The sequence below is a fragment of the Bos javanicus genome, chromosome 15, assembly GCF_032452875.1.
Source record: "Bos javanicus breed banteng chromosome 15, ARS-OSU_banteng_1.0, whole genome shotgun sequence".
NCBI lineage: Eukaryota > Metazoa > Chordata > Mammalia > Artiodactyla > Bovidae > Bos > Bos javanicus.
In genome coordinates this window covers 79,207,458-79,351,636 of record NC_083882.1, presented here as the reverse complement: position 1 = coordinate 79,351,636, position 144,179 = coordinate 79,207,458, and the positions used below count along the sequence as shown (strand labels likewise).

The 144,179-nt window shown below is 37.9% G+C and overlaps 7 protein-coding genes and 4 pseudogenes across 7 annotated transcripts; 3 read left to right on the top strand and 8 right to left on the bottom strand.

Moving 5' to 3' along the window:
• LOC133261457 (olfactory receptor 8U1-like) overlaps positions 1–256 on the top strand; it is a 1,269-nt pseudogene extending 1,013 nt beyond the window's left edge.
• A 27,512-nt stretch (positions 257–27,768) lies between these two features.
• Positions 27,769–28,755, top strand: LOC133261456 (olfactory receptor 5AL1-like). The gene has a single exon (XM_061439937.1). The coding sequence runs from the start codon at positions 27,814–27,816 to the stop codon at positions 28,753–28,755; it is 942 nt and encodes a 313-aa protein (XP_061295921.1). The 5' UTR covers positions 27,769–27,813.
• An 18,408-nt stretch (positions 28,756–47,163) lies between these two features.
• Positions 47,164–48,111, bottom strand: LOC133261079 (olfactory receptor 8U3-like). The gene has a single exon (XM_061439651.1). The coding sequence runs from the start codon at positions 48,109–48,111 to the stop codon at positions 47,164–47,166; it is 948 nt and encodes a 315-aa protein (XP_061295635.1).
• A 19,356-nt stretch (positions 48,112–67,467) lies between these two features.
• On the top strand, positions 67,468–68,424 carry LOC133261078 (olfactory receptor 8U3-like). Its single transcript, XM_061439650.1, has one exon. It carries the CDS (start codon positions 67,468–67,470, stop codon positions 68,422–68,424), a length of 957 nt encoding a protein of 318 aa, XP_061295634.1.
• A 5,319-nt stretch (positions 68,425–73,743) lies between these two features.
• Positions 73,744–74,675, bottom strand: LOC133261455 (olfactory receptor 5M9-like; annotated as a pseudogene).
• Positions 74,676–76,808: 2,133 nt separating this feature from the next.
• LOC133261077 (olfactory receptor 5M3-like) lies at positions 76,809–78,665 on the bottom strand (annotated as a pseudogene).
• A 6,584-nt stretch (positions 78,666–85,249) lies between these two features.
• Positions 85,250–86,178, bottom strand: LOC133261454 (olfactory receptor 5M3-like; annotated as a pseudogene).
• Positions 86,179–95,049: 8,871 nt separating this feature from the next.
• On the bottom strand, positions 95,050–99,375 carry LOC133261076 (olfactory receptor 5M3-like). The gene is made up of 2 exons (XM_061439649.1): positions 98,437–99,375; positions 95,050–95,142 (listed from the first exon to the last, which is right to left on the bottom strand). Exons 1-2 carry the CDS (start codon positions 99,373–99,375, stop codon positions 95,050–95,052), a joined length of 1,032 nt encoding a protein of 343 aa, XP_061295633.1.
• An 8,484-nt stretch (positions 99,376–107,859) lies between these two features.
• LOC133261453 (olfactory receptor 5M8-like) lies at positions 107,860–108,796 on the bottom strand. Its single transcript, XM_061439935.1, is given in 2 exon segments — positions 107,860–108,718; positions 108,720–108,796. Coding segments are annotated over 2 exon segments (936 nt in total).
• A 12,110-nt stretch (positions 108,797–120,906) lies between these two features.
• On the bottom strand, positions 120,907–121,878 carry LOC133261075 (olfactory receptor 5M11-like). The gene is given in 3 exon segments (XM_061439648.1): positions 120,907–121,571; positions 121,574–121,640; positions 121,642–121,878. Coding segments are annotated over 3 exon segments (969 nt in total).
• Positions 121,879–131,816: 9,938 nt separating this feature from the next.
• LOC133261452 (olfactory receptor 5M5-like) lies at positions 131,817–132,752 on the bottom strand. The gene has a single exon (XM_061439934.1). It carries the CDS (start codon positions 132,750–132,752, stop codon positions 131,817–131,819), a length of 936 nt encoding a protein of 311 aa, XP_061295918.1.
• Positions 132,753–144,179: the final 11,427 nt, after the last annotated feature.

Here is a 144,179-nt window from a genome sequence, read left to right as displayed (position 1 = left end):
GCTGCTGTCTATGGGGTCGCACAGAGTCGGACATGACTGAAGCGACTTAGCAGCAGCAGCATCTTTATGTACTTACAGCCAAGTTCTCAGCATTCTCTTGACACAGATAAGATGGCCTCTGTCTTCTATACAGTGATCATTCCCATGTTGAACCCTTTAATCTACAGCCTCAGAAATAAGGATGTTAAAAATGCCCTGAAAAAAAATCACCACCAATAAAAACCAAGCTTCTGTGTTCACAACATTTAAAAAATGATTTGAATAAATAAATGTGGACATTCTTTCATGGTGCATTTTTTTTTTTTTTAGTTGACTATAAAAATCTAGTCAAATGACTTGACCTTATTTGGTGTTCAATAAAGATTTCTTCAAACTAAAATAAATTCAATCTGAATTCTTTGTAATCAAACTTGACTTAGAATAATAATTTATTTGTAGAAAGTATCATAGGAACTTACATGCCATTTCTCAAATTTTATATATGCATATATATATTTACACATAAAAGTATACATAAGTATATTTATATATTTATAAAAATCCATTTCATCTGATATCAACATAACTATACATAAGCCAAAGGTAGACAAAACTGAGTTCCTTTTAATACCCAGTTTAAAATTATAAGAATGCTTTAATAATGCATCTTAGAGTGCTTTTGTAATATATTCCCAATTAAATGCTAAGAGACAACTGTAAATCAGTGATTTCAATCTGAATTGATTTTTCTCCCAGGGGCTATTTGGCAATGTCTGGAAATATTATTGATTTTCACCATGACAAGTTGGTGTAAACGAGTAGCCTTTTATGTAGACAATCAAGGGTGTGGGTGTGTTAGTCACTCAGTCGTGTCCGACTCTTTGTGGCCCCATGGGCCATAATCTGCCAGGCTTCTCAGTCCATGGTATTCTCCAGGCAAGAATATTGGAGTGGATTGCCATCTCCTTCTCCAAGGCTGTAGAGGCTGCTACATAAACTGTAGTGGACATGAAAAATTCATTACACACAAAACAACTATACAGTCCTAAACACTAAGTTTCAATGCTGGGGAAGTCTTCCCTCAACAGCTGTTTTCTAAGAATTGTAGACTTCATCCTGGTCATACTGGTGAATGGTGTTACTAAGGTCCTACGTTCTTGGCCACTCAGTCATGTCTGACTCCTTGTGGCCCCATGGACTGTAACCCATCATGTTCCTCTGTCCATGGAATTTTCCAGGCAAGCATACTGGAGTGGGTTACCATTTCTTCCTTTTGTGTCTCCTACCTTAGCAGGCAGATTCTTTACCACTAGCCACCTGAAAAGTCTCCTATAGACTTGTCGATTTTCCCTTTATTTATTTATTTATTTTTTCATCAGTTCAGTTCAGTCGCTCAGTTGTGTCCGACTCTCTTCGACCCCATGAATTGCAGCATGCCAGGCCTCCCTGTCCATCACCAACTCCTGGAGTTCACTCAAACTCACGTCCATCGAGTCGGTGATGCCATCCAGCCATCTCATCCTCTGTCGTCCCCTTCTCCTCCTGCCCCCAATCCCTCCCAGCATCAGAGTCTTTTCCAATGAGTCAACTCTTCACATGAGTTGGCTAAAGTACTGGAGTTTCAGCTTTAGCATCATTCCTTCCAAAGAAATCCCAGGGCTGATCTCCTTCAGAATGGACTGGCTGGATCTCCTTGCAGTCCAGGGGACTCTCAAGAGTCTTCTCCAACACCACAGTTCGAAAGCATCAATTCTTCGGCGCTCAGCTTTCTTCACAGTTCAACTCTCACATCCATACATGACCACTGGAAAAACCACAGCCTTGACTGGATGGACCTTTGTTGGCAAAGTAATGTCTCTGCTTTTGAATATGCTATCTAGGTTGGTCATAACTTTCCTTGCAAGGAGTAAGCATCTTTTAATTTCATGGCTGCAATCACCATCTGCAGTGATTTTGAAGCCCCCCAAAATAAAGCCTTACACTGTTTCCACAGAAAACTAGTCAATCTTTTTTCCATCAAGTGCCATTAAATCCCCAGTTGAATTATGCTTTTCTGTTCTATTTCATAAATCTTGAGGTGACTGTGTTACTTGTTCATGAATTTATAATTGCAAATTTACTGTGTTTTCCTGTTATTATTAAAAACCTGTCTTTGTTTACTGTAGTCCTATTTTTCTAAGACTTTAATATAAAATTTCAGCTCTCTTATAGTTACTATTTTTATGGAATCATTTTCTATCATTTTACTTTAAAAATATATATTTATTATTTTATTTTTGGCTGCACTGGGTCTTCTTTGCTGTCAACTGGTTTTCTCTAGCTTTGGTGAGTGGTACTACTCTCTAGCTATAGTATCCAGGCTTCTCACTATGGTGAGTTCTCTTGATACAGAGTTATGGCTCTTGAGCGAGGTCTCAGTAGCTGCAGTGCACAGACTTAGTTGCCTTGAGGCATATGGAATCTTCCCGGACCGGCAACTGAACCCATGTCCCCTGCATTGGCAGTGGCAAAAACTGAGTGAAAATTGTGTCTCTTTTAGACAGCCAGTTGTTGGATTTTGCCTTTTTAAAGTAACTAAATATATATGCCTTTTGATTGGTGTAATTAGTACCTTTCTACTTAATGACATCTGGAGGGCTTGTTAGAACGCATATTGGTGGATCAAGCTTCCAGAGTTTAAGATCAGTAGGTCTGATTCTTTGAGGGATTACCTGGTGGCTCAGACGGTAAAGCGTCTGCCCACAATGCAGGAGACCCGGGTTCAATCTCTGGGTCAGGAAGATCCCCTGGAGAAAGAAATGGCAACCCACTCCAGTATTCTTGCCTAGAAAATCCCACGGATGGGGGAGCCTGGTGGGCTACAATCCATGGGGTCGTAAAGAGTTGGACATGACTGAGCAACTTCATGGAGGTTTCATGGAGGTCTGATTCAGAGCAAGAAAAAAAAAATTGCATTTTCAACAGCTACTTATAGTTTCCAAGTGTTGAATGAGGTTACTGAGAGGATGTGACCTTTGGTTGACTCTTGATCTGGACCTGGACAATCAGAGGGTCCTCACTATCAATCCCTGCCTCCATGCTTTTGGAGTGCACTTTTCTGCCTCTTGCTTCCATGGCAGGAGCCATTGTCAAGGATGCAGCCTGGAGAGCCTAAGGTGTTGAAACCATCTGGATGGTAGGCGTGCTACTGCTGCTGCTAAGTTGCTTCAGTCATGTCCAACTCTGTGCGACTCCATAGACGGCAGCCCACCAGTTCCCCCATCCCTGGGATTCTCCAGGCAAGAACACTGGAATGGGTTGCCATTTCCTTCTCCAGTGCATGAAAGCAAAAAGTGAAAGTGAAGTCGCTCAGTCGTGTCCAACTCCTAGCGACCCCATGGACTGCAGCCTACCAGGCTCCTCCATCCATGGGATTTTCCAGGCAAGAGTACTGGAGTGGGGTGCCATTGCCTTCTCCGACAGGTCTACCTACACATGTATAATTTTCCATTAGTAAATATAGTCCTACAGGGTCTCTGATTGTTTGAATCCAATGATGGGGGGAGGAATCATTGATACAGCAGGCCAATGCTAAGTTATAAACAGATTAATCCATACATTTATGGGTTACGGGTTGTTCAGGGTGAACTGTTTATATTCAAGCTCCTTTGCCCACTCAGATCAACTTGAGCTACCTCTCTCCAGAACTCTTCCATGGAATCTAACCAAAATTCCTATCATGGGGACTTTGATACTATATCCTTGTTTGGCTTACTTTCTTACCAGGTGCCACTTCCCACTCAATCCAATAGTTATTTGTGGGAAAAATTTTTAACAAATCACATTTACACCAATCATTGATTCAGTATCTCATTTTGGGGGAACCCAAATTAAGATGGGATTATAATTTTTTGCAATATATAATTTGTGTAATTTTCCAGAAAGAAAAGTCCTCTTGATAGTCATATATATTGAAACATTAAAATTGTTTAACATTCATCAACTTTTATCAGCCTACTTAATAGGGAGTGCTTCTAGCACCTCTTCTTATCACAAAAAGGGCTCAGAAGTTTAAAAACAAAACTTTAAAAAAGTAAAAGTCTGAAGAATTATTTAGGCTATGTTGTCAAATCTAGTTTGCTCTTAGCCATGGAATTCTGGGTCCTTTTTCTTCTGGGGCCTTCCCTGGTAGTTCAGATGGTAAAGAATTTGTCTGCAATACAGGAGACACAGGTTTGATCCCTGGGTCAGGAAGATCCCCTGGAGAAGGGAATGGCAACTCACTTTAGTATTCTTGTCTGGAGAATCCCATGGATAGAGAAGCTTGGCAGGCTATAGTCAATGGGGTCTCAAAGAGTCAGACATGACTGAGCACCTTCATTTTCTTTCTTTTCTTCTGGAAAAAGAAAGCTAACTGAATGGATGTGGATATTAGGAGGCATGAATTTGACTCCTGATAGAACCACTAACTGTATTTCCTGTTTAAGATGTGAGCTTTCTCATTGGTAAATGATTGGGTTGTGTTAGATATATGATTTTATTTTTTGTAGAATTATTTTGGTTAGAGTTTTTTATGTTATTAATAATAGTATCAATGTGTGCATGGGTGCTAAGTCATGTCTGACCCTTTGCAACCCTGTGGACTGTAGCCCACCAGGTTCCTCTGTCCTTGGGATTCTCAGGCAAGAATACTAGAGTGGGTTGTCATCCCCTCCTCCAGGGGATTTTCCCCATCCAGAGACCAAAGCTGCATCTCTACATCTCCTGCATTGGCAGGTGGGTTCTTTACCAGTAGCACCATCTGGGAAGCTCCAATAAACAATAATAACTAAAATTAGTCTGGTGGAATGGGGTGGCATAACCAAAGCTCTGACCAATTTTTCCTCTTAACACATTTTCCAGTGATCTTCCTTCTGGCCACTCAGAAACAACTTGTGTCATTGCCACAAGACCAAGTTGCTTTCCCAGCACTATCTGAAAGGTATGAGACTAAACATGATCTATGGTCCCATGCTGCCTGGTAGTTCTTTGAGTTCCAATCTTTTCATAAGCATCATAGGAATTCTATTTTGACAAGGGAAATCTCTCTCACCAGTGCTGTTTCTGACCTGTTCCTAAATCTCCCCCAATCCTCACAATATTAATGTCCAGTTGTTCTTCCAATTATAAACTTTCTTAAATGTAGTATCATTCATGAGGGTGTAAATTCTACCAGGACTTCTACCAATCTGAAAATGGCAAAACCTAAATTTGAAAAAGAAACTTTATTTATTTATTTTTTCTTGTTTGTTGGTTTTTGGCCACAAGGCTTGTGAGATTTTAGTTCCCTGAACAAGGATTGAACCCAGGTGCTCAGCAGTGAGAAGCTGGAGCCCTAACCACTGGATCACCAGGGAATATCCAAGAAAGCTTATCTCTTGAAAACTTTGAGATCTAGGTAACTAGCACTGCTTAGAAAACAGCTGTGATTTTCAAACTGTTAAGTATAACTTTTCTTTAATAATACTGTTAAGGAAAACATGAAAAGCTGAAAATTGCTCTGTGGGTCTGATTTAAAATGTGTTATTGAAATGAGGTTAATTTTATTGATGTGTTTGGGGATTCAAGATTTCAATGATCATCATTTGTCATAATTTTTGTCATAATCTATTCCACAAAGTTTCTAAATAACTGTAGTAATACATTTGCTTTATTTACAGAGAAGTTCAATTCCCAAGTTCTCACAGATCAGTCTCTTGTGACAACTCAGAAAGGAATGTGAGATAAATGAGTCCCAGTGGTACTTTCTCATGGAGATGGCATGAAAACTTTTTTCAGGTTCTCGCAGGCTTTCAAATGAAGATCTTGGGAGAGGAAAAAAAAAAAATAAAGCAAACTCACAAATCTCCCAAACTCTCTCTCTACAAGTGAAAATCCCATTGTTGAGGACTATTTTCCAGGGAACAGCTGCCAGGAACACTGTCTAAATTGCATGTTTATTTGTAAAGCTCCTGCCTCAACAACATGCTTATCTCATTTGCAAGCTTATTTGTCAAGTTTCTCTCCAGCAGTGAAAAACCTTGTCCCACTACTTAAAAGCCATTTAATCACTTGTTCAACACAATATACATGTACAGCCTTTCAGAATTAACTTGGACCACCATGAGAAACAGATTTATAAACCAGAATGCAAAGTTTATATGCAGTTCCTTTTGTCTATAATTTTACAATGACTAATCAAAGAGCCATTTTCCAAAGTTACTCATGACAATAAATCTCCCATTTTAAGTGTGATTATGTCATACATTCATAATACAGTTAAATACATTTGTATGCAATTTTTCCTGGCATTGTCTGACAATCTCACTAACTTTTATATATATATATATATATATATATATATATATATATACACACACACACACACACACATATATATGTAATTTAGTCTTTGCAATGTGCAGTTCTATGAATTTATGATAATTACAGAGAGTTAAATAACAACCCCCTAGGTAACATGCAGAACAGTTCCTTCACCTAAAAAATTCCCTTAATGTATTTCCTAGTCAAATACTCTCCCCTCCCCAAAACTTTGATCAACTGAACTGAACTCTTTCCCCCAAAAGTTTAAGAAATGGAAAGATAAACCTTTCCCTGGGAAGAGCCATTGATGACATATATGTATATATAACTAATACTGAAATAGCTTTATAAAAACTCAATCCTAACAAGTTGTGGTTAATAACTCCTCTTTATTGTCACTTGAATTCAACTAATGTATTTGCATGAAGGGATTTATACAGAAGATTACATTTTAGTTAATTTTCCAACATCCCTATACCAAGTAGAAGTCAAGCCATTTTACAGTTAAACATAAATGAGATCAGAACATTTTTCCAAATGCATTAGCCACACAGCACTGTTTATAATAGCCAGGACATGGAAGCAACCTAGATATCCACCAGCAGATGAATGGATAAGAAAGCTGTGGTACATATACACAATGGAGTATTACTCAGCCATTAAAAAGAATACGTTTGAGTCAGTTCTAATGAGATGGATGAAACTGGAACCTATTATACAGAGTGAAGTAAGCCAGAAAGAAAAACACCAATACAGTATACTAACGCATATATATGGAATTTAGAAAGATGGTAACAATAACCCTGTGTACGAGACAGCAAAAGAGACACTGATGTATAGATCAGTCTTATGGACTCTGTGGGAGAGGGAGAGGGTGGGAAGATTTGGGAGAATGGCATTGAAACATGTATAATATCATGTATGAAACGAGTCGCCAGTCCAGGTTCAATGCACGATACTGGATGCTTGGGGCTGGTGCACTGGGAAGACCCAGAGGGAGGGTATGGGGAGGGAGGAGGGAGGAGGGTTCAGGATGGGGAATACAGGTATACCTGTGGTGGATTCATTTCTATATTTGGCAAAACTAATACAATATTGTAAAGGTTAAAAATAAAATAAAATTAAAAAAAAATAAAATAAAATACAGAATAATTATGTAATTTACTAAGCGTCATTTCTGTTCAGTTCAGTTCAGTAGCTCAGTCTTGTCAGACTCTTTGTGACCCCCATGAATCGCAGCACGCCAGGCCTCCCTGTCCATCACCAACTCCCGGAGTTCACTCAGACTCACGTCCATCGAGTCAGTGATGCCATCCAGCCATCTCATCCTCTGTCATCCCCTTCTCCTCCTGCCCCCAATCCCTCCCAGCATCAGAGTCTTTTTCAATGAGTCAACTCTTCACATGAGGTGGCCAAAGTACTGGAGTTTCAGCTTTAGCATCATTCCTTCCAAAGAAATCCCAGGGCTGATCTCCTTCAGAATGGACTGGTTGGATATCCGTGCAGTCCAAGGGACTCTCAAGAGTCTTCTCCAACACCGCAGTTCAAAAGCAACAATTCTTCAGTGCTCAGCTTTCTTCACAGTCCAACTCTCACATCCATACATGAGCACTTGAAAAACCATAGCCTTGACTAGACAGACCTTTGTTGGCAAAATAATGTCTCTGCTTTTCAATATGCTATCTAGGTTGGTCATAACTTTTCTTCCAAGGAGTAAGCATCTTTTAATTTCATGGCTGCAATCACTATCTGCAGTGACTCTGGAGCCTCAAAGAATAAAGTCAGCCACTGTTTCCAGTGTTTCCCCATCTATCTGCCATGAAATGATGGGACCAGATGCCATGATCTTAGTTTTATGAATGTTGAGGTTTAAGCCAACTTTTTCACTCTCCTCTTTCACTTTCATCAGGAGGCTCTTTAGTTCTTCTTCAATTTCTGCCATAAGGGTACAGATGTAGGACATTTAAAACCAAGGCTTGTACAATGATTCAGTATCAATAGGCAGAGGAGTCTTTGTCCTTTGTCACTCAGTTTGCTGATGTCTTATTTCCTCCTTGAAAACAGATATTTTCCTATTTTGACTTGCATGTAGTAGATATCTCATAAATATTTTAATGGTCTAATTCTAAAAGGGAGATAGAAATTACCCATTGTCTTTGAACATAAAATGCTTTGTCAATAGAGATGAAAAATAAAGCACTTTAAAATCATAATTTCATCTCATTTCTCCCTAATATTGAGGATTTGGGGCTATCTTGAGAGACACAAACTATACAAATAGTATAAACACTGTGTAATTTTTTTCCTCCACTTTGAACCAAAGTTAAATATAATATGTTGCTTGGTTAAAGTGTTTTGGTTTTAAAATGTCCGTAAAATGAACTTATAATTATCTTTACAGTGTTACATTTATATGATTGGGCATGTTTGAAAGGCTTTATTTTTTAGAGAAGTTTTAGATTTACAACAAAATTGAGAGGAAGATTCAGAGCTTTGGTCTTATACTCCTTACTGTCACAGATGCATAACCTCCCAGTTATCAACACCACTCACCAAAATGGTGCATTTGTTCCAATAGATGAATCTTCACTGATGTATCTTAATCACACAATGTCCATAATTTACCTTAGGTGTCACTCTAGGTACTGTGCATTCTGTGATTCTGGTCAAATGTGTAATGACTTAATCCCTCATTGCACTTCTGCACAGAGTATTTTCACTGCCCTAAGGATCCTCTCTGCTGTCTATTCATCTCGTCCCCACTGCCCTTACCCATGGCAAACATGGATTTTCTGATTGTCTCTGATGTTTTGCCTTTTCCAGAATGTCATAGAGTTGTAATTATATAGTATGTAGCTTTTTCTGGTTGTCTTTTTTCACTTAGTAACATGGATCTAAGGTTCCTCTGTGTCTTTTCAGAGCTAATAGCCCATTTCTTTTTAGCTTTGAATAACATTCCTTTGTCTGGATGTACCACAGTTTATTTATCTGTTCACCTACTGAAGGACGTCTTGGTTGCTTCAAAATTTTAACGATTATGAATAAATCAGCCATAAATATCGTTATGCATATTTTTATGTAGATGCATGTTTTCAAGTCCTTTGGATAAATTGCTGATTTGTATGGTAAAAAAAAATGTGTTTATTTATTTTTTTTAAGCATTCTTTCTTTTTTTTAATTTTTAAACTTTACATAATTGTATTAGTTTTGCCAAATATCAAAATGAATCCACCACAGGTATACATGTGTTCCCCATCCTGAACCCTCCCCCCCTCCTCCCTCCCCATACCATCCCTCTGGGTCGTCCCAGTGCACTAGCCCCAAGCATCCAGTATCGTGCATCGAACCTGGACTGGCAACTCATTTCTTACATGATATTTTACATGTTTCAATGTCATTCTCCCAAATCTTCCCAACCTCTCCCTCTCCCACAGAGTCCATAAGACTGATCTATAAATCAGTGTCTCTTTTGCTGTCTCGTATACAGGGTTATTGTTACCATCTTTCTAAATTCCATATATATGCGTTAGTATACTGTATTGAAGTTTTTCCTTCTGGCTTACTTCACTCTGTATAATAGGCTCCAGTTTCACCCACCTCATTAGAACTGATTCAAATGTATTCTTTTTAATGGCTGAGTAATACTCCATTGTGTATATGTACCACAGCTTCCTTATCCATTCATCTGCTGATGGACATCTAGGTTGCTTCCATGTCCTGGCTATTATAAACAGTGCTGCGATGAACACTGGGGTACACGTGTCTCTTTCCCTTCTGGTTTCCTCAGTGTGTATGCCCAGCAGTGGGATTGCTGGGTCATAAGGCAGTTCTATTTCCAGTTTTTAAAGGAATCTCCACACTGTTTTCCATAGTGGCTGTACTAGTTTGCATTCCCACCAACAGTGTAAGAGGGTTCCCTTTTCTCCACACCCTCTCCAGCATTTATTATTTGTAGACTTTTGGATTGCAGCCATTCTGACTGGCGTGAAATGGTACCTCATAGTGGTTTTGATTTGCATTTCTCTGATAATGAGTGATGTTGAGCATCTTTTCATGCATTTGTTATCCATCTGTATGTCTTCTTTGGAGAAATGTCTATTTAGTTCTTTGGCCCATTTTTTGATTGGGTCATTTATTTTTCTGGAGTTGAGCTGTAGGAGTTGCTTGTATATTTTTGAGATTAGTTGTTTGTCAGTTGCTTCATTTGCTATTATTTTCTCCCATTCTGAAGGCTGCCTTTTCACCTTGCTAATAGTTTCCTTTGATGTGCAGAAGCTTTAAAGGTTAATTAGGTCCCATTTGTTTATTTTTGCTTTTATTTCCCATATTCTGGGAGGTGGGTCATAGAGGATCCTGCTGTGATGTATGTCAGAGAGTGTTTTGCCTATGTTCTCTTCTAGGAGTTTTATAGTTTTTGGTCTTACGTTTAGATCTTTAATCCATTTTGAGTTTATTTTTGTGTATGGTGTTAGAAAGTGGTCTAGTTTCATTCTTTTACAAGTGGTTGACCAGATTTCCCAGCACCACTTGTTAAAGAGATTGTCTTTAATCCATTGTATATTCTTGCCTCCTTTGTCAAAGATAAGGTGTCCATATGTGCGTGGATTTATCTCTGGGCTTTCTATTTTATTCCATTGATCTATATTTCTGTCTTTGTGCCAGTACCATTCTGTCTTGATAACTGTGGCTTTGTAGTAGAGCCTGAAGTCAGGTAGGTTGATTCCTCCGGTTCCATTCTTCTTTCTCAAGATCGCTTTGGCTATTCGAGGTTTTTTGTATTTCCATACAAATTGTGAAATTATTTGTTCTAGCTCTGTGAAGAATACTGTTGGTAGCTTGATAGGGATTGCATTGAATCTATAAATTGCTTTGGGTAGTATACTCATTTTCACTATATTGATTCTTCCAATCCATGAACATGGTATATTTCTCCATCTATTAGTGTCCTCTTTGATTTCTTTCACCAGTGTTTTATACTTTTCTATATATAGGTCTTTAGTTTCTTTAGGTAGATATATTCCTAAGTATTTTATTCTTTCCGTTGCAGTGGTGAATGGAATTGTTTCCTTAATTTCTCTTTCTGTTTTCTCATTATTAGTGTATAGGAATGCAAGGGATTTCTGTGTGTTGATTTTATATCCTGCAACTTTACTATAATCATTGATTAGTTCTAGTAATTTTCTGGTGGAGTCTTTAGGGTTTTCTATGTAGAGGATCATGTCATCTGCAAATAGTGAGAGTTTTACTTATTCTTTTCCAATTTGGATTCCTTTTATTTCTTTTTCTGCTCTGATTGCTGTGGCCAAAACTTCCAAAACTATGTTGAATAGTAATGGTGAAAGTGGGCACCCTTGTCTTGTTCCTGACTTTAGAGGAAATGCTTTCAATTTTTCACCATTGAGAATAATGTTTGCTGTGGGTTTGTCATATATAGCTTTTATTATGTTGAGGTATGTTCCTTCTATTCCTGTTTTCTGGAGAGTTTTTATCATAAATGGGTGTTGAATTTTGTCAAAGGCTTCCTCTGCATCTATTGAGATAATCATATGGTTTTTGTTTTTCAATTTGTTAATGTGGTGTATTTCACTTATTGATTTGCGGATATTGAAGAATCCTTGCATCCCTGGGATGAAGCTCACTTGGTCATGGTGTATGATCTTTTTAATGTGTTGTTGGATTCTGATTGCTAGAATTTTGTTAAGGATTTTTGCATCTATGTTCATCCGTGATATTGGCCTGTAGTTTTCTTTTTTTGTGGGATCTTTGTCAGGTTTTGGTATTAGGGTGATGGTGGCCTCATAGAATGAGTTTGGAAGTTTACCTTCCTCTGCAATTTTCTGGAAGAGTTTGAGCAGGATAGGTGTTAGCTCTTCTCTAAATTTTTGGTAGAATTCAGCTGTGAAGCCGTCTGGACCTGGGCTTTTGTTTGCTGGAAGATTTTTGATTACAGTTTCAATTTCCTTGCTTGTGATGGATCTGTTAAGATTTTCTATTTCTTCCTGGTCGAGTTTTGGAAAGTTGTACTTTTCTAAGAATTTGTCCATTTCTTCCACGTTGTCCATTTTATTGGCATATAATTGTTGATAGTAGTCTCTTATGATCCTTTGCATTTCTGTGTTGTCTGTTGTGATCTCTCCATTTTTGTTTCTAATTTTGTTAATTTGATTTTTCTCCCTTTGTTTCTTGATGAGTCTGGCTAATGGTTTGTCAATTTTATTTTTCCTTTCAAAGAACCAGCTTTTGGTTTTGTTGATTTTTGCTATGGTCTCTTTTGTTTCTTTTGCATTTATTTCTGCTCTAATTTTTAAGATTTCTTTCCTTCTACTAACCCTGAGGTTCTTCATTTCTTCCTTTTCTAGTTGCTTTAGGTGTAGAGTTAGGTTATTTATTTGACTTTTTTCTTGTTTCTTGAGGTGTGCCTGTATTGCTATGAACTTTCCCCTTAGGACTGCTTTTACCGTGTCCCACAGGTTTTGGGTTGTTGTGTTTTCATTTTCATTCGTTTCTGTGCAAATTTTGATTTCTTTTTTTATTTCTTCTGTGATTTGTTGGTTATTCAGCAGCGTGTTGTTCAGCCTCCATATGTTGGAATTTTTAATAGTTTTTCTCCTGTAATTGAGATCTAATCTTACTGCATTGTGGTCAAAAAAAAAAAATGCTTGGAATGATTTCTATTTTTTTGAATTTACCAAGGCTAGCTTTATGGCCCAGGATGTGATCTATCCTGGAGAAGGTTCCATGTGTGCTTGAGAAAAAGGTGAAATTCATTGTTTTGGGATGAAATGTCCTATAGATATCAATTAGGTCTAACTGGTCTATTGTATCATTTAAAGTTTGTGTTTCCTTGTTAATTTTCTGTTTAGTTGATCTATCCATAGGTGTAAGTGGGGTATTAAAATCTCCCACTATTATTGTTATTGTTAATTTCTCCTTTCATACTTGTTAGCATTTGTCTTACATACTGCCGTGCTCCCGTGTTGGGTGCATATATATATAATTGTTATATCTTCTTCTTGGATTGATCCTTTGATCATTATGTAGTGACCTTCTTTGTCTCTTTTCACAGCCTTTGTTTTAAAGTCTATTTTATCTGATATGAGTATTGCTGCTCCTGCTTTCTTTTGGTCCCTATTTGCATGGAAAATCTTTTTCCAGCCCTTCACTTTCAGTCTGTATGTGTCCCCTGTTTTGAGGTGGGTCTCTTGTAGACAACATATGTAGGGGTCTTGTTTTTGTATCCATTCAGCCAGTCTTTGTCTTTTGGTTGGGGCATTCAACCCATTTACGTTTAAGGTAATTACTGATAAGTATGATCCCGTTGCCATTTACTTTATTGTTTTGGGTTTGAGTTTATACACTGTTTTTGTGTTTCCTGTCTAGAGAATATCCTTTAGTATTTGTTGGAGAGCTGGTTTGGTGGTGCAGAATTCTCTCAGCTTTTGCTTGTCTGAAAAGCTTTTGACTTCTCTTTCATACGTGAATGAGATCCTTGCTGGGTACAATAATCTGGGCTGTAGGTTATTTTCTTTCATCATTTTAAGTATGTCTTGCCATTCCCCCCTGGCTTGAAGAGTTTCTATTGAAAGATCAGCTGTTATCCTTATGGGAATTCCCTTGTGTGTTATTTGTTGTTTTTCCCTTGCTGCTTTTAATATTTGTTCTTTGTGTTTGATCTTTTTAAATTTGATTAATATGTGTCTTGGGGTGTTTCTCCTTGGGTTTGTCCTGTTTGGGACTCTCTGGGTTTCTTGGACTTGGGTGATTATTTCCTTCCCCATTTTAGGGAAGTTTTCCACTATTATCTCCTCAAGTATTTTCACATGGTCTTTCTTTTTGTCTTCTTCTTCTGGAACCCCTATGATTCGAATGTTGTAGCGTTTAATATTGTCCTGAAGGTCTCTGAGATTGTCCTCATTTCTTTTAATTCATTTTTCTTTTTCCTCTCTGATTCATTTATTTCTACCATTCTATCTTCTAATTCACTAATCCTATCTTCTGCCTCTGTTATTCTACTATTTGTTGCCTCCAGAGTGTTTTTAATTTCATTTATTGCATTATTCATTATATACTGACTCTTTTTTATTTCTTCTAGGTCCTTGTTAAACCTTTCTTGCATCTTCTCAATCCTTGTCTCCAGGCTATTTATCTGTGATTCCATTTTAATTTCAAGATTTTGGATCAATTTCACTATCATTATTTGGAATTCTTTATCAGGTAGATTCCCTATCTCTTCCTCTTTTGCTTGGTTTGGTGGGCATTTATCCTGTTCCTTTATCTGCTGAGTATTCCTCTGTCTCTTCATCTTGTTTAAATTGCTGAGTTTGGGATGTCCTTTCTGTATTCTGGCAGTTTGTGGAGTTCTCTTTATTGTGGCGTTTCCTCACTGTGTGTGGGTTTGTACTGGTGGCTTGTCAAGGTTTCCTGGTTAGGGAAGCTTGTGTCGGTGTTCTGGTGGGTGGAGCTGTATTTCTTCTCTCTGGTGTGCAATGAAATGTCCAGTAATGAGTTATGAGATGTCTATAGTTTTGGGGTGACTTTGGGCAACCTGTATCTTGAAGTTCAGGGCTGTGTTCCTTTGTTGCTGGAGAATTTGCTTGGTATGTCTTGCCCTGAAACTTATTGGCCCTTGTGTGGTGCTTGATTTCAGTGTCAGTATGGAGGCATTTGATGAGCTCCTGTCAATTAATGTTCCTTGGAGTCAGGAGTTCCCTGGAGTCAGGGTTTGGACTTAAGTCTCCGGCTTCCGGTTATCGGTCTTATTTTTACAGTAGTTTCAAAACTTCTCCTTCTATACAGCACCATTGATAAAACATCTACATTAAAGATGAAAAGTTTCTCTATGGTGAGGGTCACTCAGAGAGGTTCACAGGGTTACATGGAGAAGAGAAGAGGGAGGAGGGAGTTAGAGGTGACCCAAATGAGATGAGGTGGAATTAATAGTGGAGACAGTGGGCTAGCCAGTAGTCACTTTCTTATGTGCACTCCACAACTGGACCACTCAGAGATGTTCATGGAGTTATACAGAGAAGAGAAGAAGGAGGAAGGTGACAGAGGTGGCCAGAAGGATAAAAGGGGGGAATGAAAAGGAGGGAGACAGATCCAGCCAGTAATCAGTTCCCTAAGTGTTCTCCACCGTCTGGAACACACAGAAATTCATAGAGTTGGGTAGAGTAGAGAGGGGTTAGGGAGGAGACACAGGAGACCTGGTGGAGAAAAAGGAGAGTCCAAAGGGAGAGAGAGCAGTCAAGCCAGTAATCTTGCTCCCTAGTGAAAAATGGGTCCTGAAGATTGGGTTCTTAAAGGTACAAAATTGGTAACAAATACATAAAAGCAAAAATTAGAAATCTAGAGTAGAGTTTGGAATTTCAAAAATATGATGTTAAAGAAAAGAAGAAGGAAAAGAAAGAGAGAAAAAACGAGCAAACAAAAACAAACAAGGTCACGGAAATTATAAAGAAAGTACAGGTACAAAATTGATAACTAATACCAAAAAGCAAAAATTAAAAATCTAGTGTAGAGTTTGGAATTTCAAAAATACAATGTTAAAAAAAAAAAAGAAGAAGAAGAAGAAGAAAAATAAAGAGAGAAAACAAACAAGCAAAAACAAACAATGTCACAAAAATTATAAAGAAAATACAGGTACAAAATTGATATCAAATACCAAAAAGCATAAATTAAAAATCTAGAGTAGAGTTTGGAATTTCAGATATACAATGTTATATAAAAGAAGAAGAGAAAGAAACAGAGAAGAAAAAAAAAGTCACAGAAATATTAAAAAAAAACTATAGGTACAAAATTGATAACATATACCAAAAAGCGAAAATTAAAAATCTAGAGTAGAGTTTGGAATTTCAAAAATACAATGTTAAAGAAAAGAAGAAGAAGAAAAAAAAAAACAAGGTCAAAAAATTATAAAATATATATATATGAAGTTTGCTGAAGAAGAAAAAAATAGGGTCTTTTTTTTTTTTTTGCAAAGTAATAGGTTATAAAAGTGAAAATTAAAGGAACAATAGAGGACTTAAAAAATTTTTTTTAATTAAAAAAAAAAGAATGATCGTAAAAATAATAAAAATATATCTAGGACTTTCTTGGTTTTGTTGTGGGTATATTGGGTTCAGTTCATTTTTGGCTAGTTCCTTGGTCTGACTTATATTTCTCTAGATCTATAGGCCCCTTCCTATGTAGTCTGTAGTAACCACAGGGTTTTGATCTATTGCCTGTAGCTTCCAAGGCGTTTCCCTCTGTTATATCTTCTTCTGTTTGCTAGTCTCTTCAGTATCTGGTTTCTGCCCTGACACAAAGGGGACAGTGGAGGACACTTTTTTTTTTTTTTAGGCTTACTTGTTCAGTCGCGCTGTGGGGAGGGAGGGAGGGATGCTGCAAACAAGTAACACTGGCGTGTGCTCGCAGTGCCTCAGCCACCCTGGGTCTGCCCCTGCTCACGGCACGTGTAGCCTCCCTGCCCACACTGCTCGGGCTCTAGGTTGTTCCACCAGGAACAATCCGAGGCCAGCCCTGGGTTGCATGCACCTCCCAGGTCCAAGCCGCTCAGGTTCAGGCATTCGGGTAGTCCTCAGAGGCACAGACTCAGTTGGGCCTGCATTTTGTGCTCTTCCCAGGTCCGAGCAGCTCAGGTGATGAGGTGTTTAGCGAGCGCCAATGCTGCGACTTATCGCCTCCCTGCCACTCGGTTATCTGGGTGTAAAACCGGCGCACCTTCTCAGGCAGATGTTGACCATCCAGACCCCCAAGAAGTTTTAGTTAGCAAAGAAGCCTGCTTACAGTTTTATAGATAATGTCTCTCTGGGGCTGCGATTGCCCCCTTCCGGCTCTGGCTGCCTGTCACTGGAGGGGGAAGGTCTGCAGCCGGCTATCTCTGTTCAGTCCTTTGTTCCGTGCGCGGGCCTGGCGGTCTTAGGTTAGGGCTGGCTTTTCGCGTGGTAGATATCCCACAGTCTGGTTTGCTAGCCCAAATTATTTCGCTCAGATAGCGCTCAGGGTATTCAGGCCAGATTCTTACTCTCAGTGATGCAGCCCGCGCCGCACCTCCCTGCCCAGCCCCCAGTTGCTGATGGCGGATGCAGGCGTCTGTGCTGCTTCTCCGCTGGGGGAGTTACCGTAGGGCTCGCAATCTGCGAGTTTTACTTATTTATTTTTTCTCCCTGTTATGTTGCCCTCTGTGCTTCCAAAGCTCAGCACAGATTTGGCAGTGAGAAGGTTTCCTGGTGTTTGGAAACTTCTCTCTTTTAAGACTCCCTTCCCGGGACAGAACTCCATCCCTCCCTCTTTTGTCTCTTCTTTTTTTTGTCTTTAATATTTTTTCCTACCTCCTTTCGAAGAGTTGGGTTGCTTTTCTGGGTGCCTGATGTCCTCTGCCGGCATTCAGAAGTTGTTTTGTGGAATTTACTCGACGTTTAAATGCTCTTTTGATGAATTTGTGGGGGAGAAAGTGTTCTCCCTGTCCTACTCCTCCGCCATCTTGGCTCCTCCCCCAATGTGTTTATTTTTGTATGAAACATCCAAACTCTCCTGGTTGAACATTTTAACATGATCATTTAAGCACAGTCCTTTTATGTTCAGCCTGCACTTTAGCTCCACTGATTACTTCTGGGTGCAGTGACATAAATTTTAGTCTGCATTTTTACTGAGAAATTAATTGCCCAGTCTTTGTTAATGTATATTAATAGTTTGTGCAGTTTCCCACTGGTGGTAGCATTACACTGGGCACAGAAGTTCTAAAGATGCCATATGAACCCCTGTGTTTCATATATATTTTTCCTGGCTCCGTTGTGCATGGATACCCCTAATTTCTTAAGCAAATCAGAGTTGATCACCTTAACTGGCACAGGAAGTCCTTCCTGTCTGCCAGTCTGTTGGTGTGAAGTGGTCAAAGATCCCAGTTTCTCAAAACAGTAATTGAGCTGCTAGTGCAAATATTTGCCCTCCAGGATGCTCATCCTACAATCCAGAGAGCCTAATATGACAGGAATAGGAGACATAAAATCAGAAAATTGGTCACAGGATGTAATGATAATGATCAATTCTGCTATAACTTCTTTGTTTCCAGACCCACGATCCCGTGCTATTAGGGACACTGTAACTTATGTTCTCATCGGTTCATTACCTACAACGTATCATGGAGGACAGTGCACCAATGCAGCCAAATAATTTTCTGAGCTGCTGACTTGGCTGTGTGGTCAGGTTGCCATCCACAAGTCCAGTCAAGCCAACTGAGTCTTGATGAGATAATCGGTTAAGACCATTCATTATATGCCATGGCCATGTCAAACTTTCATTGCTGTGGAGTGAGTGTATTTCTTCTGAGGGAATATTGTATGGCTTATTATTTAAAGAACAAAACGCCCTTTAAACTATTGAAAGATGACACATCCTAGGATAATGGGTCTTGGGAAGAAAAATTCCTTTTCAATCTATTGATTTCAGTGAGGATGAACTGCTGTCCCGTCCAACATTGAAGGCGTCTGATATAACTGTTGTATCATGTGTTTCTGATTTTTATCTCAAAAGAGGGGTGCCACACTCAGGGCTTGGCATAGGTCTCTGCTTCTAACAGATTGGGCACTCAGCATTGGCAGCAGTAGGAAGGAGCCGTGTTTTTGGGAACATACATGGTCTTCCTTCCTGACACTGTGACTATGCTGTCCATGGTGTCCCTGGGGCTTTGAGGCAGAAGGGAAGGTGGCGAGTATGCCTGTGATGGGTTTTCTAACCCTTCTCGTCAGTGCAGATCTCTTCTGCAGTAGTTACTCCTTGCTGTTTAGTCACTAAGCCATGTTCTATTCTTTGTGGCCCCACAGACTAGAGGCCACCAGGCTCCTTGTCCATGGGATTTCCCAGGCAAGAATACTGCAGTGGGTTGCCATTTTCTTCTCCAGGCGGTCTTCCTGATCCAAGGATCAAACTCTTGTCTCCTGCTTAGCAAGCAGATTCTTTCCCACGAAGCCCAGTGACTCCTTGGAAGTTTAAAAGAAAAAAAAAAATTAAATCAGCATGCTTTGTGCCTGTCACAAGTTTATCTAAAGTCTTCTTTTTTCAAATGCCATGTTCTTGGACACTTGATATTCTCAGTCCATAAACAAGTGTCCAGCACTATTTATCACCGTCTATGGGTCAGAGAGTGGCCATGATCTTCAGGCCACAATCTCCCCATTTGAAATGGGGCTTCCCTGGTGGCTCAGACAGTAAAGTGTCTGCCTGCAATGTGAGAGACCTGGGTTCGATTCCCAGGTGGGGAAGATCCTCTGGAGAAGGAAATAGCAAACCAACTCCAATAACTTTGCCTGGAAAATCCCATGGACAGAGGAGCCTGGTATGCTACAGTCCATGGGGTCGCAAAAAGTCAGACATGACTGAGCGACTTAAAAAAAAAAAAAAAAATAGGTCAGAGAGTGGCCATGATCTTCAGGCCACAATCTCCCCATTTGAAATAGAAGACCATATTCTACCCACTGAGATAAACTGCTTTCACCCCTATCATTAAGGACCACCTGTTTCCTACATGGTGTAAAAGCCCTTCTTTGCACTTGGCTCAAATCTTATTTGTGCATGTGTACTCAGTCAGGTCAGACTCTGTGACTCCTTGGACTGTAGCCAGCCAGGCACTTCTGTTCATGGAATTTTCCAGTGGGTTGGCATTTTTTACTCCAAGAAATCTTTCCGACCTAGGAACTGAACCCCCATCTCTTGCATCTCCTGTTCGCTACCACTCTTGCCACTCCAATCTTATTTGGAACCTATTTCTTTGGACCCTCTTAAGCTCCAAATTAAAAAGCAGAGACATTACTTTGCCAACAAAGGTCCATCTAGTCAAGGCTATGGTTTTTCCCATAGTCATGTATGAATGTGAGAGTTGGACTGTGAAGAAAGCTGAGTGCTGAAGAATTGGTACTTTTGAACTGTAGTGTTGGAGAAGAGTCTTGAGAGTCCCTTGGACTGCAAGGAGATCCAACCAGTCCATTCTAAAGGAGATCAACCCTGGGTGTTCTTTGGAAGGAATAATGCTAAAGTTGAAACTCTAGTACTTTGGCCACCTCATGCAAAGAGTTGACTCATTGGAAAAGACTCTGATGCTGGGAGGGATTGGGGGCAGGAGGAGAAGGGGATGACAGAGGATGAGATGGCTGGATGGCATCACTGACTCGATGGACGTGAGTCTGAGTGAACTCTGGGAGTTGATGATGGACAAGGAGGCCTGGCATGCTGCGATTCATGGGGTCGCAAAGAGTAGGACACAACTGAGTGACTGAACTGAACTGAACTGAAGCTCCAAATATTATTTGGGACCTCCTAATTTGGAACCCCTAGCTTATTAAACTGTAGCACGGACTGTGTGGGGGTCTGTGTGGCAGAGAGAGGCAATATAAAATCTGCATCCGTTGTTCATATAATTTGTTGCTAACATCTCAACCTAATTTAATCAGGTTGTAAGTGAATGACTTCCATTTGATGGATTCCTATTGGGCTGGACCGAAATTTGAGTTGGTGGATCCTGTAATATCCAACACAGAATAAGCAGCAGATACTAAATGTTTACTTGCTGTCTTATCATCTGGCACTTAGTTTCTAATAGGGTGCACTAGAACACAGAACACCATTTTATTTCTTCATTAGAAGGTCTGGCTTTTCTCCAAGGCCTGTGCAGTAATGCTGATTTCAGTTTTCCAGAGACTGAAACATCATTGTTTACCAACACAGATATTTCCAACATCTTTGGATTACTTGCAGAAGCTACTCTTTCTGAGATTAAATCAAATCTGGTAGTACTTTCAAAATATCCAACATGTAGCTGAGAGCTATCATCCCTGTGACCTGCCTTATTCAATAGAATGCTTAAAAGTGTACAACTTCCAAGGCTAAAACTTTTTTCCAGGGAAATTTTAAATGTTTGAACTCAACCACCATATTTTCATTGGAAGCCCAAGCCAGATACTCATCACATGGACCACATCCAGCTATCAGCCTCATCAAGTATAATATCAGCCATGTGACTGAGGTCTTCACGGACCATACAGCCAGCCTACTGCCCAGCTGACACCACAATGTGGAGAGAGATTGTCCATAGCCCACAGGATTATGAGAGATAATAAATCATTGTTGCTTCAGGTCTCTAAAACTTGGGGTTTTTCTTTTAAAAAGCTATTAGATAGTTGAAGCAATAGTGATCATAGAATGAATTGCAAAAAACTGTGAAGTGAAATGAACTCTAACAAGAAATCCTGAAGATAGATTTTATGATTTTTACAGAAGGAAAATGTTTAAAATATTTTCCTAAAATAATTGAGGAATGTATTTTAGACACTCATAGCCTTATTCATGCTGATAGAGCTCTTTTAAACTCTCTTGAATTTCTACCAAGCCTCTAAGAAAAACTACAGAGTTAAATCATTACAGACTGGTTAGAAATAAAATGCAAACAAATATGATGACTTTGGTACAATTTATGTTTAAGGTTCTTTGTCATTTACACTTTTATTCTACTAGAGAAAATGGTGTTATAAAAATCATAACAGTCTTCCTAGGATAAAATGTCCACATTTAATAATAACTGTTCTTTCTTTCTTTGTAATAAGCATTGCCTATGTATTTTTTATCTGTATGTCTTTCTATTTATCACTCTATACATGTGTAGAATGAGGAGAATTTGTTAGAGAGTTTGAAGAAAAGAAGTGCTCATTTCTCTCTGATTTGCATGCCTTTAAGTGCTTTCTATTAGACTTCAGGAAAAAATAAAGTTAATTTTAAATTATTTTCTTCTTTGAACAGAATGTTCAAACAACAATTTTCTGAGACTGAACTAAATGTACCTCCAAGCTTCTAAACTCATGGCTTAATTATTATTCCTTACAACCCAACAGATAATTGAATGGGTTGCAGATGTAGGGCTGGATCTTCGGTGCACTATAAACTATTACTCGTTAGCCTTGCAAAGTCCAACAGCAAAGTTAACTCACTGCTTTAATATGCACTGACTTCTTATTCAGTTAAAACTTGAATAAGGCTCATGTGCATGTATGCATGCTAAGTCACTTCAATCGTGTCTGGCTTTGTGACCCTGTGGACCGTAGCCCACCAGGCTCCTCTGTCCAAGGGATTTTCCAGGCAAGAATACTGAAGTGGGATACCATGTCCTTCTACAGGGTATCTTCCTGACCTAGGGTTTGAACTCCTGTTTTTTATGTATCCTGCATTGGCAGGAGAATTGCATAAAAAGTAAATAAAAACAGTTGAACTTTTCTGAGTTGTTTTCCCATGTGTTAAAATAATCTTTGCTAGTAATTATTAATGTTTTATTTTACTTAGATTCAGCAGAATGATCTGAAATTTCAAGTGATCAATCCCTGTGTGTTAAGCAAACTGAGTCCCAAAAGATTAGCCATAATGATTGTTTATGCTGTGAGACATCATTACATTGTTTTGTTCAGAAATTGCTTAAAATTATGCAGCACAGGGAACACATTCTGGAGGGACCAACGAATTATACAAAATATACTCACTACAGTTAAGTAATGTTAAATTTTGTTGACATTTACAGAGTTTGCCACAAGGTATATTGGACGCCTTTTTGGTTTCGTTTTGGATTGCTCAAAGGCAGCAGGCAGTGAGGGAAAATCAAGGTAACTGTAGAAAAGGGTTTAGGGTAACACAAAACTCGTATTTATTTGTTTCATTATTCTACTAGTATATTTGAAGTTTCTAAACAGTGCTAGCTCCTGCAAGGTTTGGGGGAGATGAAAAATAACTATCTGTTTTTTCAAAAATTTGAAATTTAGATTATTTTACAAAGTAATTAATAGGTGAATGAATTGTTAGACATAACACTTGAAAAGTGGTGAGACACCTCTAGGAAGAAGTGAAATTTCACCCAAGATCTGATGGATGCATAGAAGGATAAAGCCAACTAGATTGTAAAGACAGAAGGAAGGGCTTCTGCTTCAACTATGTACAAAATTCATGATCACATCTGAGAAACTGACAGTACTCATGATGGCTGAAGCCTGGGAATTACATGAAAACTTCAAAAGAAGTGAGACTACTCTGAAAAGAAGGGGTTGCTTATCAAAGGTTAAGTTAGCCAAGCTTTGGGACTCTATCCTATGTCAATAGAAAATAGTAAGCTATGATTTGCATGTTAGAAAGTACACTCTAGTTACAATGAACAGAGAAAGGATGGATAAGATAAACGTTTGGACAATAATACAGTAAGTTGTGATAGTGGCCTAAATTACAAGTAGACAGGTTTGAAAAAAAAATAGGTTAAATAATTAGTATGTTCAATATCTAATTTTTATCAGTGAAGTTTAGAAAGATATATGAAGCATATTTTCTTGGCTTTGTGCCTGAATAACTGGCTGGAAGATGACACCACTTACTGAGTTAGAAAATGCACACTTCAAAGCAGATGAAAAATATAGGATGGTTTTCAAATTGCTGAAATCTCTTTTGAGCATGCTATATTGAGAAACTTTGGGAATACCTAAATGAAGTTGTCTGTGAATCTCTTGAATATATACCTAGAGATCAGAGGTGAAATCTGGCCTAGAAATTTAGACTTTTGTGACACAAAAGTGACAACCATCCCCAGAACATTTGATGAGAGCTTCACAAGAGTGTGCAAAAAATGACACAGGATGGCTTAGGAACGAAATGTAAAGTAATGCTTTAATTAAAACATAAACACAGGGAGTGGAGCCACAAGAAGAGTAAACGTGGACAGAAAGATGGGATTCTGATGACTTGCAAACCAAACCAAACCAAAACAATGGTGTTCATGAAAACTAATGTCAATGATATCTGAGGCTACATAGACAACAGAAAAGAAGTCTCCATTGCCTATGGAAGAAGAAGATTGTTGGTGAACTTGGAGTGAGTAATTGTATAACAATTATGGTGAGAACAATTTCAGAATACAAGTTGATATATAAATGCTAAAAATGAAGCAAATGACTCTCCAGGATGTTTAGTACTGAAAGAATGAAGAGGACAGTGGTTGATGGATAAAGGAAAAGGAAAAGAAGTCACAGGTCATTAGTAATGATTTCAGCATGTATCTTGTTTTTAAACTGATGGGGAAGATCAAATAAATTAGTAGAGGATGAACATATGGGATGAACAAAACAGCTTGGGAACCAAAATATAAGTTTATATATTAGAAAGAGAATTTGTATGTTGTGAATAGTCATTGTGGCAATTGATCACAGAGTCTAAGCTGTTTAGGGTGAGCATTGAATAAAGGAGGCAACGGTAGGTAAAGGATACTTAGGGTTAAAGTGATTGAGCGGATACATAAAAGGTTGTAGTGTCATAAATGATGTAAAGGGAAAGTTCAGAAAGTTGTGGTCATAGGATGAGTTTTTGATTTTGGATAGCTACTATTTTATCAATTGTCACATAAAACAAGCTTCAAAATGGAATCACTGGAGTTGAATGCTCAAGAGGAATAGCAGTGGGGTCCCTGATTCCAAGATCAAGGATCTAAGAAACCAAGGTATGAAATAAGTGGTGTTCATGATGATGGCAAATTTGTGGAAGATAAACATGATGGCATCAACACCTGAGCCTTCGGTGAATAAGAGGGAGCGACCTGGATGCATATGTGATGACAGTGAATATGGGGACAAGTCTCTAAGCATCAGGGAGGTGTACCTGAATGCAAGGCATAGCAAAAAACAGGAAAGAATGCTCCAGCATTAACAATGCCTTGTTTCACCTGCCAGATTTAACATATGTGGTTTCAAATGGAACAGCCTTTGGAAACCTGGAGAGAAATACATTTTCAAGGATGATCCAAGTTTCAGTTTAAAGAAAGGAAACTAAAGTGACTGAAGATATTGGTGAGTTTGGTAACGTCAGAGCAAGAGCTACACAGACTCCAACACATCAGAGAAATATAAGTACTAGAAAAATTAAGAGCCAGGAAAGGTGATGATCTGAGATCACAAGTCAATGAGACAATGAAAAAAGACCTCAATTGTGTATATGTACCACAGCTTTCTTACCCATTCATCTGCTGATGGACATCTAGGTTGCTTCCATGTCCTGGCTATCATAAACAGTGCTGCAATGAACATTGGGGTACACGTGTCTCTTTCCCTTCTGGTTTCCTCAGTGTGTATGCCCAGCAGTGGGATTGCTGGATCATAAGGCAGTTCTATTTCCAGTTTTTTAAGGAATCTCCACACTGTTTTCCATAGTGGCTGGACTAGTTTGCATTCCCACTAACAGTGTAAGAGGGTTCCCTTTTCTCCACACCCTCTCCAGCATTTATTGCTTGTAGACTTTTGGATCACAGCCATTCTGACTGGCGTGAAATGGTACCTCATAGTGGTTTTGATTTGCATTTCTCTGATAATGAGTGATGTTGAGTATCTTTTCATGTGTTTGTTAGCCATCTGTATGTCTTCTTTGGAGAAATATATATTTAGTTCTTTGGCCCATTTTTTGATTGGGTCATTTATTTTTCTGGAATTGAGCTGTAGGAGTTGCTTGTATATTTTTGAGATTAGTTGTTTGTCTGTTGCTTTGTACATATACCCAATGGAGTATTACTCAGCCATTAAAAAGAGTACATTTGAATCAGTTCTAATGAGGTGGGTGAAACTGGAGCCTATTATACAGAGTGAAGTAAGCCAGAAAGAAAAACACCAATACAGTATACTAACGCATATATATGGAATTTAGAAAGATGGTAACAATAACCCTGTATACGAGACAGCAAAAGAGACACTGACTTATAGAACAATCTTTTGGACTCTGTGGGAGAGGGAGAGGGTGGGACGATTTGGGAGAATGGCATTGAAATATGTATAATATCATATATGAAATGAGTCACCAGTCCAGGTTCCATGCACAATACTGGATGCTTGGGGCTGGTGCACTGGGATGACCCAGAGGGATGGTATGGGGATGGAGGAGGGAGGAGGTTTCAGGATGGGGAACACATGTATACCTGGGGCAGATTCATTTTGATATATGGCAAAACCAATACAATATTGTAAAGTTAAATAAATTAAAATTAGAAAAAAGAAAAAGACTTCAAAATATTGCAAAAAGAATAAGCTACAGTCATAGGTGTGAAGGCATTGCACAGTCTTTTGAGAATAAGCCTAAATCTGAATACTATTAATACTGATGGAATGAAAAACCATGTATGCGCACTCAGTTGGTGTCTGACTCATGGACAGTAGCCTGCCAGGCTTCTCTGTCTATGGGCTTTTCCAGGTAAGAATACTGGAGTGAGTTGCCATTTCCTCCTCCAGGGGATCTTCCAACACAGGGATCCAACCCTTGTCTCCCACATCTCCTGCATTGGCAGGAGAATTCTTTGCTACTGCGCCGCCACGTGGGAAGCCCATTTTAAGAGCTAAAATTTACTCACTTAGCACATACTGCATGAAAGTCACTATTTTAATCACTTAAGGTATACAAACTTAGAGATCACCTTTCCAAAATTTTCTGATTAATGGGGAAATTCTTGCCTCTATGAAAAGAGTTCATTTCTGTAAACTATGAGTTGAGGTCGGGGAGTCCAGAACTAGTTCATGAGCTATTTTGCTTCACCCCACACTAATCATGAAACAGCAAGAGGGTTTAAGCTCCCACTCTCAGCTTCCATATCTGAAAATGAAGATGATAGCTTATCACCAGTTGATAGGGTTGATGGAAAGATGATCTGAGATGAAGTAGTAGAAAAAATTTAAAAAATCAAACATATCTGCTCAAATGAAGATCATTAAAAGCTGTTTCTTTTAATAAACCAGAAATCGGTTTTTAGTTCTACAAAATTATCTTGATTTTTTCTTCTCCTGTTTTGCATTTAGATGTTAGGAGCCACCTGATAAATATGTCTTCTGAGTTATTTTAATGTATTTTTAATCATCCCATACATATTTCAGAAAAAGCAAGACTACCTATGTTTCTAAGGGCTTTTCTCCCTTTAATTCCCAAATATTACATAGTAATTGAAGGAAAAATTAGAAATCATAGTAAGAGAACAAAATAAAATAAAAATCATCCTGAATCGTTGATATAAAGATGGTCAGATTTAAAATTACCTTTCATACTATCCCTTCTGAAATTATTTTTTAATTTATTGTTTTCTGTTAATTAACAATTTTCAAAGAATTAGCATTTTTGTTTAAAGTATTTCAATAATTAAAAAAATTTTTGCTCAAATAACTCTGTCTTTATTTACTTTTATTAAAAATAGATAAGAAATTGTTCAATTATGTTAGATTTTAAATAAAATGCCATGTTTCTATCTTTCCAAACCCCACAGAATTTCATACTTTGGAGATTCTGCAGAGAACAAATCACTTCATTCTGAAACCAGAATTTGCACGGAGAGTCTCCTTTGAATGTGTCCAACATAAGATCAGGGTGGATCAGAATCAGTTCCCAACATTTGCTTGATTATCTCTAAGGGAGATAAGAATACTCAGACTGTGTGCTCTAGGGGGTTTTATTGTTAAAAACAAAAGTTAAATCTCTACTATGGCAAAAGGCAATTATTCTGCAGTGTCTGAGTTTATCCTCTTGGGACTCACAGATAATCCGGAACTTCAAGCCACTCTCTTTGGTGTGTTCCTAGTAATCTATTTTGCTAGTGTCCTGGGTAATCTTGGTTTGATTGTGTTAATACAAGTCAGCCCGCAGCTTCACACACCCATGTATTTTTTTCTCAGCCATCTGGCTTTTATTGATTTTTCTTTTACTTCGTCTGTCACCCCAAACACCTTGGTGAATTTCCTGTGTGAAGTTAAAAGTATAACATTTTATGCATGTGCCATTCAGGTGTGCTGCTTCATCACATTTGTAGTTTGTGGACAGTATTTGCTCTCAATCATGGCCTATGACAGGTATGTTGCCATTTGCAACCCTTTACTCTATGCCATCCTCATGCCTAAAAAGCTCTGTAATCGGATCATTGCTAGCACATATATTTATGGATTCGTCGTGGGTCTTGTGCAGACAGTTGCAACATTCCTCTTGTCTTTCTGTGGCTCCAATAGGGTCAACCACTTCTACTGTGATGACGTTCCCTTGGTCGCACTGGCTTGCTCTGCCACTCATGTCAAAGAGCTGATGCTGTTAATCATTGCTGGGTTCAACACACTTTGCTCTCTACTGATCGTGATCATTTCTTATATCTTCATCCTCTTTGCCATTCTGAGGATTCGTTCTACTGAAGGAAGGCAAAAAGCCTTTTCTACCTGTGTTTCTCATCTCACCTCCATCACCATATTTTATGCAACAATCATTTTTATGTACCTCCTGCCCAATTCAAGCCATTCTCTGAACACAGATAAATTTGCTTCAGTGTTCTATGTGGTAGTGATTCCCATGTTAAACCCATTGATCTACAGCTTGAGGAATCAGGAAGTAAAGAATGCACTGAAGAGAATTATAGAAAAGTTGCATTTGGCTATCAAATAACTGAAAAAATCAAGGACAGGGAGGAATCAGAGGACATGGAGTTGTGGCTTATCTAGAGTCAAAATGCTGATAAATGATAGGGTCAAATTCCTCACTTCCAGTGTTCATATTTACTCAACATGTCTTACCCACTCTGTCATTCTTGATGATTTACACGTGAAAGGCCTTTTGTAAATTTTGAGGTGTTAAATTTAAAAGGAGAAAGAGACAGACAAACAAGGAAAGACAGAGAGTGAAACAGAGATAGAGATATCTTAACATGTTTGAAAAGACATCTTCATAATTAAAGAAATGGAACATTGGGCATAGTGCCTTTATCTGAATTCTGTGTCATATGGGTCATACTAAGATAGACCAACATTTGGTATCTTATATTTCAAATTTGCTGCATAGATAATCTGGAAAATAAGGCAAAGATTAATAGCAAGATTTTTTTTTTTCCAACAGGCTGAATAATCTTCCTAACACTCATCTACTTGCATTCAGCTCAAAGAGTAGCACCAGCAGAGCCACCTTGACATTGAGCCCTTGGTGACCCCGATCCTGACACTGTGTCAGTTTAGTTCACTAGAGCTCTTTCCTGCCATATAACTCCTTGCTTGTTCTGTATCAATTGTGATTAGGAACATGGACTCTTCCTTCACACAGTTTGGCCAACAATTTTAGTTTTTCCAAGTAATAGCTGTTATCTTGGGTAAATTATTATATTTCATATCTCTTTTTCTTGGTTTCTTCATCTACAATAGTAATAGTTCCTTTGTCCTGGACTGATTGTGAAGATTAAATAAGATTATGACTATAAAAGGCTTATATAGTTCGTAATACATGCCAAGCGCTTCATGAGCATTGACTATTACACCTAATTAGTAACATTATTTTCAGCATTGTTATTGCATGCATAACCTTTTTAGAAAGAGTTGGCAACGTGATATGCTTTATTTTAAAATCAACAAAATGAAAATATAAAAGCTAACAAGTTATTATATTGTCATCATTAAAACTATTTCATTCCTTTTCATTTTTGTTTCAAATTGATATAAGTGACTTTTTAAACTGTACATATTTAAAGTGTTCAATTTGATAAGTTTTGAAACATCACCACGTGAAAATGCTGAACACGTTTGTCCCATCCCCCAAGGTTTCTCCTCCACTGACCCTGGGCAACCACCAACTGGTTCCTGTCACTATGATCGCTTTGCGACTCTTAAATGCATGCTGCATATGCTAAGTTGCTTCAGTTGTGTCTGACTGCTTATTTCCTACATTTTATATAAATGGAATCAGCAATATGAACTCTTTAAGACAGAGAAATTTTATATTTCAGAAGTGCAAACAGCTTCATGTTGAACATGTGGCATATTCTCTGAAAGTCCATTGCCCACACCACTGAGATGTTGTGCAGCGTCCACACCACTGAGCTATTCTAAGGCCATTCTACCTCCCACGCATGTGTGCATGCTGTCCCTTCAGTCATGTCCTTGTGACCCCATGGACTGTAGCCCACCAGACTCCTCTGCCCATGGGATTCTCCAGGCAAGAATACTGGAGTGGGGTGCCATGCCCTCCTCCAGGGGATCTTCCCGATCCAGGGATGGAAGAGGGGCCCTGGCTTCTCCTGCATTGGGAGGAAGGTTGTTTACCACCAGCACAAACTGGGAAGCCCATCCTACCTCCCACTGCCCCTACATTTCATCACAATTGCTTTTATTAATTTTGTTGGGTATAGTTGCTTTACAATACTGCATTAGTTTCTTGCCGTACAGCAAAGTGAATTAGTCACACATATACATATATCCATTCTTTTTTTCAATTCACTTCCCATTTAGGTCACCACAGAGCACTGAGTAGAGATCCCTGTGCTATACAGTGGGTTCTCTTCAGTTATCTATTTCATACAGAACAGTGTGTATATGTCAATCCCAATCTCCCAATTCACTCATCTGTCTTTCCTCCCTTGGCAATCATAAGTTTCTTTTCTATATCTGTAATTCTATTTCTGTTTTGCAAACAAGTTCATCTGTACCATTTTTGTAGATTCCACATAAAGGGAGATTATACATTTGTCTTTCTCTTTCTGACTTACTTCACTCACTTGGACAGTCTCTAGGTCCATCCCTGTTCCTGTTAATAGTATTGTTTCATTCTTTTTATGACTCATTGGAAAAGACTCTGATGCTGGGAGGGATTGGGGACAGGAGGAAAAGAGGATGACAGAGGGTGAGATGGCTGGATGGCATCACTGACTCAATGGATATGAGTGTAAGTGAACTCCGGGAGTTGGTGATGGACAGGGAGGCCTAGCATGCTGCAATTCATAGGGTTGCAAAGAGTCGGACATGACTAAGAGACTGAACTGAACTGAACTGAATTAAAGATTCCATTAATCTGGTCCCATCACTTCATGGGAAATAGACGGGAAAACAGTGGAAACAGTGTCAGACTTTATTTTTTGGGGCTCCAAAATCACTGCAGATGGTGATTACAGCCATGAAATTAAAGGACAGTTACTCCTTGGAAGGAAAGTTATGACCAACCTAGATAGCATATTCAAAAGCAGAGATAGTGCTTTGCCAACAAAGGTCCATCTAGTCAAGACTATGGTTTTTCCAGTGGTCATGTATGGATGTGAGAGTTTGACTGTGAAGAAAGCTGAGTGCTGAAGAATTGATGCTTTGGAACTGTGGTGTTGGAGAGGACTCTTGAGAGTCCCTTGGACTGCAAGGAGAGCCAACCAGTCCATCCTAAAGGAGATCAGGCCTGGGTGTTCATTGGAAGGACTGATGCTGAAGCTGAAACTCCAATACTTTGGCCACCTGATTCGAAGAGCTGACTCATTGGAAAAGACCCAGATGCTGGGAGGGATTGGGGGCAGGAGGAGAATGGGACGACAGAGGATGAAATGGCTGGATGGCATCACGAACTCGATGGACATGGGTTTGGGTGAACTCCAGGAGTTGGTGATGGACAGGGAGGCCTGGCCTGCTGCGATTCATGGGGTCGTGAAGAGTCAGATATGACTGACTGAACTGAACTGAAGATTCTATTGTACATATGTAACACATTTTCTTTATCCCTTCCTCTGTTAATGGACATTTAAGTTGCTTTCATGTCCAGGCTATTGCAAATTATGCTGCAATGTACATTGGGGTGCATTCTTAGAAATTATGATTTTCTTCAGATATATGTCCAGGTGGGCTTCCCCAGTAACTCAGCTGGTAAAGTTGCCCAGGAGACCTGGTTTCAATCCCTGGGTGGGGAAGATCACTCAAAAGAGGGCATGGCAACCCACTCTAGTATGCTTGCCTGGAGAATCCCCATGGACAGAGGAGCCTTGTGGGTGACAGTCCATAGGGTTGCAAAGAATCGGACATGAATAAGCAACTAAGCACACAGATGGTAGCTGTAGTTTTATTTAAGGAACTTCCATTCTGTTCTCCATAGTGGTTATACCAATTTACATCCCCACCAACTGTATAGGAGGGTTCTTTTTTCTCCATACCCTCTCTAGCATGCATTATCTGTAGATATTTTCAAGATGGATAGACATTTCTCCAAAGAAGACATATAGATAGTAAAAAAAAAAAAAAAAAAATACATGAAAAGATGCTCAATATCACTAATTGTTAGTGAAATGCAGATCAAAACTACAGTTGGGTAGCAATGACAACCCACTCAAATATGCTTGCCTGGAGAATTCCATGGACAGAGGAGTCTGGCAGGCTACATATAGTCCATGGGGTCTCAAAGAGTTGGACAGGACTGAGCGAATATCACTCACTCACCCACTTACCTAGTTGGCCATTTTAAATTTATTTTTGAATGGCCATTTTAAATTTAGTTTTTCTTATGTTTGTGAGCATATTTGAAACTGATTTTTTTTTTTTTTTGGTTCTTCCATTCCTGCTATTAAAATAAGCATATATTTTCTTGAAACAAAATTTGAGCTATTTTTTGCATTTAGTAAGGATTGCACTAATAAAACGTTAATTTATTTAGTTCCACTTTTCAAAGTGAAAACAGAGATAAATTCAGTTGAATCTTCTTCTGTGTGTCTGGTGCTGGATGAAACTCTTTAAATGGATGGTATCAGCTAATCATTATAAAACTCTACTGAGACGGGTATCTAAAAAACAAAAAAGTCCAGGAGGAGCCAAGATGGCGGAGGAGTAGGACGGGGAGAACACTTTCTCCCCCACAAACTCATCAAAAGAGCATTTAAACGTCGAGTAAATTCCACAAAACAACTTCTGAATGCCGGCAGAGGACATCAGGCACCCAGAAAAGCAACCCAACTCTTCGAAAGGAGGTAGGAAAAAATATTAAAAACAAAAAAAAAAGAGACAAAAGAGGGAGGGACGGAGTTCCGTCCCGGGAAGGGAATCTTAAAAAGAGAGAAGTTTCCAAACATCAGGAAACCTTCTCACTGCCGAATCTGTGCCGAGCTTTGGAAGCACAGAGGGCAACATAACAGGGAGAAAAAATAAATAAACAATTTAAAACTCGCAGATTGCGAGCCCGACGGTAACTCCCCCAGCAGAGAAGCAGCGCAGACGCCTGCATCCGCCATTAGCGAATCGGGGCTGGGCAGGGAGGCGCGGCGTGGGCTGCATCGCTGAGAGTAAGAATCTGGCCTGAATACCCTGAGCGCTATCTGAGCGAAATAATTTGGGCTAGCAAACCAGACTGTGGGATACCTACCACGCGAAAAGCCAGCCCTAACCTAAGACCGCCAGGCCCGCGCACGGAACAAAGGACTGAACAGAGATAGCCGGCTGCAGATCTTCCCCCTCCGGTGACAGGCAGCCAGAGCCGGAAGGGGGCAATCGCAGCCCCAGAGAGACATTATCTATAAAATTGTAAGCAGGCTTCTTTGCTAACTAAAACTTCTTGGGGGTCTGGACGGTCAACATCTGCCTGAGAAGGTGCGCCGGTTTTACATCCAGATAACCGAGTGGCGGGGAGGCGATAAGTCGCAGCATTGGCGCTCGTCTGGGAAGAGCAAATTGGCGCTCGGACCTGGGAAGAGCACAAAACGCAGGCCCAACTGAGTCTGCGCCTCTGAGGACTACCCGAGTGCCTGAACCTGAGCGGCTTGGACCTGGGAGGTGCATGCAGCCCAGGGCCAGCCTCGGATTGTTCCCGGCGGAACAACCTAGAGTCCGAGCAGTGTGGACAGGGAGGCTACACGTGCCGTGAGCGGGGGCAGACCCAGGGTGGCTGAGGCACTGCGAGCCCACGCCAGTGTTATTTGTTTGCACCCTCCCTCCCTCCCTCCCCACAGCGCGACTGAACAAGTAAGCCTAAAAAAAAAAAAAAAAAAAGTGTCCTCCACCGTGCCCTTTGAGTCAGGGCGGAAACCAGATACTGAAGAGACTAGCAAACAGAAGAAGATATAACAGAGGGAAACGCCTTGGAAGCTACAGGCAATAGATCAAAACCCTGTGGTTACTACGGACTACATAGGAAGGGGCCTATAGATCTTGAGAAATATAAATCTGACCAAGGAACTAGCCAAAAATGAACTGAACCCACAACACCCACAAAAAAAGAAACAAAAAAGTCCTAGATATATTTTTATTATTTTTACGATCATTCTTTCTTTTTTTTTTTTTTTAATTAAAAAAAAAAATTTAATTCCTCTATTGTTCCTTTAATTTTAAATTTTATAACCTATTAATTTGCAAAAAAAAAAAAAAAGACCCTATTTTTTTCTTCTCCAGCAAACTTCATATATATATATTTTATAATTTTTTGACCTTGTTGTTTTTTTTTTGTTGTTGTTGGTTTTTGTTTTTTTCTTCTTTTCTTTAACATTGTATTTTTGAAATTCCAAACTCTACTCTAGATTTTTAATTTTTGCTTTTTGGTATATGTTATCAATTTTGTACCTATAGTTTTTTTTTATATAATTTCTGTGATTTTTTTTTTCTTCTTCTTCTCTGTTTGTTTCTCTTCTTCTTTTATATAACATTGTATATCTGAAATTCCAAACTTTACTCTAGATTTTCAATTTATGCTTTTTGGTATTTGATATCAATTTTGTACCTGTATTTTCTTTATAATTTTTGTGACATTGTTCGTATTTGTTTGTTTGTTTTCTCTCTTTATTTTTCTTCTTCTTTTTTTTTTTTTTAACATTGTGTTTTTGAAATTCCAAACTCTACTCTAGATTTTTAATTTTTGCTTTCTGGTATTAGTTATCAATTTTGTACCTGTACTTTCTTTATAATTTTCGCGACCTTGTTTGTTTTTGTTTGTTCATTTTTTCTCTCTTTCTTTTCCTTCTTCTTTTCTTTAACATCGTATTTTTGAAATTCCAAACTATACTCTAGATTTTTAATTTTCGCTCTCTGGTATTAGTTATCAATTTTGTACCTGTACTTTCTTTATAATTTTCGCGACCTTGTTTGTTTTTGTTTGTTCGTTCTTTCTCTCTTTCTTTTCCTTCTTCTTTTCTTTAACATCGTATTTTTGAAATTCCAAACTCTACTCTAGATTTTTAATTTTTGCTTTTGTGTATTTGTTACCAATTTTGTACCTTTAAGGACCCAATCTTCAGGACCCATTTTTCACTAGGGAGTGAGATTACTGGCTTGACTGCTCTCTCTCCCTTTGGACCCTCCTTTTTCTCCACCAGGTCGCCTGTGTCTCCTCCCTAACCCCTCTCTACTCTACCCAACTCTGTGAATTTCTGTGTGTTCCAGACGGTGGAGAACACTTAGGGAACTGATTACTGGCTGGATCTGTCTCCCTCCTTTTCACTCCCCCCTTTTATCCTTCTGGCCACCTCTGTTACCTTCCTCCTTCTTCTCTGTATAACCCCGTGAACATCTATGAGTGGTCCAGTTGTGGAGTGCACATAAGGAAGTGACTACTGGCTAGCCCACTCTCTCCACAATTGATTCACCTCATCTCATTTGGGTCACCTCTAACTCCCTCCTCCCTCTTCTCTTCTCCATGTAACCCTGTGAACCTCTCTGAGTGACCCTCACTGTAGAGAAACTTATCATCTTTAATGTAGATGTTTAATCAATGGTGCTGTATAGAAGGAGAAGTTTTGAAACTACTGTAAAAATAAGACCGATAATCGGAAGCAGGAGACTTAAGTCCAAACCCTGACTCCAGGGAACTCCTGACTCCAAGGAACATTAATTGACAGGAGCTCATCAAATGCCTCCATACCAACACTGAAACCAAGCACCACACAAGGGCCAATAAGTTCCAGGGCAAGACATACCAAGCAAATTCTCCAGCAACAAAGGAACACAGTCCTGAGCTTCAAGATACAGGCTGCCCAAAGTCACCCCAAAACTATAGACATCTCATAACTCATTACTGGACATTTCATTGCACTCCAGAGAGAAGAAATACAGCTCCACCCACCAGAACACCAACACAAGCTTCCCTAACCAGGAAACCTTGACAAGCCACCTGTACAAACCCACACACAGTGAGGAAACGCCATAATAAAGAGAACTCCACAAACTGCCAGAATACAGAAAGGACACCCCAAACTCAGCAATTTAAACAAGATGAAGAGACAGAGGAACACTCAGCAGATAAAGGAACAGGATAAATGCCCACCAAACCAAACAAAAGAGGAAGAGATAGGGAATCTACCTGATAAAGAATTCCGAATAATGATAGTGAAATTGATCCAAAATCTTGAAACTAAAATGGAATCACAGATAAATAGCCTGGAGACAAGGATTGAGAAGATGCAAGAAAGGTTTAACAAGGACCTAGAAGAAATAAAAAAGAGTCAATATATAATGAATAATGCAATAAGTGAAATTAAAAACACTCTGGAGGCAACAAATAGTAGAATAACAGAGGCAGAAGACAGGATTAGTGAATTAGAAGATAGAATGGTAGAAATAAATGAATCAGAGAGGATAAAAGAAAAACGAATTAAAAGAAATGAGGACAATCTCAGAGACCTCCAGGACAATATTAAACGCTACAACATTCGAATCATAGGGGTTCCAGAAGAAGAAGACAAAAAGAAAGACCATGAGAAAATACTTGAGGAGATAATAGTGGAAAACTTCCCTAAAATGGGGAAGGAAATAATCACCCAAGTCCAAGAAACCCAGAGAGTACCAAACAGGATAAACCCAAGGAGAAACACCCCAAGACACATATTAATCAAATTAACAAAGATCAAACACAAAGAACAAATATTAAAAGCAGCAAGGGAAAAACAACAAATAACACACAAGGGAATTCCCATAAGGATAACAGCTGATCTTTCAATAGAAACTCTTCAAGCCAGGAGGGAATGGCAAGACATACTTAAAATGATGAAAGAAAATAACCTACAGCCCAGATTATTGTACCCAGCAAGGATCTCATTCAAGTATGAAGGAGAAATCAAAAGCTTTTCAGACAAGCAAAAGCTGAGAGAATTCTGCACCACCAAACCAGCTCTCCAACAAATACTAAAGGATATTCTCTAGACAGGAAACACAAAAACAGTGTATAAACTCAAACCCAAAACAATAAAGTAAATGGCAACGGGAACATACTTATCAGTAATTACCTTAAATGTAAATGGGTTGAATGCCCCAACCAAAAGACAAAGACTGGCTGAATGGATACAAAAACAAGACCCCTACATATGTTGTCTACAAGAGACCCACCTCAAAACAGGGGACACATACAGACTGAAAGTGAAGGGCTGGAAAAAGATTTTCCATGCAAATAGGGACCAAAAGAAAGCAGGAGTAGCAATACTCATATCAGATAAAATAGACTTTAAAACAAAGGCGGTGAAAAGAGACAAAGAAGGTCACTACATAATGATCAAAGGATCAATCCAAGAAGAAGATATAACAATTATAAACATATATGCACCCAACACGGGAGCACCACAGTACGTAAGACAAATACTAACAAGTATGAAAGGAGAAATTAACAATAACACAATAATAGTGGGAGACTTTAATACCCCACTTACACCTATGGATAGATCAACTAAACAGAAAATTAACAAGGAAACACAAACTTTAAACGATACAATAGACCAGTTAGACCTAATTGATATCTATAGGTCATTTCATCCCAAAACAATGAATTTCACCTTTTTCTCAAGCGCACATGGAACCTTCTCCAGGATAGATCACATCCTGGGCCATAAAGCTAGCCTTGGTAAATTCAAAAAAATAGAAATCATTCCAAGCATTTTTTCTGACCACAATGCAGTAAGATTAGATCTCAATTACAGGAGAAAAACTATTAAAAATTCCAACATATGGAGGCTGAACAACACGCTGCTGAATAACCAACAAATCACAGAAGAAATCAAAAAAGAAATCAAAATTTGCATAGAAACGAATGAAAATGAAAACACAACAACCCAAAACCTGTGGGACACGGTAAAAGCAGTCCTAAGGGGAAAGTTCATAGCAATACAGGCACACCTCAAGAAACAAGAAATAAGTCAAATAAATAACCTAACTCTACACCTAAAGCAACTAGAAAAGGAAGAAATGAAGAACCCCAGGGTTAGTAGAAGGAAAGAAATCTTAAAAATTAGAGCAGAAATAAATGCAAAAGAAACAAAAGAGACCATAGCAAAAATCAACAAAACCAAAAGCTGGTTCTTTGAAAGGATAAATAAAATTGACAAACCATTAGCCAGACTCATCAAGAAACAAAGGGAGAAAAATCAAATCAACAAAATTAGAAACGAAAATGGAGAGATCACAACAGACAACACAGAAATACAAAGGATCATAAGAGACTACTATCAACAATTATATGCCAATAAAATGGACAACGTGGAAGAAATGGACAAATTCTTAGAAAAGTACAACTTTCCAAAACTGGACCAGGAAGAAATAGAAAATCTTAACAGACCCATCACAAGCATGGAAATTGAAACTGTAATCAAAAATCTTCCAGCAAACAAAAGCCCCGGTCCAGACGGCTTCACAGCTGAATTCTACCAAAAATTTAGAGAAGAGCTAACACCTATCCTGCTCAAACTCTTCCAGAAAATTGCAGAGGAAGGTAAACTTCCAAACTCATTCTATGAGGCCACCATCACCCTAATACCAAAACCTGACAAAGATCCCACAAAAAAAGAAAACTACAGGCCAATATCACTGATGAACATAGATGCAAAAATCCTTAACAAAATTCTAGCAATCAGAATCCAACAACACATTAAAAAGATCATACACCATGACCAAGTGGGCTTTATCCCAGGGATGCAAGGATTCTTCAATATCCGCAAATCAATCAATGTAATACACCACATTAACAAATTGAAAAATAAAAACCATATGATTATCTCAATAGATGCAGAGAAAGCCTTTGACAAAATTCAACATCCATTTATGATAAAAACTCTCCAGAAAGCAGGAATAGAAGGAACATTCCTCAACATAATAAAAGCTATATATGACAAACCCACTGCAAACATTATCCTCAATGGTGAAAAATTGAAAGCATTTCCTCTAAAGTCAGGAACAAGACAAGGGTGCCCACTTTCACCATTACTATTCAACATAGTTTTGGAAGTTTTGGCCACAGCAATCAGAGCAGAAAAAGAAATAAAAGGAATCCAAATTGGAAAAGAAGAAGTAAAACTCTCACTATTTGCAGATGACATGATCCTCTACATAGAAAACCCTAAAGAGTCCACCAGAAAATTACTAGAAATAATCAATGACTACAGTAAAGTTGCAGGATATAAAATCAACACACAGAAATCCCTTGCATTCCTATACACTAATAATGAGAAAACAGAAAGAGAAATTAAGGAAACAATTCCATTCACCATTGCAACGGAAAGAATAAAATACTTAGGAATATATCTACCCAAAGAAACTAAAGACCTATATATAGAAAACTATAAAACACTGGTGAAAGAAATCAAAGAGGACACTAATAGATGGAGAAATATACCATGTTCATGGATTGGAAGAATCAATATAGTGAAAATGAGTATACTACCCAAAGCAATTTATAGATTCAACGCAATCCCTATCAAGCTACCAACAGTATTCTTCACAGAGCTAGAACAAATAATTTCACAATTTGTATGGAAATACAAAAAACCTCGAATAGCCAAAGCGATCTTGAGAAAGAAGAATGGAACTGGAGGAATCAACTTACCTGACTTCAGGCTCTACTACAAAGCCACAGTTATCAAGACAGTATGGTACTGGCACAAAGACAGAAATATTGATCAATGGAATAAAATAGAAAGCCCAGAGATAAATCCACGCACATATGGACACCTTATCTTCGACAAAGGAGGCAAGAATATACAATGGATTAAAGACAATCCCTTTAACAAGTGGTGCTGGGAAATCTGGTCAACCACTTGTAAAAGAATGAAACTGGACCACTTTCTAACACCATACACAAAAATAAACTCAAAATGGATTAAAGATCTAAACGTAAGACCAGAAACTATAAAACTCCTAGAGGAGAACATAGGCAAAACACTCTCCGACATACATCACAGCAGGATCCTCTATGACCCACCTCCCAGAATATTGGAAATAAAAGCAAAAATAAACAAATGGGACCTAATTAACCTTAAAAGCTTCTGCACATCAAAGGAAACTATTAGCAAGGTGAAAAGACAGCCTTCAGAATGGGAGAAAATAATAGCAAATGAAGCAACCGACAAACAACTAATCTCAAAAATATACAAGCAACTCCTACAGCTCAACTCCAGAAAAATAAACGACCCAATCAAAAAATGGGCCAAAGAACTAAATAGACATTTCTCCAAAAAAGACATACAGATGGCTAACAAACACATGAAAAGATGCTCAACATCACTCATTATCAGAGAAATGCAAATCAAAACCACTATGAGGTACCATTTCACACCAGTCAGAATGGCTGCGATCCAAAAGTCTACAAATAATAAATGCTGGAGAGGGTGTGGAGAAAAGGGAACCCTCTTACACTGTTGGTGGGAATGCAAACTAGTACAGCCACTATGGAGAACAGTGTGGAGATTCCTTAAAAAACTGGAAATAGAACTGCCTTATGATCCAGCAACCCCACTGCTGGGCATACACACTGAGGAAACCAGAAGGGAAAGAGACACGTGTACCCCAATGTTCATCGCAGCACTGTTTATAATAGCCAAGACGTGGAAGCAACCTAGATGTCCATCAGCAGATGAATGGGTAAGAAAGCTGTGGTACATATACACAATGGAGTATTACTCAGCCATTAAAAAGAATACATTTGAATCAGTTCTAATGAGGTGGATGAAACTGGAGCCTATTATACAGAGTGAAGTAAGCCAGAAGGAAAAACATAAATACAGTATACTAACGCATATATATGGAATTTAGAAAGATGGTAACAATAACCCGGTGTACGAGACAGCAAAAGAGACACTGATGTATAGAACAGTCTTATGGACTCTGTGGGAGAGGGAGAGGGTGGGAAGATGTGGGAGAATGGCAATGAAACATGTAAAATATCATGTAGGAAACGAGTTGCCAGTCCAGGTTCGATGCATGATGCTGGATGCTTGGGGCTGGTGCACTGGGACGGCCCAGAGGGATGGTATGGGGAGGGAGGAGGGAGGAGGGTTCGGGATGGGGAACACATGTATACCTGTGGCGGATTCATTTTGATATTTGGCAAAACTAATACAATTATGTAAAGTTTAAAAATAAAATAAAATTGGAAGAATAAAAAAAAAATAAATAAATAAAAAAAAAAAATAAAAAATAAAAAAAAAAAAAAAAAAAAAAGTCCAAAACAGTTTATGTAGTTCTTTAATAAGCATGCAGCTAATAACTAGAAAAAAATGAGTTTAATTTTGGTAAAACAGATTTTTAGTGACTATTTTAAACATTTTTAACTATAGCATCAGAGAAGACTCTCAAGAGTCCCTTGGACTACAGAGCAATCAAACCAGTCAATTCGAAAGGAAATATCTGTCCTGAATATTCATTGGAATGACTGATGCTGAGGCTGAAGCTTCAATACTTCGTCCACCCTATGCAAAGAGACAACTCATTGGAAAAGACCCTAATGCCGGGTAAGTTTGAGGGCAGGAGGAGAAGCGGATGAGAGAGGATGAGATGGTTGGATGACACCACCAACTTGATGGCCATGAGTTTGAGTAAGCTCCAGGAATTGGTGATGGACAGAGAAGCCTGGCGTGCTTCAGTCCATGGGGTCACAAAGAGCTGGACAGGACTGAGCAACTGAACTGAACTGGTTTTGAACATTGATCCAAATTCATTTACAAACTAAATTTAAATTATTTGTTTAATTAGAAAAATAATTTGAAAGATAGATGAGCCTGAATCTGGCACAATGAATGAATCTTTCATGAGGCTCACATAATCTGGAAAAGAAAATAAAGGGAAAAGTCACCACACTTGGGGAAAAAGCTCTTTTCCTTTATCATTTCTTTGCCTTCCAGTGATGTTAATTTCAGAAGTTTCTGAGAATATTCCATCATCTCCCAAAAACTAGATTCTTTATAGTTTCTAAAAGGTGTAACCATGTTTCACTTCTACACTTTGGCATCACTTGGTCCCTTTGCTATTACATAACAGCTTTGGCTTAGAATATAAGGAAAGGATTTTTTTTTAATATAAATTTATTTATCTTAATTGGAGGTTAATTACTTTACAATATTGTATTGGTTTTGCCATACATCAACATGAATCCGCCCCAGGTATACATGTGTTCCCCATCCTGAACCCCTCTCCCCCCACCCTCCCCGTACCATCCCTCAGGGTCATCCCAGTGCACCAGCCCCAAGCATCAAGGATCATGTATCGAACCTGGACTGGAGCTCTGAGGCACAAGTTTTTCATGTAAGTTGAGATATTCAGAAGAAATGAATTCTAATGGTCCTCATCCTGGATTATTACTTATATAATAAAATATCAGCATCCTATGCTTAATTTAATTATCTAAAAACCAAATTAAGTGACAAGAAGAAGGTCTGAGGGAAAAAAAATCAGTCTGTAAATATATAAGTACTAATGGGTTTTCCTCATAGATAACACTGTAATGTTACTATGAAGCAGTCAAACTATATTAAAACATTGGCTTCTCTGAACTAATATGTAAATAAAAAATATAATTAAGGGAATATGAGGTACTTATACATAAGCAACAAAAATTAAACTCATCAGAATATTTACATTCTATTTTTTTAAATATTTACATTCTAAACATATTTCTTGAAAGTCTAGTACTTCTACAACAATTTATTTTGTTAAATTAATAAATCATACTTCAAGAAAATTTAACTTTATATGTTTTTCTACTTATCATTTTCAAAAAGGTAAAATGGGTTAAAGCTCACTTTCTTTATTTTGTAAATCCTGATTTTCACATTGCTAAACATAAATGCATATGACCTGTTTCTTCGAATTGGTAAGAGGATTAAATGAGTTGATAACATTCAAAATTAGGCTAAGCAATAGCAAGCACTCAATAAATGTCAGGTATTTTTGTTCTTTTTCTTTGTTGCTAGTAAATAAATTGTACAAGTGAGTGATGGTCTTTGTTTAAATATATCATGTAAAAATAAGTTGTAAAGAAAGTGTGCTGTCCTTTTTAAAATAATTCAATTGTCACTCAAGAAACTGAAAAGAATTGAGAGGAGCTTGCTTTCTGTACCAAAGGGTTTGTTTTCTTACTCAGGTTAGAGTAATTTTTTGCCTTTTTAAAAATTTATATACAAATATATTATTTTTGAAATTATTTCCATTATAGGTTACTACAAGGTATTGAGTAGAGTTCCCTGCCACACAGTAGATCTTTATTGCATGTCTATTTTTTAATTAGAAATTTAACATTCTATTCAGAGTAAGTCAAACAAGTGGAATCAAATGTCATAAATTTTTAGTTAGGCAAAAATTCATAATTTTTCTAAAATACATATATTATATATATTATTTATATAAGTATATACAAAAGATTTTCTATTACTTTTGATAAAGGTTTAAGAAAGAACATCCCCCCCCCAAAAAAAAAGAAGAGATGGAGAAATTGGAAAGCATAAACTAAATGAAATGGGAGCACTGATTACAAAATAGAAAAAGTGAAATGAATGAGGTAAAAGTAAGAGATCATCATATAGTCCAGTTGTTTTTAAACATGCTTGCTCATTAGACATATATCTGGAGCTATGAAAAAAAAAATACCTTTATACCATTATTTCTTCAAATACATTTTCTGCCCCTATCTCTCTCTCTTCTCTTTCAGGGATCCCTTTAATGTGAATATTATTATACTTGATATAGACACAGAGGTCTCTTAAACTCTCCTCATTTTTATAAATTTTGTCTTCTTGTTGCTGTTCTTATTGGGTGATTTTCACTATTCTATCTTCCAAATCATTTTTCTCTAACATTGATTCCCTCTCATATATATATATATATATATATATATATATCTTTTAAAATTTCAGTTATTGTATTCAGTTGTGTTGGTTCTTTCTTATATTTTCTGTCTCTGTTGATGTTTCTCACTGAATCTCACCATTCATTTTCTGAGTTTGGTGAACCTCCTTTGACCATTTCTTTGAACTCTGTATCAGGTAAACACTTATCTAAAGACCATTTCATTAGGGTTTGTTCTGGGGTTTTATTTTGCTCTTTTGTTTGGAACTCATTCCTTTGTCTCCTCATTATGTCTGACTTTTGATTTCTGTTCCTACGAATTAGGCAAAACATCTACCTCTCCTTGTCTTGAAGGAGTATCTTTGTGTGGGTGAATCTCTTGTGTCCACTGCTTGCAACTGGTGACTTTGGCAGGTTGACTCCAGCTAGAGTGAGTGTAGGCCTGGGATAGACCTGGGGAAGTGCTGCTCCTAAGACTGCATAAAATGTGGATTTTGATATTTTAGCTGAGGGAATGATGTTTCACAGTACAGTTTTAAAGGCCACACAGAATTGTATGTGTCTGTTTAGGAAGAAGCTGAATAACATAAATGACTGCTAATAGTAAGGGATTAAAATTGTGTGGACATGAAAACTCCAATTAGTGTTTCAACATTGCTATTGTAAATAATCATTGGAAGCAAAAAGGTAAAGTGAAACTCCAGAAGAGCGGAGTTCCTCAAGTGAGGCATTAAGATTCTTGCAGTTTGAACTTCTCTACCTGTGCAAGAGAAACTTCCTATGTTGTTTCTCTGTGTTTTGTATGTGATATGTGAGAATATGTGTGAATATCCATCATATAAATATGCACTCACAAGGCATAGTTGCAGTGACTAGAAGCACCATGTTCTCTGTCAAACCTGACTTAAAAATCTGAGGATTCATTCAACTCACAAGATTCTAAACACACTTCATGGCAACATACATGGGTTTCTTACAAATTAAGTGCAGAAGAGGAAATAGTTCCCTTGTACAATATACCTCAAGGCTTCCCTATTGGCTCGGGGTGAAGAATTCAGCTGCCAATGCAGGAGACGCAGGTTTGATCTCTGATTGAGAAGATGCCCTGGAGAAGGAAAGGGCAACCCACTCCAGTATTCTAACCTGAAAAATGCTATGGACAGAGGAGCCTGGTGGGCTAGAATCCATAGGGTCACAAAAAAGTCAGACATGACTTAGCAACTAAACAACAACAACATTACAAACCTCAAATTGTGTTTTATATAAAGACTGTAACTAGCAAAGTCACCTTCCAAAATGGTAAAATGATAATGTTAAATCAGTAATTTAATTAATTTTTATGAACTGTCAAAATAATAAAAGAACTTAGAAACACTAATTTTTAAATTTCATGTCATGATCTATAAGGGTGATTGAATAAATGACATTGTAGCCTAAGATTATTTCTATTTGAACATATGAGAATCTATTATAAACCATGTTTTCCAATTATATGTAAAAATCTGTTAATGATACCTCTAAGTACAGATAATCTATAATTAGGTTTCCCAGCTGGCTCAGTGAATCTGCCTGCCAATGCTGGGGACCTGAGTTCTATCCCTGGGTCAGTAAGAACCCCGGGAGAAAGGAGTGGTAACCCACTCCAGTATTCTTGTCTGGGAAATCCCATGGGCAGAGGAAACTGGTAGGCTACAGTCCATGGGGTCACAAAGAATCTGACGAAACTTAGCAAACTAAATAACAATAACACAGTGATCTATAATTAGGGCTTCCCAGGTGACTCTAGTGGTAAAGATTCTGCCTGCAGTGCAGGAGACACAGGAGAGGCAAATTCAAGCCCTGAGTTGGAAAGATCCCCTGGAGTAGGAAATGGCAGCCCACTCCAGAATTCTTCCCTGGAGAATCCAATGCACTGAGAAGCCTGGTAGGGTACAGTCCAAAGTGTTGCAAAGAATTGGACAAGACTGGGACATGACTGAGCAACTGAACTGAACTGAACTGAGAGACTAAGAGTGCAATCTGTAATACCCTTTACTCTTGACAAACAAAGTGTTAAGAGAACAAACTTCAAATAGATTTGAATTTGAACTTAGAATATTCCTATTATTAGTTATGTGACCTTAGACAATTTATAAATTATTGAGACCTAGAAGTGAAACTTTACACTCCAGTAGATTTGATATATAGGATTCATTGGAACTAGGTGATTAAAATCCTGGAAGGTAGTAGAAATATAACTAAGCTTTGTCTTTCTTATTGAGACAAACTTTTGAGAACTTAAATGATTGATTTTTAGTTACACATAAAAGCATTTATATAACAACACATAGAACTTATGGGCTCCCCAGGTGGCCCTAGTGGAAAAGAATCTGCCTCCAGGAGACATATGAGATGCAGATTTGATTTCTGGGTGAGGAAGTTCCCCTGGAGAGCATGGCAATCCACTCCAGTATTCTTGCCCAATAAATCCCATGAACAGAAGAGCCTGACAGGCTGTAGTCCATGGATTCACAAAGAGTTGAAGGTGACTGAAGTGACTTAGCAGGCATAGCACTTATTATAACAGGATACAGTTCTAAGCCTTTCACAAACATTAACCTGTTTAACCTTCAAAACCAATCAACTATTTGGTTCCCATTATTTTGTAAATTTGGAAAGAGAGTCATGTAGAGTTCAGGTCAATTGTCCCGAGTTTCGCAGCTAATAAAAGAAGAAGATAGAATTCAAACTCATGCAGTCTTGGTTCTAGAGTCCTGAGTTCTAAGAAAAAAGATGCTGCTACCTTTGTTTGGGATACATGTATATGTGTTTGGGAGTGTATTTGTGTTTGCTTTTGAAGATGATTTCATGGTCTTTAAATGCTACTATGGTCTGAGAAGGACTCAGAATCAAACTGACTTTGCAGAATTTACCTGGGTCCTTGTAGTAATTATCAGGGTCTGTTGAAGTAATAATCACATTTTCAGTTTACTGGTAAAGAAATTACAAGCAATGTCAAAAAGGGAAATACTGCCTTACTTTTCTTCTTGTATTTAATACAATGTTATTATTATTATTTTCTTACTTTTAATATCTTTAAAGTTTCAAAACCTTTTCCCAAGACATTTTTCACCTCTTTGTTTCTTAGACTATAGATGAGTGGGTTCAACATGGGGATCACCTCAGTGTAAAACACAGATGCCATTTTGTCTGTGTCCAGGGAGTGGTTTGACTCGGGTTGCAGGTACATAAAGATCAGCATGCCATAAAAAATAGTAACAGCCACCATGTGGGAGCCACAGGTAGAAATGGCCTTGAGTCGTCCCTGGGTAGAGCAGATCCTTAGGATGGCGGTGATGATGAAGAGGTAGGAGGTGAGGACAATGGAAGATGAACAGATGATATCAAAACCAGCAAAGGCAAAGATCAGAATTTCCTTCATGCGTGTGTCTGAGCATGACAGAGCCAAGAGAGGAAGGTCATCACAGTAGAAATGGTTAATGACATTGGGGCCACAGTAGGTTAGACGGAAGGTGATGATGGTATGGAACAGGGCAACCAGAAAGCTGTATACATATGGAACTGCCACTAGTCGAATGCAGACTCTCTTTGACATCAGTGTGGAATAATGCAGGGGACTACAGATGGCTACATAGCGATCATAGGCCATGGAAGCTAAGAGGAAACACTCCGTGATCATGAAGGTGAGAAAACAGCCCAGTTGCATCGCACAAGCATAGAAAGCAATAGTATTGTGCTCCACAACAAAGTTCACCATCATCTTTGGTGTGACAGCAGAGGAGTAGCAAAGATCAACAAAGGCCAAGTGACTGAGGAAATAGTACATAGGCGTGTGCAGTCGAGCATCAGTTCTGATCAAGGTAATCAAGCCCAGGTTGCCCAGCACCGTGACCAGATAAATGACCAAGAACACCACAAAGCAGGGGACCTGAAGCTCTGGCCATTCTGTAATTCCCTTGAGAATGAATTCAGTGACAAAAGTAAGATTCACTTTAGCCATTTAATCTGATGGATTTTGAAGAGTTTGTTGTGAGTTGAATAAAAACGACACCTTCTACAGCTTCTGCCAGTGTTGGGGAGGTGATCATTGGCATCTTCTATCCGTGAGTCACTCCACCTTGTGGGCAAAAGGCATGTCCAATGACATGCCGTTCTTGCTCCAGGGAAAGGAATCTACTACTCTCAGAGTAGTCTTCTTAAGCCTTACTTTGCTTTATGATGTAGAAAATGATGAAAAATTAAATAGTATCTGAAAGAAAGCTGATGAAAAATTAAATAGTATCTGAAAGAAAGCACTTGAGATAATTAATAGTAATATTCCAGTGTTTCTGGTGCCACCAAGGTTTTGGTGCCCATGTATGTTACAGGGAATAACTTACTCCTTGTTGGATATATTTCTTTCCTTTAACCTTTGTTTCCTGTGGCATTTGTTCACTGAAAGAACACTGTTCATACATATTGGTCTACTTTGGAAAACCCTGCTCCTCTGCCTGAATGTTAAATCAAAGTGCGTTTGTTCAGGACCCTGTCCACTTGTGGACGGCTACAGGAGGGAAGAAATGATCACATCCTCTGCCCAAGGCTTGCCATTCCAGGAGATAACTGCAAAACTAATGGACTTTTTACTTTACTTCTTCACCCTCCCCTCATCTCTGTTCTGTAAAAGAACCTGTCATCTGGACCCCCATTAGATGATTATTTTGAGACATCAGTCTGCTATCTTCTTTTTCTGCTGGCTTTCTGCATAAAGTCAAAATTCCTTGCCTCAACACCTAAACTCACAGTTAATTGGCTTGCCTTGCAGTAAGCAGAGTGAGCTTGGATTAGGTAACATATGTAGCAGTTAAAAATACATAACAGATACATGAAAGTACACTTTTATTTCCCTGTTTTTCAATTTTGTGTAACTTCCCAAAGCTTTAAAATATAAAAATGATCTAGCATGACTTACTTACTTTTATAAAATAAGTACTTGGTGCTATGTAAGTTAAAAGGTAATTAATCAGATCTATGGGAAACTATCATTTTATTTGCATAGGAATTAAATAGCCTTAACATTATTTTCCAATTCCAAAATTGACTACATTTTGTAGTTTGTTTCTAAGAGATAACATTAAGTAGTCTGTTAGATAATTTTTTCTGTACTATATGTAGATGAACACCTTTTCCCATAAACATGTGTCAGTATATTTCAGGGGCTTAAAATACCCAAAGTACTTACCTTCAGTTGTAAATGAAGTTTTGTGGAAGCATGTATAGTAGTTCTTGGTGAATGCTTCAGAATAATTACTTGTATTTTTGACAGCTCTGGAAAAATAAGACTAGTTTCTCTAAATCCAATGTTAGCCTGTTTGAATTTTATTTTTGATCCTGTCTTTATTTCCCACATAGTGTAACCATGAAATATTAACAAAAAAGGAGCCTCAATACATTACTGTGTATAACTCCTTCATATTTCAAATTTTATTTATTAATACTATTATTATTTATCTGTTGAAGTTGAGGACTGTCCTTACAGATACTCTACATAGTGCAAAACATGAATTCACCTGTGGTATGGGTTTCCCTCACAGCTCAGTTGGTCTACCTGCAGTGCAGGAGAACCTACTTCAATTCCTGGGTCGGGATAATCCACTAGAGAAGGGATAGGCTACCCACTGCAGTATTCTTGGGCTTCTTTTGTGGCTCAGCTGGTAAAGAATCCACCAGCAATGCGGGAGACTTGGGTTCAATCCCCAGCTTAGAAAGATCCCCTGGAGAGGGGAAAGGTTACCCACTCCAGGATTCTGGCCTGGAGAATTCCATGGACTGTGAAGTCCATTGGGTCCCAAAGAGTTGGACACGTCTGAGCGACTTTCACTTTTCATAGTTTCTTACTAACACACTCCGATGAAATTTCTATCCCATCATATCTGAGTAGCAATGGAAAAAACCCAGGCTTAGAGCTATGGTCACAGAGTAGGGACTTCCCTGGTGGCTCAGCAGTAAAGAATATGCCTGCCAGTGCAGGCGATGCAGGTTCAATTCCTATGTTAGGAAGATCCCCTAGAAAAGGAAATGGAAACCCACTCCTGTATTCTTGCCTGGGAAATTCCATGCATAGAGGAGCTTGGTGGGGTACAGTCCACGGGGTTGCAAAGGGTTGGAAATGACTTAGCAACTAAACAGCAACAGCAACACAGAGAGTAGATGGTACAGTGTGGGTGTAACTGGGTTTGTTTGACTGCAGAGCCCATATTCCTAATCCATCAAGCCATGCTGCCCACTGTGTAACAATACTGGCAGATACGTCCATTTTGCTCTGGTATGAACCTGATATTTAGAGAAGTCAAACATGAAAACTGTAGTTGAGCCAAATTTCAGGAGATCAAACTTCTAAAAACTTTTCTAAAAGTATTTGAAGTACAAATAGATATCCTGTAGAAAGGACTGAAATGCAGAGTATGAAAGTAAGAAAGGAAGTTAAGACGTTAGAAGTATTATGATTCCATTTAATACAGCAGCTCATAAAGCAGAAAGGTTTCTAGTGGAAAGCTAAGTTCCAGGTGGATGGTTGACTATTCACTCTACAAACTTCACGTGACTCACCTGCTTAGCCATGATTCTGGCTCTGAATGTACTCATTCCGAAGTTGTCTGGGTCATTTAATAGTTCCTAGATCCCTCTGAGTCTAAATTTGAACCTCTAGAGATATCTGAAAGATGTAATATCTCCTTCTCTGTTTCTCTCAAAGTATGATGAGCTGAACAAATTATACTGGGTATTTGAAAAAATATATAATTATCTGTATTCCTGAAGGAACTATACTTCAAGCATACCTATCAGACAATTTCCACAGAAGCAAAAGAAGGCTGTATTAAAGACAGCAATGTAAAAACACTATACATTTTCATTCATTTAAATAAGAACTCAAGTTTTGTGAAAGGTTAAGACCAGCATTTAAATTCTGAGTAAATTATGGGAATGTGGGTAATGTCCATATTTTTTTTTTGGATCTCAGCTTTCTCAATTGTAAAGTCAAGTGAAACATGTTTTTATGTTTTAATGAATATTGAATGTATTAATGTATGTAAAGACTCAGTAAACTCTATGATAGTGAATACTCAAAAGGGATTTGCTTTAAAAAGGAAAGTAAATCAGAACATAAAAAAATAAACATACTTACTCCAAAAAACTACCTGAAAAATGGAACAACTTCATCACAGTGTCAGACTCTATCTTGGTGAATCTACACAGTAAAGGAAACATTATCATTAATGATGAAATCCAGATTTTTTTTTCACAAATTTAAAACTAGAAAATCAACTTTAAACCAATTTCAAAAAATGTTTGTGCATGAAAACGGTAATCACAGCAGTAGACCAACTTCCTGAAAAGTTGTCCACTGCTTCTGGTTTCTCCTAACCTTTGTCCTTTCCAACCAGTTTTTTCCCACAGCACTGACACCAGTCCTTTCTAGGTTGTGTGATTATTATCTGATCAATAAACACAACAAACTTTTGCCAAGTCTTAGTTAGATTCCTCTGAAATCTGAAAATGTTGTACATTTTCTCACTTCTTGTCATTTATGATACCATGATTTCCTTGATTTATTTTTTTAATGTTATTTTTAATTTATTCATTTTGGTCTTCATTGCAGTGCATAGGTTTCTCATCTCAGTGGCTGTGCTCATTATGCAGCATGGGGTCTAGGACCACAGGCTTCAGAAGTCTGTGAGTCTGTGGTGCACAGGCTCAGTTTCTCCACATGTGGGATCTTTCCAGACCAGGGATAGAGCCTGTGTCCCCTGCATTGGCAGGCAGATACTTAATCACTGGGCCACCAAGGAAGTTCCTGTTTCTTTCTTTCTTTTGCTATTTTTTTTTTTTTTTTTTTTACCTGTAGTAAGCTAAAGATGGAGAAGCTCTATAGTCAGCAAAAACAAGACCAGTAGCTGACTGTGGCTCAGACCATGAACAACTTATTGCCAAATTCAGACTTAAACTGAAGAAAGTAGGGAAAACCACTAGACCATTCAGGTATGACCTAAATCAAATCCCTTATGATTATACAGTGGAAGTGAGAAATAGATTTAAGGGCCTAGATCTGATAGATAGAGTGCCTGATGAACTATGGAATGAGGTTCGTGACATTGTATAGGAGACAGGGATCAAGACCTTCCCCATGGAAAAGAAATGCAAAAAGCAAAATGGCTGTCTGGGAGGCCTTACAAATAGCTGTGAAAAGAAGAGAACTGAAAAGCAAAGGAGAAAAGGAAAGATATAAACATCTGAACGCAGAGTTCCAAGAATAGCAAGAAGAAATAAGAAATCCTTCCTCAGAGATCAATGCAAAGAAATAGAGGAAAACAACAGAATGGGAAGGACTAGAGATCTCTTCAAGAAAATCAGAGATACCAAAGGAATATTTCATGCAAAGATGGGCTCGATAAATGACAGAAATGGTATGGACCCAACAGAAGCAGAAGATATTAAGAAGAGATGGCAAGAATACACAGAAGAACTATACAAAAAAGATCTTCACGACCCAGATAATCATGATGGTGTGATCACTGACCTAGAGCCAGACATCCTGGAATATGAAGTCAAGTGGGCCTTAGAAAGCATCACTACGAACAAAGCTAGCGGAGGTGCTGGAATTCCAGTTGAGCTATTTCAAATCCTGAAAGATGATGCTGTGAAAGTGCTGTACTCAATATGCCAGCAAATTTGGAAAACTCAGCAGTGGCCACAGGACTGGAAAAGGTCAGTTTTCATTCCAATCCCAAAAAAAGACAATGCCAAAGAATGCTCAAACTATCGCACAATTGCATTCATCGCACACGCTAGTAAAGTAATGCTCAAAATTCTCCAAGCCAGGCTTCAGCAATACGCAAACCGTGAACTTCCTTATGTGCAAGCTGGTTTTAGAAAAGGCAGAGGAACCAGAGATCAAATTGCCAACATCCACTGGATCATGGAAAAAGCAAGAGAGTTCCAGAAAACCATCTATTTCTGCTTTATTGACTATGCCAAAGTCATTGACTGTGTGGATCACAATAAATTGTTGAAAATTCTGAAAGAGATGGGAATACCAGACCACCTGACCTGCCTCTTGAGAAATTTGTATGCAGATCAGGAAGCAACAGTTAGAACTGGACATGGAACAACAGACTGGTTCCAAATAGGAAAAGGAATTCATCAAGGTTGTATATTGTCACCCTGCTTATTTAACTCATATACAGAGTACATCATGAGAAACGCTGGACTGTAAGAAACACAAGCTGGAATCAACATTGCCAGGAGAAATATCAATAACCTCAGATATGCAGATGACACCACCCTTATGGCAGAAAGTGAAGAGGAACGAAAAAGCCTCTTGATGAAGGTGAAAGTGGAGAGTGAAAAAGTTGGCTTAAAGCTCAACATCTGGTTCCATCACTTCATGCGAATTAGATGGGGAAACAGTGGCAGACTTTATTTTTCTTGGCTCCAAAATCACTGCAGATGGTGACTGCAGCCACGAAATTAAAAGACGCTTACTCCTTGGAAGGAAAGTTATGACCAACCTAGATAGCATATTCAAAAGCAGAGATATTACTTTGCCAACAAAGGTTCGTCTAGTCAAGGCTATGGTTTTTCCAGTGGTCATGTATGGATGTGAGAGTTAGACTGTGAAGAAGGCTGAGTGCTGAAGAATTGATGCTTTTGAACTGTGGTGTTGGAGAAGACTCTTGAGAGTCCCTTGGACTGCAAGGAGATCCAACCAGTCCATTCTGAAGGAGATCAGCCCTGGGATTTCTTTGGAAGGAATGATGCTAAAGCTGAAACTCTAGTACTTTGGCCACCTTATGGGAAGAGTTGACTCATTGGAAAGACTCTGATGCTGGGAGGGATTGGGGGCAGGAGGAGAAGGGGATGACAGAGGATGAGATGGCTGGATGGCATCACTGACTCGATGGACATGAGTTTGAGTGAACTCTGGGAGTTGGTGATGGACAGGGAGGCCTGGAGTGCTGCTATTCATGGGGTTTCAAAGAGTCGGACACAACTGAGCAACTGATCTGATCTGATCTGATCTGAAGGACACTTAACATAAGATCTACCCACTTTAATTTTTAAGTACACAATAAGATATTGTTAACTATAGACAAAGTGTTGTACAGGAGATCTCTAGAGCTATTCATCTTGTATAACTGAAACTTTTCTTTCCTAAACAGCTCTTATTGATCCCTCCTCCCAGATCCTGGCAACCACCATTCTACCATTTCTTTCAAGGACTATTTTAGGTACATTATATAAGTGGGATAATAAGCAGTGTATCCTCCTCTAACTGGCTTATTTTACTTACAATATCCTCCAGGCTCATTTATGTTGTCACATATGGCAGAATTTCTTTTTAACACTGATATTCCTATGTAGGTATAAGGAACATTTTATTAAAAAAATTTTTTTTTATTAAAGTATATTTGACATTAATTTCTTCTGCAGAGCAAAGTGATTCATATCTCTGTGTATATATATATATATTATGCCTGGAAGGCTTACAGTTCATGGGTTCTCAATGAGGTGGACATGACTGAGTGACTGAGCATGCATTTTATATATATATATATATATATATATATATATATTCTTCATGTTCATTTCTATTATGGTTTATCACAGAATATTGAATATAGTTCCCTGTGTTATACAGTGGGACCTTGTTGTTTATCCATCCTATATGTCCTTACAATTAAAATATATACAGTAGAATACTACTGCTGCTGCTGCTGCTGCTAAGTCGCTTCAGTCGTGTCCGATTCTGTGCGACCCCATAGACGGCAGCCCACGAGGCTCCCCATCCCTGGGATTCTCCAGGCAAGAAAACTGGAGTGGGTTGCCATTTCCTTCTCCAGCGCATGAAAGTGAAAAGTGAAAATGAAGTCGCTCAGTCCTGTCCGACTCTTAGCGACCCCATGGACTGCAGCCCACCAGGCTCCTGCATCCATGGGATTTTCCAGGCAAGAGTACTGGAGTGGGTTGCCATTGCCTTCTCCGAGAACACTACTACTGAACCATATATAAAAAATGAAATAATGCCATTTGTAGCAACATGAATGGACCTACAGATGAACAGAGCCACTGAACAACAAGAGGTATGGATGGAACCTATCTGACAATGAACAGGCATGTTAAAGCTGGCAGGTTTTATGGAGGAAATTATTGTATCAAATCTTGTAATTTTGTATAGGTTTGAAAATTCCCATAGTAAAAAACCTGATTATATGATAATTAGTTTTCTTAGTAAAAAGATAAAAATCACTGAAAGTCTGTAAGTAGCTGTTTCAGCTTGTGCTTTGAAATACTAATACATCCTTTTTAAAACTAATGTCATACAGGTCAGCAAATCTTCACACAAGAAAAAAAAAAAAAATATATATATATATATATAACTTCAAACTGTCCTTTACAGTTGTTACCTCTGGATGTGATAGAAAAAGTGGAATTCAAAGTGAAAAAAATACATATTATAGATGATGTGTGTGTACTTCAAAAACAAGAGAATTTAGAGATGTAATTTTATAGTTTACTGCTCTCTGGTTTATGTTGGTGTGATAAGGGGTTCTATACTGGGATTATTATTTGAGGAAAGAAAATTTCTTTGGTTGAGATATTTAAAACAAGTTAATGATATGCATAAGTATCTATGTATGTATGCATCTGTCTATCTATCTTCTCTCTATTATACTGCTACAAAAATGACACAAGTATCCAGGAAGTTTGTTAGACATTCTGAAAGGGACACAGTAATAGTACATTCTTGAGAATTTTAGATTGCATTAATTTTGAAATAATAGCCATTCTGCAGTTAGACCTTGATTCTTGATACTAGCTAAAGATTTAATCAGCTGTGACTTGAGACAAATTATTTAAATTGTCTGAATTTCTCTTATCTAAAATATGGGAGTATTTTTCCTGCATCATTGTGTTTTGTAAGGAATAACAATATAAAGAATGTAGATCATTTTACTACCTTGCTTGGCACATAATTAGGACCCAATAAATCTGAGTAACAGTTATCATCATTACTATCATTCTACTTGCAATTATTACAGCAGCATCAGTTTTCAGTTTGCAAATTCATTTACTGTCCATTAAAGGTTTATTCATCAAAAGTGTCTGGTGTTATAAGCAGTATTTTTCTTTCTTAATTGGGATTCAGAGTTTATGACTTTCCCAAGTGTGTGTGGCGAGGTAGTTGATGAGCCTGAGTCAAACCTACATCCTGCTCCAAAACCTCTAATCATCCTACTGCAGTCTGCAGTTTGATCTCCCAAAGGAAGGTGCTTGAAGGCGGAGGTCAGAGTCATCCCTGAGGAATCAGATGATTCCTTCAACACTCAAACTGCACCCCATATTCATTAATCCTGAGTTGAAACTTTGTTGAAATTGGTTTCTGTTAATACATCCCCAAGAAAAAGCTGAGAAATTATTTTAATAAGTCTCCTTGAAACTGATTAAAAGGTAAATCTACTTTCAGCAATTACAGTAGGGGATTTTGTTTGCAGGGAAGAATTTTGTAATAAGACCCAGAGAGACAGTTTCATCACTGGCACTCAAGCACACTCTGACTTCAGTTTCTCTTTACTTAATGGTCAGCAATTATTCAATCAAAATAGACAAGTAAAGAATGGTAGCTACAAAAAATATATATTTTTCTTAGTTTTCCCAGATATTCTGAATTTTTGCAAATGGACTAGAAATGGAAATGTTAACCTAATTTATTTCATATTATATATTATGGGCAAGCAACAGGCACTTGGGAACTTGTAAATTTTGTGGAGAGATACTTCATATTCACTAACACCAAATAATTTGGTAATAGGATCACTGATTAATTCTTTTTTCAAATTCAATGCTGCTACTCTTTTTTTTCATAATTCAGATTTTTAACATATTAGGGAAGGTCCTGCTAGAATGCATTAAAGGATACCAATGGGTTTAATACTTCCCTGAATTAAAAAATAAAATCCTAAATAGTCAGCTAGGTAAAAGCTAACTAAGATGGGAGACAGGATTGATGTAGCAAATGTGAAATATATGTACTACCAATGTGAGACACCATACACCATGTGTGCGTAGTCTGGATGAGGTGATAGTGTGTGAGCTGCAATAATTAGACAAAGTTTTGGTTTCTTCATAACTCTAGAATGGAAATTATGAATCAAAATATGATTAAAATGCTCATATTTAGGGTTTGATCATTTTCTAGAAATTAGGGCACAAAAGTCTCATCACGATGAAAACAAGATAATGAAGCCATCAAATGAAGTCCAATCAGTGCCAGGGCTCAGTGTCCAGCTGTGTCCAACTCTTTGTTACTGCATGAATTGTAACCTGCCAAGCCCTCTGTCCATGGACTTTTCCAAGCAAGAATACTAGAGTAGGTTACCATTTCCTAATTCAGGGAATCTTCCCAGCTCAGGGATTGAACCTGCATCTGTTGCTCTCCTGCACTGGCAGGCAGATTCTTTATCATTATCTGGGAAGCCCTCAAATCAACTTACTCTGTGAAAACAAATACAAAACTTGCTTCAAGGAATAAGTCAAATTTTCAGCTTAAAAGTATCAGAGAAATAATTGTGCATATGTGTGTGTTTAATAGCAAGGTCTCCTACACTGCAGGCATATTCTTCACCATCTGAGCTATCAGGGAAGCCCAAATAAAAGCTAAAAAAATACAAATGAAGGTATATGTAGAGAATTATTCATGAATAGCCGTATCTTCCTTGGTAGTTAAATAAGAAAGATTGAAACTAGGGAGGGAGATGGGCGGGGGGTTCAGGACGGGGACACGTGTATACCTGTGGTGGATTCAAGTTGATGTATGGCAAAACCAATACAATATTGTAAAGTAATTAGCCTCCAATTAAAATAAATAAATTTTTTTTTCATGGGGGTTAATTTATTGTGCAATTGTCTGAAACTAATACAGGAAATTTCACAAACTTTTCTGGGTGTCTAAAAAATAAATAAACATAAAAAAAGAAATGAAGTACAAAAAACTGGGTAAAGAAAATAAAAAGCCGTATGTAACTTGATTTAGGAATTAAAAAACAACAACAACAACAAAGAAAACATAACTAAATGGAGTCATTTTTAAGCCACTTTATCTGTAGCTCCTGACACAACTGGGGACTTAATAAATTATTGTTGAGCAATAAATGAATTTCTCAAAAAGTTTTGGCAGTTTGACTCACAACAATAGCAATCTCATTATTTTCAAAGGATGTTTCCTCTTTTATGTTTATTTATTTAATTATTAATAAAATTTATATTTTACTAATGATTAACATAAAATTTACTAAAGATTTAATGCTTCCCTTGTGGCTCAGTGATAAAGAATCTGCCTGCCAATGAAGGAGACATGAGTTCAATCCCCGGGTCAGGAAGATCTTCTGCGGAAGGAAATGGCAACCCACTCCATATGCTTATCTGGAAAATCCCATGAACACAGGAGCCTAGTGGGTTACAGTCCTCGGGGTTGCAAAAGAGTTGGAAATGACATAGCAACGAAATAACAACAATGATTTAATAGGCATAAAAGAGAAAATATTACTTTTAAAGAATGAGCTTGGCAAGTGATAACTATATATACATATATGATTATTAATGTTAGTGCAGAAAAAATGTAAACTGTTACAACTCTGTGAGAATCTTTATTGAGTCTCCAGTTTGTGTCAACAAATACATATAAAGAGACTGATAAGAGATCAAAACTTCTTCTCACATGATACATAACAGAGAAAACAAAGAAACAAACCAACTAAAATTTTGGTATAATGATAAATGATATTGGCGGAAAAAAAAGTAAGTTAGGGAAGAGAAGTAATATACTAGCAATTAATGCTGATGTGGCATTTATGATAACACAGACATGATTCTAGATCTTTTACACAATTTACATCCTTCATATTTGCATAGTTTACACACACACATTTAATCCTCAGAGCCACACCAGAAGCAGTTACTATGTCCATTTTTGTTTCAAAGATGTTGAAAACAAAACACAGGGTGTTATATGAGTAAGTATTGTTGTGGTCCATATCAACAAAGCCAGAATTTGGGCCTAGATAACCTAACTCTAGTGTTCTCACATTTCACACTGTGAAAGTGTCCAGGGGGTGAAAGACTGAGATGTCAAAGAAAAGTATTCTAGGCAGAGGGAGCAAATGCAAACATGGGGTCTCCCAGGTGGCTCCAGTGGTAGAGAACAAGTTTGCCAACGCAGGAGATATGAGACATGGGTTTGATCCCTGGGTTGGGAAGATCTCCCTGAGGGAGGGCATGACAATGGATACCCACTCCAGTATTCTTGCCTGGATTATCCAATGGACAGAGAGCCCAGAACACACACATGCAAGCTGGCATGCCCCAAAATATTAAAATATATATATATGGATAGAAAGAAGGGAATGGGGGGAGGGGGAAGAATTAAGATAAATGTAGTCAGAAAGCCATAAACAACCTAATCATTCCCAGTTCTGTGGACCCCTGTAAAATTTTTGAAGTGATGTTGGTTAACCTAGAGCCTGTTATACAGAATGAAGTAAATCAGAAAAAGAAAAATAAATATCATATATTAATGCATATGTATGGAATCTAGAAAAATGGTGCTGATGAACCTGTCTGCAGGACAGGAATAGAGACACAGACATAGAGAAGGGACTTGTGGACACAGGAGAAGGAGTTGTCAATCAGCCCCTAAGCATGTCTGGCTTTTTTCAAACCCATGGACTACAACACGCCAGGCTTCCCTGTCTTTCACCATCTCTTGGAGTTTGCTCAGACTCATGTCCATTGAGTCAGTAATGCCATCCAACCATCTCATTCTCTGTCACCCTTTTCTCTTCCAGCCCTCAATCTTTCCCAGCATCAGGGTCTTTTCCAATGAGTCAGTACTTCATATCAGGGGGCCAAATCATTGGAGCTTCTTCATTAGTCCTTCCAATGAATACTCAGTGTTGATTTCCTTTAGGATTGACTGGTTTGATGTTCTTGCAGTCCAAGGGACTCTCAATAGTCTTCTGCAGCTCCACAACTTGAAGGCATCAATTCTTTAGTGGTGAGCCTTCTTTATGGTTCAACTGTCACATCTTTACCTGACTACTGAAAAAATCATAGCTTTGATTATACGGACCTTTGTCAGCAGAGTAATGTCTCTGATTTTTAAGAAGTTGTCTAGATTTATTATCTTTTCTTCCAAAGAGGAAACATCTTTTAATTTTGTGGCTACAGTCACAGTCTGCAGAAATTTTGGAGCCCAAGAAAATAAAATCTAGCACTGTTTCCATTTTTTCCCATCTATTTGCCATGAAGTGATGGGATTGGATGCCGTGACCTTAGTTTTTTGAATGCTGAGTATTAAGCCAGCTTTTTCACTCTCCTCTTTCACCTTCATCAGAAGGTTCTTTAGTTTCTCTTTGCTTTCGTCCATTAGAATGGTGTCATCTGCATATCTGAGAGAGTGGGGCACATTGAGAGTGGAGCATTGACATGTAAACACCACCATATGTATAATAGAGAGCTAGTGGGAAATTGCTGCAGAGGACAGAGGGCTCATTTAGTGCTCTGTGATGACCTAGAGGATGGGATGGAGCGGGGAATTGGGAGGGAAACTCAGGAGAAGGAGATGTATGTCTACTTAAAGCTGATTCACATTGTTGTATAGCAGAAATCGACACAACATTGTAAAACAATTATCTTCCAATTCAAAATAAATTTGAAAAAAAACATAAAAAAAGAATCTGATTTCTACACTGGGTGAAATGGGCAACTATTGGAGGATTCTGTGCCAGGGAATGAGATAACCTAACTTACTTTTTAAATAAATTACTCTGCTTTACGATCGACTGACGAGAGAAAGGATGGAAACAGGGAACCTAGCTGAAAGGATGATGGATAAAAACATGGAGTAGCATTTTAGCTGGTAAAATAAGTTGGATGCCAGATGAATTGGAAGGTAACACCACTCTGAATTTCTCCAAATCAAGAGTGACTCAAGGTATTTGCCTGGAGCAAGCATAGGATTCAGAGGAGTTTGAGAGGAACAGACTTGAGAAAGAAAAGGGCATGGTATTAGAAACTCAGTTTTGGACACTAAATCTAAGATGCTTAGTGCACTACCAAGTAAAGACATCAATCTGATGTTGAATGTGAGAGTTTAGAATTCAGAATGTACTAAGGTGAAGAGTTACACTGGGAACAATTTGCATATAGACACTGTTAAATGGAATAAGACTGAATGAAATTAACAAGTAAAGGAAAATATGTAGATATAAACAGATGAAATTGAAAAAGAATTGAAGTTATGTCTGTCCAACATTTAGAGGTCAAGGCAATGAAGAGAAACCAGCAATGAAACTGAGGAGGAACATTCAGGGAGAAATTCAGGGGGGCATGAATATTCAAATGTGAGAAAATTCATCAAGGAAGGAAAAACTATAGCAAATATGGCTGATAGATTAAATAGCATGATCTTCTTAAGTAGACTTTATAGTGAATAATGGGAATAAAAGGGTGACAAGAATGATTTCATGAGGAGTGGGAGGACATACACTGGAGGCAGCATACGAACACAAACAACTTTGCAAAGAACAGTGCTGCAAAAAAGATAATTTTGCACTAAAGTTAGTACAAGGCTATGTTTGCTTGTTTGTTTCCAGTAGTCATGTATGGATGACACGGTTGGACTGTAAAGAAGACTGAGGGTCAAAGAATTTATTCTTTCAAATTGTAATGCTGGAGAAGATTCTTGAGAGTCCTTGGACTGCAGGGAGACCAAACCAATTAATCCTAAGGGAAATTAAACCTGAATATTCATTGGAAGGACTGATGCTGAATCTGAAGCTCCAATACTTTGGCTACCTGATGTGAGAGCCAAATGTCTTTTCATTGGAAAAGACCTTGATGCTGAGAAAGTTTGAGGGCAGGAGGAGAAGGAGGTGACAGAGGATGAGATGGTTGGATGGCACCACTGACTGAATGTACATGAGCTTGAGCAAACTCTTGGAGATAGTGAAGGACAGCGATGACTGGCATGCTGCTGTCCATGGGGTTGAAAAGTGATCATGCCATCGTGATTATCTGAGTCATGAAGAGCTTTTTTGTATAGTGCTTCTGTGTATTCTTGCCACCTCTTCTTAATATCTTCTGCTTCTCTTAGGTTCATACCATTTCTGTCTTTTATTGAGCCCATCTTTGCATATCTAATGCAAAATTAAAGCAAATTCTACAACCAGTGGGGTTTATGTCCCTAATCCTACCCCACTGGTTGTAGAATTTGCTTTAATTTTGCATTAGATATGCAGTTCTTCATCTGAAGAGTCAACCAACTTCAAATAGAGCAAGACTGTAGTAGTATTTATTGTAAAGAAAATGGCATATGAGTGGATCCATGCAGTTCAAACTCGTGTTGTTCAGGTGTCAACTATACTTTATTTATGTTCTTAAAAAACATTTTCTTTTCATAAAGTAAAGCATATATAAAAATGCCCTAAAAGTTTTCTAAAACTCTAAACTCATGGATTTTATTGAGATATTTTAGTAAATGAGTTGATACTTTTAAAGTCCTGTTAATTATAAATATAATAAGAAGGAGATAGATTATTTAATTAATAATATTAGGAAAATTAGTTCACTGTGTGGAAAACCAATAGCTTAGATTCTTGCCACAGGTCACACAAAAATTAATGCTATGTAATTTTAAAAGTTGAATTTTAATGACATATGATGGCAGAAAGTGAAGAGGAACTAAAAAGCTTCTTGATGAAAGTGAAAGTGGAGAGTGAAAAAGTTGGCTTAAAACTCAGCATTCAGAAAACAAAGATCATGGCATCCGGTCCCATCACTTCATGAGAAATAGATGGGGAAACAGTGTAAACAGTGTCAGACTTTATTTTTCTGGGCTCCAAAATCACTACAGATGGTGAATGCAGCCATGAAATTAAAAGACGCTTACTCCTTGGAAGGAAGGTTATGACCAACCTAGATAGCATATTCAAAAGCAGAGACATTACTTTGCCAACAAAGGTTCATCTAGTCAAGGCTATGGTTGTTCCTGTGGTGATGTATGGATGTGAGAGTTGGACTGTGAAGAAGGCGGAGCACTGAAGAATTGATGCTTTTGAACTGTGGTGTTGGAGAAGACTCTTGAGAGTCCGTTGGACTGCAAGAAGATCCAACAAGTCCATTCTGAAGGAGATCAGCCCTGGGATTTCTTTGGAGGGAATGATGCTAAAGCTGAAATTCCAGTACTTTGGCCACCTCATGTGAAGAGTTGACTCATTGGAAAAGACTCTGATGCTGGGAGCGACTGGGGGCAGGAGGAGAAGGGGACGCCAGAGAATGAGATGGCTGGATGGCATCACTGACTGGATGGACATGAGTCTGGGTGAACTCCGGGAGTTGGTGATGGACAGGGAGGCCTGGCGTGCTGCGATTTATGGGGTCGCAAAGAGTTGGACACGACTGAGCAACCAAACTGAACTGAACTGAACTGATGATGTAGATAGAGGGTATTTATTGTTCTTAGGTCTACACGTAGCAAAGAATAAAAAAAACAACTTAAGATTTATATTATGGCATCTGGTCCAATCACTTCATGCAAATAGATGGGGAAACAATGGAAACAGTGAGAGACTTTATTTGGGGGGCAACAAAATCAGTGCAGATGGTGACTGCAGCCATGAAATTAAAAGACCCTTGCTCCTTGGAAGAAAAGATATTATCAACCTGCTACTGCTGCTGCTAAGTCACTTCAGTCGTGTCCAACTCTATGTGACCCCATGGACTGCAGCCTACCAGGCTTCTCCGTCCATGGGATTCTCCAGGCAAGAACAGTGGAGTGGGTTGCCATTTCCTTCTCCAATGCATGAAAGTGGAAAGTGAAAGTGAAGTCGCTCAGTCGTGTCTGACTCTTAACGACCCTGTGGACTGCAGCCTACCAGGCTCCTCCATCCATGGGATTTTGCGGGCAACAGTACTGGAGTGGGTGACATTGCCTTAGACACCCTATTAAAAAGCAGAGACATAACTTTGCCAACAAAGGTCCTTCTAGTCAAAGCTATGGTTTTTCCAGTAGTCATATATGGATGTGAGAATTGGAATATAAAGAAAGCTGAGTGCAGAAGAATTGATGCTTTTGAACTTGGACAGCAAGGAGATCCAACCAGTCTATCCAAAAAGTAAATCAGTTCTGAATATTCATTGGAAGGACTGATGGTGAAGCTGAAACTCCAGTACTTTGGCCACTTGATGCTAAGACCTGACTCACTAGAAAAGACCTTCATGCTGGGAGAAATTGAAGGCGAGAGGAGAAGGGACCGACAGAGTATCAGATGTTTGGATGGCATTACTGAAGTGATAGACATGAGTTTGAGTAAGCTTCAGGAGTTGGTGATGGATAGGGAAGCCTGGCATCCTGCAGTCCATGGGGCTGCAAAGAGTTGGACATGACTGGATGACTGAACTGAACTGAATCAAGGATTAGTGATTTCATGATTACATCATTATAGTTTATATTTTATTTTTTTAATTAATTTATTTTAATTGAAGGCTAATTACTTCACAGCATTCTAGTTTAAAATAAGACCTATTGTTACCTTTGTCTTTATAGGCTATTTTTTCTTTTTTCCTAATTGAAGCTTTCTAATCACAGTTGCACCCTGGAGGGTAGTGAACCTGGTGCATTACGTCTGGGGAATATTAGGAATTAAGTCTGCAAGGAATAGGGACTGCACTTTATAAAGGCCTACTTCACACATTCAGGTACCCTGGGTATTTCAAGTTTCAGGGGAAGATTTCTTCTACAACCAAGTAGATTAAGAGGTACTGTTGGTCATTTCCATAACCCTCCTTTCCCAAGCCTCTAGTAGACACTTTTCACAATTTAAAGGAAAATAGATGACCCTGCCTAACTCTTCCCCAGCTGGATGAAGCTGACATGTATACACAATAATGAAATACCTGTCTTGGCCACCCCCCCCCAAATAAAATATCCTCTTTGACTTCTGCCCAAGACTTAGGTTTCCTTTAGAAGAAAACACTTTATTGATGAAACTGTAGAAGCCAATTCCTAAGGAAGAAGAGCATTTGTATGTGTGAGTGTTGTCTTTCTCTCAGGGGAAACTTTTGATGGTTTAAAAAATGTAAAAAGAGACATTTGTGGCTGAAAGTAATTCAAAAAATAGGGAAGTTTTGTTTTTTTTTTTAATTTATGAGGCTGTGTGAGTTTGGCATCTTTTTCATTTTATTACAAAGAAGAAATATAAAAAAATAAGCCTGATTTCAATGTATGCTCAAAGAAAAGTAACTCAGTATCAAAATATCTGTTAATTACCTCTAAAATATCCAAATTGATATTTATCATGGAAGACCAAAGTGAGACCAGAGTTATTATATTACCATAATGGAAATGTGCAAATGATGTTCACATCAATATTTTACCATTTTTTCCATTCTTTTGCCAGAATGGTGATCAGTAGTGCCAGTAGCTCTGTTAAGATGTCTGTTCAGGAAGATAAGTTAGTTAAAACAACGCCTTTCACAAGCTAGGTTTTGCCTCCAGTGAGAGGAAAATAAATGAATGGGGGAAAACAGTTTTCATGTGATATTTTATGTATGTACTTATGTGTAAGTATGCGTGTGTTTGTATATATGCATATGTATGTATATATGTATGTGGTAGTTAAGTCGTGTCTGACTCTTGCAACTCTATGGACTGTAGCCCACCAAGCTCCTCTGTCCATTGGATTCTCCAGGCAAGAATACTGGAGTGGGTTGACATTTCCTTTTCTTAGGGGATCTTCCCAACACAGGAATCGAACCTGGGTTTCATGTATTGCAGGCAGATGATTTACCATATATGTATGTATGTTTGTGTATATATATATATGTATATATAGGCTTCTCTAGTGGCTCAGCAGTAAAGCGTCTGCTTGCAGTTCAGGAGCCAAAGGAGATGCAGGTTCGATTCCTGGGTTGGGAAGATTCCCTGGACGAGGGTTCAGCAACCCACCAAAGTATTCTTGCCTAGAGAATCCTGTGGACAGAGGACCTTTGCAGACTACGATTCATAGTGTCACAAAGAGTCAGACACAACTGAAGTGACCTAACACACACAACTTTGTACACATAGGTGCATGTGTATTTTTTTTTTCTGGAAAACACATTAGGTACAAGTCATTGTATTAAGCTGAGTCAATTAAAAAAAGGAGGAAAAACTAAAAGGACACATTTTCTGACTACTCACAGTAACTTGTTAAAGAACAACAACTAGGAACAAAGCTTCCCTTTGGGTGAAATGTTTAGGGGAAAAGTAAGGGGTTATTCTATTTTGCACATTTCATTTTAATTGGCTATTGTGAAATTTTTTTTCTTTTTAACTTTACTCCTAAAATTAAAATTAGCTAGTTATCTTCCTTAGCCTCAGAAGTGAAAAAAGGCATAGAACTCTCAAAAACCACAGCATGCAAGTTGAACATTATGATAAGAATACCATTTCCATATAATTGCTATTTCTCTTGTCAAAGAGACGGCTACCTTTCAAAAGTAGGAGTGCAAGCTATTGTTACACTGAAAATTTACCAGATAATTTAGAAAGCATTCCTGATTATAAGCGTTGAAAATAATTAATGTAAAACTATTTGTTATTGTTCACTCACTCAGTCATGTCTGGCTCTTTGTGACCCCATGGGCTGCAGCATGCCAACCTTCCCTGTCCTTCACTATCCCCTGGAGATTGCTCAAACGCATGTCCATTGAGTAAATGATTATCAAGAACTCTACTTTTTAACATATGTGTATTCTAACTCTAACTACAAGTGTATGTTATCACTTTTAGAAAGTAGCATTTGAAAAGGAATCCAAAATTAATTGCCTCCATTTTTCTATCCATTGACTATCCTGTTTAGCTTTGTTTTATTATATTTAGCATAATGTACATTTGTTAAAATAAAATATATGTCTATTGAAACAGATAAAATATTACATATTAAAATTTTACTCCACTGAGAAGTAAATATTGGGAGCAGGATATTTAACAATATCTTTATTCTATTATTAAATATAACTAAAATAATCTAAACCTAAAATATTCCATATTTTTATAAACATTATTTTTATTAAACCTCAATTTTTGGCTTCAGAAAATTATAGTCAAACAGGAGAGTTTGAGAGGGGATATATTTATTTGTTCTGATATTCTGCTTCAATGAGCAATAATTTCTCAAGTTAAAACACGCATGTTTTGGCATCTGATGACAATTCCTTACTCCTGATAACTTATCTGTCTTCACCTTGTCTCTTTTCCGCAGTTCAGAGACTAGAACACATGATTGAAGAGAATATTACCAGGGTGATGGAATTCATTCTTTTGGGTTTTTCAGTCCAGAGAGAGATTGAAATCCTTCTCTTTCTTCTCATTTTAGTGGTATATTCTCTGACTCTGGTGGGAAACATTGGCCTGATTTCCTTAATCCGGTTGGATCCTCACCTTCACGCACCCATGTATTTTTTTCTCAGTAATCTGGCCTTTGTAGACTTTTGTTACTCCTCATCAATAGCCCCAAAGTTCCTGGAGACCCTCCTGACCAAGCACAGGTCCATATCTTTCTATGCATGTGCAACACAGCTGGGCTTTTTCCTAAACTTCTTGGTTTTGGAGATGTTCCTTCTTGCAGTAATGGCTTATGACCGCTATGTGGCCATCTGCAATCCTCTTCTCTACATGGTGATCATGTCCCAAAAGGTGTGCATGCAACTGGTTGCAGGCCCTTACTTATACAGCTTTTCTGTTGCTTTCCTTCACACAGTTGTTACTTTTCGATTGATTTACTGTGGCCCCAATGCTATTAATCACTTCTATTGTGATGATGTCCCTTTGATGGCCCTTGCATGCTCAGACACCAGCCTCAAAGAGATCTTGATTTTTATCTTTGCTGGATTCAACATGATCAGCTCTTTGACCACGGTCCTTATTTCTTACCTATACATTGTGGCTGCCATCCTGAGAATCCAATCTGTAGAAGGGAGGCGCAAAGCATTCTCAACCTGTGGTTCTCATCTGACTGCTGTCACTATATTCTACGGGACTCTGATCTTCATGTATCTGCAGCCCAAATCAAACCATTCCCTTGACACTGACAAAATGGCCTCTGTCTTCTACACAATAGTCATTCCTATGTTGAATCCCATGATCTACAGCCTGAGGAACCAAGAGGTAAAACATGCCTTGAGGAAAGGCTTTGAAAAATGTTATTTTCTGTCTCTAATAAACATTAGAATGTAACTTGTAACACTGACTGTCTTGGAACTATGCCGCATGCCGATATGTTGTTTTTATTGTCATTGACAGGTTAATTTTACCATTTTTGTATGAGCAAAATGACTTTGCACATGAGTTCTATTTTTCATATAATTTATAAGTAAGATGAAAGGTTTAAAAGATTATAACGCACATTTTGAACAAATTGTTACTATTTGCATATGTGACACTTGATAATTTTGACCTGGATAGTTTCTATTTAACTGATAATAATATTTAGCCACTGCTTTCAAGAATGCTTCTATTTTATACATTGTGGAGACAGAAAGGGAGGTGGTAAGGAAGTTTCTTGTCCATCCCCACGTCATTCCATGCAGCAGCTGTTCCTCAACTGTATCCTGTCTGCTAAAAATCATTCCTCTCTGCTTCTGACTCCCACTAGATTCACTGTCGGTCACTCTCTGTAATTCCTTGGTTCTCATGTTGTTCAAAAAGATGTCATTATTTGCCATGCAGATCTGGGAATCAGGGTCAGCTTTTGGAAAGTCATACTCTCTTTTTCTGTATCAAAACAAAAAAGAAGACATAACCCTATATTCCCTCAGCAAAGCTTAAGATCCTTTTATATTTTAGGGATTTGAAGAAATTACAATGGGTTAAAGGGACAGAAAGCAGTAGTTTAAAACCAAGTTATAAATGTGGTTGCTGTAAGATGTCAGGAATATAGTTTTATGCTGGAGTAGTTGTAAAGTGATGCAATCTAAGACCCACTTAAACCGTCAACTGGAATTTTTTTTTTTTTAATTCAGATTCAAATATTTGGTGTCTACCATGTGGGTGATGGCACCCTACTCCAGTTCTCTTGCCTGGAAAATCCCATGAACGGAGGAGCCTGGTAGGCTGCAGTCCATAGGGTCACTACAGTCGGACACAACTAAGCGACTTCACTTTCACTTTTCACTTTCATGCATTGGAGAAGGAAATGACAACCCACTCCAGTGTTCTTGCCTGGAGAATCCCAGGGATAGGGGAGCCTGGTGGGCTGCCATCTATGGGGTCTCACAGAGTCGGACACGACTGAAGTGACTTAGTAGTAGTAGTATTAGTATGTGGGTGATATTGTGAGCTATTCTTGTAGGGCAAAATCAAAAACATTCCTGAATATGCTGAACAGTTTGCTATTTTTGGAAATACTGGGAAAAAAAACCCAAACATGATTGTATGTTATTCAGAAACATTTTAGCTTATTTTATCCAAGTTATCTTAGTACACATTTCATTGTTAGATTTCAGATTTATGTGAAGACACCAATATTGTCATGTTAAATTATTTATATTAAACTTTATTTTAATATATGCCTCTATTTTAATATATGCCTTTAATATATGCCGTTATTAAAGCAGCAACAAGGTGTTCTAAGTGGAGGTAAATTGTACAAATTCTGAAAAGAAGCAAGGAATTACAATCCTGATTTTCAAGTTCTTAAATCAACGTCTTTCGGAGTCAGGGAGCATAGTTGCAGAGAAATCAATCTTGGAAATCATGACTGTCAATTGCCAAAGATAAAACTCAAGAAAAGAGAATATCTTTGTTGTTGCTATTTTTTTAATAATTCCAAAAGTATAATTTAAATAGTTAAAAGCATAGCAGCGAGCTTCTATAGTAAACTGCAGAGTAAGGGCTGAACCTGAGATTGGCAATGTGAGAAGGGTTTAAAGGTAAGTGAATCTTTCTAAAGGAATCTGGTGCCCCTTCTGGGTAGCACACTGGATTCAGGGGAGGCTGCTGCAAAACCACACGTTTACCAAGGAAACTTCAGATACACTTGAAGAGCTCCCAGAGCAGAAAGGATGATAGCATGGGAGACAAAAAAGACTAAAGTAAAACCAAAGTTCTAACATTGAAACAATACTGTAAAGAAATATATTAGTTTCATCAGTCTGCATTAACAAAGTACCACACATTCATTGATTTAGAACAACAAAAATCTATTTTCTCACATTTCTGGAGCCTACAAGTCCAAAGTCAAGGTATTGGCAGAACCATGCTCTCTATGAAGCTCTAGGGGAGGTTCCTTCCTTGTTTTTTCCAGCTGCTCGTGGTCCCAGGCATTCCTTGGCTTGTAAGCATCTTTCCAGTCTCTGCTATCTTCTCATGATCATCTTCCCTCTACATCTGTGTCCAGATTTCTTCATTTCTATAAGGACATCACTCACACTGGATTAACAGTCCACCTTACTTCAGTATGACTTCATATTAACAATTGCATCTTCAATGACCCTATATCCAAATAATGACCCTATAACCAAACTCTGAGATTCTTCAGGTTAGGAACTTAACACATCTTTTTGGGGAACAATTGCACTCATAATAAGTGCATGTAAGTGTGTGCATGCTCAGTTGTGTTCGACTCTGTGTGACCCTATGGACTGTAACCCGCCAGGCTCCTCTGTCCATGGGATTTTCCAGGCAAGAATACTGGAGTGGGTTGCCATTTCCTTCTCCAGGGGATGTTCCCCCAGGGATTGAAACCATGTCTCTTGCCTTGCAGATGATTCTTTACTGCAGAGCCATTGGAGAAGCCCCACTAATAAGTAAGGACAGTTAAAGATGTGCTGGCTCAAATGTCAGATAAAAACACACCTTATCTACACCTGCAAGCACAGTGCAAAAAGAAAAAAAAAATAGCTGAGATTTCGTAAGCTTAAGAAAGAGACTTGTAAGTACCTAAAATGGCTAGCAAAATGGCCTAGATGACAGGTCGAAAGGGATCCAAAACCAGTTAATGTAAAAACTGGAGGTCTTAAGATTTCCCTGGTGGCTTAAAAAGCCCAAGGATTCATCAAGTAGTTAGGACAAAGGAATATATAGCCTAATATCTGAGGTAGATCAGAAGTTTGAGTTTTTTTCCTTCTGGTTAAGACAGAATACAAGATGACCTTCTCTCAATACCAGAATCGTTTCTGAAGAGACTTGATCATTCTCAGGTAAAAATCGTCCTAGTGAGTGGTAAGATGCAAAGGTGAAGTGCCAAGGATATGCTTATGGAAAGTATTATAAAAGCAAATTTAATACTATTAGCTAAGTGAACTCCCAAGATGCAGTGACTTAATAAAGTAATTTATTCCTTTTTCAGGTAGCAGTGTGAGTTAAGGGGTTTGGGAAGGGCAATTAGAACCTCAATATATGTTTTCCATCTTTATCTAAAAAGTGATCATTTCAGTGGCAACATTTTCAAGTGGGAAGGAAGAGAAAAAAGTGTGTATCTAATGGCTTTAACATACAGAAGGTGATCTTTAGGTTTCAGGCATCATTTTCTACTGATGGCTCATTGCCAAGACTTGACAACATTATGTATCCCACTGACAACGGGCAATGGGAATGGTGGTGAACAGCTGGATGACAAATATTTTACTTATAAAATAAAACATCAAATAGTGGACACTGAGGAATATGTCTGCCATAAGCATCACAGAAAATGTGATCTTAAAAGGTAAAGCTATAATGATCTCCGTCAATATGATTGTTTCTTGAGCAGCCTATCATTTCATACTTGACACCAACTTGTTAGAAGCAAACTTGGGTGATTTGAAAACATTTAAAAAAAAAAAAAAACTTTTGTTAATGTAGTTTTCAATACTAATCAAATGGTACTCTTTCTTCCTGCTCAGAACCTAAAGTTATGAAAAGGAACTCTCCTCCCACCATTTGCCTTTTCTCAGAACCAGTCTGAGGGAATGTGGCTTGTGGGCAATTAGTAAATTAGCCTGAGTAACAATACTTTCTGTGCTTAAATGAATACATCTTTCCAGTGATATTACCACAAGTAAATGTTACTTCTCAGAGTCTTTCTACACATGTTCAATTGTCCACCCCTTTTAATTGGATTAGCCCTTAAACAAGAATAAACTCATTCATGAGAAATTACTTCTGCTTCTGATTTGCTTTTATGCTGGTATTATTAGCAAGAGTCAACAAGGACAAAAAATGTATTCCACTTATATTAAGAATGAAGGTAGAATAAGTGGACACCAGTGAACATAAATTGAATAGTAAACTTGTAATCAGATCCCAATGGATACCAGTTTGAGCTGTGCTGATCACATTTTAACACATGCCTAGTGCAATGGCATTCAGTTTTACAGAGATTCTTATCTGGTTGATCCACTCTAGTTATTAAAACTTGACTTAAGCAGCTAAACTGGAGAAGGCAATGGCACCCCACTCCAGTACCCAGTCTGGAAAATCCCATGGATGGAGGAGCCTGGTAGGCTGCAGCCCATAGGGTCACTAAGAGTCGGACATGACTGAGCGACTTCACTTTCACTTTTCACTTTCACGCATTGGAGAAGGAAATGGCAACCCACTCCAGTGTTCTTGCCTGGAGAATCCCAGGCATGGGGAAGCCTGGTGGGCTGCCGTCTATGGGGTTGCAGAGTTGGACACGACTGAAGTGACTTAGCAGTAGCAGCAGCAAGCAGCTAAACACAGACCTAAGAATGTAATGTTAGTGACAAGAATTTGGAATCAAACAATAGCTTCATCATAGCAATCAAATGTTTAACAGGACATTCTTCTGATTAAAAGTTAGATTTTAAATGACAAAAATCCATATCGCCTCATCTTTTTAAACTATGAGAAGGACATGATAGGCTTTAGTCATAAATATTTCACCTATTTAAATTAATAAAGAGAAAAACAACTAGCCAAAATCCAAATCAAAGAGTAGAATCATGGTGAGTCAACAGATTGTTTGAAACACAAATAGTTTTAATTATAGAGCGAAACATACTGAGAATTAATCTTCTGAATTCATGACACTAGTTGAAGATTCTGAATACATTTTTGTTTTCAAAAGTCCATGCATGTATGAATGTTATTGAAAGTTTTCTTGGTAAATGAGAATTCACCAACTTTTATATTCATGGAAAAGTAATGAAGTCTTAATTTTTCTCATGAACTTATATATTACCTATAAAACAAGTAAAGAGCAATTTTATATAGAAAATATCCTAAGAAATCATATTCAACTCTAACAAAGATACCCTCCAAATTAGCATGTGCTTATCCACATGTATTTATCAGTTATCCTATGACTACACTTAGCACAATTTTACATACACTGTGGCTAACAGTAATAGGTCAGGGTTAGTATGTTTCCACACGTAGATAAAGGAGGCTTAGTCCTGAGAGTCCATTCATGGGGTAAACCACCGCTGTGTTAGACTGGACCTCTTAGTATATTTAAGTGTTGCCTGTATACAGTCTATTTTAAACAGGGTTATTTATATGCCTGGACATTTATAGCAGGAAGTGGCATACACGGAATTATGTATTGTAGGTTCACTGCCTCAAGTTTGCCTTGACGATTGCTTTGTTGACCGCCTCTTTCACATCTTTGTTCCTCAAACTGTAGATCATGGGATTCAGCATGGGAATCACTGTGGTGTAAAACACAGCCACCATCTTCCCCTGCTCCACAGACTCTTTTGTGGGCCTCCTGAGATACATGAAGAGGAGAGTCCCATAAAACATGGTAACAGCTGTCAGGTGGGACCCACATGTGGAGAATGCCTTCCTCCTGCCATCGGCAGAGTGCATGCAAAGCACGGCTGCTACACTGAGGGTATAGGAAATGAGAACCACTAAGAGGGAATGTGTGAAATTAATCCCAGCAATAACAATCATGGTGAATTCTTTAATGTGGACCCCTCCACAGGCAGTCTTGATAAGAGGAGGGTCAGCACAATAGAAGTGGTTGATTTCAAAGTTTCCACAGAAGGACAAGCCATATGTCCACAGTGTGCAGATTAGGCTGACAGAGAATCCATAGATGTATGGCACAGAGATGAGAGGAGCACAGACAGTCCTGGACATTTTACTGCCATAAAGCAGAGGGCTGCAGATGGCCATATAGTGATCAAAGGCCATCACAGCCAAGATATATACTTCCACGTGGACAAGGGCTGTGAAGAAGTAACACTGCACCAAACACCCCACATAGGAAATGGTTTTTGTCTCTGAGAGTAAATTTTCCAGCATCTTCAGAGTGACATTGGAAGAGAACCACACATCCACAAAAGACAAATGACTCAAGAAAAAGTACATGGAGCTCTGAAGTTGGAGGCTGATGCTGATCAAATAATCATACCAATGTTCCCTATCAGAGTGATCATTTAAACTACTAGAAACACCACAAAAAAGAGAACTTGAAACTCCTGATGACTGGTCAACCCCAGAAGAATAAATTATGTCACATCTGTAAAATTTGGCATTGCCTTCACTTAGACCCAGTCTGCATTGCCTATGGACAAATTAAAATAAATGAATGGATTTATTTTATTCTTGAAAAAATTTTTTTTATTTCATTTTTTTAAATTTTATTTTATTTTTAAACTTTACATAATTGTATTAGTTTTGCCAAATATCAAAATGAATCCATCACAGGTATACATGTGCTCCCCATCCTGAACCCTCCTCCCTCCTCCCTCCCCATACCATCCCTCTGGGTCGTCCCAGTGCACTAGCCCCAAGCATCCAGTATTGTGCATTGAACCTGGACTGGCATAGTCATGTTTATTAGTATTCTAGTTCAAATGATATAAAAATCAATGTAAACTTTGCACAAAGTCTAAAGTAAAACTATATAATCACATTTATTTCCTTTAATAGGCCTTATAGGTAATTATTGCAATATTTATTAGTTTCTTAACTCTAAAACAGACAATTACATTCATATACTACTAGTATTAGACACTTATTTTTGCTAAATTATTACAATGATGTTAACCTCATAGAGTTCCAGTAAAAGTAAATCTAGACTGAAAGTCATCAGAGAAAGACTAAATCCATTTCAACGTATTGTCTTATAGAAAAAGACTTGAGACTCATAAATGTAAATATTCAACCAAGGTCAGACAACCACTTTGTGCCGAACAGGGAAGTAAGAAGAGTGAATCACTGAAGTTCCATTGAATACTAATTTTGTGTATGATGGTTGCCTCTCATTGTCAGTATTAATACAAATACACATGCAATGTTAACTTACTCATTTTCCTATGACTTGGAAGATATCCTTTTTTTAAAAAAATGTATTTATTTATTTTTGGCTGTGCTTGGGCTCCTCTTGGTTGGGGTGTGTGGGCTTCTCACTGCAGTGGCTTCTCCTGTGGAGCGCTGACTCTAGGTGAGCAGGCTTAAACGGTTGTGGCTCACAGGTTCTAGAGCGCAGGCTCAGTAGTTGTGGCACTCGGGCTTAGTTGCTCCATGGCATGTGGAATCTTCCTCCAAGCAGGGATCGAACTTACGTCCCCTATATTGGTAGTCAGATTCTTATCCACTGTGCCACCAGGGAAGTCCAGAAGGTATCTTCTTACCTACACAATTTTACGGGATGATTGTTTTAAACCTTGGTCTTACAATCTAGTCATTGACATACTTTTTTACACTATGCCAGCATACGATATCAAAAGCTTTCAGCTTATGAAAATCCTAGTCATGTGTTATTTTATTTAGCTATATATTTCACTGTCTTGATTATTGCTGCTTGCAGCATGAGGTAAGAGGTATTTAACAACATGGACTGTATCAGTTTAACAGTTAGAAAAGTAAACTGCAAGTGGTTCAATCACCATATCAAAATTATATCAATAGATAAATTCTATATACATATAAAATAAAATTCAGGTGCCATGTTTTTAAAATTACTGTCTTATTTCAGATTCTTCTGCTTTTCAGCAACAATCCATTATATGTCTAATTATTTATTTTTAAATTTAATGTCATTACAAGGAAAATGTCCTCAAGGAATGTTTTATCCATTTAATACCTTTCCCCAAATAAGTCTTCTAAGAAGTAAACTGCTCTGAGTACTTAGGGATGCATCTGTAGGATTAACATCATCTTGGGAATTTAAGATGCCCATTATAATATTGCTTTAAGAGAATATTATGACTTAAATGGGCTGTAGTTATAATTGCTTATAATAATTTACACACATCAAAACCAATTTTATGTCAAATATATTTGCTATATTATATTTATTATTTATTACTTTATATCTAGAAGTAGTCTAAGTTTTGTAATATGAAATTGAACAAGCTACACAAGATTCTGGTTTGTATCATAATTGTTCAGTCCACTAAGTCGTATTCAGCTACTTGAGACCCCATGGACTGCAGCACACAAGGTTCCTCTTTCACTATCTCCCAGAGTTTGCTCAGACTCATGTCCATTGAGTTGCTGATGCTATCTAACCATCTCATCCTCTTGTAATTAGTTGTACCAATAATCCAAGTCAAATTCTGTTAATTAGGTAATTATGGATTCACCCAGCAGAGTCAAAAGTTTATATACATGAAAATTCTTGGTTTTAGCTTTATCTCCCAGTGAAAATCAGCAACTCTCATCTAGCTTAGTATATCCACACTGAGCAGCCATAAGATCTACAATCGTGAAAATATAGGGTACAGGTGAACACAGACCAGAACTGAAATATCAGTGCCTATGTTATGTGCCCAAATAGTTTTCTATATGGTATATTTAATCCCCATATGAATAATTTCAGGGGTAGGAAAATAGTTCACAATGATTAATCAACTTCCAAATTGTGAGTTGCTACTAGTTGGAGGGAGCCATGATACAATCACAGAGTTTATACACTTTTTAAAATATTTCCTCTTTTAATTTTTCATATTTTCATTCTCTTTTTCCTCAATATTTTACATGGCTGGCTGCTGCTGCTGCTGTTAAGTCACTTCAGTCGTGTCCAACTCTGTGCGACCCCATAAATGGCAGCCCATCAGGCTCTGCCATCCCTGGGATTCTCCAGGCAAGAACACTGGAGTGGGTTGCCATTTCCTTCTCCAACATAGCTGGCTACTGGCGCATAACTGAAAAGTCACCTCCTCAAAGAGACCTTTGACCATTCTGTGTGCATCCTGCCTCTTCTTATTTCTGTGTTTATCAGCATGCTCCGTTTTGTCTCACTCCATTCCCTAAATTGTCTAATTTGTATATTTTTCATTCACTCTTTTTCAGTCAGTTCAATTCAGTCACTTAGTCATGTCCGACTCTTTGCGACCCCATGAACTGCAGCACGCCAGGCCTCCTTGTCCATCACCAACTCCCAGAGTCCACCCAAATCCATGTCCATTGAGTCGGTGATGCCATGCAACCATCTCATCCTTTGTCGTCTCCTTCTCCTCATGCCCTCAATCTTTCCCAGCATCAGGGTCTTTTCCAATGAGTCAGCTCTTTGCATCAGGTGGCTGGAGTATTGGAGTTTCAGCTTCAACATCAGTCCTTTCAATTAACACTCTGATTGATTTCCTTCAGAATGGACTGGTTGGATCTTCTTGCAGTCCAAGGGACTCTCAAGAGTCTTCTCCAACACCACAGTTCAAAAGCATCAATTCTTCAGCATTCAGCTTTCTTTATAGTCCAACTCTCACATCCATACATGTCCAGTGGAAAAACCATAGCCCTGACTAGATGGACCTTGTGCCTCCCTCCTGGTAAATGTATCTGTAGAATGGCAATGAGGATGAATGGATAAGATATGATTACTATAACCAGAGAATAGGTGAGATTAATGGCATGGATAGTCATTTTATATTCAAACTATTGTATATAACAAAGATCATACATATATAAAAAACAAACAAACAAACAACAAAAAAAACATTGTATATAACAAAGTTTCCAGCAAAGGCCATTTTGATGAAAGGTGGGTCTGCACAGTAGAAGTGGTTGATCTCAATCTTCCCACAGAAGTACAACCCATAGGTCCATAATGTTGCTGCCAGACTAATCAGAAAACCATACACATAAGGGAAAGAAAGCAGTCGGATACAGACAACCCTTGACATTTTGCTGCCATACAGCAAAGGGTTCCCAATGGCCATGTATCTGTCAAAGGCCATCACAGCAAGAATAAAAACTTCTACATGGACAAGAACAATAAAAAAGAAACACTGTACCAAACAATCAGCATAGGAAATCGTTTTTGTCTCTGATAACAGGTTTTCCAACATCTTAGGGGTGACATTGGAAGAAAACCACATATCAACAAAAAATAAATGACTCAGAAAAAAGTACATGGGGCTGCTGAGTTGGGGACCAACCTTAATTAACAGGATCATGCTGATATTACCCACCATGGTGATCATGTAGACCAGCAGGAAAATGATGAAGAGAACTTACCATTCCCGACAACTGGTTAGTCCCAAAAGAATAAACTCTGTCACATTGGTGAAATTGAGCATTTTCTCTGTTCTTGGTCAATATTAGATACAAACTTCTGGGATAATAAAAAGGAAACAAATTTTAACTAAAAGTATTGGTTATTTATTAATTTATATTTTTATTATGGACCCAATATTTTAATTATTAATAATTATCTATGAGTATTCCCTGGAAGAATAGCTATGACCAAACTGACAGCATATTAAAAAGCAGAAACATTACTTTGCCAACAAAGGTCCATCTTGTCAAAGCTATGGTTTTTCCAATAGTCATGTATGGATGTAAGAATTGGACCATAAAGCAAGCTGAGTGCAGAAGAAATGATGCTCTTGAACTGCGGTGTTGGAGAAGATTCTTGAGAGTCTCTTGGAATGCAAGGAGGTCCAACCAGTCCATCCTAAAGGAAATCAGTCCTGAATATCCATTGCAAAGACTGATGCTGAAGCTGAAACTCCAATAATTTGGCCACCTGATGTAACAAACTGACTCACTGGAAAAGACCCTGATGCTGGGCAAGATTGAAGGCAGGAGGAGAAGAGGATGACACATGATGCGATGGTTGGGTGCCATCAGTGACTTGATGGACTTGAATTTGAGCAAGCTCCAGAAGTTGCTGATGGACCAGGAAGCCTGGCATGCTGTAGTCCATGGTATTGAGAGTAGGACACGACTGAGGCTCTGAACTGAACTGATCTATGCCTGTACTTTGACACTCCTTTCAGCAATCATTTCTGAGCATTTTCTATTTAACAAACTCTTTGAAGGTTACCTAAATATTGTAACCTTATGGAAAAATATACAGACCCAGTTGCCATTGTCACAGTTTTTACAAAATGTGATTGAACAAAGCTTGCAATAAAAATCACTTAAATTTTCATATATGATATTATACATGTTTCAGTGCCATTCTCCCAAATCATCCCACCCTCTCCCTCTCCCATCTGTGTCTCTTTTGCTGTCTCGTATACAGGGTTATCGTTACCATCTTTCTAAATTCCATATATATGTGTTAGTATACTCTATTGGTGTTTTTCTTTCTGGCTTACTTCACTGTCCAGGTTCGATATTGGATGCTTGGGGCTGGTGCACTGAGATGACCCAGAGGGATGGTACAGGGAGGGAGGAGGAAGGAGGGTTTAAGATGGGGAACATATGTACACCTGTGATGGATTCATGTTGATGTATGGCAAAACCAGTACAATATTGTAAAGTAACTAACCTCCAATTAAAATAAATAAATGTATATTTAAAAAATAAAAAAATATAAAAAATAAAGTAAAAGTTTTAGTATGAAAAAATATGATTTAAATTTTAAGTGAATAAATGGGATAAATGGCCATTTATCCAAGACTGAAAGAGGAAATAGTGAAAATGTTAGTCTCTCAGTTTTGTGCCACTCTTTGTGACCCCATGGACTGTAGCCCACAGGCTTTTCTGTCCGTGGGATTCTCCAGGCAAGAATACTGAAGTGGGTAGATGTTCCCTTCTCCCAAGGATCTTACCAATTCAGATTTAAACCTGGGTCTTCTGCATTTCAGGCAAATTCTTTACCATCTGAGCCACCAGGGAAGTCCAAATATACTTCTTAAATATCCATTTTTTCCAAAACTGGTATATTTTGTAGTCACCTATTTTTAAGATATTTATGGACAGTTAATATTTTTAATATAACTCAAAATATCATATTATATATTTTTATTATAATCATATTCTCCATGGTTAGATATGTAAACCATGTAATCAAATAATCTATTATCCTTAAATGTTGGATCAAAAATTATTTTTAATCTAATCTTATACTTGTACTCATTTAAAGAGGGACAAGCTAATCACAGTAGACTTCAAAATAAAGTGATAAACCACTCAAACACATTCATATATTATATATATTTCCTGGGTAAAGACTTTTTTCCATACCTAACAAGCAATTTAAATCTACTATGTATCTTCCACTGTTACATTCTGCAGAATAAACAAGAAGAGTAATGTAAATAAGGAGATTAATGTCACTCTTTAGAGTGGTAATGATGTAGCTAAATATTATAAGCATGCATGCAATCTAGAGATGACAAAATATATATTGGGATGTGCATTGATTATAATAATGGTCTTCCCTGGTGCCTCATACAGTGAAGAATCTGCCTGCAATGTAGGAGACCAGGGTTCCATTCCTGGGTTGGGAAGATCCCCTAGAGAAGGGAATGGATACCCATTACAATATTCTTGCCTGAAGAATTCCATTGACAGAGGAGTCTAGCAGGCTGCAGTCCATGGGGTCTGTATAATAATACATTATACCATTTTGGAGGAGTGACTTGAGCATGTGGATTTCAGTGTCCTGGAGAGTGGTAGGAAGGGCTTTCCTGGAACCAATCTCCCTTGAGATACTTAGGTCTGATTATATTTGTCCCAAATGCTTTGCAGGATCATTTTGAACTGCCTGTGAACATCCTCAGTCCATGGGAACAGCATCAAGAAAAGTAGCTTAGAGGTCTAACTGTAAATTGCCCAAACAATGCTATTTTATTAAAAAAAAAAAAAAAAGAGTATATTGCAGAGTCCAAACTTGCCCTACTCACCACCTGCCTATGCACTAAGTCACTTCAGTTCAGTTCAGTTTAGTCGCTTAGTCGTGTCCAACTCTTTGTGACCCCATGAATCGCAGCACGCCAGGCCTCCCTGTCCATCACCAACTCCCGGAGTTCACTCAAACTCACGTCCATCGAGTCGGTGATGCCATCCAGCCATCTTATCCTCTGTCGTCCCCTTCTCCTCCTGCCCCCAATCCCTCCCAGCATCAGAGTCTTTTCCAATGAGTCAACTCTTCGCATGAGGTGGCCAAAGTACTGGAGTTTCAGCTTTAGCATCATTCCTTCCAAAGAACACCCAGGGCTGATCTCCTTTAGAATGGACTGGTTGGATCTCCTTGCAGTCCAAGGGACTCTCAAGAGTCCTTTCCAACACCACAGTTCAAAAGCATCGATTCTTTGGCGCTCAGCTTTCTTCACAGTCCAACTCTCACATCCATACATGACCACTGGAAAAACCACAGCCTTGACAAGACGAACCTTTGTTGGCAAAGTAATGTCTCTGCTTTTCAATATGCTGTCTAGGATGGTCATAACTTTTCCTCCAAGGAGTAAGCGTCTTTTAATTTCATGGCTGCAATCACCATCTGCAGTGATTTTGGAGCCCCCCAAAATAAAGTCTGACACTGTTTCCACTGTTTCTCCATCTATTTCTCATGAAGTGATGGGACCAGATGCCATGATCTTCGTTTTCTGAATGTTGAGCTTTAAGCCAACTTTTTCACTCTCCTCTTTCACTTTCATCAAGAGGCTTCTTAGTTCCTCTTCACTTTCTGCCATAAGGGTGGTATCATCTGCATATCTGAGGTTATTGATATTTCTCCTGGCAATCTTGATTCCAGCTTGTGCTTCTTCCAGCCCAGCATTTCTCATGGTCCATGGAATTCTCCAGGCAAGAATATTGGAGTGGGTTGCCATGCCCTCCTCCAGAGGTTCTTCCTGACCTTCTGGGTCTCCTGTATCACAGGTAGATTTTTTACTGTCTGAGCCACAGAGGATATTTAGTGCATATTTCTTATGCAGTCCTTATTACATTGTATCACATATAGTTTCAATTGCCTAATTCATAATGTGAAATTAGAACAATCTGAAAAAATGCACATTGTTCTATTATTGCATTCTTCATAATTATTTAATAAAAAGCATCTGTTAGGCCTTATGAAGGATGCAGGAAGGTGTGTAACATCATATCCTGTTCAAGTGGGGATAGTGGTAAAGAATCCTGCAGGAGACACGAGAGACAAGTGTTCAATCCCTGCTTCAGGAAGATCTCCTGGAGAAGGAAATAGCATACCCCCTCTGGTAGTTGTGTCTGGAAAATTCCACGGACAGAGGAGCCTGGTGGGTTACAGTCCATGGGGTTGCAAAGAGCTTCACATGACTGAGTGCACACACACACACACACACACGCACACTTCACACCTATTGGAACACATGGAGACACACTGAACACATAATAGACACACAAAATTCATCCCTACCTATCCTTACCTGGTTTCCCTCATGGCTCAGCTGGCAAGGAATCCACCTGCAATGTGGGATACCTGGGTTTGATCCCTGGGCTGGGAAGGTCTCCTGCAGAAGGGAAATTCTGGAGCTTTTTCAACCTAAGAATATTTGAAATAATTTCTTGGCTTAGTAGTTTTAAGACAAAATAGCTAATAGAGTTTCATGAACCCCTGAGAGCTGAGTTCATGATTGCAATTTCAGTGCCCAAGTATGCAAGAGTCCTCAATTCCTTCTCACTAACTATGGAGAAAATGCATCAGGTAAACTCTGGCAGTAGGTCATTACAGTGTAATCTGCACTCCCTCAAGGAAATGTAGATTTCAGAAGAAGAAACTGTGGTGTTTGTGTGTGTGTGTGTGTGTTAGTGAGGGAGAGATCAAGAGAGAGGGTGACTGAGAAAGATAAGTACACTTTATGCTGAAGATGCTTAACTATAATGATGTTGGTAAACATAGAAACAAATGTAGCAATAGCATTCAGTTTTAAAAGACATTTTACAAAACTATTCCAAATGAAAACTATCCTTAATTTAAAAGCTTTAAAATTACATTTTAAAATTAATTAGTAATCATCAACTAGTTTGGAATGCCAAGAGTTTTCCAATAAATGGTGAATAAATAATCTTACAGACAAAAGGAATTACGTTTAGCTCACCCAAAAGTAACATTAAGTAAGAGCTTAAATTCTTTAGGGAAGTTAAGTTTTGCATTACAGACACAATGATATTATTATAATTTAATCAAAATCCCTAATTTATTTACATGCAAATAGCTTTGAAATATTGCCCATGATGTATGTGTGAATGAATGGAAATGAGTTTATATGTGCTTCTGCTTTCCCCTGAGGAAAATAAAAACTCATGTTGGACAAAGAGGACTTCCCTGATGGCTCATTGTAAAGAATCCACCTGCCAGTGCAGGAAACACAGGTTGATCCCTGATCCAGGAAGATCCCACCTGCCATGGAGCAGTTAAACCCAAATGCTACAACTATTGAGCCTGGGAGCCACAACTCTTGAGCCCATGTGCCAAAACCATTGAAGTCCACACATTCTAGAACCTGCGCTGGGCAACAGGAGATGCTACTGCAATGTAAAGCCCATGAACCGTAACTAGAGATCAGCCTATGCAACTAGTGATTCCCTCCACTGGCCACAGCTAGAGAAAAGCCCTCACAGAAATGAAGATCCTACATATCCAACAATGAATATATTAATATAATAATTAAAAAAAAACACTGGACAAAGAGAAATGTTTGTTCTCCTATACATTATTCTTATTTTATATCTACATCTCTGTAGATAAATTATGCATTTTGTGATGATTTAAATGCATGATCTTAATGTGTGAATGACATTTCAGTGCCTATGTGTTTCTGTGTCAAGATATCAGGATATTTATTTGTTTATTTATATCAGAAGACATAGAAACATTATGGATGTCCAAGTTGTAAACTTGTTGCCTCATCACTGTACTAGACGAACCTAGCTACAAGAGAGAAGCCAAATTATGTTTACACTATTAAGTCAGGATGTTATTAAGAAAAAAGAGAGCACCAATATTCCTTTCAAATAAAAAGAAATTAATATTTGATATCATGCTTAGGTCAAAAATGTGCAAAATAATCCATGTGAATATTACTTTAATTTGTGAGGAGAAATCTGTAGCTTTGTACTTGCAAAATGACATATTCACTAATTCTACCTACTTCTCAGAATGACGGCACTTTGGCTGGGGTACATGACATGTGCACAGTCTGGCCACACAGCAGCTATTAGAACCAGTAAAAGAGAGACACTTATGCTGTTGTGTCTCTTAAATACAAAAATGCTGGAAAAGGATTACATATCATAGTATTTTTATTTTCAAAACAAAGGTCTCTGAACAGACCCACCTTTCACATTGAAAAGGGCATTAAATATCAGGCTTAAGTTTTTCAACTACCCAGTGATGTTATTATAATTTGAACAAAATTCCCAATTTGTTTATGTGCAAAAAGCTTTGTTGCTCATAATGCACGTGTGAGTCAGTGGAAATGAATTCACATGTGCTTCTCCTTTCCCCGCAGGAAAATAAAAACCACTAAAAAGACCACCATCTTTATGCACTTACATTAGAGAACTGAATGAAATATGTTGTTATTTCTTCTACCTCAGATTGTAGTCTAATAGATAAATAGATAAATATTTCTTAAATTCATTACTACATTTTTGAATAAGAAAATCAAAATCTTTTTATTCTAACAAAGGATATAAACAATGTCAATAAATATACCTGTGAACTTGGGCTGAAATAGTCTTCTTTATTAATTTATTAATTTTAGCTAAGCTTGACTACTTGAATCAATGAGAGAAAATTAACTTTTTCCCTCTGAATTTTAATTTTTTCTTGTTTTTTTGTAAAGGGTAAAGTTCTTACTTTTTGTGAATTCTCTAAAGCTGTGTACTAAGCAGTAATCTTTTGACAAATGAGTATTGATGAAATGCAGAGAACAAAAGTAACACAACTTTACTTTGTTAAAACTGTCCTGCCGATCACTTTGTTCATGGCCTCTTTCACATCTCTGTTCCTCAGACTGTAGATCATGGGGTTCAACATGGGGATCACCGTGGTGTAAAACACAGCCACCATCTTCCCCTGCTCCACAGACTCCTCTGTGGGACGTCTGAGATACATGAAAATAAGGGTTCCATAGAACATGACGACAGCTGTCAAATGGGACCCACAGGTGGAAAAGGCCTTGTGCCTCCCTTCCGCTGAGTTCATCCATAGAATGGCAATGATACGGATGGTAAGATATGATAACTACTGTTAGAGAATATATGAAGTTAATGCCGGCGAGTATGATCATCATATATTCTTTTGCAAAGGTTCCAGCACAGGCCATTTGATGAAAGGTGGGTCCACACAGTAGAAGTGGTTGATCTAAATCTTCCCACAGAAGTACAAGCCATAGGTTCATAATGCTGCTGCCAGACTAATCGGAAAACCATACACATAAGGGAAAGAAATCAGTTGGATTCAGACAACCCTTGACATTTTGCTGCCATACAGCAAAGGGTTCCCAATGGCCATGTATCTATCAAAGGCCATCACAGCAAGAATAAAAACTTCTACAGGAACAAGAGCAATAAAAAAGAAACACTGTATCAAACAGTCAGCGTAAGAAATCGTTTTTGTCTCTGATAACAGGTTTTCCAGCATTTTAGGAGTGACATTGGAGGAAAACCACATATCAACAAATGATAAATGACTCAAAAAAAGTACATGGGGCTGCTGAGTTGTGGACTGACCTTATTTAACAGGATCATGCCGATGTTACCCACCACCGTGAACATGTAGACCAGCAGGAAAATGACGAACAAGAGAACTTGCCATTTCCGATGACCAGTTAGTCCCAAAAGAATAAAGTCTGACACATCCATGAAGTTGAGCATTTTCTCTGTTCTTGGTCAATATTATTTATAAGCCTTTGTGATAATTAAAATGAAACAAATTTAAAATCAAGTATTTATTACTAATTTATATTTTAATGTCCCTTCAGTTTTTACTTTATTAATTATCTATGAATGTGTTATTCCATTCTTTTCAACAAATCATGTCTGAACACTTGTTATGTAACAGTCTCCCTGATAGTTATGAATACTAGATGGATAAATACACAACTCTAATTACATAGCAGTTGTATAAAATGTGATTGAACCAGACTAGTACTAAAATTTGTAACTGGCCAACTGTCCATTAACTACTTTTTAAATATCCCTTGTTTCTAACACTAAGGCCTAGAGGAGCTATCCCACATTGAAGGTCAGGATGGGCGGCAGTGAGGAGATACCCCTCTTCCAAGTAAGGAGCAATGGCTGTGCTTTGCTGGAACAGCCATGAAGAGATACCCCACGCCCAAGGTAAGAGAAACCCAAGTAAGACAGTAGGTGTTGCAAGAGGGCATCAGAGGGCAAACACATTGAAACCATACTCACAGAAAACTAGTCAATCTAATCATACTAGGACCATAGCCTTGTCTAACTCAATGAAACTAAGCCATGACCGTGGGGCAACCCAAGACGGGCGGGTCATGGTGGAGAGATTTGACAGAATGTAGTCCACTGGAGAAGGGAATGGCAAACCACTTCAGTATTCTTGCCTTGAGAACCCCATGAACAGTATGAAAAGGCAAAATGATAGGATACTGAAAGAGAAACTTCCCAGGTCAGTAGGTGCCCAATATGCTACTGGAGATCAGTGGAGAAATAACTCCAGAAAGAATGAAGGGATGGAGCCAAAGCAAAAACAATACCCAGCTGTGTATGTGACTGGTGATAGAATCAAGGTCCGATGCTGTAAAGAGCAATATTGCATAGGAACCTAGAATGTCAGGTCCATGAATCAAAGCAAATTGGAAGTGGTCAAACAAGAGATGGCAAGAGTGAATGTAGACATTCTAGGAATCAGTGAACTGAAATGGATGGGAATAGGTGAATTTAACTCAGATGACCATTATATCTACTACTGCGGGCAGGAATCCCTCAGAAGAAATGGAGTAGCTATCATGGTCAACAAAAGAGTCCGAAATGCAGTACTTGGATGCAATCTCAAAAACGAAAGAATGATCTGTGTTCGTTTCCAAGGCAAACCATTCAATGTCACAGTAATCTGAGTCTATGCCCCAACCAGTAATGCTGAAAAAGCTGAAGTTGAAAGGTTCTATGAAGACCTACAAGACCTTTTAGAACTAACACCCCAAAAAGATTTCCTTTTCATTTTAGGGGACTGGAATGCAAAAATAGGAAGTCAAGAAACACGTGGAGTAACAGGCAAATTTGGCCTTGGAATATGGAATGAAACAGGGCAAAGACTAATAGAGTTTTGCCAAGAAAATGCACTGGTCATAACAAACCCCCTCTTCCAACAACACAAGAGAAGACTCTATACATGGACATCACCAGATGGTCAACACCGAAATCAGATTGATTATATTCTTTGCAGCCAAAGATGGAGAAGCTCTATACAGTCAGCAAAAATAAGACCAGGAGCTGACTGTGGCTCAGACCATGAACTCCTTATTGCCAAATTCAGACTGAAATTGAAGAAAGTAGGGAAAACCACTAGACCATTAAGGTATGACCTAAATCAAATCCCTTATGATTATACAATGGAAGTGAGAAATAGATTTAAGGGCCTAGATCTGATGGATAGAGTACCAGATGAACCATGGAATGAGGTTCGTGACATTGTACAGGAGACAGGGATCAAGACCATCCCCATGGAAAAGAAATGCAAAAAAGCAAAATGGCTGTCTGGGGAGGCCTTTACAAATAGCTGTGAAAAGAAGAGAAGCAAAAAGCAAAGGAGAAAAGGAAAGATATAAGCATCTGAATACAGAGTTCCAAGAATAGCAAGAAGAGATAAGAAAGTCTTCTTCAGCGATCAATGCAAAGAAATAGAGGGAAACAGCAGAATGGGAAAGACTAGAGATCTCTTCAAGAAAATTAGAGATACCAAGGCAACATTTCATGTAAAGATGGGCTCGATAAAGGACAGAAATGGTATGGGCCAAACAGAAGCAGAAGATATTAAGAAGAGATGGCAAGAATACACACAAGAACTGTACAAAAAATATCTTTACGACCCAGATAATCACGATGGTGTGGTCACTCACCTAGAGCCAGACATCCTGGAATGTGAAGTCAAGTGGGCCTTAGAAAGCATCACTATGAACAAAGCTAGTGGAGGTGATGGAATTCCAGTTGAGCTATTTCAAATCCTGAAAGATGATGCTGTGAAAGTGCTGCACTCAATATGCCAGCAAATTTGGAAAACTCAGCAGGGGCCACAGGACTGGCGAAGGTCAATTTTCATTCTAATCTCAAAGAAAGGCAATGCCAAGGAATGCTCAAACTACTGCACAATTGCACCCATCTCACACGCTAGTAAATTAATGCTCAAAATTCTCCAAGCCAGGCTTCAGGAATACGTGAACCGTGAACTTCCTGATACTCAAGCTGGTTTTAGAAAAGGCAGAGGAACAAAAAGCCAAATTGCCAACATCTGCTGGATCATGGAAAAAGCAAGAGAGTTCCAGAAAAACATCTATTTCTGCTTTATTGACTATGCCAAAGCCTTTGACTGTGTGGATCACAATAAACTGTGTAAAATTCTGAAAGAGATGGGAATACCAGACCACCTGACCTGCCTCTTGAGAAATTTGTATGCAGGTCAGGAAGCAACAGTTAGAACTGGACATGGAACAACAGACTGGTTCCACATAGAAAAAGGAGTACGTCAAGGCTGTATATTGTCACCCTGCTTATTTAACTTATATGCAGAGTACATCATGAGAAACGCTGGACTGTAAGAAGCACAAGCTGGAATCAAGATTGCCAGGGGAAATATCAATAACCTCAGATATGCAGATGATACCACCCTTATGGCAGAAAGTGAAGAGGAACTCAAAAGTCTCTTGATGAAAGTGAAAGTGGAGAGTAAAAACGTTGGCTTAAAGCTCAACATTCAGAAAACGAAGATCATGGCATCCGGTCCCATCACTTCATGGTAAGTAGATGGGGAAACAGTGGAAACAGTGTCAGCCATTATTTTTTGGGGCGCCAAAATCACTGCAGATCGTGACTGCAGTCGTGAAATTAAAAGATGCTTACTCCTTGGAAGGAAAGTTATGACCAACCTAGATAGCATATTCAAAAGCAGAGACATTCGTTTGCCAACAAAGTTTTGTCTAGTCAAGGCTATGGTTTTTCCTGTGGTCATGTATGGATGTGAGAGTTGGACTGTGAAGAAGGCTGAGCACTGAAGAATTGATGCTTTTGAACTGTGGTGTTGGAGAAGCCTCTTGAGAGTCCCTTGGACTGCAAGGAGATCCAACCAGTCCATTCTGAAGGAGATCAGCCCTGGGATTTCTTTGGAGGGAATGATGCTAAAGCTGAAACTCCAGTACTTTGGCCACCTCATGCGAAGAGTTGACTCATTGGAAAAGACTCTGATGCTGGGAGGGATAGGGGGCAGGAGGAGAACGGGACGCCAGAGAATGAGATGGCTGGATGGCATCACTGACTCGATGGACGTGAGTCTGGGTGAACTCCGGGAGTTGGTGATGGACAGGGAGGCATGCTGCGACTGATGGGGTCACAAAGAGTTGGACACGACTGAGCGACTGAACTGAACTGAACTGAACCTGGTCACAATAGTCATCAAAATAAAGAGGCAAACCTCACATTCAAGCATTATGCATATTCCCTAGCTAAGGACTCTTTCATGTCTAACATGCAATTATAATCAACTAGATATCCTCCACTGTTACTTGCTACAGATCAAGAAATATGTAACACAAAGAGATTAATGCTAATCTTTATAGTTGTATAATGTACTAAATACTACAATTTCATACCTGTTCTAGAGATGATGAATTATACAGGAGGTATGCATAGGTTATATGCAAACACTAGGCCATTGTGTAGGAGAGACTTGAATCTCTAAGGAGTTTGGTGTCTTGGGGAGAGAAGCAAACCCTGCTGGATACTGAAGGAGGATTGTATTTGTCTCAAATGTGTTCAAGAGTCATTTTGAGCTTCCTGTGAACTTACTTGCCCAACAGGAACAGGAAGAAGAAAATCAGATTACAGATTTATCTGTAAACTGACCAAATAATGCTAGTTTATTAAAACAGTTTAAGATAATATATTAATTTTTGGAAAAACAAGTTGAATACCCTGAACAAGAACACTGGATATTTAGTGTTTGGCAATTTCATATTCAAAGATAAATTGATGAAAATAAGTTGTAGAAACCATCATAAATAATAGAGGAAACACAAAGGTGAAGGAGAGGTTTCATCCCTGAAAAGGATTGCAAACGTATCTGCAGGGCATCCTGGTATTAAATCAACAGAATGTGCTCGTGGCTGCTAGTGGTGTTCACCCTCATGTGCCACTCAGCGTGCAGTGTTCGATCTTCGTTCCCTGAGGAGGGATGTAACCTGTGTCCCCTGAATTGGGAGTGTAGTGTATTAACCACAAGACCACTAGGGATGTCCCTACACTAATGTAATTTTAAAGGAAAAGCAATAAAGAACAGTTTATTTGGCAAGTCAGATCTAATTGTGTGGTATCAAGGATGATCTAGGGAAAAAATATATATATAAAAAACAGATCAAACCATTCCATCCTAAAGGAAATTCATCTTGAACATTCATTGGATGGACTGATGCTGAAGCTGAAGCTGGACATTTAACTCTGGACACTTAATGCAAAGAGTGGACTCATTGGAAAAGATCCTGATGCTGGGAAAGATTGAGCTCAGAAGGAGAAGGGGATGATAGAGGATGAGAAAGTTAGATAACATCAGAGACTCAGTGGACGTGAATTTGAGCAAACTCTCCAAGAGATAGTAGAGGATAGAGGAGCCTGGCATGCTACAGCCCATGGGGTCACAAAGAGTTGGACACAACTTATAACAGGAAAAACAAGCAGCGACATGAAAAGGTAGTGATGTTAGTACTTTGCAAAAGCTAAATACATGAAATTCTGAGTGCTGGTTAGTCTGATAATTGCTACCTTTGGCGAACTCACAGGGAAACTGGAGTGATCAGGTCTGATCTTAGGAGGGATGAGGTTCGGAAAAAAAGTGAAGAGTCTGGAGAACTTAGAAGCACTTAGATGGTTTTCCTCACCATCTCCAGGCAAACTTACGGACACAAAACCTCCCATATTGCATTTATCTGTGTTTCAAATTCAGTTATGTATAAATGTGGATTGTTTTTTCCCCAAAGCCAAGAAGGAGGAAACATTAAGTATTACATTTAAAGAATTCTGTCTCTATTGTGAGATTTTGAATTTTGGTTCCATGACTTAATTTATGAACTTGGGCAATTTTAATTAATATTTTGTTTTGCCTTTCTCTATGTTTAATATGGAGAAGGCAATGGCACCCCACTCCAGTACTCTTACCTGGAAAATCCTATGGACGGAGGAGCCTGGTGCTGCAGTCCCTAGGGTCGCTGTGAGTTGGACACAACCGAGCGGCTTCGCTTTCACTTTTCACTTTCATCATTGGAGAAGGAAACGGCAACCCACTCCAGTGTTCTTGCCTGGAGAATCCCAGGGACTGGGGAGCCTGGTGGGCTGCTGTCTATGGGGTCACACAGAGTCGGAAACGACTAAAGTGACTTAGCAGCAACAGCATGTTTAATATGATAAAATATTAATATGATATATATAATATATAATGTTTAATATGACATAATATTAACTAATATATAATATTGTGCATATTAAAAGAGACATTGCACATCAATATGTAATAAATACACTGTCAATAATAGCTTGCATCAATAGTTTGTAACAGTCAAGTAATCAAACCTCTGCAAAAAATTTCCTCTGTCTCTCTCTTTGACAAACACACAAATATACACCTCCAGGCAAGGATAACATATATGGAATAATTAAGTATAATTATAAATAAATAAATAAAAACTAAGGCACAGTCTTCCTCTTGCAGCTCTAGATAGATACATTTGTATACCAACCTCAGAATAAAGGGAAGCATTCCCAGTAAAGATGCAGAATTCAAAACAAACTGCTATATAAGAGATGGCAATGTGCAAAAGAGAAACTGGAAATCCACAAGAGAAATTTCCTTTAAATGCTTGTCTTAGGGAAAAAAAAAGAATGAAGCAATTAAGAAATTTTCCCTAGAAATTTCCCTAGGAATCTCTGAGGAAGAGTCAGCTCTTGGTTTTCCTACTTTTAGTAACAGATTTGGATAATTTTACTTTCTCCCAAATTCAAGTTATTTTGAAAGTGTCCTGGGATCAAATAACATACTTTGTTTGGATTTGTATCACACTCAGCTCTGCGATGATGTCGGTCATCCTGCATAAGCCAAGCCCATGCTCTGGGCTTCTCAGTCTGTGCCACTTGAATTTTCCAGTGAAAGATGAAGTGAATATTACTCCTTATAACCAAAATTATGGCATATAATATAATGCATGAAAAATGTATCTTCAAAATGCATTTTTCAAAGCATGAAGAATGTATCCTTTCCAACTCCCTCATTTTATAAACAAGGAGATCTAGAAACTTAATCACAGCCACAACAAAGCATTTATTACAGTTAGCCCATGACAGACATTATGGTATTTTAATTCTTATAACTACCTCCTGAGGTAATCATTATTATTATCCATTTCAGACCAAAAAATTAGTCTTAGAGAAGTTCAGTGACTTGGTCAAGGTCACACTTTCAGTGAATCAGGGACAATCCTGATTCCAGAGTTGTACTGTTAATCATCCCATTCTATTGCCCAATAAATATTAGTAACTCTTCATAGGGCAAAGCAAAACTCAAGTCCTGACCTCAAAGAGTGTCATTGCCTCTGTATTACTGATGTATTTTCAGTGTTCTACAACAATGTTATGAACTTGGGAAATATAAATGTGTTCTTTGTACAGCCTAAAAATTATGGATAGTTTTAATGATGCATGCATTTGAGTTGCCTAGGGATTCATGCCCCCCTCTCAAACTTGTTTCCTTTCCTGGCCAGATCAGGATACTGCACTCACACTGCCTCCCCTTCAGTTGCTTTAACAGTAGCCTATTCCAGCTTATGATCTGTGGAGGACATTGCTGCTTGTCCTCCAAACCCATTCTTCTTCCATTGCAATAAATTTTGATGAGAGGGCCTTGCTCATGGCCCTGCCCCAGGACCTATAACAACACTGGCCACATGGTACATGCACAAGAAATATTTTTTCAGTAAAATAAGTGGGAAATTATCATGTTTTCAATAGGTGAACTATACAGGTAAGAAAGGCACATATCTGAGTAATACCTAGATACATCTCAGAATAAGATTGAAAAGCTTCATGCTTACAATGAAGCCATATTTTGGAATTGAAGAGTGCTCACTAAGCTTTTGTGAATCAGTGCTGTATGTGGATCTTCAGAGAAAAAGTGCTGTCTTGAGAGAATCCTTGTGCTCCCCAGGGCTAGGAGTCTACTCCCCATAGAAATCTGGGGACTAGCATCTTAAACAGTAACCTACCTCTGAGCGCAGAATTTTTTTTCAATTGCAAATTAACTGTTTATGCCCTCAAATATTTTATTTAGTTTGATTTTTTAAGCCAGTCTCCATAAGACATGAAATAGCCTCATGGGATTCCTCTGTGTCTTAAGGTACAAACGTGGTTCTCAGTGTGTGGATGAGGACCAGTCCTTTAACACAGAGAAATCTAGGCAGGGCAACTGCCACAGAGCAAGTCACTGAGTCTTATGATTCTACATCCAGGTCACAAAGAAGATGACTTAAGGTGTAGCTATGTGATTCTTGCAAAAACAGCCTTATCTGTTTCTTTGAGGTTCCCTATATAAAATTAATAATCTCCTCCCCTGAATTTTCTTAGCATTTAGTTCTTGTTGCTTATAGAGTTCTTATTACATTGTATCACAGGTGTCTGTTTCAAAACTATGGACAATCTGAGACATGACACAGTGTTTACTCCTTCTTGCATCCTTTTTACTTATTTAATACAAAGTGTTTTCCTAGGTCATGGGGAGGGTATCATGTGGAGAATATATAAGGTGTATATTTCTATCCTGTTCATTCACATGGGGACACATACCCAGAGGCACACAGAGTATGTAATAGATATCCTACATATCCATCTCCACAAATCCCACCCCACATTTCCCCACTCAACTAGCACACACTCCAAAATGCACACATTCATCCTAGGCAGCTGTGGAACTCAGATTTTGGTTGTGATTCAATTTTTCAGGGGGTTACATCTGTAAGAATTCTTATATATTTTGGATGATGGAATAGGCTTCCATTAGAGTATTACATGGGATTCTACCAGGAAACTTGGAGCCTATTTAGCCTAAGAATACTTTAAATAAAGTCTTATCTTTGTATTTTCAAATAAAATGGCTAATAGAGTTTCAGGAACCTGTGAGAGAAGAGCTGGAGATTATAACTTCAGTGCCCAAGTACTCAGGACTCCTGAATTTCTTCTCAGTTATTATGGAGAAAGTGACTCATGTCAACACATTTGTACCAGGTTATCACAATGCAATATGCATTCTCTCAAGAAAAATGTAAATTTGAAAAGAATAAAATGTGATATGTGTGTATGTGTTTCTGTGTGTTTGTCTGTATTAGAGAAGGAGAGAACAAGGAAGAGAGAGCCAGAGAGAGATAAATACAACTTACATCAGAGAGCTTAAGTATAATGAGTTTGATACATGTAGAAATGAATGTAACCATAAGATCTATTTTACAAAGCTATCCCAAATATTCAGAAAGTGGCAAAATTGCTGTAAGTTCTGCTAAAGTATCCAGACTCATGGAAGTTATGAGCCAGAAAGATCTCGAGATCAGATGCTACAGTCTACAAATACATTGGATGAACACACAAAAATAAGTGGCTCAAAGTGTAAGTTTCTCAGTCATGTCCAACTCTTTGCAACCCCATGGACTATACAGTACATGGAATTCTCCAGGCCATAGTACTGGAGTGGATAGCCTTTCCCTTTGCCAGGGGATCTTCAAAACCCAGGGATTGAACCCAGTTCTCCCGCATTGCAGGCTGATTCTTTACCAGCTGAGCCACAAGGAAAGCCCAAAAATACTGGAGTGGGTAGCCTATCCCTACTCCAGTGGATCGTCCTGACCCATGAATTGAACCAGGGTCTCCTGCCTTGAAGGCAGATTCTTTAGCAACTGAGCTATCAGGGAGGTGGCTCAAGGTCACCCACAAATTAACTTGAAATTTGCAAAATCAGTAACAATATTTAACATTGACTTTACATCATCATTTTTCATGTAACACTAAACCAACTCTCCAAAAAAAAGTAGGGAACATGGTACATTTTTGAAAGGAAAAAAAAAAAAAAAGAGGTAACAAAGGTAGTCCAAATCCATTTACTAATATAGAATTAAAGGCTTTAAAATATATTTTAAAATGTATTAATAATAAGCAATATGTGAACCGTGAAATTTCTGATGTTCAAGCTGGTTTTAGAAAAGGCAGAGGAACCAGAGATCAAATTGTCAACAACCGCTGGGTCATGGAAAAAGCAAGAGAGTTCCAGAAAAACATCTATTTCTGCTTTATTGACTATGCCAAAGCCTTTGACTGTGTGGATCACAATAAACTGTGGAAAATTCTGAAAGAGATGGGAATACCAGACGACCTGACCTGCCTCTTGAGAAATTTGTATGCAGGTCAGGAAGCAACAGTTAGAACTGGACATGGAACAACAGACTGGTTCCAAATAGGAAAAGGAGTACGTCAAGGCTGTATATTGTCACCCTGCTTATTTAACTTATATGCAGAATACATCATGAGAAACGCTGTGCTGGAAGAAGCACAAGCTGGAACCAAGATTGCCTGGAGAAATATCAATAACCTCAGATACGCAGATGACACGACCCTTATGGCAGAAAGTGAAGAGGAACTAAAAAGCCTCTTGATGAAAGTGAAAGTGGAGAGTGAAAAAGTTGGCTTAAAGCTCAACATTCAGAAAATGAAGATCATGGCATCTGGTCCCATCACATCATGGGAAACAGATGGGAAAACAGTGTCAGACTTTATTTTTCTGGGCTCCAAAATCACTGCAGATGGTGACTGCAGCCATGAAATTAAAAGATGCTTACTCCTTCGAAGAAAAGTTATGAGCAACCTAGATAGCATATTGAAAAGCAGAGACATTACTTTGCCAACAAATGTCCATCTAGTCAAGGCTATGGTTTTTCCAGTGGTCATGTATGGATGCGAGAGTTGGACTGTGAAGAAAGCTGAGTGCCAAAGAATTGATCCTTTTGAACTGTGGTGTTGGAGAAGACTCTTGAGAGTCCCTAGGACTGCAAGGAGATCCAACCAGTCCATTCTGAAGGAGATCAGCCCTGGGATTTCTTTGGACGGAATCATGCTAAAGCTGAAACTCAGTACTTTGGCCACCTCATATGAAGAGTTGACTCATTGGAAAAGACTCTGATGCTGGGAGGTATAGAGGGCAGGAGGAGAAGGGGGTGCCAGAGGATGAGATGGCTGGATGGCATCACTGACTCGATGGACGTGAGTCTGGGTGAACTCTGGGAGTTGGTGATGGGCAGGGAGGCCTGGTGCTGTGATGCATGGGGTCGCAAAGATTCGGACATCACTGAGCAAATGAACTGAAATGAATAATCAGCAACAAATTTGATATATTGAGAGCTTTGCAACAAATGATAAACACAGGGTCTTCTTACTGCTAAAAGAAATTACGTTTAACTCACTTGGAAAGTAACATTAACTGTGTAACATCTTAACGTGTTTAAGGGGTTTAAGTTTTCCAACTCTAGTCACAGAAATATTAATATGATTTAATCAAAATTAGCAACTTTAATATGCAAAGATCTGTAAAATACCACTCATGATGACCTAAATGTATGTGGAAATGAGTTCATACGCATTTTTGCTTTTCCAGAGGTAAATAAAAATATCCACTTATACAAACAAGGTTTGTTTGCATAGTACATCAGTGTAATTTTAAACTGATATCTTTGCAGCTAATTTTGTGATTACTTAAATATATAAATTAAATGCACAAGTGACATTTCAGTAGGTTTAAATTATTTATTTATATTAGAGGACATAGAAACTTTAGAGAAAACCAAATTTTAAAGTTGTTGCCTCATACTTGTATTGACAAAATTTATCTCTTGAATTATGAGACAAACTAAATTATGTTAATATTATATGTATGTACACATGGACACACACACACACACACACACGTATATATATCTCATGTCATTGTTAATAGCAAGTAGACCACAACAAAATTTTTATTTCTTTCAATGCAAATATTATTTTAAAATATTTTAATATTTTGAATAATTATTTGGTCAAAAATAGGCAAAATATTCCATAGGAATATCGATTTAACTTTTTAAGTGGAATTTGGAGAACTGTGCTTTCAGCATGAGAAATTCACTAATTCCACTCACTTTTCAGTGAGAATGAAGACGCTAGCTGGGGTCCATGAGATGTGTGCAGCCTGGTCCCTGTTGGCCTTAGAGTTAGAATATGGATGTTCTGGGAATCAGTAAAGAGAAACACTTACTCTACTCTGTGTTGTGAACACCAAAAAAACTGAAAAAAGATGAAATACAATATGGTTCCTGTTTTCAAAGCAGAAGGCTCTGAATAGATCCACGTCTCACACTGAAAGTAGCATTAAATATCACACAAGCTCAAAACCATTAGCAAAGCCACAATTTTTATACACTCAGCCTAGAAAACTAAACAAAATGTTATTTTTCTGCACCCAAATTAACCTCTAAATAGGTGAATTGATAAGCCTTTCCTAAACTCACCCACTGCATTTTAGAATTAAAAAAATAAAATAAAATCATCTCATTCTAGCTGAGAGTGTGAACCACTTCAATGACTAGACCTGTGAACTTAGGGTCAAATAACATATTGTATTAATTTATTTACTAAATTTAAGTCATTTGATTACTTATATAAACATGAATGGGTCAATCTACTTCTTTCTCTGAATTTTAGTCTTCCTCTTGATTTTCTTTCTATGCACAATATCTTCAGCTATGTACTGAGCAATGATCTGTTGACACATATGAAAGAATGCTGCTGCTGCTGCTAAGTCACTTCAGTCATGTCTGACAAATGTAATACAACTTTATTTTGACTTGTTAAAATTCTTCCAATCACTATGTTCATGGCTTCTTTCACATCTTTGTTCCTCAGACTGTAGATCATGGGGTTCAACATGGGGATCACCGTGGTGTAAAACACAGCCACCACCTTCCCCTGCTCCACAGACTCCTCTGTGGGACGTCTGAGATACATGAAAATAAGGGTTCCATAGAACATGACGACAGCTGTCAAATGGGACCCACAGGTGGAAAAGGCCTTGTGCCTCCCTTCCGCCGAGTTCATCCGTAGAATGGCAATGAGAATGAACAGGTAAGATATGATAACTACAGTTAGAGAATATATGAAGTTAATGCTGGCGAGTATGATCATCATATATTCTTTTACAAAGGTTCCAGCACAAGCCATTTTGATGAGAGGTGGGTCCGCACAGTAGAAGTGGTTGATCTCAATCTTCCCACAGAAGTACAAGCCATAGGTCCATAATGTTGATACCAGACTAATCAGAAAACCATACACATAAGGGAAAGAAATCAGTCGGATACAGACAACCCTTGACATTTTGCTGCCGTAGAGCAAAGGGTTCCCAATGGCCATGTATCTGTCAAAGGCCATCACAGGAAGAATAAAAACTTCTACAGGAACAAGAGCAATAAAAAAGAAACACTGTACCAAACAGCCAGCGTAAGAAATCGTTTTTGTCTCTGATAACAGGTTTTCCAGCATTTTAGGAGTGACATTGGAGGAAAACCACACATCAACAAATGACAAATGACTCAAAAAAAAGTACATGGGGCTGCTGAGTTGTGGACTGACCTTAATTAACAGGATCATGCCGATATTACCCACCATGGTGATCGTGTAGACCAGCAGGAAAATGACGAACAAAAGAACTTGCCGTTCCCGATGACTGGTTAGTCCCAAAAGAATAAACTCTGTCACATCCGTGAAGTTGAGCATTTTCTCTTCTCTAAGTCAATATTCTATACAACTTCTGTGATAACTTTTAGTAAATAAATTTAAAACCAAATGTTGATTATTATCAATTTATATTTTATTCATGCTCCCTTTTATTTATTTTTTAATTAAATAACTATGGCTTCATTTTGACAGTCTTTTCCAGCAATTTTTTTCTGAGCACCTGCTGTTTAACAAGCTGCCTGAAGGTATCTACATTGACAAATAAAGTCCACTGACCCACTTACATAAGAGTTGTACAAAATGTGATTGAAACATGCTATTCCTAAAAATTGTAATTGTCCAAATGTCCAAGTGTGTATGTGTGTGTGTATTCAGTTGTATCTGACTCTTTAGAACTCCAGGGACTATAGCCCACCAGACTCTTCTATCTATGGGATTTTCCAGGCAAGAGTACTGGAGTGGGGTGCCATTGCCTTCTCTGATTTCCCCCTTAGCCTATATAAATGATTGCACTATAGACTACTAGTGGAAAGAAATATAAATAAAATAGAATGCTCAGCTAAAGTGTTTTTGAAGTACAGAAGATAACGATAGACATTCTAACAAGAGTAGGAGATGGAGAAAAGAAAAGAAAAGACAGACAACCTAGCCATCAGTGAATTGACTGTCAAAAAAAAAGGAGGAAATTTGGGGAAAGAACTGAGAGTAGTGGCTAGTTACTTTAATTCAATCTTCTTTTAACTGTCTGCCCAGGAGCAACACTGCTGGATCAAGATCTAGATTATAGTACTGACTTAGTCTTTAAGGGCTTCCCTTGTGGCTCAGCTGGTAAAGAATCTGCAATGTGGGAGACCTGGGTTCAATCCCTGTGTTGGGAAGATCTCCTGGAGAAGGGAAAGTCCACCCACTCCAGTATTCTGGCCTGGAGAACTTCATGGACTAGGTAAATCCATAAGGTTGCAAAGAGTCGGACATGACTGAGCGACTGAACTGAAGTGAACTGAGTTCTCTCAGCACTCCATGACTCACCTTTGGAGGAATTCAATTATGAGTCAATGTGACATTCTTTGTTTATTGATATGGCAGGGAAATTTATTTCTTAACATCAGGTTATAATTCAGTCTGTCTCCATTTAATCTTGGCACTCCATGTTTTTAATCCATATCTAACGAAGAACAGAATGGCATTGGGTAGGTATCAGGTTAAATGGGTTAATGTTTATAAAGCACCGAGGTCAAGATATCTTTTATGTAAAGCTCTGACCTAAGATCTTTAAAATATTAGCTCATTTAACTCCCAAACCAATCATGTAGTATTCTGTCTCTCACAGAATGGAAAACAATATAGCTCTCAAACTTTGTACAAAAGGAAAGAAATATGGGCAGTATAGTTTACCATTAAAAACATAGGCTATACAATCAGCTTGTTGAGTACACATTCTGGATTTAGCAATTTTGATTCAAGCACACTGGACAATGTTTCTTAATATTTCCGAGCTTCATTTTCTTCTACTTCAAAATGTATTTTATCAATGGGTAGGATTATTTTGAGGATTACACAAGGTAAAATATGCAATATTCAAAGTATTGGGCCTACTGCAAAGTTAGCCCTTATGGAATGTTAGCTATCAGTCAAGAGGTGAAGGTTGCTATATTCAATATATTTTTATTCTTTATCATCCATCTTCATGACCGAAAGAATTATATAAGTAACAGTACATAAAATAGTAGATCTCCACCCTTTTAGGTAATTTGCATTTTCTGTTTTGATCTATAAATTCCATTTATAAATCAGAAGTGTAATTCTAGTAATTCACATGATTGCATAAATAAGTAAGTAGGGTTTTTATGGTTATAAATAAATAAAGTTACTTACCTATTGGGGAAAAGCTGTCTTTACAAAGAATATCAGTGGTTCTTCTACTTAGATGCAGGCAAAATTCATATTATTTGTAGGTTGATACCATTTCTCTAAGAGCTTGCACGAATCGGTGGAGATGAAGTAATTTCTTTGGTACATAACCTTTTCACTAAATGAGTTATCTGGAGAAATAGCAACTGCTGCATGCAGGCTTAACATGGGACATGATAGGGACACAGTAAAGGTACAAGTTAAGTGACTAAATTCTTAATCCCACTAGCAACTGCTGGTAAAAAGTATATGGAAGACTCCTGTAAGTTAAAGATCACTTAAGAAAACAGGTTTTCTTTTCTTAAAAAAATTTAATTTATTTTAATTGGAGGCTAATTACTTTACAATATTGTAGTGGGTTTTGCCATATGTTGACATGAATCAGCCATGGGTACATGTGTCCCCCCATCCTGAACCCCCCCTCCCACCTCCCTCCCCATCCCATCCCTCCGGCTCATCCAAGTGCAGCAGCCCTGAGCACCCTGTCTCATGCATCAAACCTGTACTGGTGATCTGTTTCACATATGATAATATATATGTTTCAATGCTATTCTCTCAAATTACCCCACCCTCGCCTTCTCCCACAGAGTCCAAAAGTCTGTTCTTTACATCTTTGTCTCTTTTGCTGTCTTGCATATAGGGTCATTGTTACCAACTTTCTAAATTCCATATATATACCTTAATATGCTGTATTGGTGTTTTTCCTTCTGACTTACTTCACTCTGTATAATGGGCTATAGTTTCATCCACCTCATTAGAACTGATTCAAATGCATTCTTTTTAATAACTGAGTAATATGCCATTGTGTATATGTACCACAGCTTGCTTATCCATTCATCTGCCTATGGACATCTAGGTTGCTTCCATGTCCTGGCTATTGTAAACAGTGTTGCAATGAACACTGGAGTACATGTGTCTCTTTTAAATTCTGGTTCCCTCGATGTGTATGCCCAGCAGTGGGATTCCTGGGTCATAAAGCAGTTCTATTTCCAGTTTTTTAAGGACCCGCTACACAGTTCTCCACAGTGGTTGTACTAGTTTGCATTCCCACCAACAGTGTAAGAGGGTTTCCTTTTCTCCACATACTTTCCAGCATTTATTGTTTGTAAACTTTTTGATAGCAGCCATTCTGACCAGTGTAAGATGGTAATTCATTGTGGTTTTAATTTGCTTTTCTCTGATAATGAGTGATGTTGAGCATCTTTTCATGTGTTTGTTAGCCATCTGTATGTCTCCTTTGGAGAAATGTCTGTTTAGTTCTTTGGCCCATTTTTTTTTTTTTTTAATTGGGTCCTTTATTTTTCTGAAATTGAGTTGCAGGAACTGCTTATATATTTTTGAGATTAATTCTTTGTCAGTTGCTTCATTTGCTATTATTTTCTACATTCTGATAGCCAAAGCAATCTTGAGAAAGAAGAATGGAACTGGAGGAATCAACCTACCTGGCCTCAAACTATACTACAAAGCTACAGTCATCAAGTATGGTGCTGGCACAAAGACAGACATATAGATCAATGGAACAAAATAGAAAGCCCAAAGATAAATCCACAACCTATGGACACCTTATCTTTGACAAAGGAGGCAAGAATATATAGTAGAGAAAAGATTATCCATTTAACAAGTGGTGCCAGGAAAACTGGTCAACCACTTGCAAAAGAATGAAAGTAGAACACTTTCTAACAGCATACTCAAAAATAAACTCAAAATGGATTAATGATCTAAATGTAACACCAGAAATTATAGAACTCTTAGAGGAAAACATAGGCAAAATATTCTCTGACATAAATCACAGCAGGATCCTCTATGACCCACCTCCCAAAGTAATAGAAATAAAAGCAAAAATAAACAAACGGGACCTAATTAAACTTGAAAACAGGTTTTCTTAATCATAAAACCAAGAAGATTTGCTTAGCAACAAATTGTTCAGCATAGACATGAGATATGCCCCCCAATAATCAAACAATGATGCCATGAGACCACATCCTACCCAGGGAGCTCAGTCAGTTAATGACGCCTAGGACATGCTCTCTGCACACACACACTAAAAAATAACCATTCATGGAAAAGTTGCATTTCAAAGTGAAGTGCCCTCATTGTACTGAGACCTAAAATACATTTTCCTTAGTGCCATGACTGTCTCAGCTTGACCAAATAGGGACAAGAAAATATCCTGCCCAAATTGGAAGAGGAACTGATGATGGAAACATAATAGCTACTTAAGAATGAGCAAGAAAGTGGCCTTTTCCCCATCCCCACTTTTCTTTGCATTATGAACTGTTGCCCACTAAGTTCTCAGGACACAGAACCATACCATCTGCCTGCTTTTAAGCCACATACATGTCTTATTCTAATAAATCATTTCTTATCTATCATTCTGCCTCTAATTTAATTCATTCTGTGCTGAGGCACATAGGACTGGAGCTCCTCAGAGCCCCTTGAAATACCATCAAAAAGTCTCACACCACTGCCTAGTGTTTTTCTTCCTTATGTTCAGTCTCAGTGTTTTTCTTCAGTTATAGGAAAGTCAACACCACGACATTGATGGCCATACATGAATGGTCATACCATCTGTTCTCTGTATATTAGCTGAATTTCCTTCACACCATTCACATAACTTTGTGTCACAGTCTATTGCCACCTCACTTTGTGTTATGGGATGAATCATGTCTCTTTAAAATGCATATATCGAAGTCTTGATCCCCAGTACCTCAGCATATGAGTGAATTTGGAGATAGTCTTCAAAGAGGAAATTAAAGTGGTGTGAATTCATACAAGTGGGTCCCTACTCAAGATGAGAGGAGATCCGGTCATGGAAATGTTCAGAGGAAAAACTGAATACAGACCCAGGGAAATGACAGCCATCTACAGGCCAGACAGAAGCTTCAGAGAAAAATATCCCTACTGATACTTTGATCTTGAATTTTCAGCCTCCAGACTGAAATAAAATCAATCTCTCTTGTCTCAGCATCTATTCTGTCATACTTTGTTATGGAAGCACTAGCAAATTAATATACTCTGTGTTCTATAGAGAAACAGAATGTTTTGATATTGGGATGAAACTTTCCTTCTTGGAATACTAGCTTTGTTTTTATCATTTTTAAGTAACTTTCATAACAAAGTTTAATACACACATAGAAAATGCACACAAGACATAGCTGGACAGGTTAGTGGATTTTTTTTTACAAAATAAATATACCTGTAAGATCAAACATCTGAATGAAAGAGAAGATTAACACTACATGAGACACACTCCTCACCTCTTTTCTCACTCACTATCCTTCAAGTTAACTGTATTCTTACTTTAATGCCATAGTTAATGTGTCTATTTCTGAATTTCACATAACTGGAATCAAAGAGTACATTGGCTTCTATGCAAAATATTTTGTGGAACACTATGTTGATGTTTGGACATTACACTGGTGATTGCTTTAGTTTGTTTGGATGGTTTAATAAAAAATACCATAAAAGAGTGTCTTGGAAACAATTGAAATTTATTCCTCATTGACTGGAAGCAGGATGTCTAAATTCAAGTTGGGTTCTGATGAGATCCTGCTTCCTGGATCATAGGTTGCAGTCTTTTTGCAGTGTCCTCACATGATAGGCAAGGTGGTTCTCCTAGATCTACTATAGGAGCACAGATCCATTTCATGAGACTAAAGCCAAGCCCTCGTGACTTTCGTTGTTTCATAGTCTCGCCACTATTTAATATTATAAGGTCTTTCATTATTATTTTTTCTATGCTGAGTTATGTGTATAGATACACCTATTTTAAAGTCATAATTTGCATTTACCTAATCACTCCTGAAGTTGAACACATGTGACATGCTACTTGATTCTTTGAACATTTTTGTTCAGAACCTGTTCATAACCTGCTATTCATTTTTTCATGCAGTTATGGATTAATTGAGGAATAGTCTAATCCACTGTAATAAATTAGAGTTAGGTAACATGCTTTTCAGTTCTACCACTTACTACCTTTTCAATCCGAGGCAAGTCACTTAATGGCACTGCTTCAGGTTTTCCTAAGAAAAACATTGAGACAATAACATCACCTGTCTCAGCTGTTCCAATGACTATTGACAATATATCTATAAATATCTGGAAAAAATGTAAAATACCTGTTGATTATTATTTGGTAAATAGTTAACACTAAATATTTGTTATTTATTAACCTTCTAATTATTTACAAAATAGACTCTATGTTTGGTGTTTTACTAATAACATTGATATTTTAACAGCTGCACTAAACTTAATTAACCTTGCAGTTACCCAATGTGCTGTTGTTGTTGCCTTAAAATTGCTGATTAAAAATTCTTTTAGCTACCATTTCTTCCTCCCTCTTTATAATTTGTTTAGCAATAAGTCAATTCCATCTTTTGAACTCACAAGTGATATACTTTTGCTCTATATAGTCTGATTTTATGTATGTTTAGTCACAAGTTTGTTCTAATTCATGGAAGCTTATTTTCCTTTTACTCTTCTCGATAGTTTCTTTGCAAGTTCTAGTTTTTCCTTTTAATCTTGATAGGCCCATAGCTTCAGTGCTAACTTTTATTTCTTTAAACTGTTAAGTGTGTGTGTGTGTGTGTGTGTGTGTGTGTTACAATTTGCATCATGTAACTTGAATATGTGATGTTGAGAGTATTCACCTGTATTTGCTTGCAAATTTGCATGAACAAGGACTTTATCTTTGGAAGGTCTTTTAAGTTTGAGGGATCTATAGCTGATTGTTCTGTCCTGCATTTATGTTTGTTTGTTTCAGTCCCATAGAGCTTCTTCTAAACTAGGATCCCTTTAAATTCACTTTTTGGCTTGTAATTTGACAGCTCATGAAAGCATTGTAAACCTAGACCTGCAAATCGACAAAAGAACAAAGTTGACAGGTAAGTGAAAAGGGATGAGACTTATGGGCTCAGGGAAGTTCATCCCAAGATACATCACAAGATACATTGATTACTTTGAATTAAGGTTACTGGCAAAAACTGCTAATGAAAAAATATATGTTTAAAAAAAATCTAATCTTCCTTTTCTCTTCAAAAATGGGAAGTAAATATCCCATGTGAAAATATCCTTCTTATACCACGAGGAGAGAAAGTGTCCTTATCAACAAGGGTAGAGAATTCAAGAGTAAGAAAGCTGCATTTGCTGGACATACACACCTAGGAAACCAGAACTGAAAGAGACGTGTGTACCCCAATGTTCATCGCAGCACTGTTTATAATAGCTAGGGCATGGAAGCAACCTAGATGTCCATCAGCAGATGAATGGATAAGAAAGCTGTGGTACATATACACAATGGAGTATTACTCAGCCATTAAAAAGAATACATTTGAATCAGTTCTAATGAGGTGGATGAAACTGGAGCCTATCATACAGAGTGAAGTAAGCCAGAAAGAAAAACACCAATATAGTATACTAACACATATATATGGAATTTAGAAAGATGATAACAACAACCCTGTATACGAGACAGCAAAAGAGACACAGATGTATAGAACCATCTTTTGGACTCTGTAGGAGAGGGAAGGGGGGATGATTTGGGAGAATGGCATTAAAACATGTATAATATCATATAAGAAACGAATTGCCAGTCCGGGTTTGGGGCAGGATACAGGGAGCTTGGGGCTGGTGCACTGGGATGACCCAGAGGGATGGTACGGGGAAGGAGGTGGGAGGGGGTTCAGGATGGGGAACACGTGTACACCCGTGGTGGATGCACGTTGATGTATGGCAAAACCAATACAATATTGTAAAGTAAAAAAATAATAATAATAATAATAAAAATAAAATAAAAACTATTATTTTTGATTAGTTCATTACCCTGAGCAAAAGCCCCTTTGTTTTGTTAAATCCCCACAAATAATTAGGTCTCTGTCCAAAACTGATATATAAACAGTTTGCTTTTGTTACTTTGGGTGTCTCATTTCTCTGAGACCTCAGTTCATATGAATGAATTTTTTCCCTCTGTCTTGTGTCAGTTTACTTATGTGACTGGGGGCGGGGGATGGGGGGAGGGAAATAGGGGGGAAATTCTCCCCTCTCCGACGGTTCAAGTGGTGACTTTCAGTGCTAAGGAAGGCATACTTAATAAAGCTGAGTTGAAATAAGCTTTTTTTAAAATGCAATGATTACATTTTAAAGAGATTTTTCCCCAATAAGAGACAGTCTAAAGCTATGTGACTCATTATTTCCAAAAAAAAGTAAGTGTTAATGGTTTTATTCTTCAAGGTGTAAACTGGATTTTCCACTGATATTAATCCTTCTCTATACAGGTCTTTGGGAGAAGGAAATGGCAACCCACTCCAGTATCTTTGTCTGGAAAATTCAATGGGCAGAGGAGCTGTTGGGTTGCTGTCCTTGGGGTTGTAAAGAGTCAGACACAACTTAGCAACTAACCACATACAGGTCTTTACATTTAGAGCAGGGTAAGCAAAGCTTTGTTGGAGGATTCAAAATTCTTGTCCAATGACTTGGGTTCTCAGATTTCTTTTTAGTCCAAGTTTCTCCATGGAAATGTCCCCCAAGGAAAAGATATACATTTGGACAAATTATTACTGGACTAAGACAAGTCATTGTATATAGAAAATAAAAATAATACAATTAGCACTATATTTACTTAGAAAGCAATTTCCTGCTGAACAGTTCTTTGATCAAAGCTTCTTTCACATCCTTGTTCCTCAGGCTGTAGATCACGGGGTTCAACACGGGGATCACTGTGTGGTAAAACACAGCCACCAGTTTCCCCTGCTCCACAGACTCTTCTGAAGGGGGTCTAAGATACATGAAGAAAAGAGTTGTATAGCAGACAGTGACAACTGTCAGATGTGAGCCACAGATAGAGAAAGCTTTGTGCCTGCCTTCTGTGGAATGGATCCTCAATGTGGCAGGAAAAATGTAGATGTAAGAAATGAGGATGATGAAGAGAGAACAAGTGAAGTTAAAACCAGCCACAACAAACATGGACAAGTCTTTGTTATAGGTGCTGGAACAAGCCAGCTTAATCTGCGGTGGGTCAGCACAGTAGAAGTGATTAATTTCATTGCGACCAGAGAAGGCTAGGTTGTAGGTCCACATGGTTTCCATCAGGCCAGTGAGTACTCCATATACACAAGGCATGGTGATGAGGGACGTGCACACACACTTAGACATTCTGCTGCTGTAAAGCAGAAGGTTGCAAATGGCCATGTACCGATCAAAGGCCATGACAGCCAGGATGTAGATCCCTACATGGACTAAGGCAATAAAAAAGCAACACCGAACCATGCAAGCTGTATAAGAAATGGTTTTCCTCTCTGATAAGAAAATTCCCAACATCTTTGGAGTCACATTGGAAGAGAAACACAGATCTACAAAGGACAAATGGCTCAGGAAAAAGTACATTGGGGTGTGGAGGCGGGCATCAACCCTGATGAGGACAATCATGCCAAGATTTCCTGCCACTGTGACCATATAAATGGTGAAAAACAGCACAGAAGAGAATATGCAATTCCTGGGTACTAGTCAGTCCAAGGAGAATGAACTCAGTCACTGGGGTGAAGTTTCTTCTCATAATTTCCTCCATGAGATATTGACCTTTACATTTATATTGGATTACAATAAAGTGGAAAAATTAATATTACTATGTCATTAATGACTTTCTAACCAATTTCTTTTCCTTCTCTTTCTGTTTTATTACCCTGTTTCAACTCTTGTTCATTCTCAGTAAGCACAATCTCAGCCTGGCACTGAAATCATGTGGTATTCAAAGAATCTCTTTCATTTTTGACATGGCCCTCCATTATTTTTTACTTCCCTATTTTTCATTTCCCTTCTAATTGTGCTTTTCTCACCTTTTTCTTTATCCCTTTTCTCCTTCTCTTTCTCTGCCCTGGTCTTTTTGTTTGAAAAATATGCTTTATGTGCATAGCCATCATCATATTATCACAGTCAGGTTTGTTTATCTTTGTATCTAATTATATAAACAGGTGAGAAAGAGTTAGAAAGAGAAAAGACTATGGTATCAAAGAACAATATTTTCCCAAAAGACATAATTCTTTTTGGATAATTTTCACATAATCGATTCCTTACTGGAGAATACAAAATAATTACATTGGGCACGTTTTATGCTTTCCAACTTTTTCAGATTCAATAAATAAGAACTTTCTAGGTGAATAGCTGGAATTTTCCTTCACTTTGTTCAAAAATATATACATAATTATATTCTGAAAGTTGGCCAGTTTTTAAATTCTCCAGCCATTAGCATCCTGTTAAGATATTTTATAGAGAATTTCCCACTGCTTGGAGTTGGCAATGATGAAAATTCTCTCTTCCTGGTCTCAGTTCTGGTTTCACTGTGAAATCTGAGGGCCAAGATTCTTGGTTCAAAGAGGAATATTCAGAAATCAAATGCTGGCCCAGGGATATCTTACATGAGTCAGTTAGTAACTTAAGGTGGTCACTTGAATGCAAACTATTTTTGCATTAAATTGATTGCAGTGTGACTTAAAGGCCAGACTGAACCTGCAAAGGAAGACTGACTCTATGAAGTCTGAGCTGACCTGTCTCCAGACTCCTTGGGTTTTTTCTTTATGCCTGGTATTCTGGCTACACATTGATCTGCAAGGCCATGTGTTTCCAAAACAGTTTATTTTTTGCTTAAGAAAGTTAGAGTTGACTTCTGTTTTGGCAAGAAATAAAGAAAAAAATATATACTAACAATAACTAAAATATTAGTGTTTGCTTTTCTATGTAGACTTCATCTATATTCACTAAAAGTCTGCACTTTTCTGGTCATTGGCATTTCTTTTTTTCCATCTAGTTATTTATAAATCATAAGTCTAATGTTGGTATTATAAATGATTGAACAAATAAGTAGGCTTTTGATGGTTATAAATACACATAGAATAGAGAAATCTACCTACCAATGGGAGAAGAGCTGTCTTTAGAAAGAATATCAATGGCTCTTCTGAGGAATGATGAAGGCAGAATCTATATCATTTGTAGGTTGATACTGTTTTCCTAAGAGACTGCACAAACAAGTGAGGGTGAAATAATTATTTTTTAAGATAATTATTCTTCAATACATGAGTTCTCTGGAGAAATAACAACTGGGTACAATGCAGATTTCCCATGGGACCCAGCCTGCAGTCTCAATGTTTTTCTTCTTACATTGGAAAGTCCACACCATAGTATTGATGTCTACCATGGATGCTCATCATGCATTATATTTGCCATAATATTAGCCTAATGAAATTTCTTCCACACCATTACCATAACTTTGTGTCACGATATGTTACCACCTTACTTAGTCTTATGGGTTGAATTGTGTTCCTTTATAATCCATATATCAAAATCTCTACTGTCAGTACTTCAGAATATGTCTGAATTTGGAGATAGCATCTTTAAAGTGGAAATTAAAGTGTCATGAGTTCACATGAGTGGGTCCCAACCCAAGATGACTGCTGTCTTTATTATTATTATTTTTAAAGAGATTAATACATAGAAACACACAGAGGATAGAGCCCCTACAGACACAGGGAAATGACAGCCATCTGCAAGCCAGACAGGGGCTTCAGAATGAAACCAACCCTACTGACACTTTGATCTTGAATTTATAGCCTCCAAACTAGGAGAAAATCCATCTCTCTGGTTTAAGCCTCCCAGTGTGTGGTACTTAGTTATGGCAGCCCTAGCAAATCGATATGCTCTGTGTTTTACAAACAGAATGCTTTGATAATGGAATGAAGCTTTCCTTCTTTGAAGATTAGTATCATTTTTTTAATTTATGTTTAATCTTTATAGTGAAGTTTAATACACACATGAAAAATGTACACAGCACAAACACATACAGCCTAATGAATTGTTAACACAATAAGCAAACTTATAAGACCTGTTTCAAAAGCAAGGAGAAGATTAACACTACTTCAGACCACATATCACCTCTTTTCTCAGTTACTATCCCTCAAGTTAGCTATATATTCACTTTTAATGGGCTTCCCTGATAGCTCAGATATTGAAGAATCTGCCTGCAGTGTGGGAGACCTGGATTCAATCCCTGGGTCAGGAAGACGCCCTGGAGAAGGAATTGACAACCCACTCCAGCATTCTTGCCTGGAGAACCCCATGGACAGAGAAGCCTAGGAGACCATGGGGTGGCAAAGAGTCAGGAACGACTGAGCAACTACATGATGTGATGATGATGTGATCATTTGTATCACTGTAGATCCCTTGTGTTGGCTTCTGAATTTTACATAACTGGAATCAAACAGTATATATTCTTCCATGTATTGTCTTTTAGTGAACCCTAGATGTCTGGTTATCATGTGGATTATTGTCTTAGTTTGCTTGGACTGTTATAGTAAAAATACCATAAACAATAGCTTTTCTTTTTACCCTGAGAGGTTAGTGGAATTCAGCTTTTGTTCAGTGATTTGGAAGACAAGGGTGATTCATGGCAATGCATATTAGGATCTTTACAAGAGGGAACTGGTCAACACAGCACTAAATCTGTAAACAAATGGGGAGTTAAAGTGACAGCAAAGATAAAGAGAGGATAAATAACCTCTTGGGCTTCCCTGGTGACTCAGCAGTAAAAATTCTACCTGCAGTGCAGGAGCTGATGGAGACTCAGGTTTGACACCTGGAGAATTCATGGACAGACGACCCTGGCTAACTATATTCCGTAAATTAGCAAAGAGTTGGACACAATTGAAGAGACTTAGCACACATGCAAATTACCAATTCATATATATATATATATATATAAAAGTGTATCCCCAGATGAAAGCAAAGAACTACACATCTTAGTGAGGAATAAAAGTAGTCTGGGAAGGGGACTATCATTTGCCAGATTAACAATGGTGGCCACTCCTATAGTAACTCTCTACCTTGGCTAAAAGAATTCATTGTTCTTCACAGAATTCTTATCTCAGAAATGTAACAAATAATGGCAGTCTTACACCCTTCCTGTCACTACTCAGGTTTGAAAGTATTTAAGGTTCCTATCTATAACAAATTTCAGTTCAGTTCAGTTAGTCGCTCAGTCATGTCCGACTGTTTGCAACCCCATGGACTGCAGCATGCCAGGCCTCCCTATCCATCACCAAATCCTGGCGTTGACCCAAACTCATGCCCATTGAGTTGGTGATGCCACCCAACCATCTCATCCTCTGTCGTCCCCTTCTCCTCCTGCCCTCAATCTTTCCCAGCATCAGGGTCTTTTCCAATGAGTCAGCTCTTCTCATCTGGTAGCCAAAGTATTGGAGTTTCAGCTTCAACATCAATCCTTCCAATGAACACCCAGGACTGATCTCCTTCAGAATGGACTGGTTGGATCTCTTTGCAGTCCAAGGGACTCTCAAGAGTCTTTTCCAACACCACAGTTCAAAAGCATCAATTCTTCAGCACACAGCTTTTTACACAGTCCAACTCTCACATCCATACATGACCACTGGAAAAACCATATCCTTGATGATGTCCGAGGTCAGGGGCAGCGGCCGAGAGGAGCTACCCCATGCCTGAGATCAGGGGCGGCGGCCGGGAGGAGCTACCCCACGCCCGAGGAGTGGTGGCTGCCCTGGAGTAGGAGGGCCAAGAGGAGCTACTCCACGTTCAAGGTTAGAAGGGGTGGCTGTGAGGAGATACCCCTCCTCCAAGGTAAGGAGTAGCAGCTGCACTTTGCTGGAGCAGCTGTGAAGAGATACCCCATGTCCAAGGTAAGAGAAACCCAAGTAAGACGGTAGGGGTTGCAAGAGGCATCAGAGGGCAGACATACAGACCATAATCACAGAAAACTAGTCAATCTAATTACACGGACCACAGCTTTGTCTAATTCAATGAAACTAAGCCATGCCGTGTACAGCCACACAAGACGGGCAGGTCAAGGTGGAGAGGTCTGACAGAATGTGGTCCCTGGAAAAGGGAATGGCAAACCACTTCAGTATTCTTGCCTTGAGAACCCCATGAATAGTATGAAGAGGCAAAATGATAGGGTACTGAAAGAGGAACTACCCTGTCGGGAGGTGCCAAAATTGCTGCTGGAGATCACTGGAGAAATAACTAACCTTCCTAACAGCATATAGTTCAATTAATTCAATATAGGTCAATTTATATAATAAATAGTTCAATTATCTTCCTTACAGACTTACAATGTCCAGAAGTTTTAAAACAAAAAAACTAATCATCAGAGATAGAATCATTCTTAATGGAAAGTTTGAGCGAGTGAGTGAGTGAAGTCGCTCAGTCATGTCCAACTCTTTGTAATCCGTGGACTGTAGCCCACCAGGCTCCTCCATCCATGGGATTCTCAAGGCAAGAGTACTGCAATGGGTTGCCATTTCTTCCTCCAGAGGATCTTCCGACCCAAGGATTGAACCCAGGTCTCCCGCATTGTAGGCAGATGCTTTACCATCTGAGCCACCAGGAGAGTCTTAAGAGATCAGATCTTAAGAGATTCCAAATTTAAAAAGATATTATAATTTATTGTTTTTTATGTAAAACTTACAAAATACAGCATTGGCAAATAATCTGAATTTTAAATCTATTCTTAACCAGAGCATAACAAAAGAAATCTGTGTGCTTGATCTATTGAAATGCAGATAACAATATATTGACTATATTTCCAGTATCTAAGTTGTTCCTAGAGACTGAATGAAGTACCCTCAGAAGTTAGCTATTTTAATTTTGTGATACTTCCAAGATGGCATATGAGTTAGTCACTATAATAAGATAATCTTTGTACCCAAACAGCAGTCGGCCCTACATGTATGAGAGTCACTTTGCCAGAGAAATAAAGGTAAATGGTAACAGTGCTTGCCTCAAAAGATCTGTTTGGTGTCTTCACGGTAAAGGAGATAAATGAAGAGAAAATTAACATTAGAAGTGGTTAGTTCAATAATAAAGATTTGAATGGAGTAATTCATTGTGTTCTAGAATCAGTATATGGATCAAAGAATAATAACATTTAACAAGAGCTTGAAGGAAAACTAAGTCTTTTCTACAAGGACAAGGGTAAAGAGTGCTTTCAGATAGAGTGAACATGCAGAGACAAAAGGCTTTCAAGAGAAATCAAATAAACCCATAGGTATATTTTCAAGGATGAATTTTCTACAAAGGTGAATTTTTTATAGTACAGACGAAAACATTTTAAATAAAATGTTTTTATTTTATTGGCAAACAGTCAAATAAACCGAAAGTCCCTGTAACAGGCTAAGAAGCATGAATACCCTTGAAAGCTACAAGGTAGCAAATCTCTGAATTTTTCTGGAATGTATGTGTTACTCCCAAATTATGGAGATGGGCTAGATCCAACAATTTATGTTAATTTGTCAAAGAAATAATTTGCAAGGCTTAAATCTATACCTTTGGTCTTTGGGAGGAAAATACAGTAATTAGAGAATCAGAATTTATGTAAATAACAGGAGTACTCTTTCCAGAGCACTTGGATTTCTCTGGCTTATTTGGTACAGAATCCACTTGCAATATAGGTAGACCCGGGTTCAGTCCCTGGTTGGGGAAGATCTCCTGGAGTATGAAATGGCAGCCCACTCCAATATTCTTGCCTGGAAATCCCATGGACGATGCAATCAATGGGGCACAAAGAGTCAGACATGACTGAGCGACTAATTCTTTCACCCAGAATGATGAGTCCCTTTGGAAAATATTCATTTAGAATATACAAAGCTTCCATTTCAATGGCATAAAAATACTTATCTAATCTTTACATCTCTAAACTTATGCCCTAAATACTAGCACCTGTTTGGTCACTGCATTACATTTAACAACTAATAAAGACAAAAATACAAAAAGTATCCTATAGACAAAGCTATAGTTTTTCCAGCAATCATGCATGGATGTGAGAGTTGGACCATAAAGAAGGTTGAGCGCTGTAGAATTGACACTTTTGAACTGCTGTGCTGGAAACTCTTGAGAGTCCCTTAGAAAGCAAGGAGGTCATAACAGTCCATCCTAAAGGAAATCAACCCTGAATATTCAATGGGAGGACTGATGCTGAAGCTGAAGCTCCAATACTTTGGTCACCTGATGCAAAGAGCTGACTCAATGGAAAAGATCCATATACTGGGGAAAATTGAAGACAAGAGGAGAAGGGGTCCACAGAGGATGCGACGGCTGAATGGCATCACTGACTCAATGGACAAGAGTTTGAGCAAACTTGGAGCTAGTGATGGACAGAGAATACTGCATGCTGCACTTCGTGGTGTCGCAAAGAGTTGTAAACGACTTAGCAACTGAACAACCAAAGACAAAAACAGATATAATCAAAAGATAAAAGAGACAATTTAATATGACTACGTCCTACTCTTTGCTTTAAATAGGTTTAACGACCATACTCCACAATTTAGGGAAAACAAAAACAACAACAACCGTATTTTGATAGGAGTATTTCCTCCCATGCACATGGTTGCTTCAATTTCATGAAGCAATTTTGCTTTTCTATTTTATTTTACCTTTATAAAAATCCTGCAACTGATATAAAAATGTATTAATAATGAGGATAATGGGGCAGAGATAAACAATGTTTGCTATAACCTGAGTTTTTTATATTACTATTTTCAAAGCAATTTAGCAGAGCTTCCCTGGTGGCTCAGTGGTAAAGAATCTGCCTGTCAACACAGAGGAGATGGATTTGATCCCTGGTAGGATGATCCCACATGCTGCGGGACAGCTAAGCCTGTGCACTGCAACTACTGTGAAAGCAAATATTTTAAGTACTTTCAAATATTTATAATTTTCACACATTTTAAATTGTCTGTGTTGAAATTAGTAACATTAAGCTCTTTTTAAAACCATATCTGTCTGAGTTTCTCCTCCTCTCTCTTTTTTCACCTCTATTTTGCCATCCATGACACACACTATTATCAAGTGCTTTAATTACATTTTTTGTCTAACTCACACTTTAATGGCCTGTGGTAACTGGAAAACATAATTCTCAACATCTCAATTAAAAATTCTTTGAAAACTTAAATGCATATCATACAAATCAAAATGGCATTAAAGATTTTTGATAAATTCAGTCGTTGCTTTAGAACCAAAGCCTTTTTTTCTCCCCAGTGAAAATATATGAATTTTTAATATAAATTCAATTGGTTCCATTTCCATAAGCAAATGCTTATAGAGCTTGAGATATGTCAAAGACTCATGTCCAATGGCTATGAAAATAACCTTTGATAGCTTTCCATTTAATTTTTACTGCACCCAGTATTTCCTGTGGTTAGAAATATTGTTTATTTGATACTTATCAAAGTGGTAACTAAATTTATCCTCCACAACTCTTTCATTTTTGACTCCTTTTCTGATATGGAATACTAAGTAATTTGTATTAAATTATTGTATCAAGCTATACCTCAATACGAAATAAAAAGTTTAAAGTTTGGGGAAAAATTATTGGAGACATCGCTGAACTAGTTTTAAAATAACCATGAATATTTTGCTTTCTGTTGGAGAAATATCACACACAAACATTAAGTAAACTTCAGTAAGGCAAGGAACTAGGCATCCTTCTAAAAACGGTTTTCTCGTGGGACATTGATATCCATTTTTTTTTTATGTCCAGTTTGAAAGTCTGGGTCATTAGTGGTCAAGGTAGGTAGTAACCATATTTTGAAAGTCTAGGTTACTTTCGTTTTCTCAAGAAATATAACTGAAAAAAACTCCACTTTAGGTTTCACTAGCTCAATAATGTGAAACTGCTTTCCTCTGGATTGGAACAAACCAGAGTGAGCTAGGTAACAGAGAAAATGTAAATTTGTTTATCCTAATGAATTTGATTCACAAGGATATTGATATCCATATATGTTTATACTTTGCTATGTACAGATATAAGAAAAAAAGTTTTACTTGCAATTTAGTAGGAATTATTGATCCAAAAACCAGAGGTGCCATTCATGGTAAATTGATAAACATAGTAAATATTCGTCAGACTCTTGGAATTCCAAGAATTTCCTCTTCTCCCTCACCAAGAAAAACAAACCACCACAACAAAAATATCAATCAGTGAAAGTTCAAAGCTCACCCCTTTAAGCGACACCGTTACCTGGCAAACTACTCATTGAAATGTTTGTAGGAGAAAAGTTTGCGCCCTTCTGGGTCAATTTAAAATAATGTAACAGACAAATTTTGAACTGTTGTCACATTTACTAAAAAATTTAAGTGCCCAAGGCTACAATTTTGTGGCCATTTAAGATGAAATGAGTACGAGAATAGGGTATACTGAAGCCAAGGAAAGGACAACAGGAAGTGGAAGTGAGTTATTGAAATTCAGTTTCAGTCTAGAAACTATCTCAGCTGGTCATAAAGACCTAGATAAGTCTCTAAGAATAGATTGGCAAGTGATGATATTTTAAGATAGTAAATGAAGAAAACAGATAAGTCATGTAGTTGGTGGACTCATGCATCTCAAGTGAATATAAACTTCCCAAGGGGAGCCGCCCTTGTCTGTTGTGCCATAATAAACCCAGCTCTTCTCCCTCCTATGTCTTTCCAGTCCAATGTCTCACAAATGTAAGGACAGGGTGCATTATCTGATTTTAGTACACACAGTGGTTTCGTATTACCCAATGCTGTATCAGTAAACCTTTCTTGAGTCTTCATTTATAAAATAATCTTTTTATCTTGCTGTTGATGACTTTCTCCCATGGACTTCAGAGTCCTCATCTATTCAATATCAGATTTTGTCTAAATAATTTTAAGTGAGTTTTATTTTTTGCTAGAACGAGTATAATTCCTGCTGAATCTGTCTCTCTTTTAAATTATTTCATACAGGTTTTTTGGGGGGAAGGGTGGGATATTCTTTCAACAGATATTATTCAAAAAGGTTTATATGATTGTCAAGTGCTCACTGTAATATGGTTACTCAGTGTCTGTTAAATACTGAATGAATGAAAATAATGTTATTTGTAGAATGATGAGTGTAAACGCAGACCAATCTAAATAAGAAATATATGCAGTGATTCATTTTAACTAGCTAAGACATTAAGATAGCTTTCAAAACTGCTTTTGTTGTCATCTGACTCCTACTGGGTGAAGATCTAAAACTGAAAGAGTAAGAGAAAGTGCAGCTACAGAAGTCAGGATTTTCATTCCTACCTGACCCAAGGAAAGATTCTCTCAGAGATATTAGTAGCCCAAGTGATGAGTTTGCTAAGAATGATTTATACCTCCCGTATAATTTGGAGCTTTTATCCCTAAAGCATTTTTCAGCACACTCTGAAGAAATAATTGCAAGAGAAATCTCCTGAGAAATATTAATTTACATGCATTTATACTCATTGGAGAAGGAAATGGCAACCCACTCCAGTACTCTTGCCTGGAGAATCCCATGGACAAAGGAGCTTGATGGGCTACAGTTCACGGGTCGCAAAGAGTCGGACACACTGAGTGACTTCACTTCACTTCACTTTCACTATACTCATTAGAGTCTTGGCATTTTCACCATGATATTGCATCATTTTGTAGTTATTTTGAACCTGATGGCTTTGGATTATCAAGAGATTTTTGCGTTATGGATCACCACTTTTTTCAATTGGGTCAGTAGAACAATTAATAAAGATAGTTACATAATTCATACACTATGATGTTTCTGTGTTATCATTTCCATCTGAATGGTGTTTTTGTAAGCACTTTCCCCTAAATTACTATTGAGTTAATGCTTGCTAAAAAGACTTTCATATCCAGAATAAAGTGATTAAATTATAAGACACAGGGAGAAAAATCACTTGGACAAAGTATCGTAATGAGTTGTAGTAAAGTCAGTGCAAAGTGTGAGGTCCAGGTGTTGGAAAGTAATATTTTATGGAAACTTGGTAAGCATGTAATTTAGCAATATTGTTTATTTTACCACAAATGAAAATATACAGGATAAAGGTGAAGATAGCATTACTGCATTTTCTTCCAAATTACCAAGTATTCAATTATTATCTTCTTCAAGAGATACAAAGATAAAAATGGTATAAACCCATGTGCTTAAGTAGTTATTAGTCTAACTGGAAAATCTGGAGACAGGTGAATCTTTCAATACAACATATCATTTGAAGGATATATTGAAATCAAAACTCTCACTATGGTATATATATATATATATATATATATATATATATATATACTTATACAATGGAATATTATTCAGTCAAAATAAAAGAGGGTAACTGCCATTTGCTACAACATGAATGAGCCTTGAGGATATTACATTAAGGGTAACAAGTCAAACAGAACGAAAAGTATTAAATCCTCTGATCTTTTTGTGGAATCTACAACATCAGACTCACAGAAGTATAGAATGGAACTATGATTATCAGGACCTGGAGGTTAGAGAAATGGGAAAAAGTTGGCCAAAGGAACAAATTTCCAGCTATAAGACAAATTCTGGGAATCTAATATACAGCATAGTGGCAACACTTAACTATATGATGTATATGTGAAAGTGCTAAGAGAGTAGGTGTTAAAGGTTTTCACCACCAAACAATAACAACAAAAATTGTACTTGTGTAAGATGATAGATGTGACAACTAATATTATTATGATAATCATTTTGTAATACAATATATAAAAATATATACCATATTACATTTTAAGCTTATACAATATTTTATGTCAAATACATACAATAAAGCTGGATAAACATAGTCCTAATACATTTTCAAAGTTAAAACCATGAGGTATATCATCTCTGAGAACAGAGATAAATTAAAAACATGTGATAAAATATCTCTTTATATCCCAAATATATGTTAATTAAGTATTGTCATTTAAATAGTGCACAAGTTAACAAAGATACAGAAAAATCTATATATATTACAAACTCAGGGATAAAATATAGCAAAGTGAATGGCTTTCAGCTCAAGCAATGTATATGTGAAATATATAAAGATTTTGTATAAAAAAAGAAATAAGACTCAAATCAATATTTCAAATTTTTGTTAAAAAATCTAGAAAAGAAAGTAAAAGGTAATCCCAAGTAATCTACAAGTTTCGGATCAATGACACAAAAAGCATTTTTTCTTTCCCTAGACCTGAGTATGTGTATTCACACTTGCAGATCTGAGGGAGAAAGTAGGTCCCTCCAGATCAGAGGCCTCAAACCAGATCCACAAACAGCTGTCTGGGAAAAGAATGATTATATTCTCTCTTCTCATTCCAGACTGACCATCAAACAAGTGCATTCATAAGAACCAGAAAAGCAAGCATGACCCATAGTTCACAGTTTTACTTGTTAAGTTAGGGGAAGAGCAGAAAAGGTTGGTCTTCTTACAGATTCTTAGCCCCTCAATACAGATGGTAATAAAAAGAGAATAAACTCAAAGAACTGAGCTCACAGCATGTGTATCCTGTTTACTATTATCAGCAAGAGCATACCAGTGCTCCAGGGAATACCTAGTAGGAATTTTCACTTAGAGGGGGGCTCCTCAAAATGAAATGACTTCAAAGAATCTAAAATTTTGTTCTAAAACCAGTTTTGAAATAGTTGATCTGGGGTGCATAACTCTATGCTTCATTTCTAACAATATCCAAGGAGACATTACTACTGCCAACCCAGGTAAACATATTAAAGGACAGCAGTCTAGACTAAGTACAGCCTATTTATTCTCAGCCCCAAGAACAACTGAAACCCAGACACAAAGAATATGAAAACTGATCTTATAAATGTAGAGACATTTGAGCCAAAGATTAAGAGTTACAGTTTATTGGAAATTGAGGCATGGCCATCTTAGTGACCATATTTCTGAGGATTCTCTTCAGTGCTTGTTTTACATCTTTGTTCCTCAGACTGTAGATCAATGGATTAAGTACTGGACTCACAAAGGTGTAGAAAACAGCTATTACCTTGGATTCTTCCACCGTCTTGTCTGTTGCTGGTCTTACATACATGCAGAAGAGTGTCCCATAAAATAGCGTTACAGCCATCATGTGGGAACCACAGGTGGAGAATGCCTTGCACCTTCCTTCTGCTGATTTGATCCTGAGGATTGCAGTGAGAATTAAGGCGTAAGAAATCAGGATGATGATGAGGGAGCTGGAGAGGTTGAAGCCTGCTGATATCAACATGGCATGCTCTTTGACATAAGTATCAGAGCAAGAAAGCTTGATGAGTGGCAGGTCAGCACAGTAGAAATGGTTGATGATGTTGGATCTACAGAAGGTCAAATGGAAGGTCAGGATGGCCTTGAAGAGTCCATCTGAGAAGCCATAGACATAAGGGAATGTGGCCAAGCTTATGCAGATGCACCTGGACATCTTCACACTGTAGTGCAGAGGGTTGCATATGGCCACATAGCGGTCATAGGCCATTGTTGCCAGCATGTAAAACTCAGTGAGGAGAAGTGCTATGAAAAAAATAACTGTGCAAAACAACCAGCAAAGCTGATGGTCTTCTTCTGTGATACCAGATTAGTCAGCATCTGTTGGGGCTGCAGTAGAGGTATAGCACAAGTCTACAAAGGGTAAATGAGTGAGGAAGAAGTACATGGGTGTGTGAAGGCGAGAGTCCAGTCTGATTAACACCATCATGCCCAGGTTGCCTAGGAGGGTGGCAAGGTAAATGACCAGAAACAGTAAAAAGAGGAGAGACTGGAGCTCTGGGCGATCCGTGAACCCCAGGAGGATGAATTCTCTTAGAGGAGTGCCATTGGTTAAGGGCATTTTCTACACTTGAAACAAATGCAACCAAAGGAGCTAAGAAGGTACACATTTTATTACAACTAAAATGATTTTCCTAAAACTCCAGATGTTATTTAAAATGAATATTGTCATACACTGCTGCTTTATTTCTATTAAGCCATTGTTTCAGATTCTTTAATACTGAACTATTATTTTATTTCCATCTTTTACCTATTCTTGTATCTATGACTGTATCTATAGATAACTATGCTTCTAACCATAGCTATGTTCACGGGTACAAGTAAGCTGCATAATTGTTATCTCCCTGCACTATTTTTTCTTCTGCAACTCTACTTATCTTATAAGGCCAACTTCAAGGGTAGTCCCTTGTGATGCATTTCTCACTCTTCTATCATTATACTTGAGATTGAATTAATCCCCTTCTGTTTTATACTTCCCAAATACCCTATAAACTCTAATTTATTCTTCAGCACATTACATCACCAAAGGAGGTCCACTTTCTACTCATGTGTTAGTTCTCCAGTTCAGTTCAGTTCAGTCGCTCAGTCATGTTCGAATTTTTGCAACCCCATGGACTACAACAGGCCAGGCTTCCCTGTCCATCATCAACTCCTGGAATTTACCCAAACTCATGTCCATTGAGTCAGCGAAGACATCCAACCATCTCATCCTCTACCGTCCTCTTCTCCTCCTGCCCTCAATCTATCCCAGCATCGGGGTCTTTTCCAATGAGTCAACTCTTTGCATGAGGTGGTCAAAGTACTGGAGATTCAGCTTCAGCATCAGTCCTTCCAATGAACACTCAGGACTGATCTCCTTTAGGATGGACTGGTTGGATCTCCTTGCAGGCCAAGGGACTCTCAACAGTCTTCTCCAACACCACAGTTCAAAAGCATCAATTCTTCACCACTCAGCTTTTTTTATAGTCCAACACTCATATCTATAAGTGACTACTGGAAAAACCATAGCCTTGACTAGATGGACGTTTGTTGACAAAGTAATGTCTCTGCTTTTGAATATGCTATCTAGGTTGGTCATAACTTTCCTTCCAAGGAGAAAGCATCTTTTAATTTCATGGCTGCAGTCACCATCTGCAGTGATTATGGACCCCAAAAAATAGTCAGTCACTGTTTCCATGGATTCCCCATTGATTTGCCACGAAGAGATGGGACTGGATGCCATAATCTTAGTTTTCTGAATGTTGAGCTTTAAGCCAACTTTTTCACTCTCCTCTTTCACTTTCATCAAGAAGCTCTTTAGTTCCTCTTCACTTTCTGCCATAAGGGTGGTGTCATCTACATATCTGAGGTTATTGATATTTCTCCTGGCAATCCTGGTTCCAGCTTGTGCTTCATCCAGCCCAAGGTTTCTAATGATATAGTCTGCACATAAATTAAATAAGCAGGGTGACAATATACAGGTTTGGCATACTCCTTTTCCTATTTGGAACCAGTCTGTTGTTCCATGTCCAGTCCTAACTGTTGCGTCCTGACCTGCATACAGGTTTCTCAAGAGGAAGGTCAGGTGGTCTGGTATTCCCATCTGTTGAAGAATTTTCCACAGTTTATTGTGGTCCACAGAGTCAAAGGCTCTGGCATAGTCAATAAAGCAGAAATAGATATTTTTTTGAAACTCTCTTGCTTTTACGATGATCCAGCAGATGTTGGCAATTTGATCTCTGGTTCCTCTGTCTTTTCTAAAACCAGTTTGAAAATCTGAAAATTCATCGTTCATGTATTGCTGAAGCCTGGCTTGGAGAATTTTGAGCATTACTTTGCTAGTGTTTGAAATGTGTGCAATCGTGTGACAGTTTGAACACTCTTTGATATTGCCTCTTTGGGACTGGAATGAAAACTGACCTTTTTCAGGCCTATAGCCACTGCTGTGTTTTCCATATTTGCTGACATATTGAGTGCATCTTTTTCACAGCATCATCCTTTAGGATTTGAAATAGCTCAGCCTGGAATCTATCACCTCCACTAGCTTTGTTCATAGTTATGATAGTGATACCTCCTGAGGCCCGCTTGACTTCACACTACAGGTTGTTTGACTCCAGGCGAGTGATGATACCATAGTGGTTATCTGGGGCATTAAGGTCTTTTTTGTATAGTTCTTCTGTGTATTCTTGCCACCTCTTCTTAATATCTTCTGCTTTGTCAGGTCCATACCATTTCTGTCCTTTATTTAGCCCATCTTTGCATGAACTGCTTCCTTGGTATCGCCAATTTGCTTGAGGAATTCTCTAGTCTTTCCTAGTTTATTGTTTTCTTCTATTTCTTTTCACTGATCACTTGAGGTTGCTTTCTTATCTTTCCTTGCTATTCTTCCGAACTCTGTATTCAGATGAACATATCTTTCCTTTTCTCCTTTGCCTTTCACATCTCTTCTTTTCTCAGCTATTTGTAAGGTCTCCTCAGACAACCATTTTGCCTTTTTGTGTTTCTTCTTGGGGATGGTTTTGATCACTGCCTCCAGTACAATGTTATGAATCCTCGTCCATAGTTCTCCAGTCACTCTACCTATCGATTTATTCCCTTGAATCTGTTAACCTCCATACTGCATGCTATATTGCCACTCTGCCCTATCCTTGGCTAACATACTGCTTTCATTACCTACTAATATTTCTGTTGCCACCACTAGACTGCAAACATTTTTGAAGGATGCGATACCCATAGCTATTAAGGTCCCTGGAGATGATAATTGAAGGGCAAATATGTGCTGAATAATTTAAGGAAAGTGCAGTGTTCACCTAATTCATTGACTGTACAACAAATCTTGACATTTATCTCTCAGGTAATTTTGCATTAATTGAAGATATAACTTTATCCCTAGAAACTGAAACTCTGTAGGGAGATGATATGGGATAAGGGACTCTTTTGTTTAAAAAATATAGGAAAGAAAACAGAATTGGAGTAGTTTTATATAGATCATAGGCACTGAATACTTAGTATATGCCAGCATTAGGCTTATCACTTTACACGTATTAGCTTAATTAATCCTCATAAAACCATGGGCCATTAGTACTACTGTCTCCATTTTTTAGATTGGAAACTGAGGTTAGTAGAGATTAATTAATTTCTGTGGGAGAGATAACTAATGAATTGTGAGGCTGGGAATCAAATAGATATATATATATATATATATATATATATATATATTTTTTTTTTTAATATCAAACAGTTTAGGAAAGAAATGTGACAAGTTTACATATTATTACATAGCCTCTGGAGCTTTGTGACATTGTACAGGAGACAGAAATCAAGACCATCTGCAAGAAAAAGAAATGGAAAAAAGCAAAATGATTGTCTGAGGAGGCCTAACAAATAGCTGTGAAAAGAAGGGAATGGAAAAGCAAAGGAGAAAAGGAAAGATATACCCATTTGAATGCAGACTTCCAAAGAATAGCAAGAAGAGATAAGAAAGCCTTCCTCAGCGATCAATGCAAAGAAATAGAGGAAAACAATAGACTGGGAAAGACTAGAGATCTCTTTAAGAAAATTAGAGATACCAAGGGAACATTTCATGCAAATATGGGCTCAATAAAGGACGGAAATTGTATGGACCTAACAGAAGCAGAAGATATTAAGAAAATGTCGCAAGAATACACAGAAGAACTGTACAAAAAAGATCTTCATGACCCAGATAATCATGAAGGTGTGATCACTCACACTCTCCTAGAGCCAGACATCCTGGAATGTGAAGTCAAGTGGCCCCTAGGAGGTATCACTACAAACAAAGCTAGTGGAGGTGATGGAATTCCAGTTGAGCTATTTCAAATTCTAAAAGATGATGCCGTGAAAGTGCAGCACTCAGTATGTCAGCAAATTTGGAAAACTCAGCAGTGGCCACAGAACTGGAAAAGGTCAGTTTTCATTCCAATCCCAAAGAAAGGCAATGCCAAAGAATACTCAAACTACTGCACAGTTGCACTCGTCTCACAGGTAATATAATGCTCAAAATTCTGCAAGCCAGGCTTCAGCAATACATGAACCATGAACTCCCAGATATTCAAGCTGGTTTTAGAAAAGGCAGAGGAGCCAGACATTAGATTGCCAACATCCACTGGATCATCGAAAAAGCAAGAGAGTTACAGAAAAAAACATCTATTTCTGCTTTATTGGCTATGCCAAAGCCTTTGATTATGTGGGTCACAATAAACTGTGGAAAACTCTGAAAGAGATGGGAATACCAGACCACCTGACCTGCCTCTTGAGAAACCTGTATGCAGGTCAGGAAACAACAGTTAGAACTGGACATGGAAAAACAGACTGGTTCCAAATAGAAAAAGGAGTACGTCAAGGCTGTATATTGTCACCCTGCTTATTTAACTTATATGCAGAGTACATCATGAGAAACACTGGGCTGGAAGAAGCACAAGCTGGAATCAAGATTGCTGGGAGAAATATCAATAACCTCAGATATGCAGATGACACCACTCTTATGGCAGAAAGTGAAGAGGAACTAAAAATCCTCTTGATGAAAGTGAAAGAGAAGAGTGAAAAAGTTGGCTTAAAGCTCAACATTCAGAAAACGAAGATCATGGCATTTGGTCCCATCACTTCATGGGAAATAGATGGGAAAACAGTGGAAACAGTGTCAGACTTTATTTTGGGGGGCTCCAAAATCACTGCAGATGGTAATTACAGCCATGAAATTAAAAGACGTTTACTCCTTGGAAGGAAAGTTATGACCAACCTAGATAGTGTATTCAAAAGCAGAGACATTACTTTGCCAACAAAGTATCTAGTCAAGGCTATGGTTTTTCCAGGAGTCATGTATGGATGTAAGATTTGGACTATAAAGAAAGCTGAGTGCCAAGAAATTGATGATTTTGCACTGTGGTGTTGGAGAAGACTCTTGAGAGTCCCTTGGACTGCAAGGAGATCCAACCAGTCCATTCTGAAGATCAGTCTTGGATGTTCTTTGGAAGGAATGATGCTAAAGCTGAAACTCCAGTACTTTGGCCACCTCATGTGAAGAGTTGACTCATTGGAAAAGACTCTGATGCTGGGAGGGATTGGGGGCAGGAGGAGAAGGAGATGACAGAAGATGAGATGGATGGATGGCATGACCGACTCGATGGACGTGAGTTTGAGTGAACTCCGGGAGATGGTGATGGACAGGGAGGCCTGGCATGCTGCAATTCATGGGGTCACAAAGAATCAGACACGACTGGGTGACTGAACTGAACTGTGTTCTCTTTATTAAATTAAATTCTTTCCCTTAAATTCTCTTCTGTTAATGAATATAATTTTGTTTTGCCTCCAGAGTTTGACATCCATTCACCATGCTGTCTACCTCTCTGCCCTACCGTTGACTAACACACTCTGCTTTGATTACTTTTATTTCTAGTGTCACTGCTAGAATTCAAATCTTTGTGAGCAGAGGTGTCATTTCCATAGCTAGCACAGTCCCTGGAGATAACAGTTATGAACCAATATGACCTAAATTCTAAAAGGACTGTGCAATGTGTATTTATTGAGGACTGTAAAACAACGCTTAGTTTTCCCACTCTCGGGTAAACCTGCATTTCATTGAATACATAATCTCAGCCCTCAAGCTAAAGTCTACAGAGAGAGGAATTGGGATTATGACAAACTTGTTTCAAAGTCACAGGAAGAAAACAAAAGGGGAGTAATTAGTTATAGGTAACAGGCATTGAGTAATTAATATGTGCCAGCCTTAGGCTTAACAGCTACACATGTATTAGCTCAGTTAAACTTACAAATGGTGTAGGTTCTTAGTATTAGTACCTTCATGTTACAGATAGGAGACTGAAACAAGTAGAGGTTAATTAACTTTCCCTGGAACTTACAGTTAATACATTGTTAGGCTGGGATCAAACAGATTATTAGTCAATGATATCGTATTGCTTAGAATAGAAATGTGGCAAGTTCACACAATGCTGCACATTCTCTGGGTATAAAGGCATTCACTTATCGATTAATCCATTCATTCATCCATCCACATAGTTGTCAAATATTCAGAGAAAATCTTATGTTTGCCACTGTGTGGTCAATGGAGAAAGTGTAAGAAAAAGACAAAGATGGTTTTTGTCCTTCAAATGTTTCTGTTTCATGGTAGGAGGCATGAGGCATAGAAACTGTACAGTCAGATTCTAAATAAAAATTGAATAAAAATTGTGTTGGAAAGTGGAAGGGAGTAGATCTTTCACTACTGAAAGAACTGTAATGCAAAGGTCATAGTGATAGTTTATTAACTCAAGTGATATTTATTCAGAATACTTCTATTCTAGATTTTGTGATAAATTCTGACTTTAAATTAGTGAGCAAAGCTAGACAAGGACCTTGGACCTGGCCCTCATGACACTGAGAATACTGGGAATAATATAATCATGAGTCAATCACAATGATAATATTAAAAATACAGTTTTTAAATTTCTATGAATTAAAGGTGTATGATATTGTGAGAATATATTCTAATAGGATATGACTTTAAGAGATCAGCAAAGAGGCACTGAAAATACAAAAGCATAGATATAACTAAATCCCAACAAACACTGAAACTGAATATTAGAAAATGAAAAAGATAGTATCTAACCCACAAAGAAATAACAAATAATCTGGTAATACATCCATCTGCATAGCCAAACAAAAATAAGCCACAATATAAGATATTTTAAATACTGAAAGCAAGTATCTGTCTTTCTACATTCATACCCAAATAAATTCTCCTCTGAGAATGGACAAGTGATATTCTCAGATAAGTGGATAGAGAGGGACTCTCACTGAAAGAACTGGTTAAGTATATATATCACACAGAAGAAAACTAAACCATAAATGAAGAGTGGGTGCCATATAATAGTGAGAGAAAAATTGATAAATGTCATGAAAGTTAAAGGAACATGAACATTGAATCACCATTTAATATAACTGTAATCATATACAATAAAGATAATATTTAAAGTTCATTAATAAATAATTTACTATTGATGATTTATTCTATACCTGCAAATGACAGTTTATAAGTTAGAAGCAGGATGAATTCACAATTAAAATATTGCATATTCCTTTTATTATTTAATAACAAAGTAGATGTACTGATTAATGAAGACTAAGTTAAGACAAGTATGCATACACAATTTAAGGGAACTTACTAATAATAGAAAATAGAATGTGTCATAGTCAAACAAGGATTAAAAAGGAAAGAAATTTGCAAAATATGATTTAATTCACAGAAGGTAAAAAGGAGAAAAAGCATAAAGAAGTTTGTGAAAAGCACAAACTAAGTTGTCAGAAATATTCAAAAGTATAAATATCCACAATAAAATAAGAAATAATGATCAAAAGGACTCTGGGCCTGAAAATTAAAAAGTAAAAATAAACATACTGGACATAACCAACTAAAAACAAAAAATAAACAGCCAAATATATGTGAATATCAGACAAATCAGACATTTAGACTTTATACGTCATAGAAGGGATAGAAAGTATAAGTGATAAAAGGAATAATACCAGTTCAGTAGTTGATAAGACCTGATAATATAGTCTCAATAGTTTTAAAAACTACAAAAGAAAATAGGCAAGTCCACATCATCGTTCTCCATTTTCATGTCTGAAAATTCAAACATCTATAAGGACACTGAAGATCTGATAAAAGAAAATTCACTTGATAGACTTAATAGGACCCTGCTCTGCTCAGTTCCCATCTCTTCTAAGCATGTTTCAGTGTCATAGTCTTTCCCCCAGATATGCTTCAGGAGGAGATGCCAAAGATGAGCACTAGTGTCCATGGCATGGAGAGGTGATGGATCTGAGTTTCTGAAACAATGAAATAAAAGGTCCTGCTGTTATAGCACAGGGAGGACTGCTCAATATTCTACAATAGTCTAAATGGGTAAACAATTTGAAAACTATAGATACATGTATAGTTATAACTGAGTCACTTTGCTGTACACCTGAAACTCACACAACATTGTTAATCAACTATGCTCCAAGATAAAATAAAAATTTAAAAAATGAAAAATGCGGCATTGTGTGATATGTTAATTGCTAGTTATCCTGACACTGGTAGTCTATGTTGCTTTATATTTTGGATGTATGCTGGAAACTGTTCATAACAAAACAAAACAAAAAATGAAATCTCAAAACTAGTTTTGTGATTGGGATATAGATAGATTAAAATACTTAAAATATATAATGAAAATATTCTGTAGGATATTTAGGATTTACTTCAACAATCTTATGAATGAGGATTCTATTGGACAAGTACTATTAGCTAAAGATATATCTTGGAGTAATAACCTGAGATTCCTAAAGGTTTTCATTTCTATATAATTTGAATAAAAAAATACAAAAAATAAAACAATCCAACAAGCAAGTTCACATATTTGGTGACTATGGGTAATGTACATAGAATAATCTGTCTTTTGCTAATTTTACAAAGCAATGGCAATGCTGTTTGGTCTTGTGTCTTAATATATGTGTGGTATTATTTTAATATACTGAGTCAAAACTAACAATTTGATAACATTCTTCCAAGTCTCATAGGTGAATTATAAAAGGAAAAGAAAAGTCAATAGGCAAAATGATTTGTTAAAGTGCTCACTGATTGATCAGAGAATACGGATATGTTACATACCCATGACCAAAATGTCTATGCTATTTGGCAAATAACTTCTCTTGAATTGCTCTTCTTACTGTTTTTTAAACATTTCCTCCACCAGTGGATCTTCCCAAACCAGTTCTGAAACCTGCATTTTCTGAGTCACCTGCACTGCAAGCATACTTTACCACTGATCCACTGGAAAAGCCTCTATAACAGTTCTAAAAATTGTAAATCACTATGCTGAACACCAGGCTTCCCTGGTGGCTCAGATGCTAAAGAATCTGCCTGCAGTGTGGGAGACCTGGGTTCGATCTCTGAGTTGGGGAGATACCCTAGAGAGGCATGTCAACCCACTTGAGTATTCTTGCCCAGAGAATCCCCATGGACAGAGGAGCCTGGCAGGCTACAGTCCATGGTATCACAAAGAGTCGGACATGACTGAGTTTCAAATGTTGTATACCTGAAACTTAAAATTACAAATCAGTTATAAATCATTTTTTTTTAAATCAACTCGATTGACCTAACAGAACCAAGTTCTGCTCAACTCTCATCTCTTCTGAGTTTTCCAGCATCATGAGCTTCTCCAACTTGTATGTCCTGGGGGAGACGCCAAGTTGAGCAGTCAGATCCATGAAATGGAGATTTGTGTGAATTTTAAACAAGTGTCACTGTGTGAGAACTTAATAATGATTAGTTATGCTTCGAAAAGTGCTCTTTGTATCATTCACTATTTTTGTCTGTGAGCTGTTAACAGTGCATAATAAAAAAAAAAAAAAAAGAAGAAGAAGAAGAGAAAGCCCAATATAAGTTAGTGCCGGAGCCATATTGGTTAAAAAAAAAAAATTAAAAGAAATAATTTTTAAAAATCTAAAGGAAATTTGGCATTTCTGTCAAACATTTAATCAATGAGGATTCAATTAGTATAGTTCTTAAGTAATAATTTAAGATACCCAAAGATCTTGGATGTATAACGTGAACAAAAGAAAACACCAACAAACCAAAGAAAAAACTTTCCTCCTTATATGATTGACAAGTTTTGGAAAATAATTTGGAAATTATTAAACCCCTCAAATCAAACAAATTGGCATTGTCTTAGCCTTTTATAACTTTCTACCTTTATGAGTACTGTGCACAGAATTATTTGTCCTTTACTAATATTACAAAAATAGCAATGCTGTCTGGTGTTGTCATTGAATTTCCATATGGTATTCCTTTTAAATATACTGAAATGACACAAGCTAATGATATGACAGATTCTTCCACATTTCATAAGTGAATTGCAAAAGGAAAAACTAAGTCAATGACAAAAAGTGACTTATTAATTTAAAATTCTCTCTAATCGGTCAGAAAATACAAATATATTACATACATCTGGCCAAATGTGTACCTAATTAAACAAAAACTTTGGCTTGAATTACTCTCCTTATTGCTTTTTTAACATCTTTGTTCCGAAGGCTATAGATCAAAGGGTTAAGCATAGGACTCAGAAAGATATAAAAAACAGCTGCAGTTTTGGTCTGTTCTACAGATGCCTCAGAAGGCGGCCTCAGATACATCCAGAACAGTGTGCCATAAAACATAGTGACAACTGTCAGATGAGACCCACAGGTGGAGAAGGCCTTGTGCCTCCCTTCTGGAGAACGCATTTGCAGAATGGCTGTAAAGATGAAAATATAGGAAATGAGGATGATGGTGAGAGAAAACACGAGATTGGAACCAGCCACCACGAACATGGCAGTTTCATTGACATGAGTGTCTGAGCAGGCCAGGACTAGGAGAGGTGGGTCCGCACAATAAAAGTGGTTGATTTCATTGGGTCCACAGAAGGAGAGGCGGAGCATCAGGATGGTCTGTGCAAGACCGTTTGCAAAGCCATAAGTATAAGACGTAGCAACGAGAGAGAGGCAGACACCTCGGGACATTTTGCTGCCATATAACAAGGGTTTGCAGATGGCCATGTAGCGGTCATAAGCCATTGCTGTGAGCATATAGCTATCTGTGAGCCCCAGGGAAATGAAAAAGTCAAACTGTATAAAGCAACCAAGGAAGGAAATAGTTTTTCTCTTGGATAAAAGATTGACCAGCATCTGAGGAGTGACATTGGTGGCATAACAGAGATCTACAAAGGAGAGGTGGCTGAGGAAGAAGTACATTGGAGTCTGAAGCTTTGAGTCAGTTCTGATTAACAAAATCATGCTCACATTGCCGAAGACTGTGATCAGGTAGATGACTAGGAAGACCACAAAAAGGACAGGCTGCAACTCAACTCGATCTGTCAGTCCCAGGAGGATAAACTCAGTCACTTCTGTGTAGTTTTCCCTTAACATTGTGTTTGCTCAGCTTCCAATGATGTCTAAAGTAAATGAAATAAAAATGCATTTGTTTTTTATCATTTTCCATTACTCACATCATCAATGCCTACTTCTTTCAAACTTCTAAATACATACTGCATAAAGAAGTTACATATGGGACTTTCTAGGTGATCCAGCAGTTAAAACTTCATTTTGCAATGCAGGGAACGAGGATTTGAACCCCTTTTAGGGAGCTATGATCCCACATGCCTCATGGCCAAAAAAACAAAACATAGAACAGAAGCAATAGTATAAGAAATTCAGTAGTCTTTAAAAATGTTCCACATCAAATTTTTCTTTAAATATCCAGAAATAACCTAGTAATCATGCACTAGATGCTTCAATATTTAACTTAATATAGAGCAAAATTACATAGTTTCAAATGCTTTTCTGCAAGTCTTTTCATAGTTGAGAAGCTTAGATCTTTTCTACAAATCATTATCATGAATAGGTCACTTACAATCCCTTTAAATATTGCTTTTCTTTAAAACTATAATTCTTTGTTTTCAGGATGATTTTGATGTGGTGTCTAAAGTGTCAGTAATTGAAATTCATTTTGTTCCCCCAACAGGTGAACCATTTAGGGAAATGGGACAGATATATCTTTATAGAACCAGTGTCTGCTTACCTGCCACTCTAACCTCAAGGTCATTTTCAAGCTAGTTCCTCACCCTGTGATGCATGTTCATTTTATCCACACTTGCCTACCTCAGGTTGCCCTTACATTACCAAATCTTACTTCAGTAAGATATCCCAGGCTCTCCTTAGCTTTGTATATTTCAGCCAATTATTTAGGGCAATAATTGACTTAACAGCAGCAGCAATTGGCTCATGGGACACAAAATTAAATCGGTGTTTTTGTATAAATACAGGTAAAAATACAGTACATAAACAATATGTGGTTATTTTTATATATCCAGATTTATCAGTGATGTTAAATATTAAAGGAGGGAATAATTGGGATAAAATAATGTATTAAAAATGTCCCCTTGAGGAGAAGACAATTTTTTAAAAAGTGATTGACACACCCATCCCCAAACTGTAATAATTTTGTTGTAACTTTACCTCATTTTAACTCTTTCAGAATGTAAGAATAAGCTGTATGATAGCGATTCAATTTGAGTTCTGTAAAGGTCACACTGATAATAATAACCTTGTTTTTTATAAAACTGAAAGAGTATGTAAGAAATCATAAAGTGCATTTTGCAACTTTTGTACATGATAAAGGAGACCATTTCCTTGGAAGAAAATCTATGATGATCCTAGACAGCATATTAAAAAGCAGAGACATTACTTTGCTGACAAATGTCTGTCTAGTCTAAGGTATGGATTTTCCAGTAGTCAGGTATGGATGTAAGAGTTGGACCATAAAGAAAGCTGAGCACCTAAGAATTGATGTTTTTGAGCTGTGGTGTTGGAGAAGACTCTTGAGAGTTCCTTGGATTGCAAGGAGATCCAACCAGTTCATCCTAAAAGAAATCAGTCCTGAACATTCATTGGAAGGACTGATACTGAAGCTGAAGCTCCAATACTTTGGCCACCTGATGCGAAGAACTGACTTGGCAAGGTAATCTTAGACAGTAGTGGACAGAAATGGCTCGCGACACTATAAAGCTTTCTATTCTTGACAGACACTCTCGACCTGAGGCTCTGTCTTGTACCCTTTGATCTATTCCTTTTTCCATTTTGATACCACTCTATGGTATATTTATAGATACTTGTACTATGAGAAAAATAGAATTTTGCTTAGCTGGTAAAGAATATGCCTGCAATGCAGGAGACCCCATTTTGATTGCAGGGTCCAGAAGATCCCCTGGAGAAGGGATAGGCTACCCACTCCAGTATTCTTGGGCTTCCCTGGTGGCTCAGATGGTAAAGCATCAGCCCTCAATGCAGAAGACCTGGGTTTGATCCCTGGATTGGGAAAATCCCCTGGAGGAGGCCATGGCAACCCACTCCAGTACTCCTGCCTGGAGAATCCTCATGGACAGAGAAGTCTGGTGGGCTACAGTCCATGGGGTCGCAAAGAGTCAAACACGATTGAGTGACTAAGCACACACCACAGCAAACTGTTCAATACCTAGTCCTACCTGAGAAAGAAGGTGACTTCCCAGTGACAGCACAAATATGAAGAAGCTGAGAAATTTATACCAGAATTGTCACAGAGGGATCAGCACCCTAGGGTTCAATTATTTCTCATAGAAAATCATTTAGACTATAAACCACCATGAGTGATTTACTCTTTTTAAAATCTTAAGCCCATTGAGGCCATGATTCTTGCCTCTCCCCAGTACCTTCAGGGAATCAAATCTTCTGAAATGGTATACTAATGGGACTCTTTTTTTTTTTAACTTGTGCCTAAATGTCTTGATATTTTGAGACTTTCCTTGGGTAAGTTATTAAGTTATCATGCAGATAGAAGACTGAATGACATAGGAAAACCATCAGACAGTCAGATAACTTTTGCTGCATTTGGACTACTTATTTACTGATTCTGAACCTTGCTCTTTATATTTTAATTGTTATAATAATAAACACATAGCAAATAGAACATCATGGATATACAGATATATAAATGTGCTAATGATGCTTCCTGTGTCAGTATAGACCATCTATACAGTTTACCTTTTTTATCTTTTTCTTTTTTTGGTCTACCTGGAGCTTAATCCTTAAATTCCATCAGTAGGGCTCCTTGAGTGTCTAGTTTCCATATGAGTTAGGCAATGGAAGAAAACAGGAGCATAACAGAAATGAGAGGAAGAGAAAAGTATCCAAACTTCATTTTCTCCCAGGTTTACAATGAAGTGTTAAGGTGGCTGCATCTTTTCAAGGAAAATTCCTGCTAAGGTGTGTGTTGAAAACGTGGCCTGGCAAGCTTTTCCTGGATCTTATGACACTAGAATCCTGACAGAGGCCCTGTTGTTGACTGCTTCAGTACTGGTATGACAATTGCCTTATGAACTTAGCCTACAGGTACTTCAAGTTCTTGGACTGATTTACTTAACACTGCCAGTATTCTCCTTATTAAATTAAATTCTTTCCATTAAATTCTCTTAAGTTAAAACATCTGAGTAGGATTTTGATTTGCCTCACATCCCTGACCCAGACCAGAGTGTTGCACAATAATTGCTCAATAAAGGTTGTGATTGAAGTGATATTTCTAGCTTCGCCATTGCTGGATACTAAAAGGACCATTGAATCATCATCCTTCTGGGTCATGGATCACTTGAAGACTACACACAGGAGTCAGAGATTAAAATTACTAGAATTGTGCTGTATTTATTCACTCAACTAGTCTGACTCTTTGTGACTTCATGGACTGTCGCCTACCAGGCACCTCTGTCCATGGGGATTCTCCAGGCAAGAATGCTAGAGTGGGTTGCCATGGCCTCCTCCAGTGGATCGTTCCAATCCAGGGGTTGTACCCGGGTCTTTGCATTGCAGGCAGATTGTTTACTGTCTGAGTCACCAAGGAAGCCCAAGAACACTGGAGTGGGTAGCCTACTCCTTCTACAGGAGAACTTCCTGATCTAGGAATTGAACCAGGGTCTCCTGCATTGCAGGTGGATTCTTTAGCAGCTAAAATACCAACATTTTTGCAGATAAAACTGGATATGAGAATGTGGCTTATACATGCTTCTCCACCTCTTTCTTGAGAATTAGAGTCACCTGGGCAAACAGAATAGTAAGATAATTCTTGCTCCCTCCTCCCCTTTGACATGATCAAGCAGCATCTCTGACTGAGATGGACCTGGGTATCAACTACACAGAGCAGAAAAGGACATTTCTATTGATGATGAGGCACCTCTGGTGATCTTTTTCATCATGTCATATGTTTCCATTCATCAAACCAGTGTAGTTAAGTGGGAATCTATAGAGAGGATCTGAAGTGCCCTTCAAAATCAACACTGCTTTTACACTTGCCTCTGGATATCTTTGAAAGAAAGATAATGTACACTATTGTACAGTAGAATACACAAAAGCACAACCATTTGTAGAGGATTTACACACATAATGTACACCAGTCATGAGAACTAACTTATGTAATTCAACATGTGAACAACACATTCACATCTTTGAAAATTCAGAGTTTAAAGGTTCATATGTAAAGGACTTATTGTATATGAATAAAATTTTGCTGTTTGTGAGAACATGGATTCACTTGGAGGGCATTAAACTGCTGAAATAATGCATAAAGAGAACACACACACAAATGTATGATATGACATGTATGTGGAATAGCAAAAATACAACAAACTTGATAAGTAAACAAAAAAGCAAACTCTCAAATATAGGAACAAAACTATGGCTACCCGTGGGGAGAAGGAAGTGGGGAAAGGCAATATAGGGTTAGGGGAAAATTGAGTTATTATAAGAATATGTAAAATCATGTGTATGAAACTCTTTAAAATTTTAAAGCATTGCAGAATTTTAAAAATCTTTCACTAAACAAGGATGGAGTTCCTAAGATGGCAGAGGAATAGGGTGGGGAGACAACTTTCTCCCCCACAAATTCATAGAAGGTCATTTGAACGCTGAGCAAATTCCACAAAACAACTTCTGAATGCTGGCAGAGGACACCAGGCAACCAGAAAGGCAACCCATTCTCTTCAAAAGGAGATGTTTTATCATCAGTGTGATATGGATGAAGAAGTCTTGAGGCTACTGTAAGAATAAGACTGAAAACCAGAGGCAGGAGGCTTAAATCCAAAACTTGAGAACACCAGAAAACTCCTGACTCCAGGGAACATTAATTGACAAGAGCTCATCCAAAATCCTCCATAGCTACACTGAAACAAAGCCCCACCCAAGAGCCAACAAGTTTCAGAGCAAGATATACCAAGCTAATTCTCTAGCAACACAGGAACATAAGCCTGAGCATTAATATACAGGTGGCCAAAAGTCACACCAAACCCACAGACAGCTTAAAACTCACTACTTTACACTTCCTTGCACTCCAGAGAGAAGAGATCCAGCTTCACCCACCAGAACACCAATGCAAACTTCCCTAACCAGGAACCCTCGACAAGCCACTCATCCAAACCCTCCCCCAGGGAGGAACCTTCACAATAAAGAGGAACCACAAACTTCCAGCATACAGAAAGGCCAGTCCGAACACAGCAATCTAAACAAGATGAAAAGGCAGATAAATATTCAGCAGGTAAAAGAACATGATAAATGCCCACCAAACCAAACAAAAGAGGAGGAGATAGGGAGTCTATCTGAAAAAGAATTCAGAATAATGATAGTAAAAATGACCCCAAATCTTGAAAACAAAATGGAGTTACAGATAAATAGTCTGGAGACAAGGATTGAGAATATGCAAGAAATGTTTCACAAGCACCTAGAGGAAATAAAAGAGTCAATCAATAATGAATAATGCAGTAACTGAGATCAAAAGCACTTTGGAGGGAACCAACAGTAGAATAACTGAGGCAGAAGATAGGATTAGTGAGGTGGAAGATAGAATGATGGAAATAAATGAAGCAGAGAGGAAAAAATAAAAAAAGAAAAAGAAATGAGGACAACTTCAGAGACCTCTGGAACAGTGTCAAATTCCCTAACATTCGAATCATAAGAGTCTCAGAAGAACACAAAAAGAAAGGTCATGAGAAATACTTGAGACAATAGTTGAAAAGTTCCCTAAAATGGTGAAGGAAATAGCCATCCGAGTCCAAGAAACCAAGCAAGTCCAAACAGGATAAACCCAAGGAGAAACACACCAAGGCACATATTAATCAAATTAATTAAGATCAAACACAAAGAATGAATATTATCTTTCAACAGAAACTCTTCAGGCCAGAAGGGAATGGCAGGACATAAAGTGATGAAAGAAAAAAGCCTACAACCCAGATTACTGTACTCAGCAAGGATTTCATCCAAATATGAAGGAGAAATCAAAAGTTTTACAGACAAGCAAAAGCTGAGAGAATTCAGCAGCACCAAACAAGTTCTCCAACAAATGCTAAATGATCTTCTCTAGACAGGAAACACAGAAAGGGTGTATAAACTCGAAACCAAAACAACAAAGTAAATTGAAACGGGATCATACTTATCAATAATTACCTTAAATGTAAATGGTTTAAATGCCCTGACCAAAAGACAAAGACTGGCTGAATGGATATAAAAACAAGACCCCTATATATGCTGTTTACAAAAGACCCACCTCAAACCAAGGGACACATACAGACTGAAAGTGAAGGGCTGGGAAAAGATATTTCACGCAAATAGAGACCAAAAGAAAACAGGAATAGCAATACTCAGATAAAACAGACTTTGAAATAAAGGCTGTGAAAAGAGACAAAGAAGGACACTACATAATGATCAAAGGATCAATCCAAGAAGAAAATATAACAATTATAAATATATATGCAACCAACATAGGCACACCACAATATGTAAGGCAAATGCTAACAAGTATGAAAGTAGAAATTAACAGTAACACAATAATAGTGGAAGACTGTAATACCCCACTTACACCTATGGATAAATCAACTAAACAGAAAACTAGCAAGGAAATACAAACTTTAAATGATACAATGGACCAGTTAGACCTAATTGATATCTATAGGACATTTCACCCCCCAAAAAATGAATTTCACCTTTTTCTCAAGTGCATATGGAACTTCTCCAGGATAGATCACATCCTGGCCATAAATCTACCCTTGGTAAATTCCAAAAAATGGAAATCACTTCAAGCCTCTTTTCTGATCACAATGTGGTAAGATTAGATGTCAACTACGGGGGTGGGGTGGGAAACTATTAAAAATGCAAACACATGGAGGCTAAACAACACACTTCTGAATAACCAACAAATCACAGAAGAAATTTAAAAAAAAGAAATAAAAATATGCTTAGAAATGAATGAAAATGAAAACACAACCCAAAACCTATGGGATTCAGTAAAAGCGGTGCTAACGGGAAGGTTCATAGCAATACAAGCTTACCACAAGAAACAAGATAAAAATCAAATAAAAACCTAACTCTACACATAGAGCAACTAGAAAAAGAAGAAATGAAGAACCCCAGGGTTAGTAGAAAGGAAGAACTCATAAAAATTAGGGCAGAAATAAACGGGAAAAAAAACAAAGAAACAAAGAAAACTATAGCAAAAATCAACAAAGCTAAAAGCTGGTTCTTGAGAAGATAAATAAAATAGCCAAACCATTAGCCAGACTCATCAAAAAAAAAAAAAAAATGGAGAAGAATCAAATCAACAAAATTAGAAATTAAAATGGAAACATCACAACAGACAACACAGAAATATGAAGGATCTTAAGAAACTACTATCAGCAACTATATGCGAATAAAATGGATAACTTGCAAGAAATGGGAAAATTCTTAGAAAAGTATAACTTTCCAAAACTGACCAAGGAAGAAATAGAAAATCTTAACAGACCTCTCACAAGCACAGAAATTGAAACTGTAATCCGAAATCTTCCATCAAACAAAAGCTCAGGACCAGATAGCTTCACAGATGAATTTTACCAAAAAATTCTACCATTCTACCATTTACAGAAGAGCTAACACCTATCCTCCTCAAACTTTTCCAGAAAATTGCAGAGGAAGGTAAACTTCCAAACTCATTCTATGAGGCCACCATCACCTTAATACCAAAACCAAATAAAGATGCCACAAAAAAATAAAACTACCAGCCAATATCACTGATGAACATAGATGCAAAAATCCTTAACAAAATTCTAGTAAACAGAATCCAACATCATATTAAAAAGATCTACATCATGACGAAGTGGGCTTTATCCCAGGAATGCAAGGATTCTTCAATATTTACAGATCAATCAATGTGATATAGCACATTAACAAATTGAAATATAAAAACCATATGATTATTTCAATAGATGCTGAGAAATCCTTTGACAAAATTCAACATCCATTTACGATAACAACCCTCCAGAAAGCATGCATAGAAGGAACATACCTCAGCATAATAAAAGCAATATATGATAAACCCACAGCTAACATTATCCTCAGTGGTGAAAAATAGAAAACATTTCCCCTAAAGTCAGGAACAAGATAAGGGTTCCCACTCTCACCACTACTATTCAACATAATTTTGGAAGTTTTAGCCACAGAAGAAGAAAAGAAATGAAATCCAGATTGGAAAAAAAGTAAAACTCTCACTGTTTGCAGATGACATGATCCTCTACATAGAAAACCCTAAAGACTCCACCAAAAATTACTATGCTATGCTATGCTAAGTCACTTCAGTCGTGTCTGACTCTGTGTGACCCCATAGACGGTAGCCTACCAGGCTCCCCCGTCCCTGGGATTCTCCAGGCAAGAACACTGGAGTGGGTTGCCATTTCCTTCTCCAATGCATGAAAGTGAAAAGTGAAAGTGAAGTCGCTCAGTCGTGTCCAACTCTTAGCTAGAGTAATCAATGAATATAGTAAAATTGCAGGATATAAAATTAACACACAGAAATCACTTGCATTCCTATACACTAACAATGAGTAAACAGAAAGAGAAATTAAGGAAACAATCCCATTCACCATTGTAACAAAAAGAATAAAATACTTAGGAGTAAATCTACCTAAGGAAAAAAAAAAAGACCTATATATAGAAAACTATAAAACATTGATGAACGAAATCAAAGATGACACAAATAGATGGAGAAATATACCATGTTCATGGATTGGAAGAATCTATATAGTGAAAATCAGTATACTACCCAAAACAATCTATAGATTCAATGCAATCCGTATCAAGCTACCAACGGTATTTTTCAGAGAACTGGAATAAATAATTTTGCAATTTGTATGGAAATACAAAAACCTCGAATAGTGAAAGCAATCTTTAGAAAGAAGAATGGAACTGGAAGAATCAACCTGCCTAACTTCAGACTATACTACAAAGCTACAGTCATCAAGACAGTATACTAATGGCACAAAGACAGAAATATAGATCAATGGAACAAAATAGAAAACCCAGAGATAAATCCACAGACCTTATCTTTGACAAAGGTGGCAAGAATATACAATGGAGAAAAGACAATCTGTTTAACAAGTGATGCCGGGGAAAGTGGTCAACTACTTGTAAAAAAAAAAAAAGAATGAATCTGGAACACTTTCTAACATCATACACAAAAATAAACTCAAAATGGTTTAAAGATCTAAATGTAAGACCAGAAACTATAAAACTCTTAGAGGAAAACATAGGCAGAACACTCTCTGACATAAATCACAGCAGGATCCTCTATGACCCACCTCCCAGATTAATGGAAATAAAAGCAAAAATAAACAAGTGAGCTATATATAAACAATATATATATTATATATTATATATATTTATATATATATAATTTTTATTTACAATATATATGTTTTTATATACAATATACAATTTACAATATATATATATTTATATACAATATACAATTTACAATATATATATATTATATATATATATAAACAAATAAGCTAATTAAAAGCTTGTGCACAGCAAAGGAAACTATAAGTAAGATGAAAAGACAGCCTTCAGAATGGGAGAAAATAATAGCAAGGGAAGCAATTGACGAAGAATTAATCTCAAAAATATATAAGCAGCTCCTGTAGCTCAATTCTAGAAAAATAAACCACCCAGTTAAAAAATGGGCCAAAGAACTAAACAGATATTTCTCCAAAGAAGACATACAGATGGCTAATACACACATGAAAAGATATTCAACATCACTCATTATCAGAGAAATGCAAATCAAAACCACAATGAGGTACTATCTCACGTCAGTCAGAATGGCTGCTGTCAAAGTCTACAAACAACAAATACTGAAGAGGGTGCACAGAAAGTGGCAAAGATGATGGATGCCACTTCCATAATTAGGCAATATAAAATTGTGACTTTTGTCTTGCCAGTAGTATCTCTTTCTCTCTGGATTTGAGATAAGCAGATATATTGCGAGTTTCCTTAGGAAGATACCATTGTGACAATGAACTGTGTGTGGACACTTTCAGGAGCCAACAAGAAACTGAAGCCAATGAGGTACCATCTCACGCTGGTCAGAATGGCTGCTATCAAAATGTCTACAAACAATAAATGCTGGAGAGGGTGTGGAGAAAAAGGAAAGCTCTTACACTGTTGGTGGGAATGCAGACTAGTACAGCCACTATAGAGAACAGTGTGGAGATTCCTTTAAAAAATGGGAGTAAAACTACCATATGAACCAGTAATCCCATTACTGGGCATACACACCAAGAAAACCAGAATTGAAAGAGACACGTGTGCCCTGATATGGAAGCAACCTACATGTTCATTGGCAGATGAGTGGATAAGAAAGCTGTGGTACATATACACAATGGAGTATTACTCAGCTATTAAAAAAATGCATTTGAGTCAGTTCTAATGAGGTGGATAAAACTGGAGCCTGTTATACAGAGTGAAGTAAGTCCAAAGAAAAACACCAATACAGTATATTAATGCACATATATATGGAATTTAGAAAGATGGTTACCATGAGTCTCTGTGCAAGAGACACAGATGTAAAGAACAGCCTTTTGAGCTCTGTGGGAGAAGGCAAGGGTGGGATGATCTGAGAGAATTGCTTTGAAACATGTATGTTATTGAAAGGTTGTTATTGACCCACGAAAAGATGCCAGGATTCTTGGCCTCTGGAGGAGAATTCAACCCAGGGCCAGAGACAAGGCTTGATCGCTCAGAGCTTTTGTGTAACAAAGTTTTATTAAAGTATAAAGGAGATAAAGAAAGCTCCTGACATAGGCATCAGAAGGGAGCAGAAAGAGTGCCCCCCTGCTAAGTAGGACACAACTGAGCAACTGAACTGAACTGAACTGAACTGAGCAGTCTGTTAATGAAAGAAAGGAATGTCTTAAAAGTCAGAATGGCACCAGGCCCCTCATCCATAAGATGCATTTTGGGATAATCTTGGCACCAGAAGATTCATCCCAGGACATAAAACGATTGACTTGAATCTTGTAGAAGGGCAGATTACCATACAAATAGTTTTGTTTACACAGTTTCAGTTCAGTTCGGTCAGTCGCTCAGCCGTGTCCAACTCTTTGCGACCCCATGAATCCCAGCACACCAGGCCTCCCTGTCCATCACCAACTCCCAGAGTTCACTCAGACTCATGTCCATTGAGTCAGTGATGCCATCCAGCCATCTCATCCTCTGTCGTCCCCTTCTCCTCCTGCTCCCAATCCCTCCCAGCATCAGGGTCTTTTCCAATGAGTCAACTCTTCACATGAGGTGGCCAAAGTACTGGAGTTTCAGCTTTAGCATCATTCCTTCCAAAGAAATCCCAGAGCTGATCTCCTTCAGAATGGACTGGTTGGATCTCCTTGCAGTCCAATGGACTCTCAGGAGTCTTCTCCAACACCACAGTTCAAAAGCATCAATTCTTCGGAACTCAGCTTTCTTCACAGTCAG

Bases quoted from the DNA above. Each gene is read 5' to 3' on its own strand.
- LOC133261456 (XM_061439937.1), top strand. From the start codon at position 27,814: ATGGCAAAAGGCAATTATTCTGCAGTGTCTGAGTTTATCCTCTTGGGA.
- LOC133261079 (XM_061439651.1), bottom strand. From the start codon at position 48,111: ATGGCTAAAGTGAATCTTACTTTTGTCACTGAATTCATTCTCAAGGGA.
- LOC133261078 (XM_061439650.1), top strand. From the start codon at position 67,468: ATGATTGAAGAGAATATTACCAGGGTGATGGAATTCATTCTTTTGGGT.
- LOC133261076 (XM_061439649.1), bottom strand. From the start codon at position 99,375: ATGCTCAACTTCACGGATGTGACAGAGTTTATTCTTTTGGGACTAACC. The intron at 95,143-98,436 runs GTATTACATTTG...ATGTATTTGTAG, and splicing joins TAACAAGTCAAAATAAAGTT to ACTGTAGCATCTGATCTCGA.
- LOC133261452 (XM_061439934.1), bottom strand. From the start codon at position 132,752: ATGTTAAGGGAAAACTACACAGAAGTGACTGAGTTTATCCTCCTGGGA.